General features: G+C 35.4%; 1 protein-coding gene across 2 annotated transcripts; it reads left to right on the top strand.

The window, feature by feature from the left end:
* Positions 1-30,904: 30,904 nt before the first annotated feature.
* MANEA (mannosidase endo-alpha) lies at positions 30,905-115,076 on the top strand. Of its 2 annotated transcripts, none has more exons than XM_032339029.1 (5): positions 30,905-31,206; positions 46,077-46,294; positions 84,867-84,976; positions 109,511-109,587; positions 110,342-115,076. In XM_032339029.1, exons 1-5 carry the CDS (start codon positions 31,097-31,099, stop codon positions 110,997-110,999), a joined length of 1,173 nt encoding a protein of 390 aa, XP_032194920.1. In that variant the 5' UTR covers positions 30,905-31,096; the 3' UTR covers positions 111,000-115,076. The 2 variants fall into 2 exon arrangements, with proteins under 2 accessions (XP_032194920.1, XP_032194921.1); XM_032339030.1 differs by having other exon boundaries at positions 31,075-31,206; positions 45,716-46,294.
* The last annotated feature ends 29,103 nt before the right edge of the window (positions 115,077-144,179 follow it).

Genomic DNA, 144,179 nt, shown 5'->3' with positions numbered 1-144,179 from the left:
TGCCCTCTCAATTTTGAGCTTTTAAAAATATATCTTTATTTTTCTTGTCTAATTCTCCATGGACTGTGATTTTACTATAATTTTTGCTAGGCTTTGTAAAGCATATATCTTTTTTTTTAAATGTAATAGATACATACATGTTAAAAATGCATTATAATAATCAGTTTAACAAATAAAATAGTGCTTTGATACTACCTGATGTAGTTCGGATACTAGCATTGTTTTATTTTGTTCCAGGCAGTGAGCCTGACACGGTCCTCTGTCCCAGGACCCTAGGATCATCACCTGAGCTGAAGGCAGACACTTAACAAATTGAGCCACCCAGGTGCCCCTTTATGCACAATATTTATTTATTTTTCCATGGAGAGTCTGTGTTATGGCAATTTTGTTTTTAATTTCTACCTTCCCCTCAATTAATGTCCTTTTCTTGTCAATCTATTGCATTTCACATCATATTTGTATCTTTTAAATCTGAGTCCATGTTTTCTTAAATTGTATTAAGGACCTAAAGCAGATGCTTTAAGAAAAAGTGTTTTATATTTCTAATAGTGAACATTTCCCAAAAATATGTCCTCGCAGTTTATATACCATTATACTTCTTTTATGTCGATTTGCTAAGATACCTACCTATCTTTTATATCTGCTTTTTATGGTAAAGAAGAATGTATATCCAAACATGGTATTGTTCATAAACATTGTGGGTGAATTCATGGGCCATCTTACTCTATTCTAACCTCCCTCAGATGGATTTTGAGTCACAGAGTTTATGTGTAGAACCTCCATCAAAATTTCTTATGTTCAGAAAACATTTATCTTTTGTAGCTATCTGGCTGTCTTTTGAAAAGCATCATTTGTGCCTTAATGATTGAAAATATTATTTCGATCTTCTCTTGCTGGACAGTGACGATAACAAGGCACAGTACACACTGCTCCATCGCTCCCCATCACAGTCCCTCCCTACTGGTATTTCTACATCCCTGAAGAGCACCAACACTCATGCCTGCCTCTGGCTAAAATAGAATAGTCATTTTATTTCCAGAATGAACAGAGAGAACTACAAATGGAGAAACTGGAAGATTGCATGGTCTTGTATGTTTTAGAAAGCAGGTCTTTCCTCCATATTAGAGGAAAACAAGTTTCATGCTGTGATTGATCCAGACATTGAGCTCTGAGGCCAAGAGTAGAGTACCTGGCAAAACGGTGAAGATGATCTTTAGGTTTACACATTTGTTATCTCTTATGATAGTAAATTTTATGTGTCAACCCAATAGGAGATATCCAGATTTCTGGTTACCAACATTACTTCTGGATATGTTTGTCAAGTTGTTTCCAGATGTGATTAGCATTTGAATCTGCAAACTCAGTCAAGTGGATGGCCTTTCCCAAGCGTGCATTATCCAATCTATTGGAGGCCTGAGTGGTACAAAAAGAGGAAAGAGAAATATGCACCTTTTTCTGCTTCACTGCTGGAGCTGGAACATGTCTTCTCACCTTCTTCTACTCCTGGACTGGGATTTAATAGCATTAGCCCCCTGGCTCTCAGGCTGTCAGACTTAGACTGAGTTATACCACCAACATTTCTGGGTCTCCACCTTGCAGATAGCAGATTGTGAGATTTCTCAGACTCCATCACCACATAGGCCAATTCCTCACAATAAATCCATATCTATATATCAGCTATAACTTACCCATGTGCTTCTATCTAAGCTATTTGTTCTGTTTCCCTGGGGAATATGTCCCTCAAAAAATCAAAGTATGTGTCAGCATCAGACATTAATTATAATTTTTCATTCCGTGCAAAGAAACTTGTAATTTGTGTACATAATATTGGCTGTATTGATTTGAAGAGTTATGAATGTTTATGTTTTAGTATCTTTTAATAAATATTATAGTTGGAAGTTGGGAAAGACTTGATCAAGCACTGGTAACCGAGGTGATTCTGATGCTTGTTCTCATCACTTTAAATGTGCAACACACATCCTTAGTACATTTTAGCTTTCTGTAGTCACATTTATTCCATAATGCGCATTGCAGAATATCATCCAGTGATTTAAAACACAAAGTATTTTTTACCTGGTGGTATCTACCAGCTTCTGTTTCCTGGTCTACCGTAGCTGGAATTTCCTAAACTTCATCCACAGCACTGTAGTTTCTAGGCCAAACCTGGCCTAATGTCTCCTAGCCCAACCTTCTGACACAAAGCATGGTCACCTGTGCCACTGGTCTTGCTATAGTTTTGAAAATTTTGCCTTGGTTTCATTCTTATATATGAGTTTTGAAGACTGAGCTCTGCCTTTTCCTCTATGAGTCCAAATCCCTCTTTTGGTTACCTAGCCAGTACTTTAGATGCTCTGGGTTTGCTTACTCCTGTAACAAAGTGAGAGATGAACATAGACAACTCTCACCAACTTCACTAGGTGACTTTAAACAAGTCACTGATATCTTTTAACCCAGAATAAACTAGCCTCTACTGTTCTTCCCGTGTTTAATATTTACGTCGCTTTTCCATGGAGGCAGCCAAGAAGATCCAGTCACTCCCTTTCTCCAAATGCTTCAATTGCTTTAACACAAGCTTTTAAGTTTTTACTTTGACTCATCCTCCACCTTTAGCTTCTTCTCCAGCTCCTTCCCCTTTCACTGTGCTCTAGCCACACTACACTGGTTTGTGAATTTTGAAGATACTATTTATCGTCTCTGCTGTCTGGAACCCTTTCACCCTCACTCTTGTGAACAAATGCTAACAATTTTTTCTTTCAGGCCCCAGCACCTCCTCAAATAGGACACCCTCCAAGAGGCACTTACTGACCTCCCTATTAGATTGCTGCATTAATTAATTACATTACTGTGTTCATTACTGTATTATTTTCTCTGAGAGTACCCTATACTTTTTGTCGGTAGTATTTCCAACTTTTTATTCGTTTGAATACTTGTCTGATATTGTTTTCTCTGTTACCCTGCGGACTTTATAATGGTGTCTAGTGGGTATATCACTTCTTGAATAGGACCTAGCAGTGACTTGTGCAAGTAGAGACGCAAAAATATTTGATCAGTGAATTAAAAAAAAAAAAAGTGAATGTGAAACAAAAATTAAACATTAGCAATTTACCAACAATACTAACTATTCCATACTAACAAATTATATGCCTGGTGACAATGCTAGCTATTTTATTAAAATGTTAGTCTACAAGGAAGTCTATCAATATTTTCTTCATATACAGAAAAAAAGAGGGGATGAGAGGGAGTGGAATATAGTTCAGTGAGAGGGAAGAATAAAATGATTTAGTGACAAGTAGTGAGCCTGGCTGAGAGAGCACCAGTTCTATGGACAGGGCAAAGCTCTCGGAAACATTTAATTGTTCACATAAATATTTATCTGAGGCTGGAAGGGGTCATACATTATTTCTATTTTTTTATACCTGATGGCAAAATAGTTGTAAAAATATATGTTTTTTCCCAAAATTCATACAGCAGGTTGGAAGATAAGTACACATTTCTTAACTTTCATTCCTAAGTTTTATCTGCAGAACTGCTGATACAGCAGGTTCCTGTACCCTCCACAATCATTCTGTTCTCTGCACGTAACTCTTCTGACATCTGTCGTCCTAATGCAGACTCCAAAGAACCTGTAGAATTTTGCTTAGCAGCACATAAGAACTATGAAGTCAGCTGGTCTCAGAGAACCAACCAGTGGCCCTTGTGCAGCTCCCCATGCTTCTCCTTTCCAGATTCTTGACTTTGCCCTATAAGCAGGGACTTAAGAGAAATTAATGTATGTTAGCATGTTTTTATGTTAGTATGATTTTGGCAAAAAAGGAATATTCCTGAGTTTTATCTCAGAAATTTGGATTTAGTCATTTTAAACCAGGGCCAAGTATCTGAATTCTTTAAAAGCATAGCAGATAATCCTTATGCTGATAGTCTACAGAGAATAAGTTGAAAAACAACAAGTGGCTATTTCATAGATTTTTATCTGGTTACCTATTTTCTGAAGTGGGAACAGACATTCTGTTGTTTAAGGTGGCCAAATTTTGCCACTAACGCATTACCCTTTGTGTAGGGTCAGACTTATTTAAAAAGTGTTTTCTGTGCTGGCACTCTAATCTCATATTTCCAGATCCTATACCTCTGAGAAAATAAATTTCTTCTGCCTAAGTTAAAAAAAAAAAAGAAGTTTGTAAATTGGCATTCATTAATTTAATATTACTTTTGGCAACTCATGACATATGCATTTTTTTAGTTAATGTTTCAAAAGGCTTAAACTCTTCAATTCTTCCATTTTATCCAGCTCTCAATATAATGAATATAGGCAATATGGATTCAAATTTTTAAATCTATGTAATTTTTCTTATTCTACCATTTTGATAGCATAGGTTTCAGTGATTTTTTAAAAAGTGAAAAGAGAAACGACTTAATAAACTTTAAGTGAATTTGGCAAGAAAATTAAACATCCATTAATTGAGTTCTTTAAAATTAAGTCTTAACAGCCCAGCTATACAGATAAAATTAGCATTATGTTACCTTCATTTTGACTACCACACTGTGCTGGATTACTTCCAAGTATCCCCTTTCCAATCAAAAATGATGATAGAAATGTGATGTTTTACATCAGACACTTGACTAAAATATCTCTACTCATCAGACTTCTAAGAGTCAAACTGCAGGTGGTCCTGAATTTATTTTAGATGTCTGCTATTTTCCTCCATTTGAAGTCTCTTTCAAATAAAACAACTTAAAGGAATATCAGGAAGCAATTTATTGGAGATTATGTATTTATTTTAATCAACAGAGAGAATTAACTCAATCGCTGTAATACATCATCTGGATTCAACTATACTCTGTGTGCTTTCTTTTTTAGATGAAAGACTGAAATTTTCTTTGGTTCATTAAGTGCGGTATGGTTTCCTCTCTTTTTAATTAAATTTGAATCCAAATCCATTATTATTTTTCACATTAAGTACTATTCTTCACTCCAACTCAAGATATACTGACTTATGTTCTACCTCATGATCCTGTGCTGTCTGGTATAATTTTTCATGCTTCTAAAAATCCTTATAAATTCTACTACAATTATGCCTTGCAAAAACAAAATTAAACCTATACTTCTTTAATTGTCTATGTCAGAACTGAACTAGTGCATATATATTTGCTTCCTTTTAAGGTGAAGAAATCGGTATACTTGTCCTTCTACCTTCGTATAATCTGCAATTTTTGTCGTATAATCTGCATGTTTGAAACGATTTACCATAACTTTTAAATATTGTTGATTTTTTTCTTTCAGAACTTTTTTATGTCATATGCCCTATTTGATATCAAATTAATGTTATTTTTGCAACTACATACAGGCGACCCCCAAGTTACAATGATTCAACCTACAATTTTTCAAATTTACGGTGGTGCAAAAATGATATGCATTCAGTAGAAACTGTATTTTGAATTTTGAATCTTGATCTTTTTCCAGGCTTGCGCTGTATGACTTTCTCCTGATGCTGGATGGTAGCCACAAGTCACAGAACCCAGTCAGCCACATGATCATGAGGGTAAACAGCCAATACACTTACAGCCATTTTGTACCCATACAACCATTCTGTTTCTCCCTTTCAGTACTGTATTCAGTAAGTTACATGAGATATTCAACACTTTATAAAACAGGCTGTGTTTGATGATTTTACCCAACTATAAACTAATGTAAATGTTCTGAGAACAGTTAAATTAGGCTCGGCTAAGCAATGATGTTTGGTAGGTTAGGTATATTATGCATTTTCAATTCATGACGCTTTCATCTTAGGATGTGTTTATTGGAATGCAACCCCATCTTAAGTCAAGGAAGACCTGTATTTCAGTATTTTAATAATCACAGACACAATTAAATAGGCTGATTGTTATTCATTTAAAATGAAATGTTTTTCTTAATTTTAATAGTAATAAAAAGGTCATTGTTTAAAAGAAGATTACCAAAAACTGTAACAACAAAATGAAAATTTTCTGTAATCCAGGCAAAAATATCTTTGTGTTCTTCTTTTCAGACATTTTTTTATACATATACACCAAAAGTTTTCTATAAGTTCCTATAGCATTTCACTCTCCTTGTTACACAGCCTGCTTTTCACTTGACAGTAGATCATGGATATCTTTCCATATCACTGTATGTCTTTATATGTCATATGGATGTGTTTATGTGAATATAAAAATTGTATAACATTTCAAGTTAAAGTATAATGTACAGCTATATAAATGTATCTTTCAATTTATAATCAATGATTTTGTGGACATTTAGATTGCTATTATAAACAATACTGTGATGAATATCCTTTTTACATATTGGTTCAGTTAGTTTCTGTAGATCTTTTTCTGGAGGAAAAAAAAGGCTGGATCACTTTAAGTTTTGTCATATGATTCTAGAGTGTTTGCAATTGGCTGTACTAAAAGTGTGTAAGAGTTCTGCATTATCTATACCCTTTTCTTTTTAAAAACTTATTTATTTGAGAGAGAGAATTAGCAGGAAGATGGGCAGAGAGAGAGGGAGAGAGAGAAGAGAATCCTCAAGGAGACTCCCTGTTGAAAATGGAGCTGGACACAGGGCTCAATCCCTGGACCCTGAGATTATGACCAGAGCTGAAATCAAGAGCTGGAAGCTTAACGGACAGAGCCATCCAGGCACCCACACCCCCTTATCTAAGTTCTTACTATTATATGATATCATCAACATTTTCATCTTTTTAAAACTGAAAACAATTTTTTAAATTGAGGGTTAATTTGTATTTCATGGATTTTATGTGAAGATAAATCAGGACTGGCTACATAAATTTCAGGATCCCATACAAAATGAAAGTCCAGGCTCTTTTTCCAAATTACTAAAATTTCAAGAGTATGACAACACAGTATTACACTGAGCATTGGGCCTTTAAAAGCTTGGGGCTCTACTGACTCTAAAAATTTTACACTCAGGAAACTAAACTGAGGTTTAGCTTTTCAAATGCACATTAACCCTTTTTATTTAATTTGTGACTTTTGTTTATGAGTGGTTTTCACCCTGTTTTAAAAACTCTACTATATCTTTTTATTGATTTGTATAAATTTTTATATACCTTATACTGGAATTACTAAAACATTATCTATTTTTTCTTATGTTTTATGAGTTTTTTTATTTTTATATTATGTTTCTGTATTTAATCTTATAATTATGTTTTTTACTCGAGATCAGATCTTAAGTGCATTTTCTTTTAACCAAACTGGTTATTCAGTTGACCTAATATCATTTTTCTTATAACCTATATTCCCCCCAGTGATTAGAAATGTCACATTTTTCATGTGTCAGTAAGAATGTAGGACCAGTTTCTAGATTCTTTATTCTTTGATTCTTCTAGATTCTTTAGTTCATTGATCTGAGTAATCTTTCCCCATATCTACTCTATTTTAATTACTATAGTTTTATGATTCTATTCATTCTTCTTCCTTCAGAATTTTCCTGGTGATTTACATACTGCTTAATTTTCTAACCTATGTTTTTGAATTATTTCATCAAGTTGAGAAAATTCTTGAGATTTTGATTGCCAAAACAATGAATCGCTCGATCCAGCTGGAAAAACTGATGTCTCTAAATATTAACTTTCACACCTAAAAATAAGGTATGAACCTCCATTTATCTGTCTTTGTTCATGTATCTCAGTAAAATATAGCTTTCCTCATATAGGTCTTACACATTCTTATTTATTCTGCTTTTATATTTTATCCTTTCAAAGGAAAATAAAAAGCTGTTATTTTTGTATATTAATTTTGCTAGTGGTCACCATGCTGTTTGCTTCTTATGACCTATCTTTTCTCCTACACTGTGGTATGTCAGAGGACAAAGTCCACTGTGTACTAAATAATTTAGGTTCCTTGAATTCTATTCTGGCTTTCAGTTGAAATCATAAGGAAAGGATATCTTTTAATATTTTGTCAGCCTAGAGAGAATAGCATTTATAATTTGCAGATATGTAACTTGATGTGCTACAAGAATTCAGTTGAATTCTTCTTATGCTTCTTCCACTTACTGGGCCTCATTTGATCATTTACACAGAACTTAACTTTTTTTTTTTCGTGGATACCAGCTGGGCTTTATTGGAAGCATTGCGGTCTGGGTGTGGAGGAGAAGCTGCACTCCTGCCACACTCACCCCTGCTCACACTCACACTCCCATTGACACTCCAGGTTTTGAACCTGCTGGGTCAGATCTGGTGCAGAGCTACACAGAACTTAGATTTAAGGGATTGGCAAAGTATAAGGTGTTATTACATATTCAACATTTAGCTGCCGGAAGAGAGTAAGAGCTAAACCCTCGGATCACTAAAGAATTTTTATTCTTTTTTTTTTTTTTTTTTAAATCAGGTACTGTATCCACCACCTATTGTAAGAATGTGTAATACAGATTGTTCTTCTACTGTGATATGAAACTACCGCACTGGTATGAATTTAGAAGAGATAAAAAACAAAAACAAAAACAAAAACAAAAACCTCTCTAAAAGCTTTGTCTTTATTGACTGGTTGCATATTTTCTCTGCACTTTTTCACCCGTAGGCCTCCGTTAATAGAATTTGGTATTTTAAGCAATTTATATGTACCCTCACATCAAGGCTTTACATATCCATCATCTAATGAAATACCTTGCTATCAGCCAACTTTCAGAATAGAAAAACATGACAAAAATTTTCCCTCTGGGTACTTTTTTGTCTAGCTACCTTTAACTGTCAGCGGTCAGCAGTCTCTTATAATTGACATGTGGCAGGAAGTGAGGCCTCAACTACAGCACACATCTTCAGTCCAAATTCCTTAAAAGTAATATTAATGATTGTTACAAGATTTGAACTTAGTATTTTGATTATTATTTCATCTTATTTTCTTGCTTCAAGAACCCATGTGAATTCTTTCCATAGTATATGACAAACACTTGTATTTTTTTAATATCATTTGACCAATTATTAAGATGTGCTATTTTAGTGAATTCCCAGATGTTGAACTATAATTTTACTGTGGAGATAAATTAAATGTGTTGTGGTATATTATTTCTTAATGCACTACTAATTTCTTTTTGAAATGTAATTTGTTTATATAAAGTATAATTGACATATATTACTGTCAGGTGCACAACATAATAGTTTGATGTTTGTTTATATTCCAAAATGATCACCACAGAAAGTCCAGTTAACATCCATCACCGTACTTAATTATTCATTTTTGTGTTATGATGAGACTGTTCAAGATCAATTCTCCTGCAGTACAGTATTGCTAACTATAGTCACCATGCTCTACATTATATCCCTATGACTTACTCATTTTATAACTTAAATTTGTACCTTTCGACCCCTTGAACCCCTTTTCCGCACCCACCTCAGGCAACCACCACTCTTTGTTCTGTTTCCATAAGCTCAGGTTTTGTGTTTTGGTTTTTGTTTGTTTAGATTCCACATATAAGTGAGATCGTATGGTATGTATCGTTTTCTGAGACAGGCACATTAAAACAAATTTTGTTTCTTAGGGAAGACTTTTTTTTTTCCAAGAATAATTTTTAGTGTTGGATTTTACTCCTTTTATGAAAACAAACTATTATTTTCCATTTTCTTCATTCTGTTTTCTTATTCTTTAATGTAGAGAGGTCTTTTATGGCCTGGATTTGTTTAAGTAGCACATGGGAGGATACATTTTGATATCTTTATTGTACACTTAACGTATTTTTCAGAATATATTTTTTAACATTTTAAACTAGAAAGCAAAAATTTAGTAATCCTGCATTCTAAAAAGAATTGGAAGGATGCTAAGACATGGGCAAGCTGAGTGAAATAATTTAATCTGTGCATAATTTCCTCTCTACAATTTATGAGTCTGCTATTCCAGGGACCAGCTTTCTGTGTCTCACTTTCCATTTGCCTCAGTTTTAAATTTACAGATATGGTGTATCTTATTGCCTCTCCTGTGTTACTGCCCAATCATTGGGAAGAATCATAGTAGATCAGGGAGAAACCACCACCTACTGGCTTCCTCTTTGAGTAACTTACATTCTCATGTGTCTCCCACTGCAGGTAATTCAGAACACTGCTGATGAGAGCAAGTGAATGGATGTTAGAAAGGTGTTCCCTGCATATTATATGTTGTGCCATTGCCTTTATCCTTTTTTTTTTTCTCGAAATTATGAGTGCCAGAATCTCCTAAATTTATTTTCTGTAATGTTATACTACAATCTCAGGAAGAAGAAGCAATGAGTCATTGATGTGTTTCCAGATAAATTAACTCAGTTTGAGGTATATTGATTAGTCATGGTTCCTAAGACTATACAGGATTTTCACCATTTTTTATATTTCTTTGGGCATTTTGTTATTGATTACTAGGTAACTGAGAATGTTGGGTTGGCAAAGATGCTAGATATACCTATTCACAAGACAATTACTTGTCTAGAAGTCATCAATAGCTTCTCATTCACAAACTTAAATCCTCATCAAATTGTGTTGGTCTAGAATCATTAATGGAGCTTTTACTCACCTGATCTCAGGTGTATGGAGATTTTAGCTAAAAGTAAATATAGATATTCCCTAATGCTTCTTTTTCTCTATATTTTCTATATACAATTTCATCAAGTTTTGTGGCTTTAGTGATCTCTACTTTGTGGATCACTCCCAGATCTTACTACCTACATTTGCATTTTCTGTAAACTCTGGTTTAACCATGCAGATGATAAAGGCCTTAGATATTATGATGATGACTTCAAGTCAAAGCAACATGTCCAAATCTGAGTGCATCATTTTCTACCTCCCAAATCTGTTTTACTACCTGTTCATTCATCTGCTCATTTATATACATTCATCATTGTACTTATTGAATATTTTCTTTTCAGGTTCTATTGCTGAGTGTATATTGAAGAAGATGGTAGATAAGGTCTCTTCTCTGAGGATGTTTACACAGAATTAAGGGACATGCATCCACACAAGTTAGCAGAAAAGTATGAGATGGCATGATAAGTGCCAAGTTATGATGAGCTTGTGATAAGATGAAAAAAACAAAGAGGTCACCTAATCTTGACTTGGTATCAGAAAAAGCTTTTTTAAAGGAAATAACATCTAAGCTGAATGCTAGAGCTTGAGTAGCAATTTAGCCCTGTAAAGGGGAGAAGAAGAGAATATTACAGGTAGAAAGAACAGTAAGTATGAAAATAAGAAAGGTCATGACACACATCAAGCCTAGGAATAGAAAATAATTTATTATAGCTAGAGTATAGGTGGTATAGAGTAGTAAGTTTTGAGACAGGAAAGGCAATCAACAGCCAAATTCTTTAGGGCCCTTTAAGCTGTGTTATTTCTTGAGAAACAAAGAAAATATTGAAGTTTATTAGGAAGGGAGTTACATGATCAAATTTGAGTTTTAGAAAGAACATTTTGACTACAGTGTGGAGGTGCATTGAAAGGCCAAAAGCAGGGGAAAGATCAATTAGAATCAAATGAAAGGTGATGAAATTTTTGATTAAAGTAGTGACATTAGAGTTGAAGAAAGCTGAGAAGTTTAAAATATATTTTTAAAGACTTGGTGATTTATTTATTTGGGACCAAGAGGGGAAAATAAAAAAGACAAAGATTTCTGGTTTGAGTAATAGGTTGGATAAAGATATCTTTACGGGTAATTTTTTTTTTTTTTTTTGTCATGACACTAATCAATTCTGACACTAATAGGGTGTCCTACAATTCAGTTAAATGCTGACACTAACTACCCTGCAGGTAGCATCAGCCTCCACAGTTTTAAAGGCTCTCAGTCGACAAGACTTCTGTCATTTCAGATGCCAGTTGCAAGTTTGGAGTCACAAGGTTATCTTCAGTTCAGTTCCACTAAGCTAAAAAGTCCTGCTAAGCTGGTAAGTGTTCCTACAATCCCCACCCCCACCATTGTTCACTTCTGATAATTAGAATAACTCACAAGGCTCAGAAAAATACCTTACTTCCTATTACTGTTTTATTATAATGGATACAACTCAGAACAACAAATGGAAGAGATGCATAAAACAAGGGATAGAGGAGGGGACATAGAGCTGCCATGCCCTCTTTGAGTGGACCTTCCTCTCAGCTCCTTGGTGTGTTCATCAACCCAGTAGCTCCCAAACAGGGGATTAGAGGTTTTTATGGGGGTCTCATCCAAGTTATCTCATAGAACAAATGATGCTCTTATAACTCTTATCACTGAGACAATTTCTAAGGTTCTGGGAGATGTATGCTGGCGACTGGGAATAAATACCAAAAATTTTTTTTTTTTTTATACTGCAAACTTCTATGGAAAAATGAAGCAGAAAGAGAGGAGCAGGTTAAGCAGGAAAACTTGTTCAATCTTGAACATCTTACATTTGAGCTTCCCAAAGTATTTATAAACATAAATAGTCAAAAAGAAGTTAATGGGTCTGGAGTTTAGAAGAAAAATCTGAACTAGAAAGTTGACTTTGGGATTCTTAGGATACTGATGATTATGAGAGCCAGGACACTAAATGGAGGTTGCCAACAGTGAGTACATCGCATGAGAAGAGAAAAGACCCAGGCAGAAGAGAGTCTACTTAAGGGCACAACCAAGAAAAAGAAGCATACAAAGGAGATTGTGGGGTCATAAAAAAAGTAATAGGAGGGGCGCCTGGGTGGCTCACTGGGTTGGGGCCTCTGCATTCAGCTCAGGTCGTGATCCCAGGGTCCCAGGATCGATCCCCGCGTCAGGCTCTGCTCTGCGGGGAGCCTGCTTCCTCCTGCCTTTCTGCTAGTTGTAATTTCTCTCTGTCAAATAAATAAAGTATTTTTTTTAAAGTAATAGGAATAATCACAGGACTAAGCTAACATATTTTGAGCACATGTGTGCATGAGCATTAAGGGCAGTGCGCTTTGCATGAATTGTCTTTTGTAAAGCTGCAGACTGTGGAGTTAAGAAGGAAGAAGAAAGTGTTCAAGACAGATGGAGGTGACTCTAGAGCTGAATGCGGCCAAGAAATCAAATATGATAGTGACTATTTTTTTTTATTATATTTAGTGCAAGGAGATCACTGGAGGTGCAAGGAGATCACTAGAGACCTCGAAAAAGCAATTCCTAAGGAGTGTTTGGAGTAGTAACCATCTCACAGAAGGTTCAGGAAGTAATGGAAGGAGAGGAAATGTTTCCGGTGAGTATTGCTAACAGTTCCACTATTCTGTGTATCCAGAATAGAAAATTGGAGTCATCTTGGATTCTTTTCTCTCATGTGTCTTCTGTTGTTAATTCTAAACATAATGACTTTTGCTTCTTTCTTGCTTCTCCTTGTCATTGCTTTTAATAGGACCATTCTCGTTCAGTCCTTGGCTTATATTCTCACACCCTGCTTCAGTTCCTGTTTATGGAAAATCATACAATATGTATTACTTCAGGCCCAATCCAAATATTGCTTGTTTGATTACATTTCCCTAATGATCTCATACTCAAGCAATCTACTTATCTCGAACTCTTCTAATACTTCACTGATACTCTTTTTATAATGCTAATAACTTTCTGCATTAAGTGTGACCACCCACATGCATGTCTTAACACCTTTCTACACTGTTAATTTCATTAAGGAAGAAATTGTATTTATTTTTACATTATACATAGTTCCCAAAATAGAACACCCAAGAACTTATTTTTGTTCTGCATAATTTTGAGTTATTAGAACTTCATGAAGTTTTACCTAGGCCTTTTGAATATTTTCCCTGCCAGAAAATGATGATAATATTATCTGTTCTCCCTACTTCACATTATAAAATAGTTTTCTGAATTTTAAAAGTATTTGAAACTATAGCTTTATAAGTCACTATAATATAAAACAATTTAATATTTTCCTTGTAATTACCATTGCAGGAGTATTTAGTGTTATTAGTAGTAATACTAATATAGTCATTTTATACTAAGCATATTTAGATATGCCACAAATCAGCCAATTACTAGTTTAAAGGTTAATTTCTTCAGTTCAGAGCTTATAACACCTGTGGTGAAGTGTCTGCCAATTTACTTTGATGAATAATTCAAGGAGCATTGATTTTACTTAGAGACTGTTTCTTTCCCTAGGTGTTTATATTAGGAGATGTAGTAAGTGATTTATATCAAGGGTCTTGAGACCAATTGGTCAATTTATTACTTTTTTACTTTTTTCAGTGCAAAAATTAATGTATGCTTTTTGTATATAAGCAAACTACTCTTGAGCCTGGTAGTGGGTATTATGGAGGGCACATTATGGAGGGCATGGAGCACTGGGTGTGGTGCATAAACAAAGAATTCTGGAACACTGAAATTTTTTTTTAAATTTAAAAAATGTATATATAGAAACTGAAAACCCAATTCCCAGAAATAACCAGTTGAAAGTGTTTGGTATATTTATTTCTAGAAACTTGTTCTATATGAATACATATTTATTATTGTGGTTCTCCTTCTGTCTGTCTCTCCCTTTCCTCACCTCTGTGTGTGTGTGTGTGTGTATGTATATGTGTGTGTGTGAGTATATATATATATATATATATATATATATATATATATATGCATATTATGACTATGTTACCTTTTGTGACAAAAGTGTATATGTGATTAAGGTTAGGGATCTTGAGGTGGGGAAATTATCCTGATTCTTAACTTGGGCCTACAACAATCTCATGAGTCCTTAAAAATGGAGGAGAAAAGCAGAAGAGTGAGTCAGATGACTATGACATGAGAAGGACTTGACATGTCTTTGCTGGCTTTGAAAATGAAGGAAAGGGGTCGAGCCAAAAAATGCAATGGAATGAGAAACCGGAATCTGTCTTCAGTTTACAGCCAGCAGAAAACTGCACACCTCAACTCATTTAATGGTGAGACACTGTATTCTGCCAACGATTGAATAAGCAAGGAAATGAAATCACCCCTAGAACCTTCAGTAAGGAAGGCAGCCTTGCTGACACCTTCACTTTACCCTAAGGAGACCCAAGTCTGACTTCTCACCTAAAGAACTGTGAAATAATAAAGCTGTGTTGTTTAAACCACTAATTTGTGGTAATTTCATAGGATAGTGATAGAAAACTATACAGACATAAATGTTATTTCTAGAGCCATCTACATAGTTTGGCAACATCATTTTTCTTAAAAAATATACGTGGATATCTTTCCTGTCATTTACTTACATGTATAGCTCGCCCAATATAGGTGTAATTTGTAGGAGAGACTGCTACAAATAGCTCACACAAAGAATAATCTTTACCAGGTGTACCCAAATTGTCTTTTGGAAAGCTTCTCTCAACTAATATTTTCACCAATAATATTTAAGAGTGTCCATATTCTATGTCCTTGCCTGAACTGGATATTATCAGTCGTTTTAATGCCATGTCCTTTGTCCTTTGCAGAAATGAAAATTGCTTTTGTGACCATTGAGTGCTATTATTTTTTCTTTGTCTGAATCTCACATGGATTCTAGTGTGACACATTAGAAGGCCACACATGATTTTATAAGACTAGCCTCTTCACCTAATATATTTTCTTAGTGTCTATGAGGGATTAGCAGGATAAAATTCATTATTAACTCAGAAAATATTTAGGCAACTTTGAATAAAATGTCTATACCCCCTGACTCCCAAAGCTTTGTGTTTGGACTTAACTGAAAGGTACCTAACTGTCTACATTCAATCAGATACTTTTTGTACCTCAGTTCATGATGTTATCAGCACTTACCAGATTCCAATGTCACTCTCCAATCTCTTCTTACCACCACAACCCTTTTCACCCCAACTTCTGAGAGTATTAGTTCCTAAATAACTTAAATATAAACATAGGAGGTGTCTTGAGATGTTTTCTGAAGGCACAACAGCTTATATGCAGTGATATTAAGGTAAATATTTAATCAGTGGGGATTCATAAGAAAATAGAATAGCTCAGACAAAGAGTAGACATGCTTTATCAGAGAAGAGTTTCATAAGAAACCTATTTCAAATTATACTTGCTTTGGGAGGTTGGGAAGATGACAGAGTAGGAGGACCCTAAGTTCACCTTGTCCCATGGATACAACTAGATAACTCTCACATCAGTGTAAGTAATCAGAAAATGATCCAACAATGGGCAGAACAAACTATACAACTGAAGGAAGAGAAGAAGCCATATCAGAGAAAGTAGGAAAGTTGCAGACACTGTTTGGGAGTAAAAAGAACCATGGCTGTCTGTGAAGGGTAGGGAGCTACCCCCAAAGGATTAGGAGAGGAGCAGGAAAACAGACTATCATACTCAGGAGTCCACATAGGGAAAACAAATCCCTATAATATTTGGCTTTGAAAGTGAGGGGACCTAATCTTGTGAGTTCTTACAACTAATGGGACTTAAAGTCTAGAATTTTAAAAATCAGGGGTTCTGGCTCTGAGAAAGTCCCGAGGGTATTAGAATGATAAGCATTAGGTGTTATACTCAACTAATAAATCATTGAACATTATATCAAAAACTAATGATGTACTATACCTTGGCTAATTGAATTTAAATCTAAAAAATGGAAGTTAATTAATTAATTTTTTTAAAAAGCGGAGTCCTCAACTTTAAAGAGACAGCATGACAAATAGCCTGCAGGGATATAGCCTGGAAACAGCACTTGGAAAAATGCCAGGGCCAGAGGGGAGGGAAGTACCCATCCTAGAGCTTGGCCTAGAGAGGCAGGGATCATGGGAAGACCTTGCAGGAACAAAGGAGCTGGCAGATGTCTTTTCCTACCCCAGCCACCCATCATGAATACATAGCTACCTGCGAGAACCAGTGTAGATTCCACACTTTTTACATAACTTGCTTATACTAACCCCCACCCAAATCTTGCTTCAGGGGGTCCATCCTTCCAAGCCATGCTTGCCTCAATTGTGGCGATATGGGCCCCCCTTCCCTAGAAGACTGGTGCACCCTCACCAATACCTCATCTCCCAACCTGTGCCGTTCATGGGACCTCAGTTCCAGTAACAGTAGAGGCAGCAGGGCAGGTCTCATTTTGTAAGCTGGCCAGTGCACACCTTCTTAAAATGCACCCTACCCAGCCAGGGACCAAGCACTGCCCATAATAGGCAGAGACAGCCTCTGCAGACAATTGGACAATCGGACTGAAGGAAAAAGTGGCCAGAACTCAATAGTAGGGCACATGTAACATACGGAGGAGACACTTCTGGAAGCACAGGCTCTGGTGAACAGGCGACACTGTGCTTCAGGACACTAGGGGAACTCTTCTTCATAAGGTTATTATTTTTAAGAGCAGGAGATGTAATTGAGTTTCCTAACATGCATAAACAGATACATAGAGTTAGACAAAATGAGGAGAAAGAGGAATGTCTTTCAAATGAAAGAACAGAAACAACCACAGGAAGAGACCTACAGGAAACAGAGATAAGTAATATGCCAGATAGAGAATTTAAAATTATGATCATGAGGATACTCACTGGGCTTGAGAAAAGAGTGGAAGACATCAATGAGACCCTTAACAATGAGATAAAAAAAAGAGCCAATCAGAGATGAGACAAAATAAATTAATTTAGAAATACACTTGATAGAATAAATAGGTAAGAAGAAGCAGAAGAATGGATTTGTGACCTGGAAGACAGAATAATGGGAAGTAATCAAGCTGAGCATAAGGAGAAGAAAGAACTATGCAAAATGAGAATGGACTTACAGAACTCAGCAACTCCACCAAGCATAATTACATTTGCATTATAGGGATCCATGAAGATGAAAAGAGAAAAAAGGGGATAATTTATTTAAAGAAAAATAGCTGAAAAATTCCCTAATCTGGAAAAGGAAACAGACATCAAGATTCAGGAGGCAGAGAAATCCACCAACACAATCAACCCAAGGAGATCCACACCAAAACACATAGTAATTAAAATGGCAAAAAGTAGTGATAAAGGAAAAAAAAAAAACCTATAAAGCAACAAGAGAAAAGAAGATAGTTATATATAAGAAAATCCCATAAAGCTATCAGAGAGTTTTGGCAGGAACTTTACAGGCAAGAAGAGAATGGTATGATATGATTGAAGTGCTGAAAGGAAAAAAACTGTGTCCAAGAATACTCTATACATCAAGAGTATCATTTAAAATAAAAAGAGAAACAAAGAGTTTTTCAAACAAAAACAAAAGGAGTTCATGACCACTAATGCAGCCCTACAAGAAATGTTAAAGGGGACTCTTTAAGTGGAAAGGAAAGATCATAAGTGAGAGTATAAAAATTTGGAAGCACAAAATCAGTAAAAGTAAGTATCTGTAAAAATTAGTCAAGAGATTCAGAAAATTTTTTAAAAAATGTAAAATATGACACCATGTACCTAAAACGTGGGAGGTGGAGGAGTTAAGAATGAATTCAAATTTAAGTGACCATCAACTTCATATAGACTGCTATATTTAGAAGATGTTATATACAAACCTAATTGTAACCTCAAAACAAAAACCAGTAACACATACACAAAGAATAAAGAGAAAGGTATTCAGGCCTACCACTAAAGAAAGCCAACAAACCATGAAAGAGAGAAAGAGAAGAAAGAATCAGAGGAAAACTAAAAACAACCATAAAACAAGTAAAAAATGGCAATAAATACGTATTTATCAATAAGTCTATGAATATAAATGGACTAAATGCGCCAATCAAAAATCATAGGGTGACAGTGTGAATAAAAAAACAAGACTCATCTATATGTTGCCTACAAGAGACTCATTTCAGACCTAAACCGTGTGCAGATTGAAAATGAGGGAATAGAGAGACATTTATCATGCAAATGAATTGCAAAAGAAAGCTAGAGTGGCAATACTTATATCAGGGAAAATAGACTTTAAAACAAAGTTTGTAATTAGAGACAAAGAAGTACACTAATCATTCAGGGGACAATGCAACAAGAGGTTATAACAACTGCAAATATTTATGCACCCAACATGGAAGCACCAAATACATAAAATGGTTAATAACAAATATAAAGGTGGTAATCTATAGTAATACAATAATAGTAGGGGACTTTAACACCCAAATTATATCAATGGAAAAATCATCCAAACAGAAGATCAACAAAGTATTGGGACTTTGAATGACATACTGGATCAGATACACTTAACAGGTATATATTCAGAACATTCCATCCTTAAACAGTAGAATACACGTTCTTTTCAACTGCACATGGTGCATTCTCCAGAATAGACAACATATTAGGCCACAAAACAAGTCTCAACAAATTAAAAAAGATATAACTCATGCCATACATCTTTTTTTGACCACAGTGACATGAAACTAGACATCATCCACCCAGAGAAAAATCTGGAAAGAGGATAAATATAAGGAGGTTAACTAACATGCTATCAAACAATGAATGGGTCAAACAAGAAATCAAAGAAGAAATAAAATAAAATACATGAAAATGAAAACACAACAATCCAAAATCTTTGAAATTACAAAAGCATTTGTAAGAGGAGAGTTTACAGCAATGTAGGCCTACCTCAGAAAGCAAGAAAAATCTCAAATAAACAACCTAACCTTACACCTGTAGGAGCTAGAAAAAGAGCAAACAAACCAAAATGCAGCAAAAGGGAGGAGATAATAAAGATTAAAGCAGAAATAAACGATATAGAAACAAACAAACAAAAAGAACAGATCAATGAAACCAGGAGCTTGTTCTTTGAAAAGATCAACAAAATTGATAAACGTCTGGCCAGAACATGTGAGAGAGAGAGAGAGAGAGAGACAGGATTCAAACAAAGTCACAAATGAAAGAGGAGAAATGACTACTCCACCACAGAAATACAAACAATTGTAAGAGAATATTGTAAAAAACTATATGCCAACAAATTGGACAACCTAGAAGAAATGCATAAATTCCTAGCATATCATCTACCAAAATTCCTAGCATATCATCTACCAAAACTGAAGAAATAGAAAATTTGAAAAGAACGATTAACAGCAATGAAATTGAATCAATAATCAAAAAACTCCCAACAAACAAAAGTCCAGGGCCAGAGGACTTCACAGGTGAATTCCACCAAACATTTAAAGAGTTACTACCTATTCTTCTCATACTATTGTAAGAAAATAAAAGGAAAACTTCCAAATTCATTCTTTGAGATCAGTATTACCCTGATAACAAAGCCAGTTGAAGACACCACCAAAAAAAAAAAAAAAAAAAAAAGAGAGAAAGAGAGAGAAATACATGCCAATATGTTTGATAAATATAGATGTGAAAATCCTCAATAGAAGACTAGCAGAAAAATCCAACAATACATTTAAAAAAATCATTCACTACAATCAAGTGGGATTTATTCCTGTGATGCAAAGGTGATTTAATCTTCATAAATCAATCAATATAATGTGTCACATCAATAGGAAAAAGGATAAAAACCATATCATTATTTCAATAGATTCGGAAAAAGCATTTGACAAAAAACCCTCAACAAAGTAGGTTTACAGGGAACATATCTCAAATAATAAAGGCCATATATGAAAAACCCATAGCTAGCATTATCCTCAGTGGATATCCTCAGCTTTTCCCAACTTGCAGTTTTCCCCTAAGGTGGGAACAAGGCAAGGATGCTCACTCTTACAACTTTTATTTAACATAGTACTGGAAGTCCAAGCCACAGCATTCAGACAAAAAGAAATAAAAAGGCATTCAAATTAGTAAGGTAGTAGTAAAACTGTAACTATCTGCACATGACATTTTACCATGTATAGAAAGCCCTAAACACCAAAAGACTACTGCAACTAATAAATGAATTCAGTAATGTTTCAGGATATAAAAATAATATGCAGAAATCTATCACATTCCAGTATATTAATAATGGATCAGCAGGAAGAAATTAAGAAAACAATCCCATTTAACCGATGGAAGCAGCCCAAGTGTTCATTGATAGAGGGATGGATAAAGAAAGTGTGTGTGTGTGTGTGTGTGTGTGTGTGTGTGTGTGTGTACAACAGAATATTATTCAGTCATAAAAAATGAAATCTTGTCACCTGCAACAACATACTTGGAGCGAAAGAGTGTAATGCTAAGTGAAATAAGTTAGAGAAAAACATATACCACATAATTTCACTAATATGTGAGATATAAGAAACAAATGAGCAAAAGAGAATAAAAGAAAAGAAGAGAAATCAGGAGACAGACTAACTACAGAACTAATGGTTACCAGAGTAGGGATGGGTAGGAGGATGGGTAAACTAGGTGAAGGTATAATTAAGAGTATAAATTAAGAGTATATTTTAAGATATATATATATATATATATATATATATTTAAGGTGTAGATTAAGAGTATATTTATCATGATGAGTGCTGAGTAATGTATAGAATTGTTGACTTACTATATTGTACATCTGAAACTAATATAACACTATTAACTATAATAGATTTTAAAATAAAAACTTAATAATAAAATATCTAAAAAGCCAAAATTACACCTGCTTCAGCTGCTTACCAAGTTTCCCCAGATTCCTCCAAGATTCTCCTTGTATTATTATTTTTTAAGATTTTGTTTATTTATTTGAGAGAGTGAGTGAGGAAGAAAGAGAAAGGGCAGGGGGAGGGGCAGAAGCAGACTCCTGGCTGAGCAGGGAGCCTAGCCACAGAGGGCTGGATCCTGGGACTCTGGGATCATGACCTGAGCCAAAGGCAGATGCTTAACCGATTGAGCCACCCAGGTGCCCCAAAATTAAGTGTGGAGTTCTCCTTAGATTTTTGTTGTGTTTTGAAGTGTTTCAACTTTATTTAACATTTTAAATGACTATATAAACTCACTTTTGTATAATGCACAGTACTAAAAAAGTACAAAATGTTTACCATAAACATAAGGTCATGAAACTCAGTACCCACAATGGTTGTGTCATTAACTCAACTAAGCACTTTTGTTCATTTCACTTTTTCTGAAAGCTTGTGGCACATTACAGCTGCTCTACATCTTGAACTGGTTCAGGTTGCTCAGCACATATCCAGCAACTATCCTCAAGAAGGTTGTAAAAATCTTCTTGTTTCTTTGAACAGTTTTCAGTGGTTCTTCTAAAACTGCCTGTGTCTAATGGGTTGTTGCTATTATTAATTGTATTGTTGCCTTCGTTGTTTGGCTTCAAATTCTCTGTTTTAGACACTTGAAAGTATTCTCTCTCTCTCTCTTTCTCTGCTCTGTTATATATTAAAACCAAATGGTTTGGAATTACATTTTGCTCAGCATTTTTATGTATTTGGGAAGGGGGCTATGAACATTGGTTGGTTTACCCAGTATTGTGTTCATCAGAAACTTGATATTTAAAGTAAGCTCATATGAGAAATTAGAGCTTTCCTTTTCCTCTTGATACTGACTTCTCAGACTAAATTGACAGAAAAATAGAGTATATTCTGCACTGGCTACAAAGTCACAGAGAATTTTTAAAGAAGTCAAATACTTCTCTCTAAAAAAACTTGGAAAGAAAATCAGAAGCATATTTGTATATTTTTAGGGCTTTCTTGTAGAAGAAGGATTGTAGTATTTTCTGTAGCTCCTAAGAGCTAGGATCAATGTATGGAAGGGATAAGCTTAGTTTTGGCTTAGTTTGAGGGAAACTTTGCAGCAAGTTATTCTGACTTTGTGGGCATCAGTTGCCTATTTTTGGTTGTTGCCAAGCAAACTATAGTAACCATGTGTTTGGAGTGTTGTAGAAGAGATTGTTCTACTAAGAGAAATGCTGTCCTGCTGAACATTAATATCCTGTCACACTCTAAAATTCTATGAGTTGCCATAACTCCAACAAAGCCCCAGTAGATGCAAGCCTGAATTAATCTAAGGGGAGCCAATGAACCCAAACAGGTACCTCCAGTCAGAATTTTCAGAACTACAAACCTGCCTACAGTAAGAGCTCAAGGGAAAAGAAATCTCAGACTTGGAGACAAAAATACCTCCAGGGAGAATGAGGAGGCTAACAATCATCTAGGGAGCTTGGACACATATAGGAGAGAACCAAAATTGAACCAGAAACGTTGGAGAAAAATTTGGGAGAGGCCAATATATTCTGTTTCTTGGTAAACCCAATCTAAAATTTCCTTATCTTGTTTTCTTAAATGGACTAAGTATCATTGACACTCACCTGGAAAATATTTTTTAAAGTCAATATTTTCTCATTCTTTTGATATTTTCTTTTATACTTTTCCTGAACAAGTTGTATAAAATAGAAAAATTAATATTGCAAAATAAAGATATTTCATACCTGGAACAAGTTCTAAACATATAAAAGCAGTTAAAATATATGCGTAAAACTATTTCTAATCTTTCTGGGAGCACATTATATTTTTCTAATGAATCATAAAGTATTAAGAGAGTATTTAGAAAATATATGTGTATTTCTTTGCTATGAAATAAAAAATGGTAATTTGGTAAGTTCTGCTTTTATTGTTGCATTTTGTTATTCTAAAAGATGATTAAGCATCCTACTCAAAGAATTTATTTTGAAAGAAGCAGGAACATAAAAATGTTACCACCAAGTATCACATACAGGAATGAACATGCATACACACACAGATGCATAGTACCTTATTCCTTATTTAGTCAATAAAGAATGAATTTCTGGCCATTAGACACATTCAGTTAAAGAAACATATTTGAAGACTTGCTATGCGAAAGTCATTGGGCTAGGTGCTATAAAAATATAAGGATGAATGAAGGAAAGCCCATCTTATGGGAACACAAACTCTTGAAAATATAGACATCTACAAATATAATTGAAGTAGCCCATACAGTGGTAAATGGATAATTAATATAAACCACACAACGTGTGTCTCTCTCTGTATTTTCTAGATACCAAGCTCCTAGAAGGCAGATGTTTCTTCTGAGCTGATGTATTCTGACAGTAGGCAGCCCCCCAAAATTGTTTATGCATAATCAAAACCAATTATAAAGTTAACATATTGAGCAATCTCAACAAAACAAAACTTCCAAAACAACCAGAATAATATTTGATGAATGAAAACCCCAGTTCAGGTTAGTGACAATTAGTGACGTTTTTCTCACATCCAAAAAAACATTTTAATGTCCACAATAAAAAGAAGAGTAAATGGTACATCTACCGTTTTTCTTTTCACACACTATTTTTAGACCAACCTGCTGTCTCGTAATTAATGTAACATTTACTGAAGCCCTGCTGTTCATTGCTTTATTTATTCAACACATTTTTTGAGCGCCATGTTAGTTTCCTTTAGTTGCTGGAAGCAATTAGTATAGACTTGGTTGGTTAAAAAAGCATTCATTTATTTTCTTGCAGTTCGGGAATTCCAAAGGCTGAAGTTAATTTCACTGGCCTGAAATCAAGATGTTAGCTTTGTTGGTAGCTCTCCCTTTTGAGGCTTATGGGAGAATCTGTTGTTTTGCCTTTTCTAGCTTCTAGAGCTGCATTCCTTTCCTTCCTTTTCTTGAGCCCCCTCCCCAGTCTTTAAAGTTGGCAACATAGCATTTTGCTTCAGCTGCCACGTTTCCTTCTCTTTCAAATTTCCCTTTCCCTGCCTTTGATCAGGACATTTGTGATGATAGTTAGGGCCCATGCAGACAGTCTTCATCTCGAGATACTTAATCATATCTGCAAAGTCTCTTTTGCCATGTAAAGTAACATTCACATTTTCAGAAGACTTGGAGTTAGTTCTCTTAGGGGACCATTGCTCATCCTACCACATGCACCTACTTCATGCTGGATATAGGAGACCCAGCAGTGAATTAGACATCTTTGTGTCTGTGCTCATGGATCTTGACATTATGTGAGGTAAAAAAGATGTACAAGGCACAGACCTCCTTTTTAATTGGGTTCTCTAATAGAGGGATATTTTATCAGAGAATAAGTACATGTTCTTTCCTTTACACTTTTAGCAAGAGAAATTGCCAGCTACTTCTTAGAATAAGCAGGCACAGAAAATCACCTTGCAGCACGCTGTTGAGAAAAATTACTTGTGTTCTGTCTTACATAAATAGAGGATGAGTAGGCTCATCTATCTTAAGCAATAACAGACGTTTTTTGTTTTTGTTTTTTTAGTAACTTTGCAAACTGCTCTTTTTTTTTTAATGTTAGGAGATGATGGTTTTGTGGCAGAAGAAAGGTTAGGTCAGTTTGGTTAAGGAATCTATGTTTCGTTCAGGAAAGGAAAAAACAAAATAAAACAAAACCCAATGCCTTAGAAGATAACTATAAAATCTGGACTTCAGGTAGTACAAAATTTGGGGGTTGGCTAATTTGGCATAAAATTAATGTACTTGATCCTAGTACATGAAACTTCCTTCCCTCAAAACACTGATAGGCTTATCAACCTGTGGAGTAGTTGCCCCACGCAGGAAGTGCCATATCTTTCTGCTGGCCCAGGTTTCAATTAAAGACAAGCATCTGTCTCACGGCCCCATGGAACAGGGTCTTGCCAGGAGAGATGGCCCATATCCAGTCAACAGTGCATTTAGTCTACCAGCACCAATCAGCCAGAGTTTAATGCTCTGCCACCTCTATGTGGAAGAGTAATGACACTGGAGTTCTCCCCCATCTCCATCACTTGCAGTGCCATGACCTGGCCCAGTGCTTCAATCAGAAATGAAAAGAGCTTTGGTCAAAGGGACTTGGCCTGTTTAGTTGGTTTCTCAGTCTGCTTAAGGACTATAACAAAATATTTTAACAAAATATGTTAACCAGATGATTTATAAACATGAAGCATTTATTTCTCCCAGTTCTGAAGGCTGGAAGTTCAAGGTTAGGGTGCTAGCATGGTCAGGTGAAAGCCCTCTTTTGGGTCATAGGTTTCTTATTTTATCCTCAGATGTTAGAAGAGAAACAGGGTCTCTCTGGCACCTCTTTTCTAAAGGCACTATACCATTCATGAGGGTTCTGCTTTCATGACCTAATCACCTCAAAAGTCCCCACCTCTAAAAGTCTCCACCTCCTGGTACCATCACCCGAGTAGTTTTATTTCAACATATTTTGAAGGGATGCAAACATTGAGACTGTAGCAGTTGAGAATTACCTACATTGAGTTTAATACTAGGGTGTGAGTAAATCCTAAATCAGTCTCTACTAATTAGTAAAGAAGGCACCTTAGCTCCTATGGTCACTACAAGGTCAGAGAATTTACACAGCTCTAAGTTAGAGACATGAACTGCCAACACCAGTTTCTTCTTTGACTCATGTCACAAGTCATGAATTTATGTAAGGTAGAGTTAGACTGGATTCTTTGTTGTCAAGACTGGTAGATACTCAAGAACTCTGGGTACACATGGTGAAAAATTAGAGCAGTAGGGTGATGGGTAAGAGTTTGTATTTCTGAATTATCTGCTGCTATCAGCTGGTAGAGGCTTTGGCGTTATATTCAGGGGATTTCTTGGGAGTTATAGTCTTTGCATCCCAAGTGATGTCAAGAGATAGCCTAGTTACATCATTATATAGGAAAATATGATGTAAAGAATGGTATGACAATTTAATTAATGAAGTAATTATTGCTGTTCTATAATACTGCCTATAATGTAATAGTGATTAATGTAGGTATGTAGTAATAATTACATTGTACATAGTACAATAGCATTAAAGAAGGCAGACTTGACATGGACATTGAAGCATAATGTAGTAGATAATTGAACTTTTGAGATTTACTGTATTTGTTTGTTTGTTGGCTCTAGAATCCAAAAATCCTGGTTTTGGAGGAAAACCATAGTGTGTGTCTTGTACGTGACTTCTCATTAAGGAAGCCAAAAGGACTGACTTCCATTTTAAGGATGCTAAGGAGATACAGACATATAACTTAGGCTTAGCTCATCAAATTTTTCCAACCAAAGATTTGAATCTTGAAGAACTAAGGCAAACAATACAGGCAGAATGGAGAGATTCTTCATGGTGGTGTCACAAACATTGAGAGCTCAGTGCACACTTGAAATTATCAGTGTCTTAATCCGTACCATTGCAGGAAGCTGTCATCCCAGTTGTCCCGCCCTTCTGTGTTCCCGCCCATTGACTTATTTACTAGACTTCACCTTTCTGCTCTTCTCCGTAACCTTTCACATAAGTTCTATTTATGCTTCATGTGCCAAACTCAGTTTCTATATCTTGCAAAAAAGAACTCTAACTTGAATGGAGAGGGAATAGACAGGAAGTGAGAAGACATGTCAGGTAAGTGGAGTGATGAACAAAGATATGAGATGACATAATATGTCTAGAAGATTCTAATGAAACTGCAGGGACTGGATGGAAGAAAAGACAAAGTATTCAGATGACAGTGAGGACAGTTCTAGAACTAGAGCAAACAATACATATCAGAAAGTAGGATTAAATAATAATGAGTAAGTAACCTCTTAGTCTTTAATTCTTTTATCCCCTGAATAAATTATTTGTTGCATTCTTGTTATGTCAACAACTTTTGCTGACTCTGAACATATAAAAAGGGCAAAATCCATGCCATCAAGGAGACACTAATCTTTTACAGTGCAGTAGGAAATTTCAGGATGCAAATTCCTTTTTTGCTTTAATTTAAACATTTAGATAACTTTCTCTCTCGTGACAATTATTGTCACCAATTTACCAATTTTAAAAATTGACAGAAATAGAAATTCTAAAGTAAGATTTCAGTATTATAGAATCCTAATAAATCAAAGTAAAAGAGTACCAGTCCTGAGGGCCTAGATTTTTTCCTGCATTTTTTGAAATAATCATTACTCCTGACTCTAATATGTTTATGGAAGTTATCATATTAATAAATATTCTGATGTTGAATGAAATAAAGCATGTTTTATTTTATATCAGTGTATGCCTACTTCTTAAAAACTGTTTGATTATGCCTGACAGCATAAATAAATTAGGGTAAATAGATTCTCATTGAATGATTTTTTTCTAACCATCAGATTCAATGCAAAATGGTATTTATAAATTGGATTGGGATTGCATCTAATGCCCCATCCTATAACTCTGACTGTTCTGTTGGTCCCTTCCTAATGGCAAGAAATGTTGAAATATCACTAATAGAGACAATGTCGTCATTGTTCAAAGTGTTTTTGTGTGGATTTCTTGATTATTGGGAGGTATGGGAACAATGTATTGTTGTAATGATCACAAATATTTTTACATACTAAATCCTGACATTTTTCAAATATAGGATGGCTATAATTTGTGGCAAATTCAATTGTCTATTTTTTACATGTATAAGTCAAGCAGAGAAAGACAACTATCATATGATCTCCCTGATATGAGGAAGTGGTGATGCAACATGTATTTCAACTAAAAACTAGCATTGAAGGAATATGCCATTCATCCAATAGAGGGATTCCCAGAAGGAAAAAAGTGGAAGCTGCATATAAATTGATTTTATGTAGTAAATGGACATTTCAAATATGTTACATCAGGGTGGTCACTGAGCTCCCAAAGGGGAGAGAAAAAAATATCCAAACAGGGAAGAATGGGGAAAAAATACAAATTTTGTTCATTGAATTCTTGTTGAGAACTGTTCTAATGTATTAAACTAATAGTTGCCTTTGTCTTCTCCTACTTACTTATTATTATTATAATAGTCTCTACCCCACAAGATCCTTGGGGTTGATTTTGTCTTGCTACTAGCAAAACCGTTTCCACTTCTTTTTTGGCATTAGCAATAAAGATGCTTCTCCTTATTTCCCAGGCCTGTGGATAAAATAATCAATAAAGTCAAATTCATTCCACTCAATATCCAAATAGGGTTTTTTATGGATCTTGGCTGAATCATCCTAAAGTTTATATGAAAGAACAGCCAGCAGTAATTAAGGCATTTTTTTTTTTTAGATTTTATTTATTAAATTTTTAAATTTTTTTAAATTTTTTTTTTTTAAGATTTTATTTATTTATTTGACAGAGAGAAATCACAAGTAGATGGAGAGGCAGGCAGAGAGAGAGGAAGGGAAGCAGGCTCCCCGCCGAGCAGAGAGCCCGATGCGGGACTCGATCCCAGGACCCTGAGATCATGACCTGAGCCGAAGGCAGCGGCTCAACCCACTGAGCCACCCAGGCGCCCCGGCAATTTTTTAAATAAAGATTTTTATTTGTTTATTTGACAGACAGAGATCACAAGTAGGCAGAGAGGCAGGCAGGGAGAAAGTGGGGGAATCAAGCTTCCCGCTGAGCAGAGAGCCCTATTTGGGGCTTGATCCCAGCGGAAAGGCAGAAGCTTTAACCCACTGAGCCACCCAGGCGCCTCTAATTAAGGTAATTTTAGAGAAGAATTAAAAGAGGGGCACCTGGGTGGCTCAGTAGGTTAAGCCTCTGCCTTTGGCTCAGGTCATGATCTCAGGGTCCTGGGATCTAGCCCCGAATTGGGCTCTCTGGTCAGCAGGGAGCCTGCTTCCCCCTCTCTCTCTGCCTGCCTCTCTGCCTAGTTGTGATCTCACTCTGTCAAATAAATAAATAAAATCTTAAAAAAAAAAAAGAATCATAAGAAAGAAGGTCTTGCTGAATTTTTCAATATGCAGAGTTGAGTGCATATAACCAACAAGAGAGAAGTACTTAAACTTTAAAAATATATAAAGATTATCTATAAATTAATATCCCAAAACAACAAAGCTTATAACATACTCATTATTTTATTTATACTTTTCTATGTCTAAAAATATTTCATAATTAAACTTTAAAACTTTTAGAAAATAAATGAGAATATCCTATGGTTTCAGGTTTGAAGACTGTTACAAATAAGAAAGCAAAATGGATGAAATTATAATGTAAAAATTTGTTACAACTAGCAGTACTTAAAATATATAGCTTTGGTTATCAAAAGATACTATAGAAAGTTAAAGGACAATCCATAAACTGAGAAAAGCTATTTGAAACACATAGCCAACAAGAAGAGAAGTATTTAAGCTTTAAAAATATATAAAGATCATCTACAAATTAATTCCCAAAAGCAACAAGCCTATAAAAAGTGAGTTAAAATTGAGAACAGGCATTGCACAGAAAATCAAATAGCCACTAAGCATTTATAAATATACACAAGCTCATTGGTAAGGGGATTAATGTAAATTAAAGGCGCAAATTAAGAGATGCTATTGGCAGACAAAAATTTTAAAATCTAACAATAACAGGTGTTATGGTGATGTGCCAGCCTATGTGAAATGTATCCGTTTATAGATGAATCTCAAAACACAAATGTGTAGTGAAAAAAAGAAATTGGAGGGGAAAATGCTGTGTGATTCATTATAAAAAATAAGGATAACATATTTTTAGGGAATCATACATATATAACTATGTTCAAAATGCAAGAAAATAAGTAATACAAAATTTAGCATAATGGTTATTTCTGTGTGGGAGGGGGGATGGAGAAGACTTTTGAGAAGGCTTCAAAAATACCGGTATTCTGCATCTTCAGCTCCGTAGTGAGTACGAGGGTATTCTTTTTATTATTCTTTAAAATGTGCACATACAGGATACATTCATATATGCATATTTCACAACTAAAATTTCTACTAAAAATCTAGTGTGATTTTAAGGACGCCCTTACCAAATTGTTCACGTCAGCAAGTTCTAGACTGTGAGCCAGGATTTCCTTGTTACTATGTAACCAAACAAAACAGAGAATTCTCTTGGCTTCTCAGGCTGATGTAAAATGGAACCCTTCAGCCGAAACCCCTATTTCGAAAGTTCTTGTTCTTTATACCTGTCTCCTTGTTCTCAATTATTTCTATAATCCACTACAAAGGTGATTTTATATATTTGCTAATTAAATGTCATCTTTATCTATTAGGGCCTTCACAAAAAGTTCCAGTTTTTTCAAAAACGATAAAACTCGTCCTTAGTTTGAAAACAACCTGCGTACTGAGTTAAAGCAACTTTGGAAAGCCTCCCATCAAAACCAGGGGTCCTTTTTAGTGAGAGCTTCCCAGAGCAACTTCAGAACAGTTTTTAAGAGAGGGGTGGGTCACCTCTAATCGGAGCGCGAGCCTGGGAGTCCCGCCAGAGTCGGCTCCGCCCCTTTTCTCTGCGCGGGACACCCGGAAAAGCTCTCCCCTCCTTCATTCACGCCCCTCTTTACGCTCGCAGAGAAGGGGAGCCCGAGCCCGTAAAGCCAGCGCCCTGCCCCCTTCCAGAGCCCGGCGTCAGGCCCCGCCCACCGGGGGGCTGCCGGAACGCTCTGCGCGCGCCTTTTGGGAGGCGGGGCTGGATGGGTTCGCCGCGGAGAGGCCGCAGGGTGTCGGCTTCCGCTCTCCCTCTGCTTTCAACCCCCACGGCTCTGGCTGAAGCGTCTGCCTGTGGCCGGATTCCCAGACCCTGGTGAGTAGCGGGAGAAGTCAGGGCACCGCAGACGCGGCTGCGGCGAAGTCGGGACCCACCTCCCAGCGCCTGCGCGCATGTCCCCTAGCCAATGTGCTTGCAGCTTCTGCAGATGGCCTTTGACCCCGCGCCCCTTGGGCGGGCGAGAGGCGGCGAGCTGCGTTTTGGGGACCCGGGATACCCCACCCCCACCCCCACCCCCGTCACTGTTAGCTCTCCGGGTTAGTTTTACCGCTAGCTTTTAGAGAGACTGCGGGCTTTGTGTGGGCCGCTTCTTCGCAGCGGAGCCTCCGTCGTCTGCTCCGTTTTCCCTCCTCTCCCGGTCAAGTTGGGAATTCCGGGAGTGACGGAAGACGCTCAGTGCCCCGTCCTTTTTGTTTCCAAACTGTAGCTGCGCCTGGAGTCTGCGGGGAGAGGCGGGAGGATCGAGGCCGCCAGCGCTTGGGTTGTGGCCGGACAGTCGCGGCCGCCTGCCTCCTGGCGCCTTTGGGCCTCTGGCGAGGAGAGTAGGGTGGGAAAACCCACCCCAGAGATGGGTTTTCCCATTCATTTGTCAACGTGTTTGGCTCTATCAGCATCGACATTTATCTTTTGCTAAGTTTCAGGATGCAGCTGTGCCGGACGAATTTCTTTTTTTCATTGCACTGGAGCAGACTGAAATTCAGGCATTTGTGATGGTTTTCGTTTTATGTATTGTTAAGACCCTATGGATGAATGTTAGGAGAAAACGTGGAACTATTTAAAGATGAGTAAAACAAGGGAGGATGATATAGGACTTCAAAAAAGACAAACAGGACTGGAATGAGTTGTTTATGTTAAAGTATTTTCAATAGTAATTTGAGAGAAAAATACAAAATAAAATCCAGGTTGGTTAATACTGTCTCATTACAGAGTATTTTCATGACAACGTGTGATTTTTCTAATTTTTGGGCTGTATGTAAACTTAGAAAAAACAATGGGACGCAGTCACTCTTGTAGACTTTCAGGCTCTGTGCATAAAACATTAACAGATTCATTTCTGCTAGTCACATGATTAAATACTATGTGTAAGATCAGAAAACAAACTGTCCCGAGTAAAGTTAAGTTGCAGTTTATGAGTAGGTAACAGATTGTTTTCTAAGCCCATTCTATTCAAATGAAAACATGACACCTGTTAGCAGTTTTCATCTGCGTAAAAAAAAAAGTCTCTAAACCTCATTTGTGTGGTAGGTTGTAAGATGGTGGAATAGAAGGCAAGAGCTTGAGTTTTAGAGCCAAACTTGCTTTGCTTTTTGCTGGTGCTTAACCTCAGAGTGTTACTTAGCCTTTCACTAAGCCCTCTGAAAAATGTACCTCTGTTACATCTGTCATCTGTAAAATGGTGTTAAAAAGAAGTTTTACTTATTAAGTTGTTATGAAGACTAAAACGGTCGGATAAGATTATGCGGAACTGAATTTCCGTTAACCACAGCGTGTACGTGTTTACACTGAAACCACCTGGGCAAGGAAACCTTGGTATAGAAACTGATTTTGAAAGTTCCAGGTGTATCTTCTATTAAGAGTTGTTTATCTAAAATGGCTTCTTAGGAAATAAAATTAGAGAACAATACTAAAAAACACTGCAAGTCTGTATAATTTAGCAATAGGTCACAATAGGTCATTAAAAGGTGAAATCTTTTGATGTTTCTAACTGGATTGACAGCAGATACTTTCTGAAATAAGTTGACGTCACAATGCTCTGGATCTTTCAGACCTCTTAAGTCAAAAACTAGCATTTCGAAGATTGAAAGCATAAAACACAAAAGTAGAAACCGTAGAGTTTCAAGAGAACCTATTAGGTGTAACTTCTGTGTATTATGTAATGTCAGCTGCCCTTTGAAGAAAACAGGTCTTCAGTAGCCAATACCTTGAGTAGATTCCTATTTTGGGAATCCATACATCTGCAATTAACTTTTCTGCAATTTTATTTTCTCAGGTGATTTCTTTTTTTTTTTTTTTTTTTTTAAGATTTTATTTATTTATTTGACAGAGAGAAATCACAAGTAGACGGAGAGGCAGACAGAGAGAGAGAGGAAGGGAAGCAGGCTCCCTGCTGAGCAGAGAGCCCGATGCGGGACTCGATCCCAGGACCCTGAGATCATGACCTGAGCCGAAGGCAGCGGCTTAACCCACTGAGCCACCCAGGCGCCCTCTCAGGTGATTTCTGAATCTTCTTTTGTCGAAGACAAATAGTTCCTCCATTCCTTTCTTCTTAGGTCATTAGAATTGCTAGCTTCTTAGCAATCATTATGGTTTTGCTATCTTGAAGATAATTTTTATTAAAATGAATTTTCAAAATTATTGGATGTCTCTTGCTATATAGTATGTTCAGTATAGATTGTAAAAAGGTCAACCATCTGTATAGTCAGTAGAATCTATACATACACACACTGCCCAAATATATACTAATGTCAAAAACAAAAGGGCCTGAAATTAAATTGTTCAAGCGGAACACGTAATGGCCACTGTGTATAAGATGTGTGGAGCTCTTCTGCAGTGTAGATACAAGAACTCCATTTTTTTACCTCAAGGAGCAATCCAGTAGTGGATCTAATGCATGTAATTAAATAGCATAATGCAGTATGTAAAGAAATGCCACTTTAGTAAGTAGGCAAGGCTGTAGCAATAGAATGTATGAGAAAATGAGTACTTTTCACCCTGGAATCATTAGGGAAGGTATCAAAAAGAGGCAAGATTTCAGCTTTGTCTTGAGGGATGAGTAGCATTTTAAAAGTTAGCCATGTAGAGAATAGATTTTTAGATAGAATTAACTATGTTATTAATTGCTTGCCAAATGCCCATCTTTAATAATCATCATAATACTCATTTTTATTTAGTGTTACTCTAGACAGGAAATGATTCTAAAAGTTTTATAATAATTTATGCTCAAATATCTGTGAATCAGGTAATAACTCATTGTATAGATGAGAAAAGCAGAGAAAGATGAGGTCATTTGAATAGGCAAAATAGCTTTAAAAGGCACAGGTGGGGGTTATCTGCCTTTAACCAGAGTGCTCAGGCTTTAAGTTGCCATGACTTACTGTTAATAGAGATGTGGAGGTTGGGATAGGGCCAGTGAATCATCTATAATGATGTAATAAATGAACATTCTAAGTGAGTGAATTAAGTAATTAAAAAAGAGGGACCAACTTAAACTACATTTACAGGCAAGAGTAGGGTGTTGGGGCACTTGGGTGACTCAGTTGGTTAAGCAACTGCCTTTGGCTCCGGTCATGATCTTGGGATTTTAGATGAGTCCCTTATCAGGCTCCCAGCTCCACGGGGAGTCTGCTTCTCCCTCTGACCTTCCCCCTTCTCATTCTCTCTCTTACTGTCCCTCTCTCAAATAAATAAATTAAAATCTTTAAAAAAAAAACAAAAAAAACAAAGGTGGGGTGGCGGGGCAAGGCAGCTTCCATAAATGGACATTTTGTGTTCTTGTATAGATCTGAGAAATGAATCTAACAAATATAAAAAAGTTTCAGAGCTATTTGTCTTTTATATTTCTTCACCTTTATTTTTAAATCTAATTGATATTTACCATATGATTAAAATACTATTTTTTTACACTTTCATATACATTATCTTGCATGATTCACAGAACAGCTTTGTCAGAAAACACAATAGGTAATATGTTCGTTCTTTTTTTTTTTAAAGAGGTAAACATGGCTGATTTGGGACTTTGGTTTTTAGACTGCAAGGCCAATATTTTGTTCTATATCTTGATTCTTCTACACATTTTAGTACTCAGACTCTCAAAAATCAAGGTCTTTCTACTTTTTATATCCTATAGTGATTGCTCCTGTTCTCTGTGTCTTGACAATGTTCATTACTGTTCTTCCCTAAACTTTTCTTATGAAGTGTTATGTTCTAATTTTAGAAGGTAGAGTAGGAAAATAATCACTATATTTTATCACCCAGAGGTAATCATTTTACATGTGTTAGTGCTTCTCTTTGTGTATTTTTAATGTAGTTGAGATATTGTTATATCCAGGATTCCTTTTTTTTTTTTTTCTTTTTTTTTACTTCATGGCTTGTAAAATTTCTTACTGTCTTTAAGGGAAGGATTTGTTTTCATCTTGATATTTTGGAATTTTTAGGACAAGAAATGATAGAGGCAGACCAAAATTGTTGTATCATCTCTTTATTCTTCTCTGTAGGGCTGCCACACTCCAGAATTTTACTCCCTGCAGTCCTGTATTGCAGAGCTTGAAGGATGGTATTAATTGGCACTTCCCGGAAATGAGCATTAGGTTACCAGCTTATGTCCTCCAATTTGCTGGTGGGATTGGGATTCTTTCTTTCTTTCTTTCTTAAATTTTCAAATTGATACTTCTAGAAATGTTCCAAAAACAGTGCAAACAACTCAGTTACTGTTTATTTTTCTTGTATATTCACCAAATGGTAATATTTTACTGTATTTGCTTTATCATTGTACACATATACACATGTTTTACATTATATATAGTTATATACATTACATGTAATATGTATGTGCATATGTGTGAGTGTTTAATACATTGTCTGATGTTTCCTCATGTTTAGATCCAAGTTAAATTTTGACATACTACAGCAGTGATTCTGTTTCCTTCTTGGGTCATCTTCAAATTTCATTTTGATCACTTGTTTAAAGTGTTGTCTGCTAGGTTTTGCACTGAGTTACTATTGTTTCCTTTGTATTAATTAGGTGTCTTTTGGGGAGATTGTTTGGTAATATATGGGTATCCTGTTTCTCATCAAACTTTTATTTCCTCATTTAATATCCGTAGATGATTTTTGCCTACTATGGTTGTTATGGTAGTTTCCAAATAGTGATATTCCATTAGTCCATCTAAATTTATTAGTTGGCATTCTAATATGAGTCTTCTTTATTCCTTTTATTTTTGCATTAAAAAAAAGTATGAAAAAATAACTATGGATTCATTAATTCTTATTTTAATACCTGTTATTTATGACTCCTTATGTTATTGCTGAAATTGTTGAGGATTTAGCCAGTGGTTGCCCCTTCAGCCTGGCTCTTATATCCAGTGGACATGTCCCCGACACTTTCTGAATACTTCTTACTTTCTGATAAGATAATCAAGGCTCATTTTGTACTTTCCCAGTCACAGTCTGGGAATCAACATTTCTCCAAGGAACTTGGTTCTTCTAAGCAGCAAAGGATATTTAAAAAACAATATCTTGGACCAGATGTGTTCCTTGCTGCTGGGGTTTCTTTGATTCTATACTCTTAGTGTACAGAACTAGGAAATAATATGAATATATTGATGTGTATATACACACAAACACACCCCTTTTTACTAATAAAAGCCACACATTCATGCAGATACTAACTAACAATCTGACAACAGGAGTTTCATTCTAACCTCCCACTTTTTACATAGCTTTTTGTCTGTGAAAATCCTGAGCCCCAGTTACCAGCATACATTTGCTTACGTGTAGAATACACATTAAAGAATTACAGGACTCCTGGGTGGCTCAGTTAGTTAAGCGTCATCTGCCTTTGGTCGAGGTCATGATCCTAGGGTCCTGTGATCTAGTCCCACATTGGTCTCCTTGCTTAGCGGCGAGTCTGCTTCTCCTTCAGCCGGCCACTCTCCCTGCTTGTGCTCTCTCTCTCTCTGACAAATAAAATCTTTAAAAAATCTGCTAACATGTACCATTGCAAAAACAGCTTACTGACTGGAATTTAGCATTTAATGCTTGTTTTTTGAGTATGTGAAATATGACATGGCTCAAAAAGCCAAAGCTGTACAAAAAAGTAGACTCCCTTCTATTCTCCAACCCTTCTACCCATACTTCTCCTCCCACATTCTCTGTCCTCTTTGTTTTTACCCCCATACATAATCAACCTCCTTAAGATTCTTGTTTATTCTTCCTGTGTTTCTTCTGTGCACTTGAGAAAATATTTTTTTGAGACAATGTATATTTTATTTGCACTTGCCTTCTTTCACATATCAGTATATCCAGAAAATCAATTTATGTCATTTCAAAGAGCTATTCCTCCTTTTATTTAGCTTAACATCCCAGTATTTTATAATTAAAGTGCTATATATGGATTTATGTGCTATTTATGTGCTTTTTATTTTTAAGGTAATTTCCATGAAGTAGGACTTCTGAGTCCAAAGATAAATGGATGTGTAATTTTGTTAGCTATTGCCAAATTCACAAAAAGACTACCAATTTGCATTCAGCTAGCGATGTTTGGAAGTGCTTTTTTTCTCGTCTTCTTACCAACAAGATGTATTTTTGTTTTTGTTTTCTTAGTCTCCTGGATAAGGAATGATATCTTTATGTAGTTTTATTCTGCATTATTTTAAAGATTTATTTTAGAGGGGAAAGGGGCAGAGAGAATCTCAAATAAGCTCCATCTCACAACCCTGAGGCTGTCCACTGGAGCCAAAATCAAGAGTTGAATACTTAGCTGACTGAGCCACCCAGGAACAGCTTTAATTTGCGTTTTTAAAAATTCTGAGTGAGGTAGAAGAACTTGCCAGTATTTTCACTGTTAATAGTGTTTTGTTAATAGTGTTTTCAGATATGCCTATCTTTAAATTTATGTAGTTAATTTGCCTTTTCATTTATTGCATATGAATTTTGAGTCATTGTTATAGTCTTCCATTACACTCAGGTTATAAGGGAATTCAGATGGAATTTCTTAGTCATTTCAATGGCTTTGAGCCCTACAACATGCATTATTTTTTGGGAGACTGTGGAGGAAATAGGGGAGGATTATTTAAAACTCCTGATTTAGGGACGCCTGGGTGGCTCAGTTGGTTAAGCCACTGCGTCAGCTCAGGTCATGATCCCAGGGTCCTGGGATCGAGTCCCACATTGGGCTCCTTGCTCAGGGGGGAGCCTGCTTCTCTCTCTGCCTCTGCCTACCACAATGCCTGCTTGTGCTCTCTCTCTCTCTCTGACAAATAAATAAATAAAATCTTTTTAAAAGAAAACAAAAAAACCTCCTGATTTAAAAGGAGCAGAGAAGCTAAGAACATAAGTAGAAAATAGAAAGTGGCAGGATCTTGTTAAAACTCATGACTTTAAATTCAGTATCCATGCATGTAAGTGAGTTAAAATTAATCAGAAATAGTTCAGATATTTACAAGGACCTAAAACCAGGTTTGAAGATTTTACTGATTGGATTAAGATAATCTTCCTCTACCCTAACAGTCCTCAAGAAGCAAACACAGGTTTTCTCTGGAGAAAAATTGTCTCTAAAAATTTTCATTACAATGGCTGGCATTCAATTAAAAAAAAATGCCCAGCATGCAAAAAAAGTGACCAGATGTTGAGAGAGAACAAAAACAGGCAATAGAAGCAGAATCCAGTTCAGGTTAATAGAGGTGGACTTTAAATAAGTGGAATTAACATGTTCAGAGAATTAGAAATTGGAAAATTTTAGCAGATAACTGATGGCTTTAAAAGAGTTAAATGGAAATTCTAAGAGTAAAATAACATTAGATCACAGCTAAAGAGAATTAGGAAACTGGAAGAGTTCAGAAGTACTCAGACTTGAGACATGGAGAGATGAGGGAAATTTTAAAATGTTTAAAAAACTGTAACATTCTAACAGGAGTAATGTATTCCAACATGAGAAATGAATTAGAAAGCAGTAATGGGCAAAAGCAGTATTTGAAGAGATTGTGGTCAAGAATTTTACAAAGCTAAGGAAAGATATCAACCCACAGATTGAAGAAGCATGTTGGGCCCATAAGCAGGATAAATACTAAGAAAACCATATTCCATAGCAAAACTGCTAAAAGCCAAAAATGAGAAAAATAATAAAAGGAGCCAGTGAAAAAGAAATTATCCTTAAAGTCTTTAAAAAATTAAGGGAAAGAACCAGAAAACAATAGTTGTTTTCAACAGAAACAAAGGCAGAAGATAATGGGTTGTGCTGAAAGAAAATTGCCAATATAGAAGTCTATAGATCCATATTACAGTGAAGGCAAAATATATTTTCAAACAAATTAACATGGAATTTATTAGCAGCGGGCTGATACTAAAAGCCTTATTAAAGTGAGTAATTTCTTCATGATAAGGAAAATTGTTTTGAATGGAAGTAGGGGGATGCAGGAGGAACTGAAGAGCAAAGGAAAGGGTGAATGTAATGAACGTTGACTGTGTAAAACAATATTCCATCTGGTGGGGTTTAAGATTTGTGTGAAAAGTAAAGTACACCAAACAGGAGCACAAAATTGGGGGAGGGATAAAGGAAATAAAGTCTTCTAAGTGCGCTTTTATTGTTGAGGCATAGTAGAGTTCTAATTCATCCTGGATTTTGACGAGAATGTATGCTGTAATCAAAGATAAAAATAAAAGCAAAGAATGTAAATGTAAAATTAGCAAATAGGGAGAAATAAAAAGGTAAGAGAAAAAATGGAACTTGAAAGGAGGCCAAAAGAAAAAGCAAGGGTGTAAGAAGTAGATTTAAATATCTGTATTTGCAGAATTGTAAATGTACTGCATACTACAATTACTGGACAGAGTCTGTCAGGTTAGATTAAAAACAGCAACAATAATAAAGTGATGTCCTATTTGAAAAAAAGCTAACTAAGGTGACAAAAAATGATGAAAATGATACTCTGGTCCAGCATGAACCAAATGAAATCCATTGTAGCTAAATTAATATTGGAGTCGAATGTAAGACAAAACCCATCAGTGGAGAAGGAAAGGACATTTCATTGTAAAACAAGATTCAATACTTTAGGAAAACAGTCTGCAAATTTGTATCTACATGACATTAAAATTATGTAAACTATAGATATAAATACGGTCATGGGGGATTTTTAACACAGAAGATGAGTGGATATCAAAAATACAAACAAAACATTGGGGCGCCTGGGTGGCTCAGTGGGTTAAAGCCTCTGCCTTCGGCTCAGGTCATGATCCCAAGGTCCTGGGATCGAGCCCCGCATCAGGCTCTCTGCTCGGCAGGGAGCCTGCTTCCTCCTCTCTCTGACTGCCTCTCTGCCTACTTGTGATCTCTGCCTGTCAAATAAATAAATAAAATTAAAAAAAAATACAAACAAAACGGTTAGCATATTTGGGGTGCCTGGGTGGCTCAGTGGGTTAAGCCTCTGCCTTCAGCTCAGGTCATGGTCTCAGGGTTCTAGGATGGAGTCCCACATCAGGCTCTCTGCTCAGCAGGGAGCCTGCTTCCCCTTCTCTCTCTCTGCCTGCCTCTCTGCCTACTTGTGATCTCTCTCTCTCTGTTAAATCTTAAAAAAAAAAAAATGGTTAGCATAGCATATTTGGTTTGGTAGACACAAGTAGATGTCTGTAACCACTATCTATGGAATATGTATCGCTTTGAAGTGTATATGGGACACTTAATAGAATTGGTCATTGGTTAAGCCTTAAAGCAAGTCTCGACACATTTCAAAGGACTGAAATCATATAGGGGATGTTTTCAGTGGATTCACACTATAAATAGCAAGAAAAAAAATCTAGAAAGTCTCCCAGATATAACACACTTATAGTCATCAGATGAACAATAATGGAAATTTCAATATATTTTGAGCTAAGTGGTCATAAAAATACAGGGTACAAAACTCAAAAGATACTGCTAAAGATGCAATGGCAACAGCAGTGGTATAGTGTTTGAATCATTCTGAGGTCCTTAAATAGACCATTAAATAGAAAAACCAAAACAAATACCTGTAACAAAACTGAAATAACAGATTATCCCCATAGACCCCAAGGTAAGAGTGGAAGGGGACAGCTCACTCACAGCTATAAGACTTCTAACTCGGTTTGTGCTGGAAGAAGGAGAAGAAAGCAATAGCGCATCTGCTTCAATTGATAACACGGATAAATACAGATGTTCTATTTATGGAATATGTTAAATATATAGATGTTAATTTGAAAGGAGGATAGCCCAGTCTGAGAATAAAAGCTGCAAGGGGGATATTAAATATAATATAGATATTAATTTGAAAGGACAGTAGCCCAGTCTGAATAATAGCTGCAAGGGAGGGGGAGGGGAACTTTGAAATCTTCTATCTAAAGAGGCTAGAGCATCTTGGTTTTCAGGACAAAACCCCACATGCAAGAGTAACTTCTGGAAATAACTTTCAAATTGAGCAGAATAACAAAATAGAAGCCAAGAAAAAAAAAATCCAGAAAAATGTGGGAATGGAAGATAAAACTCAAGGCCATAGAAAGATTTCACAAAAACAGTAGAAGTTCTCTAGAGCGTTGGGTTGGGAAAACTACCATGATAAAACACTCCTAAAAATTGAGAGAAAATTATTTCTTGTAATATTCAGTAACAGAAAAAGATCAGTCAAATCTCATACAAAGTCCTAATAGGCAAAAAGTTCAAACATACTTGTAAACACTGAAGGCATGCCAGAGAGGCATGTTTACAAAATATGACAACTGTAACCTAGTATTTAGATAGAAATAAAATAGTTACAAGATATGAATAAGCACATTACAACTAAGAAAAGTCAGAAATGAGCTAATTATTTCATAAATGACTACAAGATAAACACAACAGATCAGGCCTTATAAGAGGGTAAAGAAACTTAGAAAATGCAGTTTAAAAAATTGAGCAAAATTCAAAAAATTAAGATTATCTATAGAAGAAAAAGGAGTGAAACAGAACAAATATTATAATTGGAAACATTTGCTGACTAAAGTTGATGCCAGTAGGTTAGTTAATTTCTTATTGGGAACATAAGGGAGTTCCTGTATGATTGTTTCTTTTTTTTCTATGAAGTACTATTGACTCTTGAATGCTGGAGGTTAGGGGTGCTGACTCCTGTGCAGTTAGAAATCTGCATATAACTTTTGACTCTGGAAAAATTTAATAATCAATTACCCACTGTTGACTGGAAGCCTTACTGGTAACAAACAGTTCATTAACATATGCTTTGTATGTCCTACATACATAAAGAAAAGAAATGGTATTAAAATAATAAGAAAGAGAAAATACATTTTTAGTGCTGTATCATGTTTATCAGGAAAAAAAATCCACATATAAATGAATCTGCATGGTTCAAACCCACATTGTTGAAGGGTTAACTGTGTAAGACCCAGCTATTTGAAGATAATAAAGGAAATTCACTGGGTATGATGAAAAATGAAAATGAAATTCTGAGGTTAGAAAAGTGAACATATTAGAGTATGGTAACAGGAAGTTAAGTGGTCTTGAGTGTTTATTTGAAATTTGTGGTCATGAATTCAGAGTGAAAAGTCAGCATGGTTGCATGTTTTTGTCCAAAGTATAGTTCTGTAGTTCTGAATCAAAGTCAAGACACACGTATTTATTTGAAGTTTTACCGGGTATGTATCAAGAAAGGAGAGAAATGAGGAATTAAAATGTTGGATGATAAACTGTGTCACTAGAGACAAAACATGAAGAACAGGAGAAATAGCAGAAACAGTAGACTCAGTGGATAAGACATCTCAATAAGGTCAAGAAGTTGCCAGAATGAATTCTATTAAACTAGAGGGGTTCAAAGCACAAGAGGTTATGTTTGGAAAATGGGGGGGGGGGGGAGTAAAGATTTTGGAGTGGTATAAAACACTGGATCCAGAGAGGAGTATGATACCTGAGTTGGTGAAGTGGGGGTGGAAGAACAATCTCTAGAAATGAGGCAAAGAATTGGGAGGCTAAACTGCCGGATGGATCATCCATGTTTGTAGAGTCATTAGAAATAGTGATGTAGGAAGAGAGTATGTTAAAAATATTATGAATAGAAGATTATTAGATTGAGAAAATGGTAAAGTTTGATGTCTTGAATATTTTTTATAAGTGCTCTTATTATGGCAGTATTTTGTAACAAGTCTTCAGTGGTCCCCTATTTAGCAGAAAACTCCTCTTTCTCTGGTATAGGATGATTCTAGCATGGCACGATAGCTTTATTTTTCCTCCTCATCTTGTTTTCTTAGCTGCAGCCTAGAGAGGTTTTTTTTGTTTCATGATGTGTCTTTCACGTCCAGTAAATATATCTTTGGGTACACTTTCTCTAACACTATGGCCATCTTTTTCCTTTCCTTTTCCATCAGCCTATGCATATTATACTCATTCTTTTAAGATCTTACTATTTTTTTCCTAAAGCATCTTCTTCAACTTATGTAAGGCATTTTATTGCTTTATATATGCCTTTCACTTCTCTGCTGGCACCTTTCTTTGAATTACAGTTACTTGCATGTGTCTTCTGCTTTCCTTATGGACTCTAAGCACCTTGAACATAAGAACTATGTCTAACTAAATCTATCTAATCAGTCTGTTTCATGTGGCGCTTAGCATACTAATTTTTCCACAGTTGAGTTGCTCAGTTAAGTTGAGTTATACATCTTTTTAGTTTTCTAGACTTTTGTTGATATTTCAACCAAATGAAATTTTTGTTCAAAAACAACAGTAAGGACTTAACTGTTTCTCATCTTAGAGTTAGCTATGTCTATTTTCATAATGCTTGTTTTAGTTTATGTGTAATGTTATTGATTGGTTGCATGAGATACTTAAATGAATTTAGTTTGTTGGTGTGGTCACAATGTATCCATTTAATAATAAAATATAATAACTTTTGGAGGGACTCACTAAACTGGAGTCTTAGGAGCAATAGAGAAAGGGTCACTTTGTATTTCCAAAGCGTAAGGAGAATACTTGGCATGAAAACATTTTCATCAAATCAGTGGATTAATACAGTTTTAAGACAAAATTCTCCAGACCTATCTACCTATCCCTTTCCATTTTCATGGTTTTTTTAATGAGAGTGAAAGAACTGATGTTTTGGAATGCAGGGATGGGAAAGAGGTGAGACATCAAGTGTCAGAGAAGGTTTAATGTTGCTCCACAATATTTTTGTATATTTTATGTATATCTAATTATACATATTTATAGCATATCTATATGTAAAACTTATATAATCATGTAGAAGGCTAATATGCATTTTAATAATGTGTGTGTACATATGCATATATATATATGAATGTTTATATGGATGTACCGTATCTATTTAAATAAAATGTTGAAGCTGGCAAAACAAAATTAAAATTGGTTAGATATGTTTATGTTTTGGAAAAACTATGAAGAAAGGTAAGAGGATGGTAAATACAAAAGTCACGTTCTCCTTAAGGTAAAGGGACAGGGCTGGTGAGTGGCAAGGGGCACAAGAGATGGAAATGGGCATTTAACCTGGCAATTTCCTTTTTGAATATTTATGTGTTTCAACCTAGACATGTCTTTCATATTAATCTTTAGGTGTAATGTCTTTTGCAATTAAACACGGTTAACTTTGAGAGGAATCTATGATTTTAGTCTTAAAAAGAAATATGCTTGCTCATCTTAGTATTTCTTGCTTGTATGCATAATGATGTAGCAATTTGTGGAAAGTCTGTGTGTATGTGTGTGTGTGTGTGTGTGTGAGTGTGAGACAGAATTACTTACTGGTTAGATTAAGTGTTTATCTGTCTTTTCTATTAGGACTAGTTTATTGTAACAATTCTCTAGAATAACAACAGCATGGTTTATTATAAAAAGTCATATTTTATAAATAAAGTTAATGTCAGTTTTTCCCCAAATACTTTTCTAGTAAGAAATTTGTACATAAAGACATTTTTATATGTATATACCTATGTACATATACACACATTACACACACATGTGTATATATAGTTATTGAAACATAGAAATACAAACACCATACCATTTTAAAAGTTTTAAGTCCATGTTTATAACTTTTGATCAGTAAGGTGTTCATAGTTATAAAGCAGTGTATTTTTATTTTTTATTTTATTTATTTATTTAAAAAAGATTTTATTTATTTATTTGACAGAGGTCACAAGTAGGCAGAGAGAGGCAGGCAGAGAGAGGGGAAGGGAAGCAGGCCCCCTGCTGAGCAGCTAGCCCGATGATGCGGGACTCGATCCCAGGACCCTGAGATCATGACCTGAGCCGAAGGCAGCAGCTTAACCCACTGAGCCACTCAGGTGCCCAAAGCAGTGTATTTTTAAATTAGGAATCCCTTACTTGTGATCAGTCTTTATCTTTCTTTTCATTTCAGAAATGTCATAAAATGTTATTACTCTCTTCTTGTGCAGTCGTTATTTTAGTTAAATGTTTGTTGAAAATCCATTTAATGACTAGGCTTTTAATCTATTCATAAGTATTTCCTTTTTTAAACTATGAGCCTTTAATTTTATATTTGGAAAATTTTAGTCCACTTGCATAGAATATTCCTTCCCTATATCCAACATACACAAAATCTGTTCAAGTGATGCAAAATACTTTCTTAAATAAAATTTCTAAGATGTTTATCTGACAAAATATAATTGTGATACTTCCAAATAAATACCACCATTTAGTCTAGCCGTGTATAGATTTGTAGACATCAATATTTGATGATACAACTAATGTATTGCACTTTTAAAACTTTTCAGTGTAATGAACTTTATGGATTTTAGTTTTCATTCAAATACATTGGGAAGCATTGTCAATACCATTTACTAATTACCATTTTTCAATAAATTACAGCTAAATATTTACCATTTTGGAGTTTAAAGTATGTCATCATGGCAAAGTTTCGAAGAAGGACTTGCATCATTTTGTCACTTTTTATTCTATTTATTTTCTCCCTGATGATGGGTTTAAAAATGCTGAGACCAAATAAAGCTACTTTTGGAGATCCTTTTGGACTTGAACTTCTTCCACTACTTCATCAACAAACTCGCTTAGGGAAAAGCTTCGATTCCCAAAACAATGACAAAATCAACCGTGAAACAAGTAACAAGAATTTAAAAAGTGTTGAAATCACTATGAAACCTTCCAAAGCCTCTGAACCTTACCTGGAAGAGCTGCAACCTCTGAATTATTATTTACATGTATTTTATTACAGTTGGTATGGAAATCCACAATTTGATGGTAAATATATACATTGGAACCATCCAGTCCTGAAGCATTGGGACCCTAGATTAACCAAGAATTATCCACAAGGGAAGCACAGTCCCCCGGATGACATTGGCTCCAGCTTTTACCCTGAGTTGGGAATTTACAGCTCTCGAGATCCTTCTGTCATTGAAACTCACATGAAACAAATGTACTCAGCTTCAATTGGTAATTATTTTTATGTGTGTGTGTTTAGATATGTGATCTGTGTGTGTGTGTCTGTGTGTAAATGTAGAACATTTAAGTTACTAATTACTCTTCACATTGTTATTAATTACAATCTTAAACTTATAAACTCTAAATTAAGCTGCATGTATGTTCTTAAACATCCAGGAAACCACTTTTTAATAGTACTTTAAAATGCATTGTATAATTTATAATTTTTGGAACATTTCTAGATATATTTTTATTGATTTCTAATTTAATATTAGAAATTTAAGAATTGAATTAGAAATTAGAAATAGAATGGAATTAGAAATTCAATTAGAGTAGAATTGAAATAGAAATAGACTTAGAATTGAATTGTCACCTACATAAGATACATTGGATTCTCCCACTTCAAGTATACAGCTCAGTGATGTTTCTGTAAAGTATACACCTGTTTAATCATTAGCCCAACATGAAGTAAAAATCTATAGCCCAGAAACTTTCGTCGTGCTTCCCTCTTGCACCTTCATATTCTTCCCCAGGAAACTGTGAATCTAATTTCTCTCACTGTAGTAGAATAGCTGTTAATGTTCTAATACTGTGTGAAAGTAGAATCATCTAGTGTGTGTGTAGGTGGGCAGGGGGGGCCTTTTGCTTGGCACATCATTCTTAAGTTTACCCATGTTGTTAGCTATGTCAGTAATTGAGTTATAATTATTGCTGGGTAGTAATTCCCCATTGTATGATTATAGCCATTTGTTTCCGCATTCATCTGATGAACATTTGGACTGTTTCAAATTTTTGGCATGTAGTATATCATTTGGTCTTGTTTTTCTGTTTTTTAAAACTTGTCTAATCTCTGCTTTTTAAATCTATGCTTATTTATATGTAATAGAATAATGATATGGTTTATTTTAAATGTTTTGTTTGCTGTTTTCTATTTATACTATCCTATTCTCTTTTCTTCTTTTTCTGCCTTCTTTTTTTATAGGATATGTTTATCCCATTTTTTTTCTTCTGACTTTTATTTTATTTTATGATTGCTCTAAAATTTACAGTATGCACTTTAACTTAACTGGTCACAAATCTCTGGTTATTTTTGTTCCCTTTTTCTCTCAACTTTGTCTTCTCTCTAACTTTTGGCACTCCAGCTGCACACATTTACATAGATTTACATACATTATCCCACAGGTAATTAATAAAAAAATATATAATTGGGTGCCTGAGAATTCTTCAAATTATTAACCTACGCTTTAAAATAAAAAATGTCTCTGCTGTGTTTCCTCTCTTATTAGTGTCCCTAATACTAGGGCCACAAAAATAAATTGGGTGTTCCCATATTTTTATAGCTGTAAAAAGGGCCAAACTCATTATTGAGCTGATAGGTATATAGAGGTATGCAAGGCATTTCATGAACAAAACAATGTAGAATTCTGTGAATCTACATCAGGTATGCAAGATGACTTGTTTTTCTTCTGTAATTATTTTTTCCAATTATTTAAGAAAATTTAATTTATAGTATATACTTATAGCTCCAGTTTCTATGTTCTATGATATAAAATATGACATGAAATAGGATTGCTAAATTCAGAGAGCATTGACTACAGTCTCCGTTTACAATTTACTTTTGGGTAGAGGACCTTTCAAATGACTTTACTATTTTGTACAAAGAATTTCTATCACATTTAAGGCTTTTTTATTACAAGGTTGGCTTGTTTGTGACTGCTGTGCTTGACAAAAAATGGATATCCATGGTAGTTTCAGATTTTTTTTTTTTTTAAAGCAAACTGAGCTTTATGCAATGAGTATTCACCCCACCCCAACCCCCTGGCCCCCAGGTATGGTTTATCTGAAGAAATAATATGAAAATGACATCTTTGGTATGTTATTATTTGTAATTAGGAAGAAAACTTCCAGTTCATATGTAGTTTTATGCCTATCTTATGTTTATGAAGACCTTTTCCCCGTATATTATTTTACTATGACATAATATGTGTGAACATGAATTATTTGAAAACATTGTCAACAACATAATTATTTTAATTTTAAATGTTGACTGTTTCACTATTGATCAAATATTTCTTTTGGTAGGTGTCATGGGAAAAATAAACCCTTTGATAGAAATAAAAGTGACATTTTAATCAATCTGTATGTTATTTCCTTATCAGTGAAGTATTGAATTATACTAATTTTTATTGAAATAATGACATTTAACATTCTGTAAGTTAAAGGTATATAGTGTAGTAATTTGATATATATTGTTCCATTTGATTACCATTGTAGCCATTAGTGAGTCCTTCTATCACATCTCCTAATTATTATTTTCTTCTAGTGGTGGAAAAAATGAAGATCTAGTCTCCTAGCAAGTGAATGTTTTTAATACAGTTTTGTTGTCTATAATCACTGTACTATGTATGAGATTTCCACATCTTATTTATGTATTAGTATCATATGTGTACCTTAAACAGCCTCTCTCCCATTTCCCCACTACTGAGCCTGTGGTAACCACCATTTCACTCTGTTTTGTTTGCATTTCATACAAGCTATCGGACAGTATTTGTCTATGTCTAACTTAGCATAATGTTCTCAAGATACATCCATGTTGTTGCAACTGGCAGAATTTCACTACTTTTTTTGGTCGAAGAGTATTCCATTTTATATATGTATATGTTCACATTTTATACACACTTATATATATATGTGCGTGTGTGTGCACACATGTGCACGTATGCATCTATCTTTATCTGTCCATCTATCTGTTTTTATCACCATGTCTTCATCCATTTACTCATTGATGGACACATTTTGGCTGTCGTGTAATGCTGCAGTTACACAGGCATACACATATCTCTTTGATAAAGTGTTAATTTCTTTTGGATTTATACCCAGAGTTGCGACCGCCAGATTATAAAGTAGTTCTATTTTTAATTTGCGGGGGGGACCTCTATACTCTTCTCCATAGTGGCTGAACCAATTTACATTCCCACCAACAGTGCACAAGAGTTACCTTTTCTATACATCCTTGCCAACACTTACTATCTTGTTTTCTTGATAATATCTGTTATAACATGTATGAAGGGCTATTTCACTATAGTTTTGATTTGTATTTCCTTGATGGCTAATGATGTTGAACACCTTTCATGCCAACAGTGGCACGTCTTTGGAAAAGTGCCTCTTAAGTTCTTCTGCTCATTTTTTAAGTGGATAATTTGTGGGGATTTGTTCATTATTGAGTTACAGGAATTCTATGTATATTTTGGGTATTAACCCATTATCTGTTAAATGATTTACAAATAATTTATTTGCCTTTTAGTTTCTTAATTGTTCCTTTCGCATTGTATAAGCTTTCAAGTTTGATGTAGTCCCACTTGTTAATTTTTTCTTACTTGGGCTTTGGCTGTCCTATCCAAATGTTTAAGTCTGATCCATTTCTAGGTGATTTTTGTGTGTGGTGTAAGATAGTCCAATTTTCTTTTCCTGCATTTGGTTATCCTGTGTTTCTGGCATCATTTGTTGAAGAGATATTCTTTCTCCATTGAATATTAATATTCTTTGCTTCCTTATTCTTTATTAATTGACTATATATGTGGGGGTTTAATTCTAAGTACTCTTATTTTATTCTGTTGATCTAAATGCCTATTTTTATACCTATTTTCATACTACTGTATAATTAGTATGGCATCATAGTATAATTTGAAATCAGTAAATATGGCTCCAGTTTTGTTTTTCTTTGTTATTATTGCTTTGTCTATACAGGGTTTTTTTGTGGCTCCATACAAATTTGAGGATTTTTTTTTTTATTACTATGAAAAATGCTATAGGAATTTCTTTCTTTTTTTTTTTGGCTTAAATAATGGAGGGTTTTAAAAATATATTTTTATTTTCATTCAATTAATTAACAGAGGGTATTATTAGTTTCAGAGGTGGAGTTCAGTGATTCATCAGTCTTATATAGCACCTGGTGTTCATTACATCCTGTCACCTCCTTAATGTCCATCACTGAGTTACCCCATCCCCACAGCCCTCTCCCCTCCAGCAATCTTCAGTTTTTCTCCTATGATTAAGAGTCTCTTATAGATTACCTTGCTCTGTGGAGTTCGTTCGTTCGTTCGTTCTTTCTTTCTTTCTTTCTTTCTTTCTTTCTTTCTCTCTTTCATTTTATTTATTTGTCAGCGAGCACACGCACAAGCAGGGGGAGCAGCAGGCGGAGAAGCAGGCTTCTCACTGAGCGTGCAGCCTGACATGGGCTTTGATCCCAGGACTCTAGAATCATGACCTAAGCCAAAGGAAGACACTGAACCAACTGAACCACCCAGGTATCCCATGCTCTGTGATATCATCTTGTTTTATTTTACCCTTCCTTCACTTATGTTCCTCTATTTTGCTTTTTTAAATACCACATATGAGTGAAATCATATAGTAATTGTCTTTCTCTGATTCACTTATTTCACTCAGCATAATACCCTCCAGTTCCATCCATGTCGATGTAAATGATAAGTATTCATCCTTTCTGATGACTAATATTCCATTGTATAAAAATATATACCAATCTTCCTGGGACACCTGGGTGGCTTAGTCGTTAAGCATCTGCCTTCGGCTCAGATCATAATCCCAGGGTCCTGGGATCGAGCCCCGCATCAGGCACCCTGCTTGGTGGGAGGCCTCCTTCTTTTTCTCCCACTCCCCCCTGCTATGTTCCCTCTATCGCTGTGTTTCTCTCTGTCAAATAAACAAAACCTTAAAATACACACACACACACTCACTATCTTTATCCATTCATCTGTCTATGGACATCTCACCTCGTTCTACAGTTTGCCTGTTGTGGATATTGCTGCTATAAACTGTGGGGTGTGGGTGTCCCTTTGGATCAATACATTTGTATTGTTGGGGTAAATACCTAGTAGTGCAATTGATGGGTCCATACGGTAGCTCTATTTTCAACTTTTTGAGGAACCTCCATACTGTTTTCCAGAATGACTATAGCAGCTTGTATTTTCTCAAAAGTATGCAAGGGATCCCCTTTCTCCATATCCTTGCCAATGCCCGTCATTTCCTGACATGTTAATTTTAGTCATTCTGAATGGTGTGAGGTGGTATCTCACTTCACACCATTGTGGTTTTGATTTGTATTTCCCTGTTGCCAAGTGATGTTGAGCATTTTTCCATGTGTCTGTGGCCATTTGGATGTCTTCTTTGCAGAAATGTCTGTTCATGTCTTCTGCCCATTTCTTGATTGGATTAATTATTCTTTGGGTGTTGAGATTGAGAAGTTCTTTATAGATTTTGGATACTAACCCTTTAATAAGGCATTTGCAAATATCTTCTATTCTGTCAGTTGTCTTTTGGCTTTGTTGACTGTTTCCTTTGCTGTGCAAAAGCTTTTTATCTAGGTGAAGTCCCAATAGTTCATTTTTGCCTTTGTTTCCCTTGACTTTGGAGACGCATCTGGCAAGAAGTTGCAGTGGCCAAGGTCAGAGTGGTTGGTTCCTGTGTTCTCTTCTAGGATGTTGATGGATTCCTGTCTCACATTGAGGTCTTTCATCTATTTTGAGTCTGTTTTTGTGGACGAGATAAGGAAATGGTCCAATTTCATTCTTCCATGTAGCTGTCCAATTTTCCCAACACCATTTGTTGAAAAGACTGTCTTTTTTCCATTGGAAATTATTTCCTGTTTTGTTGAAGATTAGTTGATCATAAAGTTGATGGTCCATTTCTGGTTTCTGTGTTCTGTTGTTCCATGGATCTATGTGTCTGTTTTTGTGCCAGTACCCTATCAACTTGATGATTACAGTTTTGTAATAGAACTTGAAGCCTGGAATTGTGATGCCACCAGCTTTGGTTTTCTTTTTGAACATTCCTTTGGCTTTTCTGTTTCATACAAATTTTAGGATTATTTGTTCCAGCTCTCTGAAAAAAAGTTGATGGTATTTTGATAGGGATTGCATTAAATGTGCAGATTGCTCTAGGTAGCGTAGACTTTTTAACAATATTTGTTCTTCCAATCCAGGAGCATGAACGTTTTTCCATTTATGTCTTCCTCGGTTTTGTTTATATATAGTGTTCTGTTCTATAGTGTTCTGAGTACAGATCCTTTGCCTCTTTGGTTCGGCTCATTTCTAGGTATCTTACGGTTTTGGGTGCAATTGTAAATGGGATCAGTTCTTTAATTTCTGTTTCTTCTGTCTTGCTTTTGGTGTATAAAAATGCAACTGATTTCTGTGCATTGATTTTATATCTGCCACTTTACTGAATTCTTGTATGTGTTCTAACAATTTTGGGACAGAGTCTCTTGGGCTTGCCACATAGGGTATCATGTCATCTGAGAAGAGTGAGAGTTTGACTTCTTTGCTAGTGTGGATGCCTTTTATTTCTTTTTGTTGTCTGATTGTTGAGGCCAGGACTTCTGGTACTATGTTGGGCAACAGTGGTGAGAGTGCATACCTGTTGTGTTCCTGACTTTGGGAAGAACCTCACAGTTTTTCCCCATTGAGAATATTCACAGTGGGCTTTTTGTATACTGCTTTTATGATATTGAGGTATATTACCCCTGTCTCTACACTACAAAGAGTTTTAATCAAAAAAGGATGCTGGGGCACCTATGTGGTTCAATCAGTTAAGCATCTGCCTGGGGCTCAGTTCATGATCTCATGTTCCTAGAATTAAGCCTGGTATCACTCTCTGCCTAGCAGGGAGTATGCTTCTCCCTTTCCCTCTGCCCCTGCTTGTTCTCCCTCTTCTCTCTTTCAAATAAAATCTTAAAAAAAAAAAAAAAAAAAGCTGTACTTTGTCCAATGCTTCTTCTGCATCTATTGAGGGGATCATGTGGTTCTTGGCCTTTTATTAATGTACTTTATTCATTGATTTGAGGATGTTGAACCACCTTTGCTGCTCAGAAATAAATCCCACTTGGTTGTGGTGAATACTCTTTTTAATGTACTGTTGGATCCTATTGGCTAGTATCTTCTTGAGAATTTTTGCATACATGTTCATTAGGGTTATTGGTCTGTAATTCTCTTTTTTTGATGGGGTCTTTGTCTGGTTTTGGGATCAAGATAATGCTAGCCTCATGGAATGAGATTGGAAAGTTTCCTTCCATTTCTGTTTTTTGAAACATTTTCAGAATTATAGTTACTCTTTAAATGTTTGGTAGAATTCCCTAGGAAAGCCATCTGGCCCTGGGCTCTTTTTATTGGGAGATTTTTGATTACTGCTTCAATTTCCTTGCTGGTTATGGGTCTGTTCAGGTTTTCTGTTTCTTCCTGGTTCAGTTTTGGTAGTTTGTATGTCTCTAGGCATGCATCCGTTTCTTTCAGATTGCCTAATTCATTTGTGTATAGTTGCCCAGAATGCTTTTATAATTCCTAGTATTTCTTTGATGTTGTTTGTGATCCTCTTTTCTTTCATTCATGATTTTTATTTGGATCCTTTATTTATTTGGGTCTTTTCTCTTTTCTTTTTGATAAGTCTGGCCAGGGATTTATCAATCTTATTCTTTAAAAAAAACCAGCTCCTAGTTTTGTCGATCTGTACTGTTCTTTTGTTTTTTATTTCATCGATTTCTGCTCTACTCTTAATTCACTTCTACTGGGTTTAGGCTTTATTTGCTGCTCTTTCTCCAGTTCCTTCAGGTGTAAGGTTGGGTTGTGTAGTTGAAAGGCTTATATTGCTATGTACTTTGCTCTTAGGACCGGTTTTGCTGCATCCCAAAGATTTTGAACAGTTGTGTTTTTATTCTCATTTGTATCCATGATTTTTTTTTTAACTACTTTAATTTTCTGGTTGACCCATTCATTCTTTAGTAGGATGCTCTTTAGCCCTCCATGTATTTGAGCTCTTTCCAAATTTCCTCTTGTAATTTGACATCAACTTTGAAAGCATTGTAGTCTGAGAATATGCAGTTAATGATCCCAGTAATTTAGTACCAGTTGAGACCTGATTTGTGGCCTAGTATGTGATCTATTCTGGAGAATGTTCCATATACACTTGTGAAAAATATGTATTCTGTTCCTTTAAGGTGGAATATTCCGAATACATCTGTGAAGTCTATCTTGTCCCGTGTGTCATTCAAAACCCTTGTTTCCTTGTTGATCTTCTGCTTAGGTGATCTGTCCATTGCATTGAGTGGGGTGTTAAAGACATCTCTTGTCATTTTTGTTTTTGTTACTAATTCATTTATGTAATTTTGTTATTAGTTGGGTTTTTTGTTGTTGTTATTGTTGCTGTTTGTTTATGTAATTGGCTGTTCCCCAGTTAGGGGCATAAATACTTACATTTGTTAGATCTTGTTGAATAGACCCTTTAATCATGATATAGTATTCTTCCTCATCTCTTATTAGAGTGTTTAGCTTAAAATCTAATTTGTCTGCTATAAGGATTGCCACCCCACCTTTATTTTGATATCCATTAGCACAATAAATGATTTTTCACCCCCTTTATTTCAATCTGGTGTTGTCTTTGGGTTCAAAATGAGTCGTTTGCAGACAGCATATTGATGGGTCTTGCTTTTTTATCCAGTCTGATGCCCAGTGTCTTTTGATTGGGGTATTTAGGTCATTTTAATTCAGAGTAACTATTGAAAGATATGAATTTAATGCCATCGTAGTACCTGTGAATTCAGTTTTGTGTATATCTCTGTTTCTTTCTGGTCTGTGTTACCTTTGAGTTCTCTGTTTGCTTAAGGATCCCCTTTAATATTTCCTGCAGGGCTGGTTTAGTGATCACAAACTCTGTTTCTGTTTGTCCTGGAAGCTCTTTATGTCTCCTTCTATTCTGAATGACAACCTTTCTGGATAAAGTATTCTTGACTGTATTTTTTTTTTTTTTTCTCATTTAGCACCCTTAATAGTATCACACCATACCTTTCTTGCCTTCCAGGTTTATGTGGGTAGGTCTGCTGCCCGTCTAATGTTTCTATCCTCGAACATTACTGACCTCTTGTCCTGAGCTGCTTTCAGCATTTTCTCTTTGTCTCTGAGTTGTACAAGTTTCACTATTATATGTCAGGGTGTTGACCTATTTTTGGGGGGGGATGGGGGACTCCTCTGTGCCTCCTAGACTTGAATGCCTGTTTCCTTCCTCAGATTAGGGATGTTCTCAGCTATAATTTGCTTCTTCCACCCCTCCCTCTTTCCTCTTCTTCTGGAATCCCAATTATTCTAAGTGTTTTGTCTTATGGTATCACTGCTATCTTGAATTCTCCCCTTCATGATCTGGTAGTTTATCTTTTTCTCAGCTTCTTTATTTTCCATCATTTGGTGTTCTATATCACTAATTTTCTCTTCTTCCTCATTTCTCCCAGAAGTTAGAGCCTCAATTTTTTTTCTGAAGATTTTATTTATTTGAGAGAGAAAACACAAGCATGGGGAGGGGCAGAGGGAGAGTGAGAATCAGGCTCCCTACTGATCAGGGAGTCACATGCAGCACTCGATCCTAGGACACTGGGATCATGAGCTGAGCTGAAGGCAGATAGTTAACCAACTGAGCCACCCAGGCATGCAGTCTCATTTTTTTTTTTTTTAATCATATCTCATTAGTAGTCTTTTTTTTTTTTTTAATTTCAACCTCATTAGATTTTATTTCTTTTATTTCTCCAGAAAGGGATTCTCTAGTGTTTCCTATGCTTTTTAAAGTCCATATTGTATCTTTATAATCAGAATAATGATTCTAATAATTCCATCATTTACATCCAAACTGATTAGGTCCTTGGAAGTCAGTATTGCCTCTTATTCTCTTTTTTCAGGGGTTTTCCCACCCTGTCATTTTGTCCAGAGAAGAATAGGTGAGAGAACAAAATCGTAAAAAAGCAACAATGACCTCAGAGAATTATACTAAACTCAGAGACCAGAAACCAACAAGGAAAAATATATATATATGTAATCAGACACTTGAACAAAACCAAGCAATACTCTAGATACACTAAATCCTGATTGTATTTTGGTCTTTTAGAAAACTAGGTACCAAAACTGTATAGAAAGAAAAACCTATGTATATGTACAAAAATGAATACTATTGGAAAGATAGAATGTAACTGCAAAAATAAAAATTAAAAGAGAGTTAAAAATATAATCAGGTGAACAGAACAGAGCAATACACTTGATTCTGGGTGTATTTTGGTCTCTTTTTTAGAAGAAATTACATCTCAAAATTGTAGAGCAAGAAAAACATACATACAAAAACAAAATATAATGAAAGAATAAAATGGAACTAAAAACAAAAATTTAAAAAAGACTTAAAAGACTTGATAAAAGAAATTAGTTGAAAAGGAAAATGAATTAAAATTGAAAGACTAAAGAATCATGAGAAAAATACCCCAAATTTTACATACTATTTTCTCCTAGTGTTGGAATTTTGCATTTCTGTGTGATCAGTAAACTTGCTCTTAGCCAGATATTCTTGCTGATCTTCTGGGGGAGGGGCCTCTTACACTGATTCTCAGGTGTCTTTGCCCCTGGTGTAACTGCATTGCTGTTGCCAGGGGGCTGGGCTCACTGTAGGTGGCTTTGGATTTCTCTATGTAGCTTTTGTTCCCTGAAGGCTTTCTGCCTTTAGAGGATAAAAATAGAAGTGGCAGTGTCCTGATCTCTGGAGTTGAAAGATCCTAGACCCCCACTCCTCAGTGCATTCTCTGGAAAAAGCAGTTAGTCACTTTGATCTCACTGTTTTCTCTCAGCACTCTGTGCTCGCCCAGCCTGTAACCAAGTGCTTTGATCTCAGGCACACTGCCTCCTGGTGTGGAGTCTCCAAACCCTGCAGTACAGTTCGCACCTGTGCTGCTTCTCCCAGGGGATGCAAAAGGGTCTTGCTTCTGCCACTTGCTGGGCCTTGATTGAGAGTGGTTGCCTTATCAACTGTGCTGTGGCTTATGGGAACACCCAGCTGAAAGCCCACTCCTGGGCTCACTGATTGCAGCTGGCATCCCTGCTGAAATGCCTGTGAGCTCTGCTACATTCATACACTCATGCACACTCCTTCTTTCTGTGACCTTGGAGATTCTGAGACCATACTATCCCAGCTAGGATTCTGTCTGCTTTGCCCCCTAAGCGCCTTTCAGGCAGGGACGTTCCTCACTGGAGAAGACTTCTGAAAGTTCCAGTTTTGCACTATGCTGCTATATCACTTTCTGGTAGTCGGCTTTCAGAGTGTCCCTCCCCCATGGTTTATCTTCCAACATATCGCCTCAGAGTCACTTCTCCACACCTCCTACCTTGCCAAAATTGAACACATTTCTATTTGTAGAATTGCAGCAATTCTTTTCTTGGGCCTCCGGTTGAATTTGCCAGTGTTCAGAATGATTTGATAGCTCTCTAGCTGAATTCCAGGGACCAGATGAAATGAGGGTCCCCTACTCCTTTGCTGTCTTCCCTAGTCCCCCACCATCTGCTATAGGAATTTTCATACTGATTGTGTTGAATATATAAATGGCTTTGATAACATGGACATTTAAAAAATTTATTTGAGAGAGAGTGAGAACAAGAGGGGAGAGGGAGAAGCAGACTCCCTCCTGAGTGGGGAGCCTGACTCAGGGCTCGACCCCAGGACCCTGAGATCATGACCTGAGATGAAGGCAGATGCTTTACTAACTGAGCCACCAGGCACTCTGATAACATGGACATTTTAACAATATTAACTCTTCACATCCTTGACATGGGATGTCTTTCCATTTATTTATGTCATCTTCAGTTTCTTTTAGCAGAGTCTTGTAGTTTTCATAGGTCTTTAACTTGGTTAAATTTATTATTAGGTATCTTATTATTTTTGATGCTATTGTGAATGGTAGTTTTCTTTAGTTTTTTTTTTTTTTTTTCCAGATGCTTTATGGTTAATGTATAGAAAACAACGATTTCTGTGTTTTGATTTTTATACCCTGCAACTTTATTGTATTCATTGACTAGACCCAATAGTTTTTTATTTCAGTTCTTTGGGATTTTCAACATATAAGATCATATCATCTGTAAAGAACAACAGTTTTAATTCTTCCTTTCCTATTTGGTTGATTTTTCTTTGTCCTGCCTGATTGTATTAGCTAGGACTTCCAGTACTATGTTGAATAAGACTGGTGACAGTGGGCACCTTTGTATTATATTTGATCTTAGAGGAAGAGCTTTCTGTTTCTCTTCATTGAATATGATGTTACTGTGGGTTTGTTGTATATTACTTTCATTATGTTGAGGTGTGTTCTTTCTATACTCAATCTGTCGAGGGATTTTATCATGAAAGAATGTTGTATTTTATCAAATGTCTTTTTTTTTAACATCTTTTGAGATGATACATTTTTTATTTTTCATTCTACTAAGCTGGCGTATCACAATTATTGATTTATATATGTTGAACCATCCTTGAACCCTAGGAATAGGAATAAGTCCCACTTGGTGTATAATCCTTTCAGTGAATTCTTGAATTTGGTTTGCTAATGTTTTGTTTAGAATTATTACATCTGTATCCATCAAGGATATTGGTCTCTAGCTTTCTATTCTTGTAGGGTCGTTATCTTGTTTTGGTAGCAGAGTATTGCTTACTTCATATAGAAACTTTGGAAGTGTTTCCTTCTCTCCATCTTTTTGGAAAAGTTTGAGAATTGGCTGTAATTCTTCCTTTAACATTGATATACTTCACCAGGGAAGGGATCTGGTCTGCATACTTCAGTGTTGGGAGGTTTTTGATTATTGACTTATTCTCTTTACATGTTATCATTTTGTTCAGATTCTGTATTTATTCTTGGTTCAGTCTCAGAAGATTATAGGATTGTAGGAAATTATTCATTTCTTCTATGCTCTGTAATTTGCTCACATATACTTGTTTATAGTAGTCTCTTAGCCTATTTCTATAGCCAATTATAATTTCCTCTCATCCATTTGATTTTATTTGTTTGAGTTTTCTCTCTTACTTAGCACTCTTGATAAAGTGTTATCAAATTTATCTTTCAAAAAAACCAACTTTGTGTTGACTTTTTCTATTGTTTTTCTGGTCTCTTACACATTTTTATCCCCCAACTCTGATATTTATTATTTCCTTCCTTCTGCTAACTCTGAGCTTTCTTTGTTCTTTTACTTCTTTGAGGTGTAAATTATGTTTAAAGTTATGTTCATTTGCAGTCTTTCTCATTTCTTAATATATGCATTTATTGCTATAAACTTCTAGAAATGTTGTGTAGCATCTCATTTGTTTTGGTATGTTGTGTTTCCGTTTTCATTTGAAGATACTGATTCCCTTTTTAATCTGTTGTTTCACTTATTGGTTGTTAAAGAGTTATGTATTTGTAGATTTTCTAGCTATTTTTTTGATGTAAGGATAGCTATCCCTACTTCCTTTTGGTTTCTATTTGCATATATTTTGTTTTTATTCCTTCACTTTGAGTGTTCTGTGCATTCTTAAACCTGAAATGGATCTTTTATTGGTACCACATAGCTGGATCTTGTTCTTTATTCACTTTGCCACTGTGTGTTTTTTGATTGGTGAATTCAATTCATTTATATTTAGGGCAATTACTAATATGTAAGGACTTACTAATGTCATCTTATTAATTGCTTTCTGGTTTTATTTTACCCTGTTTCTGCAACCTTTATAAATTTGTTATTTTCCATGATGGTATGTCAGTCAGCACCCCCCACCACCCCACCTTTTTTTTTTTTTTTTTTTTTTTTGGTCTTTTGTAGATCTGCTCTAGGTTTTGGTCTTTTGGCTACTATTGGGCTTACATAAAACACTGTATAAAAACATCCATTTTAGGCTGAGAACAGCTTATCTTTGATTGCCTATAAAGTCTTCACCATTTTACTTCTTCCTTTTATACAACTGACATTAGAGTTTATCTACATTTTGTTGTATAATTTATAATAGCTGTAGTTATTTTCCCAACTTTCTATTAACCTTTGTACTATAGTTTAGTTAATAAATACATCATTACTAATATAGAGTTAGAGTTTTCTATGTGTGACTGTATTATTTTCACTTTTACCACTGTCTTGTGTACTTTCATATGTTTTTATGAGTCTGATAAGCCTGTTTTCATTTCAGCTTAAAGAACTTCTTTCAGTATTTCTTGCAAGACAGATCTAGTAATAGTGAGCTCTTTCACATTTTGTGTGTTTGAGAGCTTTTACTTGTCCTTCATATCTGAGGGTTAACTCTTGGATAAAGTATTCTTAGCTGGCCATTTTTGTCCTTCAGTTCTTTGAATATGTCATTCCACTCCACTGGCATGTAGAATTCTTCAAAGAAATCCACTGATACCCTAATGGTTTTTCTATTGTAGGTTACATTATTTTTTTTTTCTGTGTCTTTTCTTGTTGACCTTAATTTCTTTTAGCAGTGTTTTGTACTTTCCATTGTACAAGCCTGTCAAATCCTTGGTTAATTCCCAAGTATTTTATTCCTTTTGATGCTATCATATTGGAATTATTTTTGCAATATCCTTTTCAGAACATTTATTGGTAGTATAGAAATGCAACTGATTTTTCCATGTTCTCTTTGTATCCTGCTACTTTACTGAAGTTATTTATTCATTTTATTTATTCATTCACTCATTTATTTATTTATTTATTTTGGGGGGGGCTTGAGAGTCTTCCATATATAAAATCATTTCACTTGCACACAGATAATTTTACTACTTTCTTTACACCTTGGGTGTCTTTTCCCTTCCTTATTGTTCTGGCTAGATCCTTCAGCACTATGTGTTTTGTTTTCTGTTTTTGTTTTTATGTTATGCTTTTCTTTTCCTCCAAATTTTTGTTTAAGTTCTAGTTATTTGACATATACTGTAATATTGGGTTCAGGAGAAGAATTTCATAATTTATCACTTACATACAACATCCCATGTTCATCACAACATGTGACGACCTTAATACATATCAACCATTTAGTCCATCCCCTGCCTCGCTTCCTCCATCAACCCTATTTTTTCTCTATAATTAAGAATCTCTAGGGATGCCTGGGTGGCTCAGTTGGTTCAGCAGCTGCCTTCAGCTCAGGTCATGATCCCAGCGTCCTGGGATCGAGTCCCGCATTGGGCTCCTTGCTCGGCGGGGAGCCTGCTTCTCCCTCTGCCTCTGCCTGCCATTCTGTCTGTCTGTGCTCGCTCTCTCTCCCTCTCTCTCTGATAAATAAATAAAATCTTAAAAAAAAAAAGAATCTCTATAATTCTCTAAAATTAAGTTTTTCCCCCCTTCCCATATGTTCGTCTGTTTCGTTTCTTGAAATTCCACATGGGAGTGAAATTATATGGTATTTGTCTTTTTCTGACACATTTATTTCACTTAGCTTAATACAGTCTAGCTTCATCTACATCATTGCAAATGGCAAGGTTCCCCCTCCTCCCCCTTTTTTTGATAGCTCAGTAGTTTCAGTGCTATGTTAAATGGAAGTGGTAAAAGTAGCCATCCTGTCTTGGTCTTGATTCTCTAGGAAAAACTTTGAATCTCACTGTTGGCTATTCACTGTGGATTTTGTTGTTGTTGTTGTTGGCTATTCACTGTGGTTTTTTGTTGTTGGTGGTGATGGTGGTGTTTTTAATATATAGCTTTTGTTGTGGTAGTGCCCTTCTATTCTTTGTGTTTGAGTATTTTTATCATGGAAGAGTTGAATTTTGTCATATGCTTTTTCTGCATCAATTGAGACAATTTTTCCCCCTTCATGCTGTTAATGTGTTACATTACATTTATTGATTTCCACATATTGTGAAATGCAATGAATCCTTGCATTCCCGGTGTAATCCTTTTATTATACCGCTGAATTTGTTTTAGTAATAACAGTTCTTTCTTATGTTATGGGTTGGTGTCCTGATTAACCCATAGTTAGTTAAAAATATCAGAAGTCAAAAATACATTTGATGTGCCTAACTTAACAGATATCATAGCTTTATCTAGCCTGTTAAGGACCCTACTGCCAGCAGCTGGGTAAAACCATCTAAAATGAAGCCTCTTTTATATTTAAGTGTTAAAAACCTCATGTAATTTACTGAATACTATATTGAAAGTGAAAAACAAAGTAGTTGTATGGGTACAAAGTGATTCTAAGTGTTTTGGTTGTTCACCTTCATGATCTCATGGTTGACCAGGAGCTGTGTTTCCTGCTGCTGCCCATCATCAAGAGGACGCATTGTACCATGGATTACTAGGCCAGGAAAAGATAAAAATACAAAATATGGTTTCTACTGAATGCCTGTCACTTTCACACTGTCATAAAGTTGAAAAATCTCAAGTTGAACCATATTACATCTGGTATCTGTATTTTGTTGAGGAATTTTTACATCAATGTTCATTTGGGATAGTAGTCTAGTTTTCTTTTGTCTTTGCTTTTGTAGTAAGGTAATGCTGACCTCATAAAATGAATTAGAAAGTACTCCCTCCTCTTTAATTTTTTGGAATAGTTTGAGAGGAATTTACTTCTTCTTTAGGTATTTCATGGAATTCACCTATGAAGCCACTGGGTCCAGGGCTTTTTTCTTTGTTGGGAGATTTTTGATTATTGATTCACTTTCCTTACTAATATATATAAGTATAAGATATAAGTGTATGCTGTTTATTTCTTGATGGTTGAGTCTTGGTAGCTTTTGGGCTTCTAGAAATTTGTACATTGTAATGTGGCTATCCAATTTTTTTTGCCATATATTTGTTCATAGTACTCTCTGATAATTGTTATTTCTGTTTTTAGATTTTTGTTTCTGATTTTAGCAAATTGTATCTTTTCTCCTGTTTTCTCAGCTCATCTTGCTAAAGGTTTGTTTATTTTGATGATTTCATCAAAGAACCAACTTTTGTTTACACTGATTTTCTGTTTTTTAATTTCCTCCTTCATTTATCTCACCTCTAATCTTTGTTTCCTTCCTTCTACAAGTCTTAGGATTAGTTTTTTGGGTTTTGGTTTTTGGTTTTTGGTTTTTGTTTTGTTTTGTTTTGTTTATAATTCTAGTTCTTTAAGTTGTAAAGGTATGTGGTGGTTTTGAGATCATTCTCATCTTTTATTTATTTATTTTTTAAGATTTTATTTATTTATTTGACAGAAAGAGAGGGATCACAAGTAGGCAGAGAGGCAGGCAGAGAGAAGGGGGAAGCAGGCTCCTCACGGAGCAGAGTCTGATATGGGACTCGATCCCAGGACCCTGAGATCATGACCCAAGCTGATGTAGAGGCTTAACCACTGAGCCACCCAGGCGCCCCATTCTCATCTTTTAAATGTAAGTATTTATAGCTGTCAGTTTATCCCCATAGCACCACCTTGTTCATATCCCAGATTTTATATGTCATGTTTTTGTTTTATTCATTTCTAAGCATTTAGAAAACACTTAGCTTATGATTTCTTCTTTAATCTATTGGTTATTTAATCCTTTTGGCCTTAATATAGTGACTTAGGAGGATTTATTTTCAAGTGTTGAATTTTATTCATTCTTGGAATAAACTCCATTTGTTGCTGATTTGTTGTTTATATAGTATAAAATCCTGTTTGCTAATTTTTTAAAAGATTGTGTTCATGTTCAGCTGGTGCATCATTCTATAGTTTTTTTTTCTGTGAAATATATTTGTTTTTCTGTTATTAAAGTAGTGTGGCAGGGCAGTTGGTAACTCAGTCAGTTAGGCATTCAACTCTTGATTTCAGTTCAGGTCCTGATCATGGGGTTGTGAGGTCAAGCCCCACAGTAGGGTCCATGGTTAGTGCAGAGTCTGCTTGAGATTCTCCATTTATCAAGGCCCTTTTCCTTGCTCATGTGTACAAGTGCTCTCTTTTCTCTCTTCTCCTAATAAATAAATAAAATCTTAAAAAATAAAAATTTAAAAATAAAGTGGGGCTGTTTGTCCTCATAAAACTAGCTAAGAAAACTTACTACTTTTTTTCTGGAAAAGGTTGGGTAGAGATGGTAGTATTACCTATTATGCATTTGATAGAAATCACCATTGAAACCATCTTGGCCTGGTGCTTTCATTGTTTAATTATAAATTCAAGCTCATTAATAGGACTATTCAGGTTATCTATTTCTTCTTGAATGAGTTTGGTCCTTTTCTGTTTTTTAAAGAACTGATCAATATCATATTTTTCAGTTTTATGTATGAAGAGTTGTTTGTGTTATCCCTTTATTAAGCTTTGAAAGAAATCGGGTCTGTATATTCTGTATGTTTTACCTCTTTATCCAAGCTTTTGATAGTTTCTTTTTATGATAGATTTCTTTTTCTTGGTCAGTATATTTAATTAAAATTTTTTACCCTTTCAAGAAATCAACACTTGGTTTCATAATCTGGAAAAAGGTGGTTTCTTATGCTGCTCTGGGATTATTTTATAAATGTGAGTTGAAGTTCTTGATAGTATTGTTCAGGTCTTCTGTATGCTTGCCAATTATCTTGTCTATCACTTATTGATAAAGCAATGTTGATGTATAATTTTGGATTTATCTATTTCCCCTTTCAGGTCTGCCATTTTTCTGTATTTTAAAGGCCTTTTGTTAAGTACATAAGCATTTAGGACTGTTATATCATTTGTATAGAGTCCTTTATTATTATGAAATACTCCTTTTTTAGTGCTGGGAATATTCATTTTCTAAAGTCTACTTTGTTTGACATTAATATAACAATTCCAGCATTTTTTTTATTAGTGTTTGGTAAATCTTTTCCCATTCTTTTTGACCTGTCTTCATACTTAAGTCTTGTTCAAAGAAATCAGTCTGTGGTCAGGTATTGCTTTTATAAAAATCCATTTTGAAAATTCTGTCCTTAAAATGATATGCTTAGACTGTTTGTACTCCGTGTAACTAGTAATATGTTTATATTGATTGAAATCTGTCTTTTTAGCCACTTGCTATTTATTCCATTTCTTTGTTCCTTTTTCCGCCCCCCTGTGCTCTTTTGGATTAATTGAATAATTTTTGTGATTCATTTGCTCTCCACTATTCACTTATTTTTTTTCTTTTTTTAATTGCTTACATAAGACTTACCAAATATTCCTTTTTATCGTCAGTCCACTTGCAAATAATACATACTTTGTATGTAGTATAAAGACCTTACCACAATATATTCCCAATTTTTCCCTACTATATCTTTTGCTGTTGTTATAATTGTCGCAAAAGATCCTGTACATTATTACTATTCTTTTTCTTGTGGATCAGAGGTTGGCTAACATTGTCTTTAAAGAACCAGCAATATTTTTGGTTTTATGGACCACATGGACTCTGTAACCACTCAAATGTGCCATTATAGTGTAAAAGTAACTATATATAAACAAATGTATAGAAGACATAAAAGGAAAGGTTTGACTTATGGGCCATAGTTTGTTGATGACAGCTTTAAACAATCATTCATCTTATAAAGTATTGAAAAGACAAATATTAATTTTCTTTTTATTACATTTTCAATGTTCCGTAATGCTGGTCTGCTTGCAATGAATTCTTTCAAATATTGTTTATATTCTTTGTTTTAAATGATGCTTCCTCTGCTATAGTAGAATTCTCAGTAGGCAGATTTTGGAGGTTTTAGTTTCCTTTTGGGAATTTAAAAATGTTACTCCATTATCTTCTATCATGGTTTCTGATGGGAAGTGTACTGTAACTTTTACAAATCTTTTCATAACTTTACTTTTTTTTTTTTTAAAGATTTTATTTATTTATTTATTTTACAGACAGAGATCACAAGTAGGCAAAGAGGCAGGCAGAGAGAGAGGAGGAAGCAGGCTCCCTGCTGAGCAGAGATCCCAGTGCGGGACTTGATCCCAGGACCCTGGGATCATGACCTGAGCCGAAGGCAGAGGATTTAACCCACTGAGCCACCCAGGCACCCCATAACTTTGCTTTCCTGTATGTTTCTGTCATTTTGCACTGATTTTAAACTGTTTTCTCTGTTTTTGATTTTTATCAGTTTAAACATGTGTATGTGTTAATTTTGGTATTTATCTTCCTTGGAATGCTCTGAGCTTCTTGAATTTGTTGTTTTGTGTCTGTCATCAACTTTAGATAATTCTTAGAAATTTTTTTTTTTAACATATAATGTATTATTAGCCCCAGGGGTACAAGTCTGTGAATCGCCAGGTTTACATACTTAACAGCACTCACCATAGCGCATACTCTTCCCCAGTGACCATAACCACACCACCCTCTCCCTTCCTCCCCTCCCTCTGGCCCCCCTCAGGTTTTTTTGTGAGATTGAGAGTCTCTTATGGTTTGTCTCCCTCCCAATCATATCTTGTTTCATTTATTCTTTTCCTACCCCCCAAACTCCCCACATTGCATCTCCACTTCCTCATATCAGGGAGATCATATGATAGTTGTCTTTCTCCGATTGACTTATTTCACTAAGCATAATACCCTCTAGCTCCATCCATGGCATCACAAATGGCAAGATTTCATTTCTTTTGAAGGCTGAATAGTATTCCATTGTATATATATATACCACATCTTCTTTATCCATTCATCTGTTGATGGACATCTAGGCTCTTTCCATCTTTTGGCTATTGTGGATATTGCTGCTATAAACATTCAGGTGCACATGCCCCTTCAGATCACTACGTTTGTATCTTTAGGGTAAACACCCAGTAGTGCAATTGCTGTGCCATAGGGTAGCTCTATTTTCAACTTTTTGAGGAACCTCCATGCTGTTTTCCAGAGTAGTTGCACCAGCTTGCATTCCCACCAACAGTGTATGAGGGTTCCCCTTTCTCCACATCCTCGCCAGCATCTGTCATTTCCTGACTTGTTAATTTTAGCCATTCTGACTGGTGTAGGGTGGTATCTCATTGTGGTTTTGATTTGTATTTCCCTGATGCTGAGTGATGTGGAGCACTTTTTCATGTGTCTGTTGGCCACATGGATGTCTTCTTTGCAGAAATGTCTGCTCATGTCCTCTGCCCTTTTCTTGATTGGATTATTTGTTCTTTGGGTGTTGAGTTTCACAAGTTCTTTATAGCTTTTGGATACTAGCCCTTTATCTGATATGTCATTTGCAAATATCTTCTCCCATTCTGTCAGTTGTCTTTTGGTTTGTTAACTGTTTCCTTTGCTGTGCAAAAGCATCAATTTTGCCCTTGCTTCCCTTGTCTTTGGCCATGTTCCTAGGAAGAAGTTACTGCAGCTAAGGTCGAAGAGGTGTTCTCCTCAAGGATTTTGATGGGTTCCTTTCTCACATTGAGGTCCTTCATCCATTTTGAGTCTATTTTCGTGTGTGCTGTAAGGAAATGGTCCAATTTCATTTTTCTGCATGTGGCTGTCCAATTTTCCCAACACCATTTGTTGAAGAGGCTGTCTTTTTTCCATTGGACATTCTTTCCTGCTTGGTCGAAGATTAGTTGATCATAGAGTTGAGGGTCTATTTCTGGGCTCTCTATTCTGTTCCATTGATCTATGTGTCTGTTTTTGTGCCAGTACCTGCTGTCTTGATGATGACAGCTTTGTAATAGAGCTTAAAGTCCAGAATTATGATACCACCAACTTTGGCTTTCTTTTTCAATATTCCTATGGCTATCCAAGGTCTTTTCTGGTTCCATATAAATTTTAGGATTATTTGTTCCATTTCTTTGAAAAAAATGAATGGAATTTTGATAAGGATTGCATTAAATGTGTAGATTGCTTTAGGTAGCATAGACATTTTCATAGTATTTGTTCTTGCAAGCCATGAGCATGGAACATTTTTCCATTTCCTTTTATTTTTTATTTTTTTTAAAGATGTTATTTATTTATTTTGACAGATAGAGATCACAAGTAGGCAGAGAGGCAGGCAGAGAGAGAAGGGAAAGCAGGTTCCCTGCTTAGCAGAGAGCCCTATGTGGACCTCGATCCCAGGATTCTGGGATCCTGACCTGAGCGGAGGCAGAGGCTTTAACCCACTGAGTTACCCAGGTGCCCCCATTTTTCCATTTCTTTATGTGTTCCTCAATTTCTTTCATGACTACTTTATAGTTTTCTGAGTATTGATTCTTTGCCTCTTTGGTTAGGTTTATTCCTAGGTATCTTATGGTTTGGGGTGCAATTATAAATGGGATTGACTCCTTAATTTCTCTTTCTTCTGTGTTGTTGTTGGTGTAAAGAAATGCAACTGATTTTTTTGCATTGATTTTATATCCTGACATTTTACCGATTTCCTCTACAAGTTCTAGCAGATTTGGAGTGGAGTCTTTTGGGTTTTCCACATATAGTATTATATCATCTGCAAAGAGTGATAGTTTGACTTCTTCTTTGCCAATTTAGATGCCTTTAATTTTTTTTTGTTGTCTGATTGCTGAGGCTAGGACTTCTAGTACTATGTTGAATAGCAGTGGTGATAATGGACATCCATGCCATGTTCCCGACCTTAGCGGGAAAGATTTCAGTTTTTCTCCATTGAGAATGATATTTGCAGTGGGTTTTTCATAGATGGTTTTGATAATATTGAGGTATGTATGCTCTGTCCCTACACTTTGAAGAGTTTTGATCAAGAAAGGATGCTGTACTTTGTCAAATGCTTTTTCAGCATCTATTGAGAGTATCATATGGTTCTTGTTTTTTCTTTTATTAATGTATTGTATCACATTGATTGATTTGTGGATGTTGAACCAACCTTGCAGCCCTGGAATAAATCCCACTTGGTCATGGTGAATAATCCTTTTGGATCCTATTGGCTGGTATTTTGGTGAGAATTTTTGCATCTGTGTTCATCAAGGATATTGGTCTGTAATTCTCTTTTTTGATGGGATCCTTGTCTGGTTTGGGATCAAGTAATGCTAGCCTCATAAAATGAGTTTGGAAGTTTTCCTTCTATTTTTATTTTTTGGAACAGTTTCAGGAGAATAGGAATTAGTTCTTCTTTAAATGTTTGGTAGAATTCTCCTGGGAAGCTGTCTGGCCCTGGGCTTTTGTTTGTTTGGAGATTTTTGATGACTGTTTCAATCTCCTTACTGGCTATGGGTCTTTTCTGTTTCTTCCTGGTTCAGTTGTGGTAGTTTACATGTCTCTAGGAATGCATCCATTTCTTTCAGATTGTCAAATTTGTTGTCATAGAGTTGCTCATAAAATGTTCTTATAATTGTTTGTATTTCTTTGGTGTTGCTTATGGTCTCTCTTCTTTCATTCATGACTTTATTTATTTGGGTCCTTTCTCTTTTCTTTTTGATAAGTCTGGCCAGGGATTTATCAATCTTATTAATTCTTTCAAAGAACCATCTCCTAATTTCGTTGATTTGTTCTGTTGTTTCTTTGGTTTCTATTTCATTGATTTCTGCTCTGATCTTTATGATTTCTCTTCTTCTGCTGGGCTTAGGCTTTCTTTGTCGTTCTTTCTGCAGCTCCTTTAGGTGTAGGGTTAGGTTGTGTATTTGAGACCTTTCTTGTTTCTTGAGAAAGGCTTGTATCGCTATATATTTTCCTTTCGGACTGCCTTTGCTTTGTCCCACAGATTTTGAACCATTGTGTTTTCATTATCATTTGCTTCCATCAATTTTTTTAATTCTTCTCTAATGTCCTGGTTGACCCATTCATTCTTGAAAAGGCTGCTGTTTAGTCTCCATGTATTTGGGTTCTTTCCAAATTTCCTCTTGTGATTGAGTTCTAGCTTCAGAGCATTGTGGTCTGAAAATATGCAGGGAATGGACCTAGTCTTTTGATACCGGTTGAGAGCTCATTTAGGACACAGGATGTGATCTATTCTGGAGAATGTTCCATGTGCACTAGCGAAGAATGTGTATTCTGTTGCTTTGGGATGGAATGTTCTGAATATATCTGTGATGTCCATCTGGTCCAGTGTGTCATTTAAGGCCCTTATTTCCTTGTTGATCTTTTCCTTGGATGATATGTCCATCTCAGTGAGGGGAGTGTTAAAGTCCCCTACTATTATTGTATTATTGTTGATGTGTTTCTTTGATTTTGTTATTAACTGGTTTATATAGTTGGCTGCTCCCATGTTAGGGGCATAGACATTTAAAATTGTTAGATCTTCTTGTTGGGCAGATTCTTTGAGTATGATATAGTGTCCTTTCTCATCTCTTATTATAGTCTTTGGCTAAAAATCTAATTGATCTGATATGAGGATTGCCATCCCAGCTTTCTTTTGATGTCCATTAGCATGGTAAATTGTCCCCCCCCCCCCCCACTTAAAACTGGAGGTGTCTTTGGGTCTAAAATGAGTTTCTTACTGGCAGCATATTGATGGGTTTTGTTTTTTTCATCCATTCTGATACCCTGTGTCTTTTGATTGGGGTATTTAGCCCATTTACATCAGGGTAACTATTGAGAGATATTAATTTAGTGCCATTGTATTGCCTTTAAGGTGACTGTTACTGTATATTGCCTCTGTTCTGATCTACTACTTTTAGGCTCTCTCTTTGCTTGGAGGACCCCTTTCAGTATGTCCTGTAGAGCTCGTTTGGTGTTTGCAAATTCTTTCAGGTTTTGTTTGTCCTGGAAGCTTTTAATCTCTCCTTCTATTTTCAATGATAGCCTAGCTGGATATAGTATTCTTGGCTGCATGTTTTTCTCGTTTAGTGCTCTGAATATATCATGCCTGTTCTTTCTGGCCTGCCAGGTCTCTGTAGATAAGTCTGCTGCCCATCTAATATTTTTACCATTGTATGTTATAGACTTTTTGTCCTGGGCTGCTTTCAGGATTTTCTCTTTGTTGCTAAGACTTGTAAATTTTACTATTAGATGTCGGGGTATGGAACTATTCCTATTGATTATGGGGGGGGTACTCTGCACCTCCTGGATTTTGATGCTTGTTCCCTTTGCCATATTAGGGAAATTCTCTACAATAATTTGCTCCAATATACCTTCTGCTCCCCTCTCTCTTTCTTCTTTTTCTGGAATCCCAATTATTCTAATGTTGTTTCATCTTACGGTATCACTTATCTCTCAAATTCTCCCCTCGTGGTGCAGTAGTTGTTTGTCTCTCTTTTGCTCACCTTCTTTATTCTCTGTCATTTGGTATTCCCTATCACTAATTCTTTCATCTGCCTCATTTATTCCAGCAGTAAGAATCTCCATTTTTTATTGCAATTCATTAATAGCTTTTTTTATTTCAACTTGGTTAGATTTTAGTTATTTTATTTCTCCAGAAAGGGCTTTTATTTCTCTGAGCAAGGTTTCTCTAGTTTCTTCCATGCTTTTTCGAGCCTGGCTAGAACCTTGAGAATCGTTATTCTGAACTCTATATCTGACATATTACCAATGTCTATATTGATTAGGTCCTTAGCCTTTGGTACTTCCTCTTGTTCTTTTTTTTGTGGCAAATTTTTCTGCCTTGTCATTTTGTCCAGCTAAGAATATATGAAGGAGCAAATAAAATACTAAAAGGATGGCAAAGACCCCAGAGAAATGTGCTTTAACCAAATCAGAAGAGATCCCAAATCGTGGGGTGGGGAGAAAGGGGGTAAAAATTTCAGAAAAAAAAAATTTTAAAAAGAAAACAAAATAAAGAAAAAATACAAAAAAAGAAAAAAATATATATATATATCAGACAGGGTCACCCACTTAATTTGGGGAGTATTTTCGTCTCTTAGGAGAAACTACCTCCCAAATTTTTAAAGAATGAAAAACATATATAAGGGTAAATACAATGGAAGGATGGAATATCAGTATAAAGATGAAAAGTGTTTTTTGTTTGTTTTGTTTTAAATTTCTAAAAAAGGAGTTGATAAAGTAAGTTGGTTGGGAGAATAAAGAAAAAGGAAGTGGAGAGAATTTGCCCAGGCTGGAGACTTGAACAAGCCTGGTGCTAGATTTAGGGTGTATTTTGATCTATTAGAAGAAGTTGTACCCCAAATTTTTTATAGGAAAAAACCCTATGTGTATACAAAAATAAAGCTAGATACAATGAATGATAAAATGTGACTATAATAATGAAAGTTCAAAAAAGATTTTTTTAATGAAAGGTATTAAGATAAACTAGTTAAAAAATGCTAAAAGAGGAAAGGGTAGAAGTTAAAAAAATTAGCAGAAGAAAATAAATAAATAAAAAAAATTAATTTACTTTGCAAGACTAACGATTCATGTGGAGAAAGCCATGAATTCCATGCTTTGCTTTCTCCTCCTCTGGAATTTCACTGTTCTCCTTCGTAAGTGAACTTGGTCTTGGCTGGATTTCTTGTTGATCTTCTGGGGAAGGAGCCTGTTGTAGTGAATCTCAAGTGTCTTTGCCCCAGGTGGAATTGCATTGCCCTTAACCAGGCACCAGGCTAAGTAATCTGCTCAGGTTCGCTTTCAGGAGCTTTTGTTGCCTGAATACTTTCCGTAGAGTTCTGGAGGACGGGAATGAAAATGGCAGCCTCCCAGTCTCTGGCCCAGAGGAGCCGAGAGCTCGGGGCCACACTCCTCAGTTCATCCTCAGAGAAAAGCATTCTGTCACTCTTGTCTCCCTGACCCTGGCCGTGCTCAGAGAAAAGTGCTCAATCACTCCATCTCCCTGGCCTCTGGCTGTACTCCGAGCTCACCCAGCCTGTGACCAAGCATCTCTGTCTTTGGCACACAGCTATGCCTAGAGTCTCCAAACCCTGCAGATGTCTGAGCTCTTACAGGGAGGGTCTCCCCTCATTGTGGGGACTCCCCTCACAGAGCAGTGGCCTGTGCCATGGATTAGGGTTCAAGGTAACCCCGACTTGAGAGCTCACTCCTTGGCTCTGTTTCTGTAGCTGGCTTCTCTGATCTAATACCTGCGAGCTCTGTGACACTCAGATACCCCCAATCCTCCTGTGAACCCACGGTACCAGGGGCCACATTTTTCTCGCCTGGGCTTCCCCCTGGTTTAGCCTCTCGAGCGTTGTCCCTCAGTGGAGCAGACTTTTAAAAGTCCTGATTTTGTGCTCCGTTTCTCTGCTGCTTGCCGGGAGCCGGCCCCTCCCCTGACATCTATCTTCCTGTTGGATTCACTTCTCTGCCAGTCCTACCTTTCAGAAAGTGGTTGATTTTCTGTTTCTAGAATTGTTGCTCTTCTTCTCTTTGATCTCCTGTTGGATTTGTAGGTGTTTGGAATGGTTTGATAAGCTGTCTAGCAGATCTCCTGCTACCTGATGTTGTCTCAGCCTGCTACTTCTCTGCCATCTTGACTCCTCCCTCCTGCAATTATTTTGACACATATTCCTTCTGTCTCTTCTGAGTTTTTAATTACATGTATGATAGAATATTGATGTTTATCCTAGAGCTGTTGGATGTTGGATACTTTGTTTTAATCTTATTCTATTTTAATTTTTGTAATTTTTTGTGACTTGCTTGAAGATACCTCTTTTCCTCAGCTCTGTTCAGTCTGTTCATGAGTCTGTTGAAGGTATTCTTCATCTTTTAAGATTTTTCATTTCCAGTATTTCTACTTGATTCTTTGTATTGAAGTATAATTAACATACAGTGTTGTATTTGTTTAAGATGTACAAAGTATTGGTTCAGTGTATCCTATATATTACTTAGTGCTAGCATAAGTGTGGTCACCATCTGTCACTATGAAATGTTATTAGAATATTATTGACATTCCCTATGCTATATCTTCTATCTCTGTGACTTACTCCTGAACTTTAAGTTTGCACTTCTTAATACCTCTCATCCATTTCACCTATTCCCCCACCTGCCTCCCATCAGGCAACCACCTGTATTTATGGGTCTGTTTCTGCTTTGTTTGTTGTTCTTTTATTTTTTTAGGTTCCACATATAACTGAAGTCCCATGGTATTTGACTGCCTGACTTATTTTACATTATATGGTCTAGGTCCATCCATATGGTTGCAAATGGTGAGATCTCATTCTTTTTATGCCTGGGTAATATTCCATTTTGTGTTATACATATATACACACACCATATCTTTTTAGCAGTTTATCTGTTCATGGACACTTGGTCTGCCTCTGTATTTTGGCTATTGTAAATAATGCTGCAATAAACATAGGGGTGCATATATCTTCTTAAATTAGTGTTTTTGTTTTCTGTGCATAAATACCCAGTAGTAGGATTTCTGGGTCATTTCTGGATATTTTTTAAGATTTAGAAGGAAGAACAGACTCCTGACTGAGTAGGGAGCCTAATGTGGGGCTCAGTCCAAGGACCCTGAGATTGTGACCTGAGCTGAAGGCAGAGGCTTAACAGACTGAACCACCCAGGCACCCTGACCATATGGTATCTCTATTTTTAATTTTTTGAGGAACCTCCATACTTTTTTCCACAGTGGCTGTACCAATTTACAGTCTCATCAGTGTGCACAAGGGTTCCTTTTTTCCCACATCCTTGCCAAGACTTATATCTTGTTGTTTTGATTCTAGCCATACTGTCAGATGTAAGGTGTCTTGACTGGCATTTCCCTGATGATTAGTGAGTTGAACATCTTTTCATGTGTCTAATGGTCATCTGTGTGTCTTCTTTGGAAAAAATATTCAAGTCTTCTGCGCAGTTTTAAAAAAAAATTATTTTTTCAGGTTTTGTTTTGTTTTTGGTGGTGCTGGTGTTGTGTATGTGATTTACAGATATCTTCTGTTCAGTAGGTTGCCTTTTCGTTTTGTTTATGGTTTCCTAGGCTGTGCAAAAGCTTTTTATTTTGATATAGTCCCAGTAGTTTATTTTTGCTTTTGTTTCCCTTGCAAAGGGAAACGTTACTAGAAAAATTTTGCTAGGGACAATGTCAAAGAGATTTTTAGGGAGAGATATAGTTGCAGGTCTCACATATAGGTCTTTAATCCTTTTGAGTTTATTTTTTTGTATAATGTGAGAAAGTGTCCAATTTCATTACTTTACATGTAGCTGTCTAGCTTTACCAGCACCATTTATTGAAGAGTCTTTCTTTTTACAATTATATGTCCTTGCCACCTTTGTTATAGACTAATTGACCATATAAACAGGGGTTTCGTTCTGGGCTCTCTATTCAGTTCCATTGATTTATGTGCCCATTTTTGGCCAATACCATACTGTTTTGATTACCACAGCTTTGTGTAGTATACTTTGAAATCTGGGATTGTGATACCTTCAACTTAATTCTACTTTCACAAGATTGCTTTGGCTCTTTGAGGCCTTATGGTTCTATACAACTTTTAGGATTATTTGGTTCAGTTCTGTGAAAATGCTGTTGGTATTTTGATAGAGTTTGCATTAAGTCTGTAGATTGCTTTAGTTAATACGGACTTTTTCACTTTCTTTTTCTTTTTCTTTTTTTTAAAAGATTTTATTTATTTATTTGACAGAGAGAGATGCAGCAAGAGAGAAAACACAAGCAAGGGAGGGGAGAGGGAGAAGCAGGCTCCCCGCTGAATAGGGAGCCTGATGCATGGCTCGATCCCAGGACCCTGAGATCATGACCCAAGCTGAAGACAGACACTTAACTGACTGAGCCACCTAGATGATCCTGGACATTTCAACAATATTAATTCTTCCAAACCATGAACATGGAATACCTGTCCATTTATTTGTGTCCTCTTTAATTTTTTTCATCCGTATTTTATAGTTTCAGAGTACAGGTTTTTCACCTCCTTAGTTAAGTTTATTCTTAGATTTTTAAATTATTTTTGGTGTTATTGGAAACAAAATTATTTTCTTAATTTCTCTTTCTGCTACATTGTCATCAATATATAGATAATGCAACAGGTTTCTATATATTATTCTTTTATCTTGCAACTTTACTGAATTATTTATTCTTAGTAATCACATCATATAATCATATGCAAATTCATATTTTATTTATGCATATTTTTGCATCATACGCAAATAGTGACTGTTTTACTTCTTCCTTGCCAATTTTAATACCTTTATTTCTTCCCTGGTTATTGCACCTAGGACTTCAGTAGTATTCTGAATAAAAATTGTGAGGGTGGACATCTTTATTTCATTCTTTTTTTTTTTTTTTTTTTTTTTTTGTTAGAGAGAGAGAGATACAGAGCGCAAGCACAGGCAGACAGAGTGGCAGGCTAGAGGCAGAGGGAGAAACAGGCTCCCTGCCGAGCAAAGAGCCCGATGTGGGACTCGATCCCAGGACTCTGGGATCATGACCTGAGCTGAAGGCAGCCGCTTAACCATCTGAGCCACCCAGGCGTCCCTATTTCATTCTTTTTTTTTTAAAGATTTTATTTATTTATTTGACACAGAGAGATCACAAGTAGGCAGAGAGGCAGGCAGAGAGAGGAGATCATGACCTGAGCTGAAGGCAGCGGCTTAACCCACTGAGCCACCCAGGCGCCCCCTATTTCATTCTTGATAGAGGAAAGACTTCAGTTTCTCACCATTGAGTGGGATATTAACTGCAGGTTTCAATATGTAGCCATTATTAGGTTATATTACCTCTAAACCCACTTTGTTGAGAGTTTATCGTGAATGAGTATATTATTGTCAGTTGCTATTTCTGCATGCATTGAGCTGACCATATGATTTTAATCCTTTCTCTTAGTGTGATGTATCACATTGATTGTTTTGTGCATATTGAAACACCCTTGCATCCCTAGAATAAATCCTACTTGATTGTGGTGAATGATCCTTTTAATACATTGCTGAATTCTGTTTGCTGGTATTTTGTTGAGGATTTTGCATCTATGGTCATCAGAGATATTGGCCTCCAGTTTTATTTCTGTTTATTGTCTTTTTCCAGTTTTGGTATCAAGATAATGCTGGCCTCATAGAATGAATCTGGAAGTTTTACATCTTCTATTTTGGGGAATACGTTGAGAAAAATAAGTATTAACTCTTCTTTAAATGTTTGGTAGAATTCACATGTGAATCCATTGGGTATGGACTTTTTTTTTTTTTTTTTAAATAGAGTGCTAATGGTGGGAGGGGCAGAGATAGAGGAAGAAGTTTAAGCAGGCTCCATGCCCAGAGACGAACCCAGTGTAGGTTTGATCTCTTGATCCTGAGATCAAGACTTCTGCCAAAATCAAGTTGGGTGCTTAACTGACTGAGCCACCTATGCACTCCTTGTCCCAGTTCGTTGGTATGTAATTTTTCATTATATTCTCTTATAAATCTTCACATTTCTGTGGGGTTGGTGGTTATTTCTCCCTCATTTCTGATTTCATTTCTTTGAGTCCTCTCTTTCTTGGTGAGTCTGGCTAAAAGTTTATCAATTTTGTTTGTCTGTTAAAAGAACAAGTTTCTGGTTTCTTTGATCTTTTTTCAGTTTTTCTTTTTGTCTCTATTTTACCTATTTCTGCTCTAAACTTATAATTTCCTTCCTTCTGCTGTTTTTTTGCCTATGTTTGTTCTTTTTCTAGCTCTGTTAGGTGTGTGTTTGGTTATTTATTTGAGATTTTTTTGTTTGTTTCTTGAGATAGGCCTGTATTGCCATAAACTTCTCAGAACTGCTTTTGCTGTGTCCCAAATATTTTGTACTGGTATATTTTCATTTTCACTTTTCTCTGTGTACTTTTTGATTTCCCCTTTGATTTCATTGTTGACTCATTCACTGTTTTGTAGCATGTTGTTTAGCTTCCATGTGTTTATGTTTTTTCCAGATTTTTCTCTGGTAATTGATTTCTAGTTTCATACTATTATGATCAAAAGATGCTGTATGTGATTTTAATGTTTTAAATTTATTGAGACTTGTTTTGTGTGATATGTCTTGGAGAATGTTTCATGTGCATTTGAAAAGAACATATTCTTGTTTTGTATAGAATGCATGTTCTTTATATATCTGTTAATTCCCATCTGCTATAATGTGTCATTCAGAGCTACTTTTTCCTCATTGATTTTCTGTCTTGATTATCTATCCATTGATATAAGTGAAATGTTAAAGATCTCTACTATTATTGTAAGACTGTCAGTTTCTCCATTTCTGTCTATTAATGTTTGCCTTATATATTTAGGTGCTTCTATTTTGGATGCATAGATATTTATAGTCATTATATCTTCTTGTTAAGTTGATCTCTTTATCATTATGTAATGCCTTTCTTTGTCTCTTGCTACAGTCTTTGTTTTAAGGATTTTTTGTCTTACAGTAGTACTGCTACCACAGCTTTCTTTTATTCTTCTCTCTCTCTCTTTTTTTTTTTTTTTCATGATGTATGTTTTTCCAGCTCTCCTTCACTTTCAGTGTGTGCATATATTTAGGTCTGAAGTGAATCTATTGTGGGCAGAATATTGATGGGTCTTGTTCTGTTATCCATTCAGTAGCCCTGTTTTTTATTTAGTCCAGTTGACATTTAAATTATTGATAGGCATATACTTATTACCATTTTGTTAATATTTTGTTGTTGTTTTAGTTTTTCTCTGTATCCTTTCTTAATTTAGTTTGATGGCCTTCCATAGTGTTAGTCTTGGATTGTGTGTGTGTGTGTATGTTACAGGTTTTTGATTTGGTTTCCATTAGTTTGTATATAACATGCATATCAGTCTATGTTAATGGTTGGTTAAATTCAAACACATTCTGAAAGCACTAAAGTTTTACTCCCCCTTTGTTTTATATATATTTTGTCATATATATCTTTATTTTATATATGTATTGAATGATTTTTATAAATATCATTGACTTTACTGCTTCTGTGTCTTAACCTCCATACTGGCTTTATAAGTGATCCATCTATTACCTTTTTTTTTTTTAAGATTTTATTTATTTATTTGGCAGAGATTACAAGTAGGCAGAGAGGCAGGCAGAGAGAGAGGGAAAAGCAGGCTCCCCACTGAGCAGAGAGCCCGATGCAGGGCCAGGACCCTGAGATCATGACCTGAGCCGAAGACAGAGGCTTAACCCACTGAGCCACCCAGGCGTCCCCATCCAATACCTTTACTGTATGTGTGCTTTTACCTGTGAAATGTTTTTCTTTATAATTATTCTACCTGAAATTATGTTCTCTTCTTCTGATTTGAATAATTCTATTTATCATGTAAGCCTGGTTTAGTGGTGATGCACTCCTTTAACTTTCGTTTGGAAAACTACCTCTTGTTCTATTCTGAATAACCTTTTTGGATCTTCTTGGTTGCGAGTATGTTTTTCCCTTTCATCCATTTGAATATATCATGCCACTTGTTTCTGGCCAGCACAGTTTCTGCTGAGAAATCAACTGATAGCCTTATGGAGTTTCCTTTGTATGTAACTGTTTTCTTTTGTTGATGTTAAAATTATCTGTCATTACTCTTTGCCTTTTACTTATGTGTCTTGGTGTGGACCTTGGGTTTATCTTGTTGGGGGCTGTGTGGGCTTTTTGGATGTGGTATCTGTTTCCTTCCCCACATTATGGAAGTGTTCAGCTTTATTTTCTCAAATATTCTCCTCCCTTTTCTCTTTCCTGTTACTATTACTTCTTCAAAGGGAATGTTATTTCACTTGGTAATGAGTTTCCTTAACCTATTCTTACTGTTTTATTAATCTCTTTTCTCTTTTTTGTTCAGCTTAGTTTGCTTTCCATTGTCCTGTCTTCCAGATTACTGATCTATTCTGCATCCTCTAATCTGTTGATTTCCTCTAATGTATTTTTTTTTAATCTCCGCTGTTGAGTTCTTTATCTCTCTCTTTTTTTTTTTAAGATTTTATTTATTTACTTACTTATTTGACAGAGAAAGAGTGCACACAAGCAGAGAGAGTGGGAGAGGAAGAAAGAAGCAGGCTCCCCACCAAGCAAGAAGCCTGATGTGGGACTCAATCCTAGGACCCTGTGATCCTGACCTGAGCCGAAGGCAGATACCCAGCTAACATCCCTTACTGGTTCTTTTTTACACATTTCTTTGTTGGAAGTTCTGAGTTCATCTACTCTATTGTAAAATCCAGTTATTATCCTTATGCCCATTACTTTGAATTGAATTCTCTGTCAGGCATATTTGCTTATCTTAGTTTCATTGAGCTCTTTTGATGTGATTTGTCTTGTTCTTTCACTTGGAACATATTTCTCCATCTTCTCGTTTTGTCTAACTCTCTGTGTCCATATATTAGGGAGGTCAGCTATGTCTCTTGGTCTTTAAAGTTGTGCTTTCTGTAGAAGTCCTGTGGTACCCTGTCAGTACCCCCTTGGTCACCAGAAACAGGTACTCCTGGGGTGTCTCCTCTGCATGCTACGTGTGCCCTAATGTTGTGACTGAACTGCGTTTGCCTTCAGCCCAGCCAACTGCAGTGATCTGCTTTGCCTACTTTGGGCAAACAAGGCAGAATTTGTACAATTGAGAAGTCTGTTTGAGGCCTCAGCAGTCTCATAGGTGGGTGGAATCAGCAGTCAGGCTCTCTGAACTTAGCCTGCCATAGTTGTGGTATACCAAATAGCAAACCTTACTTTTTGCTCAGCCAGTGAAGAGTCTTTGATGCAGGAACTGTGGGCATTCTGGTGTATGGGATTATCTTCCCCCTCCCCAGGGTAGGCACCATTTTTGAGTGGTGCTAGTTCCTAGTGGGGCTACTTGCAGGTTATTGGGGGGGAGGGGTGCGTAGGAACCACTTTGGTGGGATGCTTGCCAATGCAGGAGGGTTGGATCAGCAGGTCTACAGGTAAATAGTGATAGCAAGATAGGTAGTGTTTTGCTGGCTCCTGCAAGTGTCTGGCTATCTAGCACTGGGGAGGGGAAGAGAAATGGCACCCACCAGTACTTTTGTTTCTAGAGAAGTTCCTAATGATGCCTACCCCTCAAACATATGTTCTGAGATTATTAAGTAACTCTCCTTCATGTATACCCCAGGCACTTTTCAAACTGCTACTATTATGCTTTGGTTCTGGTTGAGTTTTTTTTATTATTCTGTCTTTTTAAAGGCAGGACTGTTTCCTATCATTGTCTGACTCTCCTGAAGTTAAGCCTAGCTGATTTTCAAAATAAGTGGAGTTAAGTTTTGCTGATACTAAAAGCTCCTGAAGTTAAGCCCCATTGATTTTTAAGGCCAGATGCTATGGCGACTCATCTTCCCAGGGCATTTCCCAGTGTTCTGTTTGCGGTGTGAGGTTTAATCCTCTCCTTCTCTTTGCTAGTCTGAGTACTGGTTGTGGTTAATCTCACCCAGTGTTTTGATTCCCAACTGTGATTCCACCACTCCTACCTTTTTGATGTGACTGCCTGGGTATGATTAACTGCAGAAGGTCTTTTCTGTCAGTCTTCAGATCATTTTCAGAGCTAGTTACATAAATGTAGCTATTATCTCACAGGTATGTCCATGAGAGGAGGTGAGCTTGGGGTCACCCTACTTTATCTTCCCTGAACTCTTTGATTCTTAGAGTTTTCATCTCTGCTGAAACATCCCACCTGATGATCGACATATAATGGCTATCTTTTACCATTAGATCCTTTATGTTTTAATCACAGTGATTTTATATTCCTTGTCTAATTATTTCAGCATCTGATTCATATCAGAGTCTGCTTCTGTTGCCTGTTTTGCCTCTTGACAGTTTTTAAATTTTTTTTCTTTTTTATATGCCTTATATTTTTTGTTGAACATGGGTTATCTTGTGTAGTGATAATATTGTTTATATCTGAAACTGGGCTCGCCTTTCTGCTAAATCTTTAGTTTGAAGTAATGTTTGGTATGTTTAAAGGAAACAGTAAGTTACGTACCTGAATATAGGGGAAGCTATCATAAGTTCTGTGGAGTTAAATGTATCCTAATCTATTTGCCATTATCTTTTTATTATCATCTTTGTAATTAATTTTGGGGGTCTTATTCTATGTAAGTCATTCTCTATACTTTTTAAAACACACTTTTAGGGAATGAACTGAACTTATCCCCAATTTACAAATGGAAATTTAAATTAAAGATAACCAACTATCAAATAATAGAATGAAAACTTGAGTCTCTAGGTCTGTCTGATTTCATATCTTATGTTCTTAACTATTGTCCTGTTTAGATTTATCATGTAACCACACACACACACACACATACACACACACACACACACACAAAAGTGAGTATCACTTATATTGAAGGCCCTGTGATGTGTGTGCTGTGGAGAAACAACATGATTGATGCGACATCTGCATTTAATAAAATGTTAGGGATGCCTAGATGGCTCAGTCATTTACATGCTTGATCTTGGTTTCAGTTCAGGTAGTACTCTCATGAGTCATGAGATCGAGTCCCTTGTTGGGCTCTGAGCTTAGTGGGGAGTCTACTTGAAGATTCACTCCCTCTGCCCTTCCCTCTAACTTGTGCACACTGTCTTGTGCTCTCTAAAGTAAATAAATATTTTTTAAAATAATAAAATGAAATGCTAATATTCTGAGAAAAGACCTCAAAGAATATCCCTTTTCACTACACAAGTGAGATAGTAGCAATATGCAGTAATCTTATTTATAAATGATACTTAGTTTGTGTTAGAGAAACCTCTGGTTGTTGTGATGATTCATAACCATTATAAGTGGTGCAGTCCTCCTCCTGAGGAGGACCATCACTGACTTATTTCCCAGACCATTACTTATTCAGAACTCAGGAGTGATATAGTCCAAAAGGAAAAATTAGATTGTGGAGCACAGTATGGAGATAGAATTAGACATTTGGAAATGATAATTTGATACATTAAAAAGCTGAAAGTAATAATGAAGAACAAAGAGCATTTTCCTCAAGGCTTAGAGTATAACTTCAGTGAGAATAAGGAGGAAGAAAATCAGTAGATAAAAGTGAAATGATTAGGGTATTATGAGAATCAGCAGTTTAGCAATACTGTCCAGTAGAACTTAGTGTGATAATGAAAATGTTCTTTATCAGTGTTGTTCAATACAGTAGAAAACACTACTCACTTTAAAGCCAGAGAATTTCCCAAGTGCTGTTAACCTGGGACTTTATCCACTGGTTTTGGTATTTGGTTTACTTCTGCCAATTATGTTTGGGAAGACTGAATTCCTTACTCATTTCATGTTTTTGCCTCAGTTTGGACAGGTAATCCCTTACTCTTCAGCTCTTTGGCTAAGAAGTTTTTTGTAACACATATTTTATTTAATATTTTTTTCATGGAAATGTTGGTGTGTGTAACCTAATCTATTGCTAGGAACAGGAATCTTTTGTTTTGAATTTCATGGAAGAATGCTGTGCTTACAATTTTCCTAGGCTTCATGGCATAATCTTTCTTTTATATGTCCTTTCTTTACTATTTGTCTCAATTTATTTTTTTGTAGGATTTTTACATAAGTTATATTGAGGGTTTTTTTGTTTTGTTTTGTTTTGTTTTGTTTTTTACTGTGACTCTCCATTGGTACTGTTCTTTTTACAAGCTAGACTCTTAGGCAGCTTAGATGTTTGATCAACTGTTTCCACTTTTCTTACCGGCATTTTTCTCTATATAATAGACTCCCTTCATGGCTAATCATAAGCTTCTCTAAAGCACTTTATGTATTATAGATGATTTTTCTACTTCTTATGTTCTTATTGCTATCTTATTTTCAGAGTGGATAGAGGACATAGACATCTTTTTTCCTGTAAACTTTAATGAAAGTTCTGCTTTGTTTCTCTAGATGGGGCTATTCTGTACATGGCAGGTTGACTATAAAGTTTAAATATTATAATTTAGTTCTCTGCCAGTTTCTAACCTTGCAGTTCCTATATTTCCACATGCTTCTGTTTTTGTACCATTGTATTTTGTCTATGCCTTAAAAAGTGTGTTGGTTGATATAGAAATAAGCAGCTTTTTCTAATGGTCTCTCATTTCTTCACATATAAGTGAGGCTTTGATGGTTGATTTCAAATATTCCTTCAAAGTAATTTTTTTTCCCCCCTGTGGGCTTATGTTTCTAAAACTTATTTTGTGATGTATCATTTCAAAAGTAAGTCCTACAAGGAGAAACTATTTTTTTTTCTTGAATCTTCATAATTGCCCCAAATTAGGAGCATCCATGGTATGTTACAGTAAGTGAATGGATAAATTGTCATACATCTATGCAATGAGTTATCATGCAGCAGTAAAAAGAATGATCTATAAATATACAAAAAGATATAAATGAACCTTTATTATGTATTGCTAAGTGTAACAAGCCAGTCTGAAAAAGTTAGTGGTAGGATTCCACCTATGTAGCATTGTGGAAAAGACAAAACAATAGAGATACTGAAAAGATCAATTATCCAGGGGGTTGAGGGAGGAGTAAGAGAGGAGGGATAAATAGGTGGATTTCAGTGGGTTCTGAGGTCTGTAAAACTATTCTGCATGATACTTAATGGTGGGCACATATGCTTTTTTCAGAAGCCATAAAGCTGTACATCACAAAGAGTAAGCCGTCATCTAAATTGTGGGCTATGGTTAATAATGATGCATCAATATTGGTTCATCACAAATACATATATATACATGTATAAATGTATATATATATATGTATGCATATATGTATATACATAATATTGATGTGCCAGTATTTGTTCATCACATGTAACAAATTATGTGTGTGTGTGTGTGTATATATATATGTGTGTGTGTGTGTGTATCTTGTATAAATGCAAGATATTAATAACAAGAACTGTATGTGGGTTGGGGAGCAGGTATGTAAGAGGAGCATATATGGAAACTGTACTTTCTGTGCAATTTTTCTGTAAACCTAAACTGGAAAGTAAAATCTATTAACTTAAATATAAGTAAAATCTGTTAACTTAAATATATTCATACTTGATAAAGAATTCATAAATATAACAATATAAAGTAATCAAATAACCATAGATCCTATCTAGTAAAGTAACAAAACAACAACTTATGAGGATGTCTTTCTTTTTTGCTGTTAACAATTTGGTCTTTATTCTGCCTCCTTAATTTTTTCTTTTTTCTAAGAATATCTCCAATTACTCCCACTTCTGTATTTATTTTTCTTTTTGGTGTTTTCTTTTAGGTGTACTAGCCCTGTCTTGGTACCCACCTGGTACAAATGATGAGAATGGAGAAAATACTGATGACTTGGTACCAACTATTTTGGATAAAGCTCATAAATATAATTTGAAGGTATTTCATTTTATTTTTTTGAGATATCATAGACATATTACATTAGTTTCAGGTGTTCAACATAATGATTTGGTGTGTTTATTTTGTGAAGTGATCATCACAATAAGTCTAGTTAATATTCATTATACAATTACAAATTTTTTCCTATGTTTAGAATTTTTAAGATCTGTTCTCTTAGTGGCTTTCAAATGCATCATACAATATTAACTGTAGTGACTATGCTGTACATTATATACCTAGTTTTTGTTTTTTTTTTTTTAATTTTATGACTGGAAGTTGTACCTTTTAACCATCTTCACCCATTTCACCGCCTCCCCACTCCTACCTCAGACAACCATGAGGTTTTGGTTTTTTTTTTTTTTTCAATCCCACATGTAAGTGAGGTCATAGGATATTTGTCTTTGCCTGGCTTATTTCACGTAGCATAGGACCATAGATGGTCCTCAAGGTCCATCTATGTTGTAGCAAATGGCGAGATTTCCTTCTTTTTGTGGCACAATAATATTTGCCTTGTGTATAGGCCCCATTTTATTTTTCCATCCATTAATGGACATTTTAGGTTATTTCCAGTTCTTGGCTATTGTGAATGAGGCACACCTCATTTTGTTGCATTTAGATTTTGTGCTTTGCAGATACTACATTTTTTAAAAAATTGAAGTTTTGTGACAAACCTTCATATAGCAAATATACCAGCATTTTTCCAACAGCATTTGCTTCATGTTCTGTGTCACATTTTGGTAATTCTTACAATATTTCAAACTTTTTCGTTATATATGTTAAGGCGATCTGTGATGAGTGATTATGACTTGCTGAAAGATCAAATGATGGCTAGCATTTTTTAGAAATAAAGTGTCTTTTAATTACGATACATAGTGTTTTAGACATAATGCTATTACAAACTTAACAGACTACAGCATAGTGTAAGATGAACTTTGTTATGCACTGGGAAGCCAAAAAATTCATTTGACTCACTTTTTTGCAATATTCACTTTATTGTGTGGTCTGGAACCGAACCTGTAATGTCTGAGGTACGCTTGTAATTGTGAAGTAAACATCCGTATTTTTTTAACTTGTTTTGTTTCCTTTGGATAAATAACCAAAGGGGAACTGCTGGATCATTTGTAGTTTTTTGTTTGTTTTTGTTTTGTTTTGTTTTTCAGCGTTCCAAAAATCATTGCTTATGCACCACACCCAGTGATCCATGCAATACGTGCCCTCTGTAATACCCACCACGAGGCTCACCCAAACCCCCATGCCTGTCTCCTCCAAAACCTTCAGTTTGTTTCTCAGAGTCCAAGTCTCATGGTTTGTCTCCCCCTATGTAGTTTTATTTTTAGTTCTTTAAAGTACTTCCATAGTGTTTTCCATAGTGTCTGCATCAATTTATATTCCCACCAACAGTGCACAAGGGTTCTCTTTTCTCCCCATCCTCTCCAACACTTGTTATTTCTTAAGGATTGTTTTATTTGGGGGAGAAAGGGAGGGCCTGTGTGTCCATGGGTGGGGCTAGGGTCAGAGATCGAGAAGGAGCATCTCAACTCCATGTGGAGCATAGATCCTTTTGGGGGACTTGATCCCCTGATCCTGAGATCATGACTGGACAGAAACCAAGAGCTGGATGTGCAACTGACTGAGCAACCCAGGTGCTCCCAATACTGGTTATTTCTTTGTCTTTTTGATAATAGCTTTACTAGTAGGTGTGAGGTATATCTCATTGTGGTTTGATTTTCCCTGATATGAGTGAGGATGAGCACATCTTCAGGTACCTGTTGGCCATCCAGATATCTTCTTAGAAAAAATATTCTGAACTTCTGCCCCTTTTTAAATTAGATCGTATGCTTTTTAAAATTGATTTTGGATATTAACTCCTTATCAGATATATGATATGCAGATATTTTCTCCTATTTCCTAGGTTGCCTTTCACATTGTTGTGCAGAAGCTTTTTAGTTTGATGTAGTCCCACTTGTTTATTTTTGCTTTTGTAGACTTTGCCTTTTGGTGTCAAATCCAAAAAATCATCACTAATACCTTTGTCAAGGAGTTTATCACCAATTTTGTATTCCAAAAGTTTTATACTTTCTAGACTTATGTTTAAGATTTTAATCCATTTAAGTTAATTTTGTATATGGTGTGATTTAGTGGTTCAGTTTCATTTTTTTGCATGTAGCTGTCCAGTTTTCGAAACACAATTTGTTGAAGAGACTGGCCTTTCCCCATTGTGTATATTCTTGGCTCTGTCGTTGAGGATTAATTGATATCTGCAGGAGTTGTTTTTTTTGTTTTGTTTTGTGTTTTTGGTTGGGGGCAGTGAGGCTTTCTATTCTGTATGTTCCATTGATCTGGTTCTGGTTTTGTTTTTTTGTGTTTTTGCAAGTACCATACTGTTTTGATTACTGTACCTTTGTTATACAATTTGAAGTTAGGGACCTTGATACTTCCAGGTTTCTTTTTTCTTTCTCAAGATTGCTTTGGTTCTCATGGTTCCATACAAGTTTTAGGAACATTTGTTCCATTTCTGTTGAAAATGTCACTGGAATAGTCACAGGGATTGTATTGAATCTATATGTTGCTTTGTGGAGTATGGATATTTTAACAATATTAGTTCTTTTAGTTTATGAGCATGGAGTATCTTTCCATTTGTGTTTTCTTCACTTTGTTTTCATTAATGTCTTATACTTGTCAGTGTCAAGATTTGTTCCTTTTTTTTTTTTTTTTCCCAATTTTATTTATTTGACAGAGAGAGAGATCACAAGTAGAGAGAGAGAGATTACAAGTAGGCAGAGAGGCAGGCAGAGAGAGGTTGGGGAAGCAGGCTTCCCGCTGAGCAGAGAGCCTGATGCAGGGCTCCATCCCAGAACTCTGGGATCATGACCTGAGCCAAAGGTAGAGGCTTAACCCACTGAACCACCCAGGCGCCCCAAGATCTGTCCCTTCTTAGTAAAATTTATTCTTTGGTATTTTATTGTTTTTGATGCAGTTGTAAGTGGGGTTTTCTTAATTTCTCTTTTAGCTCATTATTAGTAAATAGAAATACCAACATTTTATATACTGGTTTTGTTGTATTCTGCGACTTTACTAAATTTTGCATTTGTATTGTATAAATAGTAAATTCTATATTCTAATGGCTTTTTGATGAAGTTTTAGACTTTTTATATCATCTGCAAATAATGACAGTTTTGTTTCTTCCTTTCTAATTTGCATTCCTTTTGTTTCTTTTCCTTGTGTTGTTGCTCTGGCTGGGAATTTGAACAGTATGCTAAATAAAAGTGGTGAGAATAGGCATCCTTGTCTTGTTTGTGATCTTACAGGAAAATACATTCAGTATTTCTCCTTTGGCTGTGTTGTTAGCTGGAGGCTTGTTATATATAGCCTTTACTATTTTGAGATACATTTACTCCAGACCCACTTTGTTGATAATTTTATCATAAATGGATATTGAATCTTGTTGAATGTTTTTTTTAATCTATTGAGATGATATGCTTTTTATTCTTAATGTTGTGTTTCACATTGACTGATTTGCTGATGTTAAACCATTCTTGTGTTCCTGGAATAAATCCCACTTAATCATGGTGTATGATCTTTTTAATATATTGAATTCAGTTTATTAATATTTTGTTGAAGGTTTTTGCTTCTGTGTCCATCATGATTGTGGACTGCTGCATTGATAGTGGGGTTTATGGTTAGATTGTGTCTCAGCCTGTCCTATCCATTTCAACTTTTTTTTTTCTTTTCCTTGTTAGCCTAAAGTACAGAAGTAATTCAGCTACTTTTTGGATTTCTTACAGAGGAAATTGTTTTGCACATAGTTGTAGATTCGGTATATCCATGGGAGGAGGTGAGTTAAGGATACTCCTATGTCACCATCTTAAACTGGACCCTCTGAAGATATTTAATTTTATTATCAAGCTACTTATAAGTTAATTCTTTTGGACATGAGGATATTAGTTTTTGGAATAGATACTTTTATTAAAATATTTGCAAATGTGAATGAGAATCTTTTCTCATACTCTATATTTTTCCATAAAAAATTTCTGTCATGAATTCCAAACTTGTGTGCATTATAATTTATTAAAGATCTCTTACTATTTTATATACATATATTACACTCATTTACTTATTGTTTGCTTAGTGGAAAATAATTGAAGTGTTCTTTTATGAAGATATATAGTGATTAGATTTTTAAATATCTTAGATATCAAGTATGTATTGAAAACAAGTGTTGTTAACCGTGTGAATTTAAGTATCTATAAAGTAATTGAAAAAGAAACTGCCACTCTAAAAATTTGTCAAAATCTGATATTTACTCAAGCTGTATTTAACACATACACCTCCGCCCCAACACACACACATATACACACCTATTTATGTACATAAAAGAAAGATACTGGTGAAATTCTGAAAACATCTGTAAGACCAAGTATATCCTTTTATTTATTTATTTTTTTTAAAATTTTCTTTATTTGTCAGGTAAAGAGAGAGAGTATGCAAGCAGCGGGAGCAGCAGGCAGAGGGAGAAGTAGGCTTCCTGCTGAGGAAGGAGCCTGATATAGGAACTTAATCCCAGGACCCTGGGATCATGACCTGAGCAGATGCTTAACTGACTGAGCCACCCAGGTGTCCCAGACCAACTATATTCTACCCATATATTAAAATGTGTTACAAATGGGGGAAATATTTTCACAGTAAGATTTTATTTCTTTTGGAAATTAATGGATCATGGAAACAAATAGAAATGATGATTAAAAGGATTGCAGTAGCACTCCAAAGGAAAATTTTATACTAAATAGCAAGAGAATAAGCATTGTTTTTATTCACACTTTTCAAAAACTGGTTATGTAGAAGGTGGCAACATTAATCATAATAAATTCACAAGAACTATAATATAACCATCGATTCTGCATTCCTTGGCCATATTCAGTATAACTAAATATTTAAGGCCATATGAAACATCTAAAAGACATCAAATTTTAAAAAATTAAAAAAAATTGTAGGATTCTAATTAAAATAACACTTAAAAAGAAAAATCAAGAGTGAAATTTAAGATGATAAAAAATAAATATCACTGACAAAATTACTGCATTATTAATACTATAGTGGGATAGTGATAATAAGCTAAAAGGGGAAGGAGAAATTAATAAGGATGAAGTAAGCTATTAAATAGAATACAAAACCTTCAAATCAACAGCCTGTGTAAATCTATCATTTTTTCACTTACAAAATAGCAAAGTCACTGGTGAGATTAAAAAAGGAAAAAAAAAATAGATATATACCATGCAAAAGAGAGTTTAGATTTTATATCACCATATTTAAAATCTATAAGAAATGGGCCATTTTCTTAGAAAATACAAAAAAATACAAAAAAATAAATTTATGAACAGAAAGAAGTTTAAATAATCTGAATTGACTTGTATCCTAGAAAAAAAATTTTTAAGTTTATTGAACATGTCTTTCCAGAGCATCAAATTTCACCTGGCACTTCTAGTCAACCTTTGAAGAAACAGCAGATTCTTATAGTACTGAAATACAATGGCAAGTTTATTCATTATTTATTGTTGTATAACAAATTACCCTAAAATTCTGCAGTTTAAAGCAACAAACCAGTATTATCTCATCCATTGTCTGAAAGTGTCTTAACCTGGTGGGTCTGGTCAGACTTTCCCAAGAGGTTATAGTCAAATCTGTTTACTGGAAATAAAGTTATCTAAAGGCTGTAGGATCCTTCCAAGCTTACTCATGTACCAGTTCACAGGCCCTCAGTTCCTTTCAGCTATTGGAATGGGAGTTTTGGTTCTTTTAAGCCTCTGCATAGAGCTACCTGAGTCTCCTTAAGACATGGCAGCTACTTTCCCTATAGTGAATGATTCGAGAGAGTCCAGTGGAGACGCTGCAGTGTTTTCTTGACCTAATCTTAGATGTGACTATCACTTTTGCCATATTCTCTTGTTTTACCTATTGGATAAACCAATCAAACAAGTATAGCATGAGAAAGATTTATAGACTGGGCACCTGGGTGGCTCAGTCAGTTAAGCATCTGCTGTCAGCACGGTTCATGATCTCTGAGTCCTGGGATCAAGCCCCAAGTCAGGCTCCCTGTTCCGGGGGCGGGGGGTATGTCTACCCTTATCCCCCACTTGTGCACACTCCCTCTCTCTCAAATAAGTAAATAATCCTTTAAAAAAAAAAATTACAGACTGATCTTACTAATGAAAATATGTACAAAATTTCTAAAGTAAACTTAGATAAATGTTCATTCGTAAGAATCTAAGAATGATTTCAAGAGTATAAAATCAGAATACAAATCTCTGTATTCAGTCCTGGCTCAACCACTTATAAGAACTATGTGACTCTTGTGCCTCAGTTTTCTCATTTCTCAAGTGGAAGAAGTAAGAAAATATACTTTACAAAGTGTTTATAAACATTATATGAGGTAATACATGAAAAGTACTCAGTGTCTGGCACACAGCTAGCACTATATTGTTAAGTAAATTAAATGAAATTATTTGCTGGAGATAAAATAACAGGTACTGAAATTTCAAGGAAATAAAAACTCATTAATAAATCTGTTTTGAGTTCTTTAACTTGATAGATGAGGTCTTTTACTAACCTATATCAAACACTATTTTTTTTTTTAAGATTTATTTATTCGAGAGAGAGAGAGAGAGTATAAGCGGGGGAGTGGGTGCAGAGGGAGAAGCTGATCAGGGAGCCCTCTGGCTAGATCCCAGGACCCTGAGATCATGACCTGAGCCAAAGGCAGATGCTAAACCCACTGAGTCACCCAGGCGCCCCTCAAACACCATCCTTAATGGAAAAACTGTGGTATCATGCTCATTAAACCAAAATTAGTAAAGAATGTCTTCTGTCATCAGTATTACTTAATACTGTTACAGAGATTTTTTTTTTTAATTTTATATATTTATTTGACAGAGAGAGCACAAGCAGGGAGAAAGGCAGGGGTAGAAGCAGACTCCCCACTGAGCAAGGAGCCCAGTGCCGGGCTGGATCCCCAAAGGGTCCCAGGATCATGACCCCAGCCAAAGGCAGATTCTTAACTGACTAAGCCACTCAGGTACTCCTGTTCCAGAGTTTCTGAACAAATCATTTTAACTAAAAAATACAAAAAGAGAAAATGTTCTAAGTAAAATTACTATTCTTTGCAAATGGAAAATACCTATCAAACTCATGAAAAGTATCTAAAAACTTGTTTGTAATGAGTCCAGTAAGGTGGTTGAAATCAAAGAATATATGAGTCGATAGGATTCCTATATTAACAGGGGGAAAAAGTGGAAAAAATATACACTGAAAATAGGACTTATGAAAAAATCTTTGGCATTTTATGAAAGGATATAAAGGACTTGCATAAACAGAGAAACATGAATTTAATGTGAAGATTCAGAATTGCCAAGTAGCCATTCTTTTGTTCATTTGTATTAAAATATATATATATATATATAAATATATATATATATATTTTTTTTTTCCTACTATTTATCCACTCATTTGAAAGAGAGCGTGCATAGGAGCATGAGTGGTGGGGAGTGGCAAAGGGAGAGGGAGAAGCAGGCTCCCCCTGAGCAGGAAGCACGATTTAGGGCTCCCTCGCAAGATCATGACCTGAACTGAAAGCAGATGTTTAACCAACTGAGTCACCCAGGCTTCCCCTGTATTTTATATTTTAATATAATTTATAAATCTAATGTAATCCCAATGAAAAATTCTGATGAGATTTTAAATACAGAATTTAACCACCTAATTCTAAAGTTTATAAATAAATTGAAAAAAAAAAATAAGACTTTGGGGTCCCTGTGTGGCTCAGTCCATTAAGCATCTGACTTCAGCTCAGGTCATGAACTCAGGGTCATCCTGAGATTAGCCCCCAGTTGGACTCTGGGCTCAGCAGGAGTCTGCCTTTCCCTCTTCCTGTCCCTTTGCCCCTCCCCCGCTCGTGCTTGACCACAAGGCACTCTCTCTCTAAAAAACACTTTTTTAAAAAAAATATTTTCTTATTTGAGAGAGAGAGCAGCAGAGAGAGAGGGATATACAGACTCCCTGCTGAGCAGGGGCTTGATATGGGACCTGATCCCAGGACCTCAGGACCATGACCTGAGCAGAAGACAGAATCTTAACCAACTGAGCCACCCAGGCGCCCTTTTAAAAAATTTTTTTAAAGATTTTATTTATTTAAAACAAAATCTTAAAAAAAAGGCTTTAAAAATGTTAATTAATGAAGGGAAAACTTGTTTTTCCAAATAATGAAATGTGCTGTCAAATGTCAGGTATTAAGAGTATGGTATTACCATTAGTATACAGAAAGAGATCAATGAAACATAATAGCCCCAAAATAAAGCACTTTATATGAGATTCGATTATATAATTCAGGAATCATTTAGAATCAAGTGTAAAAGGAATGTTTATTAATAACCTTGTCTTTATGATACTGATTTAGCTTTTTGCATTATCTATTCTACTGTTCTTGTGCTTAAGCAAAAATTTTCATGTCTAATAACTCTTACACTGTGCACTTTTCTTCACGTTTATTCCTGTTTTTTAAGGTAGTGTGTTAACAAATCTTAATGAAAATGGGAATCAGAGTATCTTTTCACTTAGAGACTATTTATTCTGAATTCTCAGGTTGTTACAACTAAAAATCACAGGTTTTGTTCTGTTTTGTCTTGTTTTTGCACTCATTTTCTTTTAGATTCTACATATAAGAGATATCCTAAATTGTCTATTTCTGACCTATCTCACTTATCTTAATGACCTCAAGGTCCACCCATGTTTTCACACAGCAGGATTTCTTTTATTCTCATGGCTGAATAGAATTCCATTGTGTATATATACCACATTTTCCTTATCCATTCATCCCATTGGACACTTACATTGTTTCCATATATAGTCTATTGTAAATAATGCTAGAAGGAACATGACAGTGAAGGTATCTTCTGGGGATAATGATTTCATTTCCTTTGTATAAATACTCTGAAGTGAGAGTTCTGTATTATAATACTGCTATCTTGAATTGTTTGAAAACCTTCATACTGCTTTCTACAGTAGCTGCATCAGTTTACATTCCCACTAACAGTACATAAGAAGGTTTCTTTTTCTCCATAGCCTAATCAACACTTTTTTTTTTGATGCTAGCACTTCACATCTGTCATCATGGCTATCTTATTTTTTTTTTTTCATTTTCTTCTTTTATTATAATAGTAGTACACACTTGTAAAAATTTCAAATAATTTAGAAAAGTATGAAAAATAATGTAAAAGTCATTGGAGTTTCCACTATGTAGAGATATCCACTGTTAAGTTCTGAAGAATATCTTCCTAGATTTTTCAATATTCAGGGAGCCAGGATATATTACATATATACTATACCATATATAGTATGTAATATTTATTTGCATTTCCCTGATGATTAATGATACTGAACACCTTTTCATGTACCTGTTAGCCATTTGGATATCTTATTTGGAAAAAATGTCTATTCTTCCTCTCTACATTTTTTAATCATATTTTTTAATTGACTTGTATGAATTCTTTATAAATTTTGCATATTAACTCCTTATCCAATACATGGTTTGCAAGTATTTCCTACCATTCCATAGCTTTCTTTTCATTTATTTTTTATCTTTTTCAGTGTAGGAGATTTTAAGTTTTACTTAGTCCCACTTACTGATTTTTTTTTCTTTTGTCATTTGTACTTTTGGTGTCATATACAAAATATCATGTCAGACCAGTGTCAAGGAGGTTCTTACCCATGTTTTTTTCCTAAGAGTTTTGCCATTTCAGCTCTTAGGTTTAAGTCTTCACATCTCTCTCAAGGCAATTTTTGTAAGCTGTATAAGTTAGTGGTCCAATTTTCTTTTTCTACATGTGGTTATACAGTTTTCCCAGCATGATTTGTTGGAAGAGACTATCCTTTCCTCACAGGTTGTTCCTGACCCCCTTATCAAATACTAGTTGACCTTATATACAGGGGCTTATTTCTGGGCTCTTTATTTGTCCCATGGGTCCATATGTCCATCTTATGTCAGTACCGAAGTTTAATTACCATAGCTTTGTAGTATAGTTTGAAATTAGGAAGTGTGATACCTCTAGTTTTATTGTCCTTTCCCATGTTGTTTTATCTATTAGGGATCTTCCGTGGTTCCAAACAAATTTGAGGATTTTTTTTTCTGTTTCTGTGAAAAATTATATTGGATTTGGATAGGGGTTGCATTGAATCTATAGACTTCTTTGGGTAGCATGAACATTTTAACAATATTATTTCTTGCAGCTATGAACAGAAGATGTTTTTCCATTTGGTTATGTTGTCTTCAATTTCTTTTAGCAAAATTTTGTAGTTTTTATTATACAGATCTTTTACTCCCTTGGTTAAGTTTATTCCTCTGTATTTAGTATTGTTTTGGTACATTTGTGAATGAGACAGGTTTTGGTTTTTTTTGTTTTTTTTTTTTTTCCTTTTCAGATGTATGTTAGTGTATAGAATGCAACTGATTTCTGTGTATTGGTTTTAATTTGTGCACTTTACTGAATTCACTGATTAGATCCTATACTTTGAGTCTTTGGGATTAGCATTATATAAGGTCCCATCATCTGCAAATAATGATAATTTTACTTATTTCTCTCCTATTTGGATACTTTATATATGTTTGTTTTGCCTGACTGCTCTAGCTAAGACTTGCATGGCTATTTTGATAAGAATGGTAAGGTGAGCATACTTGTCTTGTTCCTATTTCCCTGAGTATAATGTTAGCTATGGCTCTGTTGTATTTTGCCTTTATTATCATTAGATATGTTCTTTTGCCTCTCTTTTCATAGGATCTGTAGTTTTCCATTCATCTCTATAGCATCATTATCTAGCTTTGGCATCAGAATAATTCTGGCCTCATAGAATTAGTTTAGAAGTGTTCCCTCCTCTTGTTGTTTTTAGGAAAAATTGGAAAGTACTCGCACTAATTCTTCTTTAAATATTTGACAGAATTGTCCAGTTAAATGAAACATCTGTGGTCATGGGGTTTCAGTTGTCAGGAAGTTTTTGATAATGATTCAAATCACCTTACTTGTTACTGTTCAGACTTCCTATTTCTATATCTCTAGGAAATTATCCATTTCTTTTAGGTTATCTAATTTGTTAGCATTTAATTATTCATAGTAGTATCTTATGATCCTATTTATTTTGGTAGTGTCTGTTGTAATTTCATTTTGAATTTTCTGTCTCATACTCTGTCCCACTTAAGAGTTGTAAATTTTGTTAATCTTTTAAAAAAAAAGCAGGATCTTAGTTTCATTGATCTTTTCTATTGCTTTTCTGGTTTCCATTTACCTTTGCTCTGATCTTTATTCTTTCCCTCCTTATGCTAATTCTGGGCTTAGTTTGTTCTTTTTCTAGTTCCTTGAGGTGTAAAGTTATGGCTGTTTATGATTTTCTTATTTCTTAATATGTGCTTTCATCACTATAAACTTTTGTCTCAGAACTAGTTTTGGAGCATTCCATTGGTTTTTGTTTGTTTTGTTTTGTGTTGTTTTTTAATATTTTATTTATTTATTTGACAGAGAGAGATCACAAGTTGGCAGAGAGGCAGGCGGGGGGGGGGGAGCAGGCTCCCTGCTGAACAGAGAGCCCGATGCAGGGCTCGATCCCAAGACCTTGAGATCATGACCTGAGCTGAAGGCAGAGGCTTAACCTACTGAGCCACCCAGGTGCCCCTCCGTTGTGTTTTTTTTTGTTTTTTTTTGTTTTTTTAGATTTTATTTATTTATTTTTTTGACAGAGAGATCTCAAGTAGGCAGAGAGTCAGGCAGAGAGAGAGAGAGAGAGAGGAGGAAGCCAGGCTCCCTGCCGAGCAGAGAGCCCAATGCGGGACTCGATCCCAGGACCCTGAGATCATGACCTGAGCCGAAGGCAGAGGCATAACCCACTGAGCCACCCAGGTGCCCCCCTCTATTGGTTTTTATATGGTGTGTTTCCATTTTCATTTGAGATATTCTTTGATTTCCTTTTTTTTAAATTGGGTGTAATTGACATGTGACATTGCATTAGTTTCAGGTGCATAATATAAAGATTTTAAATTTATATATATTGTGGAATGATTACCACAATAAGTTTAGTTAACATCTGCCACCATATGTAATAATAAAGTTTTCTTGTGATTAAAAACTTTAAAGAACTACTCTCTTAGCAAATTTCAGATGTACAGTATAGTATTAGGAACTGTAGTCACCATGCTGTACATTACATCCCCATGACTGACATTTTTTTATAATTGGAAATTTGTACATTTTGAATACCTTTGCTCATATACCTCAACTCCCACCCTTTGCCTTTGTATCTGTGAGCTTGGTTTGCTCCACATTTGAGATCAAACAGCCTTTCTTTTTCTGACTTATTTTACTTAGCATAATTACCTGAAGGTTTATCCATGTTGTCACAAATGGCAAAGTTTTACTTCTTAATTCTTTTATTATGGCTGAATAATATTCCGTTTTGTGTGTGTGTGTGTGTGTACACACTTACATACTGCTACTTCTTTACTTATTCATCCTTCACTGGACATTTAGATTGTTCTGTTATCTTGACTTTTGTAAATAATGCAGCTTAGTAATCTTTTGTTGATGATTTTTGCATCTGTGTTCATCATGGATGTTGGCTTGTAATTTTCTTTTCTTGTGGCATCCTTGTCTGGTTTGGATATCAGGGTAATGCTAACCTTGTAAAATTAGTTTGGAAGAGTTCTCCCTTCTTCTATATTTTGGAAGAGTAGAAATTTCTGTAAATTCCTTGGATACTTGGTGGAATTCACCAATGACGCATTCTGTCCTGGACTTTGTTTATTGGAAGTTTTCGATTACTGACTCAATCTCCTTCCAGTTACTGATTTGTTCAGATTCTCTCTTTCATCTTGATGCAGTCTGAGGAGGTTGTATGTTTCTAGAAACTTATCCATTTTTCTAGGTTGTTCAGTTTGTCGGCATATAATTGTTCATTATAGTTTTTATGATCCTTTTTATTTCTGTGGTTTATTTGTAACATCTCTTTCATTTCTGTTTTTTTTTTTCCCCTTGGGGAATCTAAAGGTTTAAAGGTTTCTCAATTTTGTTTATATTTTCAAAGAAACAGCTATTGTTTGCTTTTCTATTGTCATTTTTTCTATTTTTTTCTATTGTCATTTTAATCTCTATTTCCTATATAAAACTCCAAACTTTGTTATATATATATTTTCATTTATAGCTCTGAACTTTTTCCCCCCTAGTTCCTTTACACATAAAGTTAGGTTGTTCTTATTTCTGAAGGTAGGCATTTATTACTATGAACTCCTCTCTTAAGTTTTTGTATTTTTTATTTCTATTTTCATTGTCTCATTTTTTTTTATGTTCAGTTAGCCACTGTATAATATACATTATTAGTTTTTGATATAGTGTTCAGTGACTCATTAGGTTCATGTAACTCCCAGTACTCATTACAATATTTGCCCTCCTAAATACCCATCGCCCTGTTACCACATCCCTCCACCACCCTCCCCTCTGAAACCCTTGGTTTGTTTCTCCATAGTCTGTCATGGTTCGTGTCCCTCTCTGATTGCACCCACTTCAGATTTCCCTCCCTTCCCCTATGGTCCTCCATGCTATTGCTTGTGTTCCACATATGAGTGAAACCATATGATAATTGTTTTTCTCTGCTTGACTTACTCCACTTAACATAATCCCCATCCAGTTCCATCAATGTCAGTGCAAATAATGGGTATTCATCCTTTCTGATGTCTGTGTAATATTCCATTGTATATGTGGACCACATCTTATTTATACATCTGTCTGTTGAAAGGCATCTCAACTCTTTCCACAGTTTGCCTATTGTGGACGTTGCTGTTATGAACATTGGAGTGAATGACCTCTTCTTTTCACTACATCTGTATCTTTAGGGTAAATACCTAATAGTACAATTGCTGGGTCATAGGGTAGCTCTATTTTTAACATCTTGAGGAACCTCCACACTGTTTTCCAGAGTGGCTATACCAGCTTGCATTCCCACCAACATGTAAGAGGGTTCCCACATCGTTGCCTCCATTGTTGTTCCCGTTTTGTTCATTTTAGCTATTCTGACTGATGGGAGGTGGTATTTCATTGTGATTTTGATATGTATTTCCCTAATAGCTAGTGATGTTGAACATTTTTTTATGTGTCTGTTAGCCATTTGTATGTCTTCTTTGGACAAGTGTCTGTTCATGTCTTCTGGCCATTTTTTGAGTTGATTATTTTGTTCTGTTTTGTATTTTCTTTTTTTAAGATTGTATTTATTTATTTGACAGAGATCACAAGTAGGAAGAGAAACAGGCAGAGGGCAGGAGGGAAGCAGCTCCCTGCTGAGCAGAGCACCTGATGGGGGGTTCGATCCCAGGACCCTGAGATCATTACATGAGCTGAAGGCAGAGGCTTAACCCACAGAGCCACCCTGGCACCCCTTGATTATTTGTTTTTTGGGTGTTGACTTTGAGAAGTTCTTTATAGATTTTGGATTTCTCAGACTGCTATAGATATTTGATTTACAAATATCAGCCCTTTATTTGTAATGTCATTTGCAAATATCTTTGCCCATGCCATGGGTTCCCTCTTAGTTTTGTTGACTTCCCTTTGTTGTACAGAAGCTTTTTATCTGATGAAGTCCCAAAAGTTCATTTCTGTTTTTGTTTCCCTTGCCTTTGGAGATGTGACTTGAAAGAAGTTGCTGTGGCTGAGAAATTTTTAAATATCTCTTTTAATTTCTTCTTTGATATAGTGGTTGTTCAGTATCATGTTGTTTAATCTCCACATGTTCATAAATTTCCCAGTTTTCTTATAATTATAGTCTGGTTTCATCCAAGCATCTTTTCTGACATGGTATATGATTTTAATCTAACTATATTTGTTAAGACTTGTTTTGTGGCCTAATATATGACCTATCGTGGAGAATGACTGTGCACTTTAAGAAGGATGCCTGGGTACCTCAGATGGTTGAGCCTCTGCCTTCAGCTCAGGTCATAATCTCCAGGTCCTGGGATTGAGCCTCATGTCAGGCTTCTTGCTCACCGGGGTGTCTGCTTCTCCCTCTGCCTCTGCCTTTCGCCGTGCTTATACTCTCTCTCTGTTTCTGTCTCAAATGAATAAATAAAACCCTTAAAAAAAAAAAAAAGTGTAGTTTGTTGCTTTAAATGAAATTTTCAGTAAATATCTGTTAAGTTCATCTGTTCTGACATGTTAAGGCCTATAATTCCTTTTACTCTCTGAATGATTTATCCATTGATTTATGTGGGTATTTAAGTCCTCTACTATTATTGTATTGCTTTTCCTCCCTTTAGGTGTTTTAACATTTGTTTTATATATTTAGATGCTCCAGTTTTAAGTGCATAAATATTTACAAATGCTGTATTTTCTTATTGGATTGACCCTTTTATCATTATGTAACCCCCTTTTTTATCTTTGATAATCTTTGTTTTCAAGGCCTATTTTGTGGGACATACATATAGCTACTCCAGCTTTCTCTTGATTTCCATTTGCATTTGTATGGAATAACTTTTTCCATCCCTTAACTTTCAGACTGCATTTTTTTTTTTTTTTAGAATCTATAGTTTTTCCTTAACTTTATTTTACTTTTTCAGTGTTCCAAGATTCATTGTTTATGCATCACACCCAGTACTGCATGCAATACATGCCCTCCTTAATACCCATGTTCTTATATCTGAATACTTTTGTATAGGTACCATATGGATGGGTCTTGTTTTTGTTTATTTTAATCCATTTAGTCTGCCTTTTGATTAGAGAATTTAGTCCATTTACATTTAAAGTAATTTAATAGTTACATATTTCTTGCTGTTTTATTGTTTTCTGGCTGTTTGGGGGTTCCTGTTTCTTTGGTCTTCTTTTGTTCTCTCCCTTTTTGGTTTGATGGCTTTCTAGTGGTGTGCCTAGGTTCATTTCTCATTATTTTGTGTGTGCACTTATCCACTGTAGGTTTTTGCTTTGTGATTACCATGACGTTTACATTTAACAAGTTATGTTAGTAATAGTTTGTTTTAAGTCGTTAAGTTTGAATGCATTCTAAAGCTATACAATTTTACTTTCCTTACACCTCTTTTATGTTTTTGGTGTCATAATTTACATCTTTTTGTTGTATATATACTTTAATTATTGTAGTTATTTTTACTGTTTTTATTTGTTAACCTTCATGCTAGCTTTGTGATTAATTCACTACCCTATTTACCAGTGAAATTTTTACTTTTACAAGTTGTTATTAAGCACCCTTTCTTTCCTAATTAAAACAGCCCCTTTAACATTTCTTGTAAGGCAGGTTTGTGGTGATGAACTCCTTTGGCTTTTGCTTGTGTGGAAAACTCTTTATCTCTTCTGAATTCTGAATAACTTTTTTTTTTTTTTTTTTTTTTTTTTTTTTAACCAGGATCAGTGTTCTTGGTTGTGACACTTTCTTCTGGTTAGCTTAGTTTTTGCTGAAAAATTTGCTGTTAGTCTTATGGAGGTTCCCTTATACGGTGTTCCCTTGTATGGAGAAAAACAAGTGTTTTTCTCTTGCTGTTTTTAAGATTCTCTCCTCATCCTTAACTTTTGACACTTTAATTACATTTTAATACATTTAATAATCTCTAATTGTGAGTCTTTCTGGGTTCATCTTTTTAGGAATTCTCTGAGTTTCCTGGATCTGGAGGTGTTTTCCTCCCTCAGGTTAGGGTAATTTTCAGTTATTATTTCTTCAGGTGAGTTTTCTGCCCCCTTCTCTCTCTCTTTTCCTTCTGGGACCTATACCATGCAAATGTTAGTTTGCTTAATGTCATTCTATAAGTCTCTTAATCTAGCTTTACTGTTTATTCCTGGTTTCTTTGTTTGGGTTTTTTTTTTGTTTGGTTTGGTTTTTGCTGCTCTGATTGGTAAGTTTCTATGACCTGTGTTTGAGCCTCTCTTTTCTTTCTTTTTATCAAACCCATCTAATGTATTTTCCAGTTCAGCTATTTTATTCTTTAGTACTGACTTCTGTTTGGCACTTTCTTATATTTCCTACCCCTTTGTTGAAGTTCTCACTCTTTAAATCCATTCTTCAGAGTTTGAGGGACATAGTCATGATCATTACTTTCAACTTCTTATCAGGTAAGTTACGATCTCTGTTTACTATGTCACTTGATTCTGTATTGGTTTCTACACATTAGATGCAACAACCACCTCTCCCAGTCTTTAGTGGCTAACCAGTCTTCAATGGCTAGCTTTGTGCAAGAGAAGAACATTAACATTCAACCCTGTCCTAGCTTTTGGTCATCTCTCGATTTTTGTGTTTGTCCAAGCATCCTATATTATTTCTAACAGATCCCTGTAGTTGGTGTGTTCCAATAACTAGTTAGTTACCCACACTGGGGTAGGGTCTCAATCAGCACCTAGATTCAGGCTGATTAGAGGACAGACCTTTGGGCAGTAACTTTAAGAATGCAGATATGTTTGTGGTCCCACCAGACTATAGATAAGACTCACTGGCCATGAGAGCCAGAGGTGTTGTCTGCATGGCAGTTATGAAAATTAGGGTACCAGTTTGGTTGGTTACTATTTTTTGTTTTATTTTGTTTTAGATTTTATTTATTTGTTAGAGCATAAGCAGGGAGAGTGGCAGGTAGATGGAGAAGCAGGCTCCCTGCTGAGCAAGGAGCCTGACACAGGACTCAATCCCAGGACTCAGGAATCATGCCTGAGCCAAAGGCAGATGCATAACTGACTGAGCCACCCAGGCATCTCAAATATGTATTTAATTAGAAGCCTGCCTCAGAATGCAGCTCTCATATAAACCAATAGGCCTCTTTCACAAAAGACTGAGCTCCTAGTTCACTTTACCTCTTGTTGTGCCCTAGGGGTGGTAGCTTGGTAGCTATTTAAGAACTCTTTCTCTGTTGGTTACAGACCTTTGCGATTTATGAGCATAAACTCCACTGGACACCAGAGCCAAGTGATATAGAGGTATCCTCCAGAAGCAGCTATGAAAAATCAAGGCATCAGCCAAGAATATAATAAGTTCCTTTCTTAAAGATAATGGCAAGCTCCAGCAAGGTAGATGGAGAATGTAAAATATTGCATCCACTGGCTTCTGTTCAGTGAGAGCAATTCTGTGGATATCTATAAATGTGCCAAACTAGAAGCCTCAGGTCGGAGCCCCTGGACAAGAAAATAGGCCTCTCTCTTAGATTGGGAGTGGGTTTTGGTCTGCAAGCTGTACTCTGCCATAGTAGTGTTAGTCAAACTACCTCTTTGATTGTTCCAGTTCTGTGAGACCCAGGAACACAAGCTCTCATTCTCTAGAGAGAGCCAGCTAATCAAGGATGTTTTCTGAAAGGCAGCTACAAAAACTGGGTCACCTGGCACAAAAACCGGGATACCAGGTATATATAAAATCTCTTCTCTAGGAGATACTGGTGCTCTAGAGCATAACCGAGAGAGATTAGGAAGATGGTACTCACCTGCTTTCTTCCCCAGAGACTCTTCCTCTAGGCCCCTGCCTTTCAGACCAATGCTCTAACATTAGCAAGTAAGTCTCTTTCACATAAAACCTGGCACCTGCAATGGATGGCTTCCATGCCAGGCCCTGGGGCAGGTGAGTCTGCACATGAGCCTTTTAAGAGTCATTTTTCAGTTTCCTATATCCCCAGTCAATCTAATAGGTGTAAACCCTGTAGGTCTTCAAAGCCAGATGTTCTGGGGTCTCATCTCTCAGGTGCCAGTCTTAAATGTTAGGGTGCCCAGTGTGGGATCAAACAATTTGTTTCTCAGGGAGAGACTCCCAACTGCTGACTCCCCCTCTGATTATGGGTCTTTGGTGGGGGTTTGTGGTGAGATTGTCTCAGTCTTTCCTACCCACTTTGATCTGCTTTGCCTCTTGTTTACCAGACGTGAAGAGCTCACTCTGCCAAGTTTTAGGGGTTTTTTTCTGGAGGAAATCGTTCCATAGATAGGTATAGATTCAGTGTGCTGTGTGAGGTAAGTTGAAGGATCTTCTTCTGTCACTATTTTGAATTGGAACTGTTTTTTTGTTTGTTTGGTTGGTTGGTTGGTTGGTTTTTGGTTTTTGTCTTTTGTTTTTCTATTAGAGTTATATTTATTTCAACAAAATTATCAAGTAAAACTACAAAGAAAAATATTTGACACAGAGACACAATTTTGTAGAGAGGAAGTTTAGCATTAATTGATATAATAAATTACATCTGGTGATATTTGGGGGGGGGGGAACTATTATCAGAAGAAACACTGAAATACCACATCATTGCCACAGAACATGGAAACATTCCCATAAAAATTAAAGATTTTCATTTGAATACTTAATTTTTCAGCCCTCTTTGAATTTATATTCTGAAATTTGATGTCTTATTGCAGTTTCCACTTGCATAGAGTATCTTTCCTATCACTGCAGGTCTCATATGTAGCTTTAAAACTGAAGTATATGCACCCAGTAGTTGGGTCTTTCTTTTTGCCCAGCCAGGCGGTGTGCCTTTTGATTGGAGAATTCATTACACTTCCATTTAGAGTAATTACTAATATGTAAAGACTTAATAATGCCATCTTAATTGCTTTCTCGTTTTGTATTTCCATTATTTCTTTTTCCCCTCACTTTCTAGGCAGGAGACTTTGTAAATTGTTATTCTTCCTGGTGGTATGCTCTGTTTCCCCCTTCTTGGTCAATCTGCTGTAGGTTTTTGTCTTGTAGTCTGATAGTGTAATGGGAATTTCTGGGGAGGTTACATTTTTTTTTTTTTCTTTTTTAACCTGGATGGCTTTAAAACTCTTTATTGTGGATTTATGACAATTTATGTCTTAAAAAGGTCATTTTGTTTTGAGATAAAAGGGTAATCTATGGGGTGCCTGGGTGGCCCAGCTGGTTAAGCATCTGCCTTCAGCTCAGGTCATGATCCCAGGGTCCTAGGATAGTCCCATGTTGGGCTTCTTGCTCAACTGGGAGCCTGCTTCTCCTCCTGCTCTCTTTGCTTGTGCTTTAATAAATAATTTTTTAAAGATTTTATTTATTATTTATTTGATGCAAAGAGACAGATCACAAGTAGGCAGAGAGGTAGGCATAGGGACAGGGGGGAAGCAGGCTCCCTGCTGAGCAGAGAGCCTGATTTGGGGCTTGATCACAGGACCCTGAGACCATGACCTGAGCCAAAGGCAGAGGCCTAACCCACTGAGCCACCCAGCCCCCCACCTCTTTCTTTAATAATTTTTTTTTTTAAGATTCTTTCTGTTTATTTATTTATTTGACACAGAGAGACATAGTGAGAGAGGAAACACAGAGGGAGTAGGAGAGGAAGAAGCAGGCTTCTATCTGAGCAGGGATCCTGATCTGGGGCTTGATCCCAGGATCCTGAGATCATGACCTGAGTCAGGCAAACGCTTAAATTAGGCACCCCTATTTTTTTTTTTTTTTTTTTTTTTTTTCAACAGGTACTCTATGAGTTCAGTAGACAGGTCTTTCCTCCGGTTAGGGAAATTCTCGGCCTTGTTTTTGGTTTTATTCTTTTTTTTTTTTTTTTTTTTTTTAAGATTTTATTTATTTATTTGACAGAGAGAGATCACAAGTAGGCAGAGAGGCAGGCAGAGAGAGAGGGGGAAGCAGGCTCCCTGCTGAGCAGAGAGCCCGATGTGGGGCTCCATCCCAGGACCCTGGGATCATGACCTGAGCCGAAAGCAGAGGCTTTAACCCACTGAGCCACCCAGGCACCCCGGTTTTATTCTTTTTAAAATAAACTCTCTGTCCCCTTTTCTATCTCTCTCCTTCTGAAATCCTGATTATTCTGATATTTGGGTTTTTTTATGGATAATCACCACTCATGTAGGCTTTCTTCATTATTTAAATTCTAAGTTTCCTCTACCATGTTATGTCAAAGTTCTTATCCTCCATGTCAATTATTCTTTCTTTCATGTGGTCTTTATATGTTCTCTGTTATATTCTTGATCTCATTTACTGAATTTCAGCCCCAGAATTTGGAAAGAACTCATTTTGTTTGTATTTTAAATTCCTGATTTGATTGAACTTTCTGAATTTTCTTGTAACTTACTGAGGTTCCTCATTATAGCTGTTTAAATTCTTTTTTAGTGAAGCCATATTTCCTTGATATTTCATAACCTTTATAGATATTTACCAGTACTTTGGAAGTAGTACATACCTCTTTATTCTGCTTATTGCTTCAGCAGATACGGTATTATGTCCCATAGTATTGTTACCTTTTCCTCTGTGTTTATGAAGGTGCATCTACTCCAGTCTTGTCCCTTCTTTGGGGTAGTTTTGTTTTTTAAAGCTTTTGTGTCTCCTCTGGTTCTTATAATTTACCAAGTCAGAAGCCTTTCTTTTGTTTTTTAGCATGGCGTGGTTTTTGAGCATGCTCTCTGTCCACCAGAGACGGCTCTCACAGTGGCACATGGCATCCTGCGCAAGGAACTAACAGCATGAGGGAAGGTATGGGTTTAGCACTGTGGGTGGGCTCACAGACCCAGTAGGATGATCCTGGGAGTAGTACCCCCTGCTAAGCACAATTCCTTTTCCACCATTTGAAATTCTTACCCCTTGCTTTCCCAGTATCCTCCCAACCTCCAGTTATAGATCTCCCACCACAGTACTTCAGGTGCTGAGGGAGAGAAAGGTTTTCTTCAGTTGCCATAACTAGGCACTCACTGCTTTCCTTTTCCTGTGCTCCTAGGAGAGGTCATGGCCATTGGCCAACCATGGTCATGGTTCCAGATAAATCAGAGCTCTTCAGTGTTTCATTTCGCAGATGGGTAGTGGCAGGTAAATTTATCTTACAATCTCTTAGGCGGCCAAACTCCTATTTTTTTCCCATTACAGTGGTATGCTGGAGTCTGCTTTAGGGAAGGCTAGACTCAGGAAGTTTCTCTCTCTAATGCTATTCCAGTTTCTACTCACCCTTTTTGTTTAAGAGAGGTACAGGCATTTTGGCTGGTTCCTCTGGTTGCCCAGGCCATTCAAGGTCCCTTAGTGGCTGCTCTGGTGGGTGAGACTCCTGCCAATTTCCCTGGATTAAGGTGATAGGTCTAAAAACATCCATGGGGATGGTTTTGTTCATGTTTAAATGTCTAATCCTTTGATTTTGGGAGTGGATTAAAGAAGGAACATTTTATGCCAGCATGTTGCTGAACCCACTCTCCAGGATCATCAGATGTTCATTTTAGAAAGTATACTCAGGATGGAGAAGAGCTGGAAAGGTCAAAAGTGTAGAAGTATGAAATGGGGGAACATTTATGACTCTTATGAAGTTACTTTAATGTGGGTCTAAGAGAAACATTAACTAGACTATATCATAATTAAACTTACAAAATGATTTTATTATAATTAAGAAGTTTGAAATAGGAGAGGAAATGAAGATATTGTATATTTATCAATAATGGCTTTTTCTTGGGGTGCCTGGGTGGCTCAGTGGGTTAAGCCTCTGCCTTCGGCCCAGGTCATGATCCCAGGATCCTGGGATCGAGCCCCACATTGGGCTCTCTCCTTGGCGGAGAGCCTGCTTCTCCCCCTCTCTCTGCCTATGTCTCTGCCTACTTGTGATCTCTCTGTCTCTCTCTGTCAAATAAACAAATAAAAAAAAAAAAGGCTTTTTCTTATCTGTACTTTACAAAAGAAGGAAAGGATGCCATTTATATTTTGACATACGGCACCCTTTATATATATAAAATGGAAGCTTAGAAAATATAACATCCCCTCTAAAGGGAGAATTACCCAAGGTAACATTATATAAGAACATGAAAATACCTATACCCTTGCCATTCTGCTTTCACTTGATGTTAAGAAGCAAATACTAGAGTTACTGAAAACTGTGACTGTCCTAACAATCTTAAATATACAGAATTGAATTTGACCTTATTTTGTTACTGATAAAACTTCCTTTTAAAAAAATGAGATTTCGGGGCACCTGGGTGGTTAAAACCTCTGCTCAGGTCATGATCTCAGAGTCCTGGGATTGAGCCCCGCATCGCATCAGGCTCTCTGCTCAGCAGGGAGCCTGCTTCCCCCTCTCTCTGTCTGCGTCTCTGCCTACTTGTGATTTCCCTCTCTGTCAAATAAATAAATAAAATCTTTAAAAAAAATGAGATTTCAATAATAGACAAAGTAGGGAATATTTTCACTAAATGCTCTCTGACTTTAAAATTCTGTGGATAGTAAAATCCATTTTATTATTCATTATTCATAGTATTCTTGTTATTTATTCATTTTACTTTAATTAGGTAATTGACAACAAAAGCATTTCAAAGATTGATTTGTTTTAGAGAGAGAGAGCATGAGAGGGAGGGGCACAGGGAGAGCGAGAGAGAATCCCAAGCAGACTGTGCTGAGCAGCAGCCCAAGCCTGATGCCACCGTGTTGAGATCACAACTGAGCTAAAACCAGGAGTGGGATGTTCACTCGAGTCAGCTGTGCCACCCAGTGGCTCCAAAACAAAGGCATTTTATATTGCAGTAGCGTAGAAGTTTCTAATTCCATACATGTTTCAAAGAGACTAAACCCTAAAATTAGAGTAACATCAAGTTGTTTATTAGATTGTCATAAAGACGTTTAATAGCTACTGGTAATTCAGTTAAAGTTAGTAATAAAAGTGAAAAATCTCCTATTTGATTTACACATCTGATAATCTACTCTATTAGTTAGTATCATACAAAATGGTTTTACTAGCCATAATTAGTTTTTCTTGATTTATATATAACTTTTTTTTAAACTAAAAATGAATCTTCTTTGCACAGTAGTTAGTAAATACTTTGGTTACTGCTTTCTGCAATCATGGTAGAGATGTATAAACCATATCAATAACAAGCATTCATAGTACTAGTGGATATTTTTCCAGTAATTTTGTGATAAATTCTTCGAGTAATAGTACACATTAAACGTAGATTATTTTGTGAAATGGTGTTTTAATGGTAGAGGACTTTGCTATCCGACTCTCAGTTTCTGCTCAGGTCATGATCTCATGATCATGGTTGGTGGGATTTAGCCCCCAAGCAGCCTCCTGGTTTGGCAAGGAGTCTGCTTGAGATTCTCTTTCTCTGCCTCTCCCCACACTGGTAAATGCTCATTCTCTCTTAAATAAATCTTTTTTAAAAAAATTGTTATTGGTCACACCTGGGAAAAGAATCCAGATTTTTCTGGACCATGTTCTTTTCACAGAAACATGTCTGGATGTAGAATATATCCCTATTTTATAAAAAATAAACATACAGGAAGAAGTATTGCATGGCCTTCAAACTTTTGAGTTCTGAATTCTGATTGCTTATTTTGCCTCCAGCAGTCTGCCTCACTTAGTAACTATGTTAGGGGGTTGTGAGAATATAAACTAATAGGCATATTTTTTTCACAGTAACAATGTTACTGTGAGCTTTCTCTGCTAGAATTCCCTGTTAATAATGTTTATATTCAATAAGTATTCATCTTAAATTATTAAAAATATGAAGTACACTTTCATTTTTATTTTTACATCATAGATAATTTTTTCTAATCTCTTTTTTTGTTTTGTTTTAGGTCACTTTTCACATTGAACCATACAGCAATCGAGATGATCAAAACATGTACAAAAATGTCAAATATATTATAGACAAGTGAGTTTCTTATGTGTTTATAATTACTGTTTTATGATCCAATGATAGTGAGTACATTTAAATTATATTTGAGATTTGAATGACTTATGGTCTCATATATTAAAATTAAATTTTGTAGTAAATACTCATTTTGAGGAACATTTCTGAAATTCCTTATAATTCACTTTCTGTATAGATTATTTACTGTTTATATGTTTATTAAGCTATTTATGATTTGCTGTCTGACATTTTAAATTGGTATTCTATAAATCACGAATACAGATTATCTTTTTAAAAGAAGGTTCAAATTATGAAATGTGAACTGCTTTATATCTATGGACCCACATCCAATATTTTTATTTTTATTTATTCTGATTATAAGGAAAAAATTAATACAGCTTCATTTTGTTCAAGAATTTTACTGATAAGAACCTGTGACAGATACAATACTCATAAAAGGCAACTTGTCAGCAGGAATAGAAGTTGACATATTCATATAGAAAATGGGCTTTTTATGGTGTTGGTCATCATTTGTAAACCTCAATATAAGATAATTTCTTATTAGGAAAAATGAGATACTGGATACATCAAGACATTACCTATCTGCAAAATTGAAAATGCATTTTTAATGATTATCCTTAATATGACTGATCCCCCAAAGAAAGTGAGCAATATGCTGTGCTGATTACCTTCATCTTCAATATAGAAACAGTTATTGTCTGTGGAAAATGAGTTACAGATATTCACTTCACTTTTACATATTTTTGTATTCTAGATATGGAAATCATCCGGCCTTTTATAGGTACAAGACTAAGACTGGCAGTGCTCTTCCTATGTTTTATATCTATGATTCCTATATCACAAAGCCTGAAAAATGGGCCAATTTGTTAACCATCACAGGATCTCGGAGCATCCGCAATTCTCCTTATGATGGACTGTTTATTGCACTTCTAGTAGAAAGCAAACATAGATATGATATTCTTCAAGGAGGTTTTGATGGAATTTACACATATTTTGCCACAAATGGCTTTACTTATGGCTCATCGTATGAGAACTGGGCGAGGCTAAAATTTTTCTGTGACCAGTTCAACCTACTGTTTATCCCAAGTGTGGGCCCAGGATATATAGATACCAGCATCCGCCCATGGAATGCTCAAAACACTCGAAACCGAATCAGCGGGAAGTACTATGAAACTGCTCTGGGGGCTGCACTCCATGCTCACCCCAGTGTGATTTCTATCACCTCTTTCAATGAGTGGCATGAAGGAACTCAGATTGAAAAAGCCATTCCCAAAAGAACGAGTAATACCGTGTACCTGGATTACCGGCCTCATAAACCAAGTCTTTATCTAGAACTGACTCGCAAGTGGTCTGAAAAATACAGTAAGGAAAGAGCAACTTATGCATCAGATCAGAAGCTGCCTCTTTCTTAATGCATTAAGTACCTTTTGTTTTAAGTGTGTACTGATTGGCAGTTATCCCCATAATAAAAAGAATTTGCACTTTTTAAAAAAATATTATGATATCATCATTGCCACCCCTCACAATGCTGCACTGAAAAAATATCTGAGAGAAAAACTGTGCAAATAACATTCCCTGTGGCATAATTTGCTACAAGTTTTTATCTCACACAAAACTGTATTACATAAATAATTAGTGTACGGTTAAATCCTTCTTGTATTCTGGGCCCAAAGAAATAGATTGTGTATATTGGGTATGTCTAGTGAAGAAAATAGGACCTAAAAGATCGTGCACATGTTTCATTTAGACTTTTTTCCCCAATGATTCAGTCCTCCAGAGTGTTCACTAACACAATAAGGTCTGCAATAAAAATTCTTAAGGAAAATAAAAACACAACTTAAGCCTTTACTGTGAATCACATTGTGTTAGGAAGGCCTCCTTTCTGTAGCACAATATGCATCATCCTTTGAGGATTTTTTTATTACTTATAGCATGCTAGGTGTTTTGCATGCCTAATACGCCTGCTTTACAATGCTAAATTCCAGATTTTAGAAGCTATGGTAAGTTCTTTCATGCTTCTGTATTAAGAAAACATAGTTGGTTCACAATTATGAAGATAGAATGCCCAAAATACCAGTTTTTGGATAACCTGTCAATCTTTAACTTGTTATTCTATTCATGTTTTTAATCAGAGACCAACTTTTAGTAAGAAAGAAAAAAGTTGATACTATCATTGGGTTTCCTTCTTAATATTTAAGCTGTTTTTACCAAAATAGGGAACATTTACTTAGCATTTTAGGAACACGGAAATGAAAATTCTCTTATATCTTAAATTCATTCCTGAAGTTTGACTTGTAAGTTTAATACTTAATGATGGCAGTAATTTCATTTGAAAGACAATAGATCCCCATGTAAAAACATGCTTTCATGGTATCTACCAGATTCAATACTTGTGATCAGTTGATTGTCCTATTGTGACAAATTAATCCACATATATGCTGAAAATGGATCTCTTTAATAGATTATACGTTATCCTTCAGTTCTTATAGTTAACTAGAACTCTAAAATATATATATACTATTACAAGAATATTATTTCTTAGATACTTAATTTGCTAAAGAGAAACAATACTGAACAATAATAGATATAAATCTCCACGTTTTAGAGATATTTGGAAATAAAGTAACTGTAGAATTTATCATACATAGCCCATTAGATGATGAAATTTATTTTAGCCAGTGATTTTCAAGGAAAATAACTTTCCTTTGAAAAAAGGCATAACTAATGTTAAACTTATTTATAAATTAAGAATTTGCCGTTTCTCAGAGAATGATCAGGCCATGAGAAATTTGCGCCATAGTAGTAACTTACTTTCTAGAGGAAATTACAAGAATAAATCACTATAATGATATAACCAAGGCTTTCATAGGAACATTCACACAGATATGACCTGTGGATTTTTTTTTTTCTTATATCCATGTAGCTACTATGTGTTATCACAGGAATAAACTCTAAATGTATCATGCCTAATAATCACTTACACCGTATTTTATTAAATTTAGAGAAATTACTAGAGAGGAATTTTGTCATTGCTTATACTGTATATTTGAACCTGCTGTGACAGAAAATTTTATGAAATAATTCAAGATTAAGAGAAAGCGTATAAAAACAAGGTCAACAAATACTCAGTGTGAATACTACCACTTTCTGTCTTGCTTCCACTGCAGACCTAGATCATCTACTACAGCATTCTTTACCTCTGGGCTTTGTTGTGGTTCCCAACACATTACTCCAACCAGCCAGTGAGGATCAGATTTCAAAGTAAAACAGATTTTTTTCTCAAGGGAAGAATGTTTGGAATCTGACCTCATAAGAGTTTAAGAATTTATAATTACATGAAAACCCTGTGTCTTTTTGCCTGTTTTAAAAAACGGGAGGAATTATCTCTAATTTCACAAGTCTTCCTCAGGTACTCATTACAGCTGCCTTTATCATTTGACTTATAACACAGTTTAAATCATTATGATCACAAATAAAAGCAAAGAACTGATTGCCTAATTTAAACTATCTAGGTGTGACTTCATTAAACTAAAATAACTTTTAAACAGTGTAATATATGCAATGCATGAATCACAATTCTTTTATGGTTTAATCAGTCTATTTTGACTGTATAGAACATAATCTTTGTTTTATTGTTCTCCTTAAGGACTAATATTGTCAAAAACTGCTGTTATTAATGTTTAAGTTGTATGTTAACTTTTTTTCTGTTTTAAAAGTAAAAGACTTTTGTTATATGGAGTAATTAACTTTCATTTAATAAAAGCATACATGAATTAGTGTATCTTAGGTATAAAAATGTGTCCCTTTCTATTTATGAAATATTTAATTTCTGATTAGCAGATGAAAAGTAGTATTCATTCATAAGAATATATTTTCTCTATTTGAGATATGCAGCACTTACAAAGTCTGTATCTTTAACTGTATATACATTTTAAAATGTATATAACACACACAAAATGTTTTGGGGGTAGCGGGTAGAGGTGTTATTTTTTATTCTTTGGGCATGATCCTATGTTAGCTCTAACTCTTTTGGGAAATCTTACCCTAACAAACCACCAGAGAATCTATCAAGTTTATAACCATGCACTTTTTCATACTGACCAGTTAAAGATGAGGGTTCCTGAATTCTATAGTGTCTACAGAAACAGCTCTTAAAAGTCTATATCTAAATTTTGAATCAAGGTAGAACACCCTCATGCCCCACAGTATAGAAGCAATACTTTATTTATGATCAACAAAATTGCAGTTATTTTTTTATAAATATCTATAATTTCCAAATGAAAAATGGACCTAACCACAAGCAAAAAAGTTTATTCATTCAGGTAAAATTCTATACTGACTTTGCTATATATCCAGATAAAATCTAAATGTTATTGTAGGCTTCCTTTAAGATTACCATTCTTGAGAATTCAAGTGCTACATTGCTTAATTACTTTAGAGATTCATTGTAGTCCAATCAAAGAACTTAATAGTAGTCCTGTTATATTTCATCAATGACGAGGGGAACATTTTTCAATGTGGTTAGTTTTTGTTGTTATTGTTACATAATTTATGATATAAAAAAAAAAAGAAGTATATGGTCACAGATCTAAAATTTAGTGAAGTTAAAACATAGTAGCACTATTTTGGATGTTCTAGACTTCATTTAAAAGCATCTTACATATTTTAAGTTTCTCAATTTACATAAAATTAACCATAAATTCAATCAAAGTTAAAGAGCCTTTTAGAAAAGACCCCATGAAATGAATATTTTATGACATAAGGAAATGGTGTACTGTGGTATATGATTTGTATCATCATGCCTTGTTTTTGATTTTTTGAAAGAATTGGTTAATCTGAGCAAAGATTGTTGTAAACATGAAATAAAGTGACACTTTAGCTAATTACATTTAAAATACATTAATTATATTTATGTTTATGCATAAAAGTATGAGTCAGTTTTACAAAAGCCATTATGAAAACACTATTAATTTGGTAATGTCTAGTGTAATATGATCTTTACCCTGATTTTGAAACAAATACAAAAGAGAAAACGAGAAGAAATTCACTTGTAATAAATGCAATAAAATTTAGAAATTTATATATTTAAACACAGTCACCTAAGGGTAGTATGTCAGAATGTTTTTTGGATGTAGTAAGTTTGTATTTACTAATGCTGCCATTCTATGTATTGTTTTTAATTACTTAGATTCTTTAGCCATGTGGCAGTCTATTAAGCCATTCATATTAAAATAGCTCAGTCTAATCTCTGGTTTCATGTAAAAAGCTAACTGCAAGGCTGCTAAATTCTTACTTGAAAATTTGGTGTTATATTAAAGTACATTACTGGAAATTATGCTCTTGACTTTTTAGCTGTCTTGTAAAAAAAAAATGTTGACATTCATTTTATGAATAGTAGCTGAGCTTAAATTCTGTTTTTCCTCATGAGTATTATGTATTCTTAGCTAAAGACTTAATATAATCCCCCAATAAAATATTCTTTTAATGTATAATATTTCATTGTTTTCTTTTTATTTTAATCATTCTTACGTAGAGTGTAGGTAATGCTTTCTCTTTTTAAAATGTGTACTCATTTTGAAAACAGGATTTAAAGTATTTTTTCCATAAAAAGAATTTTAAAGTATATGAACAATGAAAGATGGGAATTTAGGAAGAATATACATCTATATACATGCTAGCATATATAGCTGACTGCATATTTGGTATTGAGCTTCTGCGTAGTTAATACAAGATGTTATATGGTTTTGTTTTTTTGACCAGGAAAGGAGCATCTCCTTTACAAGGTAAACTCTATGTTGTCATCACAATTTAAAATAAAAGGTAAAGCATAGGGAATATAGTCAGTGGTACTGTGTATAATGCTGTATGCTGACAGATGGTAGCTATACTTATGGTGAGCACAATATAACATATAGAGTTGTTGAGTCACTATATTGTACACCTCAAAATAATGTAACATGTATCAACTATATAAAAAAAACTAAAAAATTTTTCCAATATGCATTATACCTATGGTTTAAAAAAAATAATGTAGGGGCACCTGGGTGGCTCAGTGGGTTAAGCCTCTGCCTTCAGCTCAGGTCATGATCTCAGGGTCCTGGGATCGAGTCCCACATCAGGCTTTCTGCTCGGCAGGGAGCCTGCTTCCTCCTCTCTCTCTCTCTCTCCTTGCCTCTCCGCCTATTTGTGATCTCTCTCTGTCAAATAAATAAAATCTTAATAAAATAAAATTTAAAAATAAATAAATAAATAATGTAAAAACCTATAGGAACCTGTCAGGTAATGTACTATAAATAAATGCATCAGGTTTAAGACCATAGAGAGTCCTAGGAACTGTGGACCACTCTCAACTAAAAGGAGTAGTTGCTAATCAGCTCTCAATTCATTTTGTAGGTATGGGAAACTAAAATGAGGAAGTATGTATGCCCATATGAGTGTAAATTTTTTCTAATTATAACATGTTGGCAGATACCAGAAAAGACTTTTAAAATATTTGCTTGGTGGGATCACTAATTTGTGACCTCTGATAGAATACAAAATTATTGAAAACATTTTTCATAACATTACACTCAAGAGGATTTCATATGACTAGTTATTGTGATGATTATTGGACAAGTTCTAAGTATATAATGAAACTCAATGAAAGTGAATCCATGAAGGTTCTGATTGTATGATAACTTTTCCCTGATCTTACAGGAGATCAGAAATAAAGCACCCCAACAATGAGGTGCATGTCTCTTAGCCAGGACCAATATGCCAAGACCAAACTTCATTTATTATTTATTCTAATTTGGCTTTTTGAATGGCTGATTTGAATTAATTTTATTTACCGAGAAGGACCAATGCTTTCATTCTTTTGCTATTCGATATAGATCCATGTTTGGAGCCTGGAAAGTAAGTAGAAAACACCATAATTGCCTTTAATTATAGCCCCCATTTTTGTAACCTATTTCCTGCCTTTTTGATGCCTGTTATTCAACCTTTCTTTCTTACTCTCAACTTGCCTGCCTTTCGATTCTGTTTTGTTTCAAAGAGGATATTGGTGATCTGTTAGAATATATAACGTGACAAAAAAGTCTCAGTTGAAGTGGAACAAGAATAGGAATACACATTGAACCCAGCATTAACAGGAAAACAATATTATGGTAAATACACTGCTATACTGGTGACCACAAATTTAAGCTTTTGAGTAGCCAATATGAAAAATAAAATCTAATCATCTACATATTGTGCCATACTCAGAGTAAGATACAAATTTCTCAAGAAAAGTATGGCTGTCTTAAGGATGTCCACTCTTCCCACATTTATTCAAATGAGTCTAGCCACAACAATCAACAAGAAATAAAAGGCATCTAAATTGGTTAAGAAAGAAAAACTATTTACAGGTGACATGATACAAAACACAGAAAACCTGCAGGCTCCCCTAAAAAAACTACTAGAAATATGTGAATTCAGTAAAGGTGCAGGATACAAACTTATATAGAAATCTGTCATCTTTCTATATTTTAATGACAAGAGAGAAATTAATCCATTTAAACCATATTAAAAAAAATACCTTGGAATAAACTAAAGAGATGAAAGATCTGTATTCTGAAAACTAAAACACTGATGAGAGAAATTGAAGATAACAGAAACAAGTGGAAAGATATCCCATACTCCTGGATTGGAATAATATTGCTAAAATGTCCATACTACCCAAAGCAATCTACAGATCAATGAAATCTCTATCAAAATGACAACAGCATTTTTCACAGAACTACAATAATACTAAGAAACATATGGGACCACATTAAAACCCAAATAGCAAAATCAGTCTTGAAAGAACAAAACTTTCCCAGATACCAAAATATACTACAAAACTAGTAACCAAGACAGTATGACACTGGCACAAAAACAGACACATAGATCTATGGAACAGAATAGAAAGTTCAGATATAAACCCACACTTATGTGGTCAATTAATTATGACAAAGGTAAGACTACAAGGGGAAAAAAGGTTTCTTCAATAAATGGTACTAGGAAAACTAGACACACTTTCTTACACAATACACAAAAGTAAAATGGATTAAAGACCTAATCATGATGACCTAAAAGCAGAACACTCCTAGAACAAAATAGGCAGTATTTCTTTGACCTTAACTCTAGCAACATATTTGTGGATATGTCTCCTTAGGTAAGGGAAATGAAAAAATACTGGACTATGCCAAAATAAAAAGTTTTTGCACAGCAGAGGAAACTAGCAAAACGAAATAGCTCGCTACTGAATGGGCAAAGGTATTTGCAATATCCAATAAGTGATTAATATCCAAAATATAAGATCCAAACTTACACAACTCAACATCAATAAAACAAATCTGATTTAAAAAATGGGCCAAGGACATGAATAGATATTTTCTCAAAGAAGATATACAGATGACCAGCAAAAACATGAAAAATGCTCAACATCACTCATCACCAGGAAGTGCTAACCCAACTCACAATAACACATTACCTTATACCTATCAGAATGGCTAGAATTAAAAAAAAAAAAAAATGTCAAGGATGCAGAGAAAAAGGGAACCCTCATGAACTGTTGGTGGGAATGTAAGTTGGTACAGCCACTGTGGGAGTTTTGTAAAACATTAAAAATTGAAACACCATATGATTCAGTAATTCCACTACTGGGTATTTACCCACAGAAATGAAAACACTAATTTGAAAAGATATTTGCATCCTTGTTTGGCATTACTTACAGTAGCCAAGATAAGGAAGCAACCAAGGTGTCTATCTATGGGTAAAGAAGATGTGGTAAATATATACAAAGTAATATTATTCAGCCATAAAAAGAATGAGATCTTGCCATTTGCAATGACATGGATGGACATACAGGGTATTGTGCTAAGTAAGTCAGATAGACAAAAGACAAATACCATACAGTTTCACTTTTATGTGGAATTTAAAAAATAAAAATGAACAAGTAAAACAGAAACTGACACATAAATAAAACTATTGGTTGCCAGAAGGGAGAGGGGTGGGGGTATGAGCAAAATGGGTAAAGGGGAGTGGTTTGGAAAGACAGGCTTCCAGTTATGGAATAAAGAAATCACACGGATGAAAGGTACATTATAAGGAGTATAGTCAATGGTATTATAATAGTATTGTATGGTGAAAGATGGTAGCTATGCTTGTGGTAAGCCTAGCATAATGTATAGATTTGTCAAATCACTATGCTGTACACCTGAAACTAATGTAATGTGTGTCAACTATTTATATATATATATATATATATATGTATATATATATATGTATATATATATATACATATATATATATATCTCTTAGTATTAAGAGAAATTTCTTTTTGAGAGTTCTCAGAAGATACTGTATGAACAATGTCTTTATATCAACACCTTCCTTATAATATGCCAAGGCCAGGGACGCCTGGGTGGCTCAGTTGGTTAAGCGGCTGCCTTCGGCTCAGGTCATGATCCCAGCGTTCTGGGATCGAGTCCCACATCGGGCTCCTTGCTCGGCAGGGAGCCTGCTTCTCCCTCTGCCTCTAGCCTGCCACTCTATCTGCCTGTGCTTGCGCTCTGTATCTCTCTCTCTAACAAATAAATAAAATCTTTAAAAAATAAAAAATAAAAAATAATAATATGCCAAGGCCAAATTTCATAAGGCTTTTTCTTATAAATATCTCTAGAATATGTGATTGCAGTCTCATGCTAAAGCACAATCACTAAAAGCATTTATATATTTATCCATCCATCCACCCACCCACTCAGCCATCCATTTATCTCAAAAAGTGAATAGTCCATGTATGTATCTTTCAAGTAATTCTTCCCACAATGTTTTGAATATTCACTAATATTTCTTGAATTTTTGCCAGAGAGTGTAATGGTGAAGGGGATACACGTGAGTAAGACACTAGCTTCCTGCTTTCAAAATACTTAAAGTTTTTAACAAAACATTATGGTTTAGGTGATGCAGTTTACATTTTTTGATCCCTCCTACTCAATCAGCTGTATACATAACAGAAGTTTTCTTATAAATAATCAAAATGAAAGGCTGCGTGAAGTATATATTGGTTTCAGAAGGGAGGGAAAATGAAATTATGCGGCTCACAATTTTATACAGAAAAGCATTTGCATTTGCTGATTAGGTAGTACATTAGCCATAGATCACCATTTATTCACAAAAAAAGGAGACGAAAATGTTTACTGATAACTCATCTGCGTGGTTCCCATATCTTTAAAATGAAGGCATTGGATTGGAAATAACTAGGATTGCTATTTAGAACTATTACTATTTTGTGTTATCAATAGCATCAAAACCAAAACAAAAAATGAAAAGTCTGCATTTCTACAGACATAAAAACTATCTGAAAAAAAAGATTTAATAAAATCATACAAACCTTAAAATTATCATCTGCCATCCACTCTGGATTTTATTACTTTCTATTTTATTAACTTTTGCCTTTCAAATAACATTGTTGTATATATTAAATATGTTAATACAAATAAATTGTCTAAAATCATTCCAAAACATGCTAATGTTCAATAAATGTTGGCCATCCCTATCATTTTTATGCTCCAAATAAGAACCAAATTGTCCATCAGTGAATTTTGGTCCATTCATAAAATACTGTTAAGCAATGAAAAATAATAGAACACTGATACACATGGATAAATCCCAGTATATTGTGCTAAGTGAAAGAAGTCAGCTACCAAAGATTACAGGTATTCCCCCACTTATCCAAAAGCAGAACATGCCTATGAAACCCTTGTGAGCTAAAATCACATAAAGCAAAGAAGTAATTACCATTTCACAAAAGTGAAAATCCTCTACAAATTTCTTTTGGTTCGAGAAAATAGATACTAGTGTAGATCTTTCCTAAAAGAAAAGTGGCATAAAGCCAACTTTTCAGTAGCAGAGGAAGCCTGTATATATTTTATGTTTCTACTTCTATGTTATTCTGAAAAAAGCAAAATAGATTGGTGGTCCCTAAGGGGGACCTAGGAGTTGGAGACAGGGGCTTCATTACAAAGGAACAGCACAAGACATTTGCTTACTAAACAGCACTATACATTTCCCAAAATTCACAGAGCTATACAACTCCTCTCCACTCAACATATACAGTAAAAACAAACAACAACAATAACAACAAAAATGGATGAATTGTCTGTATATTAGTATTTTTTAAGCCTACAGTATGGTACTACTACACAGTCATACAAATGACTAAAATTAAAAAGACAATGCTAAAGCGCTCATACTTTTCTGGTGCTAGTATAAAAGATTTCCCCACCTTTCAAAAATTGTCAATTTCTTATAAAGTTAAACATATCTTTACACTATGGCCAACATTGTCACTTTCACTAGTTAGTAGAATTTCTCTTCTCTCCTCATTTTCTCTTCCCTATCTCAATTCATAACACTGCCATTCATACCATACAACCAAAAGCGTGGAGTCATTCTTTGCCTTAACACAGTCTCTCAGTGCCCTAAGCCACATCAGCCAGTAAGTACTGCTACATTTTTTCTCTAGATATTCCCTAAATATTTATGCTACTTTCCATCTGAATAACTTCTGACCATACCTAGGACATCATCATTTTTCACTTGGCCTTTTAGACCTTCTCAACTAGTTTATGTACCTGTAGTTTGCCTAATACAAGTCAATATCTAGACCCAGAGTCTAGGTCATTCTCTTGCTTCAAATCCTTTAAGTGACTGCCAATTTCCTGTAGAATAAAGCATAAACTTCACAAGGCATATAAGATGTCCCATTACTGTTCTATGCTTACAGCAACAGGCTCATCTCCTGGTTCATTTTCTCCCTCAAAATTTTTGTTACAATAATATTTTACTTCAATGGGGTTCCCAAACACCACTTGCTATTTCAGAACCCCATGAAAATGAGTGTGTGTGTGTGTGTGTGTGTGATGTCTTTTTCATTACTTCTCATCTATTTACTCCTCCTTGAAAAAGAATGAGAATGGAATAGGAAAAAAAAGGAAGAAAGGAAGCAAATATTTTTAACTGCTATCTAATGTATATCAAACTCTGTTAAAGTGTTGTACATGTTATTTCATATAATACTCATCCAACATAGAGGTAGCTTTTATTTTATAGTTGAATAAACAATATTACAGAAGTTGCCAAATGCCCCACAACTGAGTAGAGATGGGTCTGAACAAACTATGTCATTCTACTATGGGGCCAACTTATCTAGAAGTATTTCCCTATGCCCGACAATTTCCCTGCTCTTACACAGGTTAAGGAACTCTGAGTATACTTCTATCGTAGTGCTTACTACTTTGTATTGAGATAAGTTTCATCAGTGAGTATCTTTCTAGGGGTGGGAAATATCTTTGGTTTCACTTAAGAATATAAATATATCACATATATAAAGAGAATATTAAAGATAATTATATTATTTTTTAAAGGCAGTGATGGGCCCAACACTAAATTTAATGAAATGTAGCATTCTTCATAACTTTGAAACCTCAGGGTATATAACTTTTCCACCTTTACACTCTTAGTATCTGACACAGAGTAGATGCAAATTAAATATTTGTTGAAGACAGATATATATGAAGCTTTGCATATACAAAATGATGTGTTACATAAAGTTTTCTGTTCATGGGCATTTATTGTTATCTTATTCCTTTTGAGCTACTGGCAAGAAAATTGTAGATGTGTTCCATGATATGATGGTTATAACTAAGTAATATTGGCATATATAATTTCTTTTTTAATCTTCATTAATTAAAACATTAAAAATAAAATTATAGTTTTATTTCATAAGTTTGGGGTTTTTTTTCTGACACTTTTATACAAAGTACATTTCAGAGAAGTTCTGTAATGCAAACAAAACAAAAAAACCTCCATTGCTTACATAAAAGTAAAGCTATTTTGTTGATTAAACACATTAGTGGCAGAAATTCTAGAAGTGTCCCAATTAAACAGACTTGTAATCAGTCATTTACTCTAACAGTATAATGTTTGAGATAGTCATAGCTTCTGAGCTATTTGCATAATCCCTGTGCTCTTTCCACTAAATGTTTTGCTAAATTTAACGCAGCTATTAAAAGAGAACATGCACCAGAAATTTTTTAAAAAGTAAATATTGACATGCTTTTCAATCAATATTAAGATTTAGAAAACTATGTGTTGAATATTAACCTCATTTCTCCATTAATCATAATTCCTCATAGGTCATTCAATCTTAAGAAAGATAGCTGAATCCAAAAAAAAAAAAAAATTAGAGCCAATTCTTTTCTTGCTATTTGTGATAAAGTCCCATAAATACCATTCAAAATATTAAGTAATTGACAGAAGTGTGATGATTGGGTTGAATAAGCCATTATCCAAGGAAACTACATGCTGGAGAAATCTTGAAAATATTAGTCAAAAGTACACATTCTTAGATATAGGTCATCCTTTTCTCCCATTTCTGGAAACCTCCACCACTTTCTCTGTCCAATTTGTGATCTCGCTTCTTACTTAATTAAGAATGTTAACGTCCAATGAACCATGCTCTTCTATAATCCCCTTCCCATAAGTGTTAGCAGGGTCTATTATTTATTTCTAACAGAGTACAGCACAGTTAATGGGTTATCATCCCTGCAATTATTGTATGGCAAAGGTGAAGGAATTTTGAGGATACAATTGAGATACCTATTCAATTGGTTTTAAGTTAATCAAAAGGAAATTAGTCCTTTGTGGTTTGGTCAAGTGAGACCTTTTTTTAAAAAAAGTCCAAAGATTAAAGACAAGACCTTAGAGATACTCTCTAACTGACAAGAAGCAAACCACCACGAGTCAACATCTTCAAGGAAATGAATTCCCCCAGCAGCCACATGTGCTGAGAAGAGGACTCAGCTTTACATTTTCTCAACACCAGCTAGCACCTTAGGTACAGCCCTACAAGATCCTGGAGCTGAGAATCCAGGTAGGCCGTGCCGTGTATCCTGACTCACAGAAACTGAGGGATAATAAAATATTTGTTGTTTTAAGCTGTTAAATTTGTGATCATTTGTTACGTAGCAATGGAAAACTAACACACAATTAAAAGAAGATGTGCCTAAGCTGTTACCACCACATGCTCTCTCCTTCATGCCTCTGTGCTCACAAACTGTGTCAGCCTTTCCTTTAATTATGAATAAACCATCCTTTTTTCATCTAAGGCCAATTTCTCCTTCTGGGTTCTAAATCCTGTTTCTTCTTGTGTGCTCGAAGGCATGACTCTGACAGTAGTACCCTCTTACTTGAACATCATTAAATCTCCCCTCTCTACCGACTCATTTTATCAGCTAACAGGATCTGTTTTCTTCTAACTTCAAAAAACATACTGCCTCGATGGTATCCCCTCCAAGAAGCAAAAGTCCAAGTCTAGTCCTAAGAAAAAAAATCAGACACATTCAAATTGAGGGGCTTTCTGCCCCTAACCAATACTCCACAAAACTGTCGACCTCATGAAATAAGGAAAGGTTGTCTGTCATAGGCCAGCAGAGACTAGGCAACATGGCAACTAAATGCAAATGGTTTCTGGTACTGGACCCTGAAACAGGAAAAAGACATTAAAGGAACTACTGAACGCGAATAAAAGTCTGAAGTAATCAGTGTGTTTCCTAGTTTTGACAAATATACCATGGTGTCCCTTACCTTCTTCAGGTTTTGCTCAGGTTATCAGTGAGGACTTTCCAGTGAGGCCTTCTTTGACTAGTCTATTTTAGTTTAGATTACACCCACCATTTTCACTGAACACACATATATAGTGTACTCACTTTTAGATAATGTAGAAATAAAATGAAGGTAATATCTCCATCCCCAAGGAATTCACAGGTTAGAATCAAAAGAATAATTTCTTCACAAGATAATCATTTCTGTTTGGCAGTGTCCCTTAACTCAGAATAAAAAATCTGTCCTCGGTATTTGAGGAACAACCTTTCCCTATTCTATGTGGTCCGGATGGGGTTATTAGTCCCTGTACCTTTGGGTTGGCTATATAGTATAAACTAGCAAATGAATCTTCTCCATTTGCTACAGTGATTGCTCCAGGGCCAGGCATTTGAACCAAGCTCAGTTATGCTCTAATGATAGAGACTTGGAGCACTCCTTAGATAAATTTTTTCCCACATGGAAATCTTCAGTCTGAGAAAAAAAAAATATACAAAAGGAAGCAAGAGATGGAGAAAAAGAGCCTTGATAACAACATTTGAAAAAATCAAATTATACCCTACGCTGTGGTTGCCTTTCAGCTCCAGTCCATTAGTCATAAACGTTTCTTTTTGATGAAGCAAATTTTAGTTAGATTTCATTCATGGGACTGAAAGACTTCTGATTAATACAACTGCATATACTGTTGTAACTCTCAACAGAGAGGTACATAAGGAAAGACATCAGAAAGTGTGAGTCAATCCTCTGAAAGACTAAGGAAACATTCACAGAGGAGTTACTCTCCAGCTTTAAACCCAAAAACCCAGCATATTGGCTCACCAAGACAATAATACCTTATGAATTTCTTTCTCTTAAGCATATCACACATGTTATGAAATAGACGGTTGTCATCATCAGTGTCTTAATGGAGGGAGAAAACAATAATTTGCTGAAGTTTACATCTGATAACTGAATCATCACCAAATTCCATTGTATGCACACTTTAGGAAAACAGGTTTTATGATATATAACTTTTGAAATGTTTGACATGTTCTGAGAACTCATTAAACAAATATACAAAAACTTTATTTTTTGTGGATTCAATTTCCTATAAAGAGTATAATTTGAGTCCTGAAACCACCTGACTTTGGTATAATTAAGATGAACAATATTCTAAAGACCAATGGGTAAAACAGAAATGGGGCATATGCAGATAACTAAGTTTATTGACCAGTGGTCTACTACCTAGTGGGTGGCTGACCCCGGAGTGGAGCAGTTATGTCTAAGCATATACAATTATGAACAACTTCTTATCGAAATCAAGTATGTCTCCTAGTTTGGCTGAACCAGAGTCAGGTAGAGCTGATGACAACTGCTTGGATGAGTTAGTGGGTGTTCTCTCCGTGAGTGCAACTTAGTCAAGAAAAAAGAAAAAACAGTTTGAGACAATTAAGTGTGATAGTTTTAAAATGCTTTATTTCTGAATAAAGCACGATAATTTTTTACAAAGAATAAATTAATTTCTATAAGGAAAAGTGGCAAATATTTTGAGGATGCATTAATAACCCTGTAAGAACTGAGAGTTTTGAGAGAACTTCAGATTTCTTTTATTTGCTCACAAAATCTAGTAACATCTAACACCAATTAATGTAGAATTTTTTACATACTGCAGCTTCTTGAACTTTTTCTCTTATGACTCTTCCTCTTATAAAACTATTTTAAGCCTAATATGTAAAGTATGCATGATTTATTTATTTAATCATTATATATGTTTACATAGAAGAAAAAATAAATATTATTTAAATTATGTTGATTTTGTTGCCCCAAGTAAGCACGCCCTGTTTAGCTTCAACCCAAATTTTTCTGCCCATACTAAAAGGGATCTTCACTGATGAATATTAAATTATTTCAATAGTGAGGAAGACTAAATGACAAAACCATATACTGAGATCTTTTGTTTAAATTTGTGTTGTTTTATCATTAAAATCCACATAAAATTAGCTGTTTTATAAAGTTTCGTTCTATAATTTATAATATTGAAAAATAAAAAAATAAGAAAATATATTTATGCAAGCATGACTAATAATTGAGAACCCATTATTTTATATATTTTCTCAATGTCAGTTGCCACAGGCTTATATTTGGAAATTTTCATGGTTATTATAGTATTTGATAATTATATGAAATCACATTTAATAACAGATATTTTCAAATATATTTACTTAAATTTATTCTTAGATTTCTTACATTACATAGGTATAAATATAATTAAAATTCCACACTGTTATGGTTAAGTGACACCTGAATTCACTTAAAATGGTTTTATTCTATTTTATTTCATTTTAATTTTTCATTGACATATAGCTGATACACAATATAATATTAGTTTCAAGTGTTCTAACTTTGGTTTAACTAACGTAATTTAAATACTTTAGAATACGATAGAGGTTAAGTCTAGTTACCATCTGTTACCAGTTATTATATTATTGACTAAATTCCCTATGCTGTACTTTACATGACTTATTTATAACTAGAAGTTTGTACATTTTAATCCCCTTCACCTATTTCACTCATTCCCCATCCCCCTCAAACATCAGTCTGTTCCTTTCATCTGTGAGTCCTGTTGTGTTTCTTTTGTTTTCTTAGGTTTTACACAAAAGTGAAATCATAGAGTGTTTTTCCCTGACTTATTTCACTTAGCGTAACACCTTCTAGGTTCCTGTCATAGCAAATGGCAAAATTCCATTGTTTCTTATGGCTGAGTAATATCCCAGTTTATACGTGTGTGTGTGTGTGTGTGTGTGTGTGTGTGTGTTTCACATCTTTCTTTATTCATCTATCTATGGACTATGGGTATATCCATATCTTAGCTGTTGCTGCAGTGAACATAGGGGTGCATATATTTGAATTAGTGTTTTTGTTTTCTTCAAATCAATACCCAGGGGTGGAATTACTAGATCTTATAGTTCTATTTTCAAATTTTGAGGAACCTCCATTCTGTTTTCAGTAGTGGCTGCACCAATTTACATTCCCATCAACATTACACAAGGGTTCCCTTTTCTCCACATTTTCAAACATTCACTTCATTCAAATGATATCTGACATTCTGCAGGTGTGATTATAACGCATGAAGATTGATCTCAGTAATCTCTTTATCATTAGTGAAACACCCAAAACTTTTCTTTAATTAAGGTATCTTTCACTAATTGACAACTGTTCTATTGTTGCTCAGCATTATGGCATTATATATTATTAAGAGAGCTGAGAAAATATTGATTTTCTTTAATGATGCCCTCCAACATTTCAGTCTTTTTGACTTTTTACCTTTTGTAGGCATTAATCCAAGAGTTCATAAGCTGAAATATTTCTTCTTTATTGTGCACTGATTTCCAAGAACTCCAGAGAAATGTGCTTTTATTCACCATTTATAAGCATCATACTTTCTTAATGCTAATTACTATACTCTAAGAAATATTTTCAACTATGAATTTGAGAAACCTATTTTACCTAACTAGCTTCAAGTAAGCCAACAATTTATAGTGACATTCACTAAAATTTTGATAATCAACTTGGAAATATACTTAAATGTACTTCATTTTCAAAGTTTTAAAAATTTCTCTAAGGCCTCCTTTTTTCTTGTTTTCTCTTCACTTTTTTCTTGTTTTCTGTCTTTCCCCCCTTCCTTCTTCCTTCCCTCTCCATTGCTTTTTTTTTTCCTTCCTTTCTAAAAACAACAACAACAACAACAAAAACAACAGCAACAACTAAGTGCTAGAGACAACATTCTTCCAGATTTTTTTTTTAAATAGGTAGAACTATTGGGATAAAATATGATGCCATACATTTTTGAATCCTCTTTTCAATTTTTAAATCTAAATACCAAAGTAATTTTTGCATGTTATAATCTGCCTTAAGCTTTGTGGACTTTGAAAGTAAGTTTTAGAGGTAATGGTCTATCATATTTTTCATAAATTACAAACTCTAAATTAGGTAATAGTTGAACTTCCATTACTTTCCCTACATATATTTTGATTAGAGCAAGTTGGTTCATCTTAGATTAGGATGCTCTTTATGACTAATTATTATTGAATATCCTGTATGTTTTAAGTTTATTGTCCTGTTAACCTTCAAAATATCCTTGTAGGGTAAAGGAGCTAACTTTAGCTCTAGTTTTAGTTTCCTCATCTGTAAAATGCAAGTAGTAGCACTTACCTCCTGGAGTTATGCACTATTAGTTGAGGGAAATGATTCGCAGTAACCTACTCAGGGTTCTAGAGCTAATAAGTATAAGACCAGGATTTAAACCTAGACATGTTCAACTCTATTTGCTTCAGTGTACTATACTGAAAGTGAACTGTTTCTGGAAAGAACCCCTTCTCCTAATTCTTGCACTGCTTTCCATTGGATCAGGAATTGCAAGGGGTGGGGAGGAAACAACAGTTTCTCTCTTAATTTCACTATGACCATGACTTCCCATCCTTCAATCCTCCAAACTTTACTTTGAATCAGTTCCAAGATGGGCCAATAATTAGACTTAATCCATATCTCCATAAGATACTATCAACACAATAAGACCGAGTCCTATAGCCTGTGTATTTTAGTCCACCTGACAAAAAAATCCATAACCCATATCCCTTCCCAATTTACCTGCACATGGGACTAAACATTTTTTCATCTGACTCAAGTTCCCATTCTTCCTCGTGGTCCACAGACTCTAACACAACCTCAGTTACCCTAACTTTCTGGTACACAAGTTCTTGTGTAATCTCTTCCTCTTGAGTGTGTGGAAAGGGTCTGGGACTTGCTTCTGACCAATAGAATACTACAAATTGATGATGTTCACATCTGTGGTTATGATATGAGATTATCATTTCTGCTTTGCTAGAAGCAGAAATCTCCCTTGCTGGCTTTGATGAAGCAAGCAGCCTTACTTGGAAAGTCAACATGAAAAAGAGCTGAAGGGAATCAGCTGACAGAAGCAAGAAACTAAGCAAGAAATAAGGTCCTTAATCCATCAGTCTACAAGTATTTGAATCCTGCCAAAAGCTACATGATTATGAAAGTGAATCTTTCCCTAGTAAAGTCTTAAGAACATTCTTTGGCTGACACCTTGATTGTAGTCTTTTAGAGGACCAGATAAACTATGCTTGGACTCCTGACCCACAGAAAATATAAAATGATAAATCTGCTTTGTTTTAAAGCAGGAAAAGATATCCAGTTGAAAAAAGGACAATCTCTTCAATAAATGGTGCTGGGAAAATTGAACAGCTATGTATAGAAAAATGAAACTTGACCATTCTCTTACACCATACACAAGGATAAACTCAAAATGGATGAAAGACCTCAAATTGAGAAAGGAATCCATCAAAATCCTAGAGGAGAACATAGGTAGTAACCTCTTTGACATCAGCCACAGCAAATTCTTTCAAGACATGTCTCCAAAGGCAAGGGAAACAAAAGCGAAAATGAACTTTTGGGATTTCATCAAGATCAAAAGCTTCTGCACGGCAAAGGAAACAGTCAACAAAATAAACAGGCAGCCGACAGAATGGAAGAAGATATTTGCAAAAGACACTACAGACAACGGGCTAATATCCAAGATCTATAAAGAACCTTTCAAACTCAACACCCAAAAAACAGAAAATCATGTCAAAAAATGGGCAGAAGACATGAACAGACACTTCTCCAAAGAAGACATACAAATGGCTAGCAGACACATGAAAAAATGTTTATCATCATTAGTAATCAGGGAAATTCAAATCAAAATCATGTTGAGATACCACCTTATACCAGTTAGAATAGCAAAGATTAACAAGACAGGAAATAACAAGTGTTGGAGAGGTGTTGGAGAAAGGGAACTCTCTTACACTGTTAATAGGAATGCAAGTTGGTGTAACCACTTTGGAAAGCAGTGTGGAGGTTCCTCAAAAAAACTAAAAATAGAGCTACCCTATGACCCAGCAATTGCGCTACGGAGTATTTCACCAAAGATAAAGATATAGTGAAAAGAAGGACCATATGTGCCCCAATATTCATAGCAGTAATGTCCACAATAGCCAAACTGTGGAAAGAGCCAAGATGCCCTTCTACAGACAAATGGATAAAGAAGATGTGGTCCATATATACAATGGAATATTACTCAGCCAACAGAAAGGATGAATACCCAACTTTGTGTCAACATGAGTGGGACTGGAAGAGATTATGCTGAGTGAAATAAGTCAAGCAGAGAAAGTCAATTATCATACAGTTTCAAGTACTTGTGGAACATAAAGAATAACATGGAGGACATTAGGAGAAGGAAAGGAAAAGTGAATTGAGGGAAATTGGAGAAAGAGGTGAACCATGAGGAACTGTGGACTCTGAGAAACAAACTGAGGGTTTTAGAGAGGAGGGGAGTGGGGGAATGGGTGATTCTGGTGGTAGGTATTAAGGAGGACATGTATTGCATGGAGCACTGGGTGTGGTACATTTTGAAATTTTGAAACACTGAAAAAATAAAATTAAAAAAAAAAACCTACCTTGTTTTCAGCTGCTATGTATTAATGATATTGTTACAGGGCAATATGCAACTAATACACCCCTGAATTCCCAAAACTCTTTGTCTATGATCTCTGGAATTCATTGAGGAAATGGATCCTATCTGAAGAGAATTTCTACAACCATTAACCAGTATTCCAATCTACCTACACCTCTCTTTGATTATTCAATTGTCTTTCCTGTTACAATGTATAAAATTTTCGTGTTCCTAAAGCCATCTTTTGAACTAGGCATTTAATACAATTCCTTCTCACCACCTCAAAGACTTTGCTCCTAGAATTATTTCTTCCCTCTCCATCTTCCATTTATTTTCTCTATCTTTTGGATAGTTCTCATTTGCATAAAAGAATGTATAATATTCCCATCCTAAAACAACAACAAAACCTTCCCTTGACTTTCTTTCCCACCAGTTATAGCCCTCTGTTCCTTATTATAGTAAATGTCTCAGGAGAATTGTTTATATTCTCTTACCTACTTCTTCCACTATTCTCTTGGATTCCATTAAATCTTTCTTTCCTATCGCTTCACTAAAAATACTCTTATTAGAGTCTTTAATGACCTCCAAATTGCCAAATTTAAAAGACAATTTTCAATCTCCATCTTATTTAAATTCAGCAATGACATAGTAGGTCACTTCCTTCTCCTTGAAGAAATTTCTTCCCTTAGTTTTGGTAACATCACCCACTTCTGTTTTTCCTTCTAATATTCATTGCTCTTTTTCAATCTACCTTGTTGTATACTTGTGGCCTTTCTCAACCACTGAAGATTATAAGGCTCTGGGCTCTGTACTTGTATGTCTTCTCTATCCACATTCTTTTTCCAAACTTGTCTAGTTCCATGGCTTTAAATCTCATGGATATGCATATCACTTCCAAAATTGTATCTATAAGCTCTGACTTCTCATCTGAACATTTTGGCTTATACAGCTAATTGGAATTTGGATTTCTAATAGGTAACTTAAATTTAACTTTTTAAAAACTGAACACAATTTCCTGCATCCCACAAACATTTGCTTTCCCAGCAAGTGACATCAGCATACTTTCTGCTCCTCATGCCAAAATCCTTGCAATCAATCTATTTTGCATCCCACATCCATTTTTTTTTAATGGTGAATATACCAGTGCTGCCTTTAAAATATGTCCCAAATATGAATCTTTCTCACTTCATTCACTAGGACCATTTTGGTCATAACCACCAACTTTCCTGACTGAAACTTCTCAACTTGTTTCTATTTTTGGAAGCACAGAGTCTATCTCCTTCTTAGTACCTGAGTGATCCTTTTTACTATGTTAAGTTACATCATATTTCATAAAGCCATTCAGTGACTCCTCTCAACCCTAGGAATAAAATCTAAAGTATTTAGTGGGTATTTAAACCTGCATGAACAAGCCCCTGCTTCTGTCCTGATCATCTTTTCCTCCTTCTTCCTTTGCTCTCTCCATTCTAGCCACACAGACCTTTTTGTTGTCTCTACAGTGCTCTATGTAGATGTGTTCCTCAGGCTCCTCTTTTCTCTGTCTGCTGTTTCTTCTCCTTGAATGATCTTCCCCAAGATGATCGTAAATCTTCCTGTTATCTTCATTTCATTTTTGCCTCTGCCCAAAGGTCTCAAATTAATTCCCTGACTATACTATTTAGAATAACAGCCATATCATTTTTAATCCCTTGTACTATGTCACTGTTCTTTAAGGCTTTGTTACCAAAAGACAGTATTATATAACTGTTCTTATGGTCTGCCATCCCTTCTAGAATTAAAGCTCCATGTCCTGGTAGGTCCTCTCTGTTTACTCACTATCGTATCTCAATGCATACAAATTCCTGGGGTTAAGTGAAGCAGAAGCAAAGCAGCAAATCAAAGAAAAATTAAAATTTTGAAATACTATCATTTGCTGGGTTATAGAAAAGACAGTTTTCCATTAAAATGAATATATTTTTATGAAGAATTTTCTGCTATGCAATAGATCTATCACCTAGTGCTACAATTTATTTGTAGCTGTATATGTGGTTTTGATGATTTTATCACATTTCTGATAGGTTCATTTTTCTCTTCTGGAAAATAGGGGATCTTGTCTCCATTCTCCTTGTTCACTATCATAGCCATGTTTATTTAGGCTTTTAAGAAATTCTCACTAACTGATCCTTTTCTGAAAACTTCACTGAGAAAATAGAATTACTTGGGACATCTTATAACATTCATTACCTAATCAGTAATCCTCCAGTTAGTTCTGATATTTCACAGATGGCAAGAACATTCAAAAGACCTTTCAAAACTTTTGAAAGACATTTTGTCTTAGCTGGCAATACCTCATATCTCCTTCCAACTTACTTTTTAAGTGTGCCAACATACGTATGAATGTTTTTGAGACTATCACAAAGCTTTTCCTTTTTCTCATTTCTTTTTCATTATAAATATTACAAAAGAATCCTACTCCTTTATTCCGAGTCCTTATTTAACACGTTTCTCACACTGCGCCCATCCTCATAATAAAATTTTAACACACAGCCAATTTGTCATTTAGTGCATAAGAACGGTGCTATATTTCCACAGAGATGAGTCTATGCCAAACTTTCAGAGCCCCATTGTGTGTTACTGCAGAAGTATCCCTTCATAGTGTTCTTCCTTTTAAACAGCTTTCTTAAATTCCCTCCAAAATTGAAGATGAGAGTCTCATACTAATAATCCTTCATTTTCAATGCACTTGGACCTCTGACAAAATCCAACTTGGATGCACTATTAGAAAACTGTATACATACAACAAATATAACCTTAGAATGAGGTTTTAAATTTGCAAAAAACAATCACTCTGTGCCTTCAAATTAGCATTTCTTCTATCATCACTCCATTCCTCTTCTCCATTTAGAATGTGCTTCCTGAATTTGAGATTAAAATCTGGCTCTAAGAGTTTTTCTTAAAACTGCAAGTAGTTTCCATGGAAACACAGCATGACTTCTCAAATGTCAGCTTTCTCAAACTAGCACTTGCAGTTTATGAAGGATCCTTCATTGAAGTGTGACAATCTCTTTCACCTCTATGAAGTAAGTAGGAAATATTGGAACAAGAAGAGATATCGCGGGCATGTTATATCGTTAAATAGTATTTCCGCACCTAAAAATACGAATACCAATCAAATTAAAAATTGGTGTTTTAAGAATAATTATCCTCCTGCATACTAATAAAAAATGAGTAGCAGAGAAACAAACACAGGAAGCCTATTTGTTTCCTTTTCCACAAAATATGTTAGAATGGCTGTGTCCTGCCTCTCTCACTGCTCTCAAATCAGTTTCACAAAGCAGAGGGGCTATTTCACATAGCATAGCCTCCTCCCTTATCTGGGAGCTCTTGAACCTGGCCAACCATTAGGTTAGAACATGCAAAATGGACACTGACAAAGAGAAAAGTGGGCAATTCAGCCTGTGAATTACACATACCAGGCAGGCCCCTGTGGTGTGAAAAACAGAGGTAGAAGAAAAGTTTTTAAATTTCCTTACTACCTAGAGCCCACTGACAAGTCCTTGAAACAGGAAGAGTGACATTCCTCTAGGGACTCAACTGCCTCCACCTTAATACTTTGCTAAGGGCAAAAGGCAATCCTAAACTGACCCCCGCCCCCAACCAGGATTCTATAAGTCTACTTTAACATATAAAAATTCCTTTGGAAACTTCCTTTACCTCTAAACCCTCCAAGATACATGCTGGCAATCATCCCCAAGCATATGGCCCACTGATATACATCTGAAGGGTCTCATGACTAAGATTTTATTAGATGGTGATAAGTGACCTTTTCCCAACAATAACTAGCTCTTAAAGGTCCTGGAAACCTTGCTTCCAAAATTCCTTAGAGACTTAAGCTATCCCTGACCCCTCCCAACTTGCAAGTATATAATGGGCCACTCTTTACAACCCCAGTGCAGCAGCACTTTCGGCCCATGGGTCCTATCCCCATGCTTTAATAAACCACTATTTTCTACCAAAGATGTCTCAAGAATTCTTTCTTGGTTGTCAGCTCCAGACTCTACACCACTGAACCTCACTTACATTCTAAAACTTCAACACTTATGTGGCAGTAAGCATAGAAAGTGATGAGCTCAGTCCGGACTCCTGGTTTTCCCTGGATAATGCCACAGGGAGGAAGATCAAACATATGGATCCATGTACATATGGATATCCTGTTATGAGCACAGCCATATGCTCTCCACTGGGTCCCAGATCATTGAGTCCCTCCTCTCCTTCTGGTCACTGTGCTATTGTTTCAGATAGATCTCCCACAGTCCTTGCCACTTCATTCTTCCAACACATCCCTTTATGACAATATTCTCAGAATGACAGGAGTAAATCAGTGGTTCCCCCAGTGGATATTTGGCTCTAACACCTAGGATTGCCACTGTAGGTCCCCCAGAGGACTTCTAGGGATATGAAAGGGTAGTTCAGCGTTTCCCTCTGAATCAGTTCCAAAACAGGCAAGAAGAAATAATTCAGCATATTTGTGTCCTTGCAGTCAGAATTTAGCTAGAGAAGTTGAGCAGAAAATTGGGACAGTGAATCCAAATAACCACAACTAAAAGAGACTTTCAAATAAAAGTTCATTGTAAGTTCTTATTTTAAGATCTTATCTTTGAATATCCCATACACCTGAAACTTACCTCTTGATTTCTTCACATTAAAGAAAGAAGTGAATTGGTCGATAGCTTACAAAGTTTTCTTTCCAGGTATCAGTTGGTTGAAATTTGGCTGTTTAGTACGTCAGTTATCCACAGAGTGGCTCTTCCTTCTCCTCCAACTGCTTTTCATCCCTCCACCCCTCTACTTCCCTCTCATCTTTCCAAATCTTTTTGGTAATTCATTGTCACCTTGCTTTAAAAAAAAAAAAAAAAAAAAAAAGTCCCGTCTACGTTATCCTTTTATTCTGTTTTTGTGTTCATTTTTGGCCTTGTCTTTCATATTAAATGCATTCTTAAAGTGTTGGAATACCTTTGGCTGTCCATTTATATTTTAGAATAGATACACTGATAGGGACATCTAAGTAAGATTGTATTGAACGTAGTTTTAATGAGGGATGTTCATCTGGACTATTTATTTATTGAGACAATTTGTGTCAGTATCATTAAGTCTTTCTTCTTGATTGATCCAGAGTACTTGGAGAAGATTCTTTCTATCCCCTGACCTGGCTGCTAGCATTCTAGGGGTCAAGTGATGGAGGAAGTCTGAGGACTTAATCAATATATGCACTTTAATTTTCTCCCTCTATTCTGTATGGACTCTAATTTTCAACTTGGTCTGCTCTTCCCCAGTTCAGAAACCCTTAGTTTGATTCAACACATGAAAAGAACTTCGATCACTCTCTGGATAGAGGAAGAGCCATTCCTTAGTTGGAAACCCGAAAATGGTATGTGAAGATTTACAGATGTCTTAAAGAGATTTTCAATCAGCCTTGTAAAGTCCTAGTTTCTGCCCCATTTTCAGAAGTAACTAATAAAGAGAATTCTGGAGTCTTTTGAATGGTCACAGTGTAAATATAGTTGCTGTTCTGCATTCCCTATCATTGGCGCAAGGTTCAGTTTTCTTGGGTATACCAAGTCAGTTGCTCCTTCTCCCTCAATTTTCCAGCTTCCAAATTTTGTTGCTATTATGTCTTCTCCCATTCTCATTGTTCTTGTCATTTTCTTGTAAGATTTTTCTCTCCAAATCTTCAAATCTCCAAATCTTATAAACATTCTTTTGGTGTCATTTAATGGGATTTTATGAAGAAGCAAAACATAATACATACATTCAACATCCATTATTTGTGGTTTTAGATTTTATTTTACTGCACTAGTAATCTACAATTTCCAATGTTATTCTTGAAAAAGCCTATGCATATCAGATTCTTTCTCTTGTTTCACAGTTGAGAAACCTAACCCCAGGGAGATCAACTGGCCAATCAATAGAGTTTATCAGAGTGGATTTGGGATTTGAACATAGGCCTTTTAAAATATCAGTTCTAAGAATTTCAGAATTTTACAGCATGTAGACCCTAGAAATTATCTCATTAAAATCCTCATAGTTTGAACCAAATACCAGAGAAGATAAGAGACATGTACTTGGTCAAACTGCCAGATAAAACTTTGGTCTCTTGACAACCAATCCATATTGTCACAAATTCTTTTCAGGATATTTTCTTCAGTTAGTAAAAAATAGATTTGGAATAGAAAATAGATGTGGCTCCTGTTTTGGAAAGTACATGATATCTGTACTTTGGGGTTCTCATTGAGTCTCTAAACTTAGTAAGCCTGGCTGAATCAATACTGGTGTTAGCCCTTAGCAAAGTTCTGATACAGTCTATTTCCATAGCAAGAAGACATTCAACTAGTTAGATTATTCAGAACCCACACAAATCATAAGGTGGTAGACGTGATTTCATATGGTAGGTTTTGATACCAGAAATATTGCATTAGATATGTGTAATGCAAACTAATGTAACAAAGATAAAACAACTATTAGTGAAAATGCTCAATCACTGTGAAATGAGTAAACTAACTTCAGGCTCAGACATGAAGATAACAAAAATACAAAACTTTCTAAACTTTGTATCATCACCATACTTGGGAAAACACACACACACACATCTCAATACATAAAAAGGAACTGCAAATAAGTGGGTAGGTTAATATTAGCTTCAGGAAATATTTACTGTCATGGTATAAAACTTAGAAAATAGGATTTTATAATGAAGTGCTAACTTTAATTATAGCAAAGAGATTAGCAGCATAATAATTAACATGCAAAGCATATGCAAATGGGCCATTATTATGTAAAAGTCAAGCTGAGGTTCAATGCTAAAAATCTGCATGTTTAGTGAAACCAAATAAAAAATTATGATTAAGTCACTGTAACCACAGAGTAGCTTCAGAAAATGTCCTAGAGGATTGTAGAAATGGCAGGAAAAGGAATAGGCTTGATGATTTTAATAACAGGAATAACTCTAGCTTCTGGATACAACATGTAAAACAGACACAAGAAATAAAAAATGACTTCCCAAATTGATTAAACCCTTAAGTTGGGATCTTCTAAGTACATCATTATTTCTGGTTAATTAACATTAGCCAATTGCATGAGAGAGTTTTTTGTCCATTTATTAAATTTGTTTTACTTCAAGTGACTTGGAAATTATTTGTGCTGAAAAGAAAATGAAAATGTTAGGAGTCACCCAACCTGTGCCCTGCTGTGAGCCCTGGTTTGGGCACCATGTGAGACTCTAGAGAGATAACCACCAAGTCCAAACTGATGCGAGAGAGATGTGTTTTACCTATCTTGTTTTTCATTGAATAATCTGTTGGCAGTTGCCAAAATACATGTGGGTGCCTAAGCAGGACTGATCTTTCTTTCCTGGATCTGAGATCAAGGTGCTATTTGGTGTGAAGTACAAGCTAGTCAAAGAAAGCTTTCAGGACAATTATAATTCCTTTTATTCCTAGGGTCACTCTCTCTTTGGCCTCTATTATTGGTTTGGTTGCTATTTGACGTAGTCAAGACAGTCTTTCTTTCTTTCTTTCTTTCTTTCTTTCTTTCTTTCTTTCTTTCTTTTTCTTTCTTTCTTTCTTCCTTTCTTGTCCCTCTAGTCAGGAATTCTTATTTGTAATCTTTTTCAAAACCCCTATCAGGGAAACTTCCTGTGTCATTTCTATGATATGAATCTTGTTGCTTACCCACCCAACTTGATATGTTAAAAACCTAAAGCCCCAAAATGATTATATTAGGAGGTGGGGACACTGGGAGTTGCTTAGGTCATACAGGTAGAGCCCTCATGAATGGATAGCATTTATATAAAAGAGTCCTCAGGGAGCTCCTTGCCCTTGTTCCTTGCCCTTCCACCAGAGGAAGACATGGCAAGAAGTTTGTGATCTGAAAGAGGGCCCTTACCCGACCGTGAGGCACTAACTTTCTGTTGGTTATAAGCTACTCAATCTGTGCTACTTTGTTAGAGCAGCCCAAACTAAGATAGTCATCATAATAGTAGTGATTATGATTAGATAGTAACAAGTCTCTTACTAGTCTGTTACTAGTGCCAGGCACTGAGCTTTGGGCATAACATATATGTTAGAATTACATCCTAAAATATTAATTAATAGAGCTATTTCCCTTACTTTGCTACCCTCTTCTTTCATACTTGTAACCCAGGGGCTATTTTCCTTCTGTCCATCTTACTTTAAAGGAAAAGAAAAATTAAAAGAAACTGCCAATCTAAGGGGGAAAACAGTTTTCTTTGCAGAAATAGGCTTTTTCTTACATAAAACAGCCTGTCAAAATGAAAGGGGGGAAAAATGATGTGTCATCTATAACCTAAAGGAGAGACTGAATGGTTTGGAGAGACCTCTAAGATGGAACTTTGGTAGGTCATGAATTTCCCCTACCCCTACCAATCTATTAATGGTAAACAATCTTCCACAGGTTGGATGCTTATAAGCTCTCTCTTAAAGAGATAGTAGGAAATTCAAACATTCTGATAGAAACAAAGCTGAAGAAAGAACCTCATCCCTGACCAAAGGAGCACCAAACTAAACCAGCATATATCCCTGTACGCATGGGTAACATTAGACTCCTTATCATGTATGTAATTAACATACTATATTCATTAGGAAACTGAGATTAAATAACTTGAGTGAGACCAACTATTCAGTCATTTTTGGAGCTGGGATACAAGCCTATGTAGTTTGGCATCAGAGTTTTCATTTATCATAATGTTCTACTGCTTCTAAATATTCACTGCAAAATAATTCAGAATAAGGATTTATCAATATAGTGGCATTCCCTTGCCTCTAAAAAGTATCCGTCTTCTCACAGGATAATGCTGGGCTTCATTTTTTTTTTCTCTATTACATACTTATTTTCTTCATACAGAGATCTGGAAAAAGGGCATTTCTGACAGTGAAAAATAACTTACCCATCCTTATGCAGCTGGGCTTTAGAATGTCAATATCACTTGCAGGTGTTCACATTTCAGATTTGTGGGAAACCTAATACAATTTAGATAAATGGGTTTTTAATTAACAAAAGCTGAATTCCAACCTAAGGGAGAGTACTTGAACCTTAGAATTAGCTGTATAATAAATCTAGTTTTTAAAATGTCAGCCATGCCCACCCGCCTGCATTTCTGATAACTGTGCTATGGTTTCCAAAGAGCTGTCTGTCAATTTGACCTCCTGGTATCAATTGCTGAAGTAAGATTTGCACAAGAACAAAGTAACTTTAGCTTTTATAATCAAGTCAAGCTACTTTGTCTTTTCTTTACTATAACAATAACAACTTACTATTACTATAACAATTTATAGGACTGAGCCTCAAACATGACAATTAAGGCTATAAGAGTCCATGTACAACACACCACTTCCTTCTATCTTTCCTCTTCAAGATACATTCTCAAAAATTCAACCAAAGATTTCAGGAGCCCTCAAGTGCACCCAAGACCCAGAGAAGATCTGTACCCAGAAACATGAAACTTCAGTAACAGACTAGAACTCTAGGGTCCCATAGCACCAAGGTGGAGTTTGGTTTTGGCAGCCAACAGAGCTATCACATCTAAGGAAAATGTTGCCAAAGTTTTGGCTTATCTAGTAGAGGCCAGACCACTCCCAAAGACAACTTTTCTTTAATCCAGCTCATTCCCTAGTGACTGAGCATTTGACAAAAATGTCTTAGAAGATTCATCTTAACAAAGGTAACAACAACAATAACAAAACCAAAAAGATACTTTAATTGATGTGTATCTTACATAAAAATGTATATCCCAAATGTAAAATGAAAAATTATAAAACTGTTAGAAGAAAATATGTGAGAAATTCTAGGTGGCCTTAAATCTGGTGAATAGTTTTTGATGCAACACTAAAAGCATAATCCATAAAAGACAACATGTAAGCTGGTCTTTAATAAAATGAAAAGCTTACAAAAGATACTACTAAGAGAATTAAAGACAAGCCAAAGACTAGGAGAAAATATTTGCAAAACATATATGATAAAGAACATATCAAAAATATACAAAGAACTCTTCAAACATAAAACTAAGTTAAATCAACAAATAATGAGCACAAGAGTGGAAAAAAATACCTCATCAAAGAAGATATAGTGATAGCAAATGAGCACCTGAAAGGATGTTAAACATTTAGGAAAAACATTTTATGTCATTAGGACAATACAAACTAAAACTATAATGACCTACCCCTATACATGTAAAAGAATTGCTAAAATCCAAACAACTAACATTCTCAAATGCTGGTGAGAATATATAGCAAAACTCTCATTCATTACTGGAGGGAATCAAAAACCATACAGCGGCTTTGGAAGACACTTTGTCAGTTTCTTTCAAAGCCCAACATAATCTTGTGATTCAGCAATCAAACTCTTAAATATTTTCCCAAATAATTAAAAAATACACACACACACACACACAATTTTTTATAACAGCTTCATTTATAACCACCAAAGACTGGAAGCAACCAAGATGTCCTTCAACAGGTAAATTGATAAACAAGTTGTTTTATGACCATACAAAGGAATACTACTCAGCAATAAAAAGGAACAAAGTATCAAGCCACACAAACACATGGATGGACCTAAAATGCATATTACTGAAGGAAAGTGAGTCTCAAAGTCTACATATGTATACTTTCAATCATATAACATTATTGCAAAGACAATAAGCAGATCAGTGGCTTCTAGGGGTTCATTGGTTATGGGGGAAGGAGAATTACAGGGGATGGGAATTTGGGGGAGAGGCAAAACTGTTCACTATGATACTGTAATGATGGGTATACAAAACTGTGTATCTGTAATAACCTATAGAACTGTATAGCAAAAAGAATGAAATTTTGTGTATGTAAATTTTTAAGTTATTTGAAATATTTAAAAGATACCATACAATGGAATGGAGAATAAATGTATGAAATTTCATGAAAGAGGATGAAGTAAAAGGGGCTAACTGAAGTAATTTTAGAAATGTGTGGAGTCTGTGAGACTAAAGGCAAAAGAAACTGCATGTAAGTACTATACCCTAGTTGATAAAACTGATTCACACAGCATAACTGATTAACAATTCTGATAATGTTGTGCATGTATTCTGCAATTGACCATTTTTTATTACTGACCGTTTTTTATTATTGGAGTAGGAGGTTACACACAGTTATATAAGAACAAAAGCTGGAAGGATTCATGGAGTAATGGAATAGAGTTTGCTTTGTGAAGATTTAGGAAACAGATCAACCAAAAGATAAGAAGGACTTTTTTGCTAGAAGTGTCCTTCATTACTATGGAACATTATGAAATAAAGACAAAGGAAAATGATAGGGCTGGTTTCTATGTTAAAATAATGTTTTTCATTCTTATATTAATTTGGCTATTCTTTAATTCTTTTTCCATGGTGTCATATAATACAGCTTCAGATGATCCTTCCACGATGCTTGGGCTTTATGAAGTCCTTAAAATCCCCCCAAGTTCCCCATAAATCTATAGCTATAATTTGCTATAAGAGATCCCTCCCAAAATTCAAATTACCAGAGTCTGCATCTGTTTTAAGTTGAAATTGATTTGTCTCATTGACTAAATGTTAGAGCACACATTTTACAAAGAAGTTTCTTATCTGGCTTTGTGAACAACATGGATATGTATTCACTATGTCTTCTACTTTTAAGGAATTTAAACGTTACTTTTTCATCAAAGAAATAATTGAAAATCTATGATATGAAAATCAGTGGGATAGATATCATGGTTGTGAAGATAAATAGCACAGTTTTCACTTTAAAAAATGTTAACCAAGTACAGGGAGACATGATAAGGACAACATAGAAGACCCACTCTGATAGAGAAGGAAGTGATTGCTTTTCATTACCCCCAAGTAGATTGTCTTCCTCAAGGTACAGACATAAAAACAGAGAATCCTGCTAGTAGGCAGGTAGTTTATTTTCAGAAATAGTTACAGGAAAGAGGAGTGGCAGTTCAGGCTGAGGGGAATAGGGAAGAAGGGAAAGCCTACGCCAGCGTACATTCTTGAATTGGTCACTACTGATAGCTACTTGGCTGGATTCTCTCTTGACTTTCTGTGAGCCATGAAGGATACGTCCCAGAACTGCCTGTCTAAAGGACAAAAGAGGTCAGAACTTAATAACAATGACTCTCTCTCTATTCTATCAGTAGTGGCCTATTGGGACACTCATGCTCTCCTACTCCCAGGTTGCACATAAGTGTCCAGATTGTTTCCCACAGGTGTCCTTTGTCCAAGAAGCTTGGGACAGAAAGTAAAAGATCACTTGTACAGCTAATGAAGGTACTGTCAGGTCATATCTGTATGAGGCTCGTTGCTATCCAATGGCTAAAGTAAAAGGTAGACTGAAAGAATGAAAGAGGATGAGAAGGGGGGGTACGATTTTTTTTTTAAATACAGAAAACCTTAACATGAGGTAGCATTTGAGCTAGAATTCAGAGATATATTAGGATTTTATACACAAAGATTAAGAAGATATAATAAGATGAGGAAATTATTTAGAAACATATTTTCGACAGGAATCTGTTAGACAAATATATAAATTTGGGAGAGCAGAGAGTATGTTGGTAAAGGGATTATGATAGGTAACTAGATACATCTCTTGGATTGAAGAGTGAATGACCGTTAGTACTAAACTCTGGAACATAACTATCATTGTCCAGTGATGGAAGTCATTCGCCTGATCTGGTTATATGCTAACTCCTGGGTCCAGGAGAGCACTGGAAATTCAGATGCATTCTTATGGCAGAAAAGTAGTTCTCTGTAGGAAGGTGCTTTGGTTTCAAAATATATCCACAAATCATCTGATACTTCTCCTTTCGAGAGGTAAAGCTTAATTGCCCTGTCCTTAAATGTGGGCTGGATTTAATCACTTGACTCTGAAAAATAGAATATGGTGAACATGAAAGTCACAGCCAGTCACAGTTCCAAGATTAGATCATAAAAGTTATGTAGCTTTCTTCCTGTCATGAGAACATTAGAGCTTTCCTGTGGTTCCTATGGTGAGGAATGAAGGCCTCTGGCTAACAGCCAGCAATGAACTAAGACTTCTTGCTAACAGTCATGTGAGTGAGATTCCAAGTAAGTCCTTTAGCTCCAGCAAATCATCCAGATGAATGCAGCCTAGCTAAAATCTTGATGGCAACCTAATGAGAAATTTTAAGCCAGAAGCACTAATAAGGGCTCCCCAGTTCTTAATACACAGAGTGGTACAACAATAAATGGGTCTTGTTTTAAGAGCTAAGTTGGTATTTTGTTAAGAACTAAATTGGTAATTTGTTACTCAGCTATTAAAAACTAATATAGCAGTAATGTCATGCAGACAAAAAAAAAAATGTGTGACTGGTACAGATTATAAAGCCCAAATTTAGGATGAAGGTGATCGACAAAGAAAGAAAATGAAGC

This window comes from Mustela erminea, chromosome 4, assembly GCF_009829155.1.
Source record: "Mustela erminea isolate mMusErm1 chromosome 4, mMusErm1.Pri, whole genome shotgun sequence".
Classification (NCBI taxonomy): domain Eukaryota; kingdom Metazoa; phylum Chordata; class Mammalia; order Carnivora; family Mustelidae; genus Mustela; species Mustela erminea.
This window is presented reverse-complemented; position numbering and strand designations above follow the sequence as displayed.

Excerpts from the sequence above, each read along its gene's own strand:
- MANEA (XM_032339030.1), top strand. The coding sequence starts at position 45,754 with ATGGCAAAGTTTCGAAGAAGGACTTGCATCATTTTGTCACTTTTTATT. Across the intron at positions 46,295-84,866 it reads AATGTACTCAGCTTCAATTG|GTGTACTAGCCCTGTCTTGG; the intron begins GTAATTATTTTT and ends GTTTTCTTTTAG. Across the intron at positions 84,977-109,510 it reads CTCATAAATATAATTTGAAG|GTCACTTTTCACATTGAACC; the intron begins GTATTTCATTTT and ends GTTTTGTTTTAG.